This window comes from Dreissena polymorpha, chromosome 1 (genome assembly GCF_020536995.1).
Source record: "Dreissena polymorpha isolate Duluth1 chromosome 1, UMN_Dpol_1.0, whole genome shotgun sequence".
NCBI lineage: Eukaryota > Metazoa > Mollusca > Bivalvia > Myida > Dreissenidae > Dreissena > Dreissena polymorpha.
The window spans coordinates 124,749,606-124,893,784 of NC_068355.1; the positions used below are offsets into that span (position 1 = coordinate 124,749,606).

At 35.5% G+C, this 144,179-nt stretch overlaps 6 protein-coding genes and 1 long non-coding RNA gene across 20 annotated transcripts in view; 3 read left to right on the plus strand and 4 right to left on the minus strand.

Annotated features, from left to right (window-relative positions):
- The first annotated feature begins 1,604 nt into the window (after window positions 1–1,604).
- On the plus strand, window positions 1,605–22,338 carry LOC127848583 (PR domain zinc finger protein 1-like). Its single transcript, XM_052381131.1, is given in 6 exon segments — window positions 1,605–1,888; window positions 5,353–5,522; window positions 14,471–14,593; window positions 16,858–17,110; window positions 18,808–19,559; window positions 19,561–22,338. Coding segments are annotated over 6 exon segments (2,709 nt in total). The 5' UTR covers window positions 1,605–1,821; the 3' UTR covers window positions 20,905–22,338.
- Window positions 22,339–38,864: 16,526 nt separating this feature from the next.
- Window positions 38,865–45,317, minus strand: LOC127848626 (MATH and LRR domain-containing protein PFE0570w-like). Of its 10 annotated transcripts, none has more exons than XM_052381208.1 (4): window positions 43,403–43,736; window positions 40,751–41,307; window positions 39,887–40,714; window positions 38,865–39,850 (listed from the first exon to the last, which is right to left on the minus strand). In XM_052381208.1, the coding sequence occupies exons 1-4, from the start codon at window positions 43,668–43,670 to the stop codon at window positions 38,981–38,983; spliced, it is 2,523 nt and encodes an 840-aa protein (XP_052237168.1). In that variant the 5' UTR covers window positions 43,671–43,736; the 3' UTR covers window positions 38,865–38,980. The 10 variants fall into 10 exon arrangements, with proteins under 10 accessions (XP_052237168.1, XP_052237177.1, XP_052237222.1 ...); XM_052381217.1 differs by adding an exon at window positions 45,190–45,317 and having other exon boundaries at window positions 38,866–40,714; window positions 43,403–43,625; XM_052381262.1 differs by having other exon boundaries at window positions 38,867–40,318.
- Window positions 45,318–45,361: 44 nt separating this feature from the next.
- Window positions 45,362–59,847, plus strand: LOC127848834 (superoxide dismutase [Mn], mitochondrial-like). Its single transcript, XM_052381493.1, has 4 exons — window positions 45,362–45,494; window positions 55,445–55,638; window positions 56,416–56,712; window positions 59,051–59,847. The coding sequence occupies exons 1-4, from the start codon at window positions 45,463–45,465 to the stop codon at window positions 59,200–59,202; spliced, it is 675 nt and encodes a 224-aa protein (XP_052237453.1). The 5' UTR covers window positions 45,362–45,462; the 3' UTR covers window positions 59,203–59,847.
- Window positions 59,848–64,724: 4,877 nt separating this feature from the next.
- On the minus strand, window positions 64,725–74,388 carry LOC127848794 (uncharacterized). 5 transcript variants are annotated; one of them, XM_052381438.1, is made up of 3 exons: window positions 74,293–74,375; window positions 73,596–73,708; window positions 64,725–68,747 (listed from the first exon to the last, which is right to left on the minus strand). In XM_052381438.1, exon 3 carries the CDS (start codon window positions 68,743–68,745, stop codon window positions 67,768–67,770), a length of 978 nt encoding a protein of 325 aa, XP_052237398.1. In that variant the 5' UTR covers window positions 68,746–68,747; window positions 73,596–73,708; window positions 74,293–74,375; the 3' UTR covers window positions 64,725–67,767. The 5 variants fall into 5 exon arrangements, with proteins under 5 accessions (XP_052237398.1, XP_052237391.1, XP_052237375.1 ...); XM_052381431.1 differs by having other exon boundaries at window positions 74,277–74,350; XM_052381415.1 differs by lacking the exon at window positions 73,596–73,708 and having other exon boundaries at window positions 74,277–74,388.
- Window positions 74,389–82,765: 8,377 nt separating this feature from the next.
- LOC127848843 (dynein light chain Tctex-type 1) lies at window positions 82,766–92,545 on the plus strand. The gene is made up of 5 exons (XM_052381506.1): window positions 82,766–82,894; window positions 89,145–89,186; window positions 90,149–90,272; window positions 90,701–90,778; window positions 91,926–92,545. The coding sequence occupies exons 1-5, from the start codon at window positions 82,868–82,870 to the stop codon at window positions 91,994–91,996; spliced, it is 342 nt and encodes a 113-aa protein (XP_052237466.1). The 5' UTR covers window positions 82,766–82,867; the 3' UTR covers window positions 91,997–92,545.
- A 3,925-nt stretch (window positions 92,546–96,470) lies between these two features.
- Window positions 96,471–144,179, minus strand: part of LOC127848557 (receptor-type tyrosine-protein phosphatase eta-like) — a 415,812-nt gene continuing 368,103 nt past the window's right edge. Inside the window, exons 24-34 of the mRNA XM_052381095.1 lie at window positions 115,095–115,215; window positions 114,516–114,572; window positions 112,425–112,506; window positions 111,750–111,840; window positions 109,418–109,491; window positions 107,240–107,374; window positions 106,681–106,806; window positions 105,872–106,026; window positions 104,432–104,576; window positions 103,791–103,872; window positions 96,471–102,807 (exon numbers count right to left, since the gene is read on the minus strand). Of these exons, the coding sequence (XP_052237055.1) occupies window positions 102,710–102,807; window positions 103,791–103,872; window positions 104,432–104,576; window positions 105,872–106,026; window positions 106,681–106,806; window positions 107,240–107,374; window positions 109,418–109,491; window positions 111,750–111,840; window positions 112,425–112,506; window positions 114,516–114,572; window positions 115,095–115,215 (1,166 nt within the window). The 3' untranslated portion in view covers window positions 96,471–102,709. The remainder of the gene's footprint in view (window positions 102,808–103,790; window positions 103,873–104,431; window positions 104,577–105,871; window positions 106,027–106,680; window positions 106,807–107,239; window positions 107,375–109,417; window positions 109,492–111,749; window positions 111,841–112,424; window positions 112,507–114,515; window positions 114,573–115,094; window positions 115,216–144,179) is intronic.
- Window positions 137,141–144,179, minus strand: part of LOC127848849 (uncharacterized) — a 225,964-nt gene continuing 218,925 nt past the window's right edge. The window contains exon 3 of the long non-coding RNA XR_008034792.1: window positions 137,141–137,484. This is a non-coding gene — a long non-coding RNA (uncharacterized LOC127848849). The remainder of the gene's footprint in view (window positions 137,485–144,179) is intronic.

The window sequence follows — 144,179 nt, forward strand, 5'->3', positions numbered from 1 at the left end:
GTAAACAAAGTGCCATCTACAATAGAGCATGTGTCTTTCTCTCCGCACCGATCACAATGCCATCACAAAAACAATGACATAGTGTATTTTATATATTTTTTAACATGTTACATCGCATGTAAATATCATTGAATGCTTGAACAAACTTGGTGTGAATGTTCATATAATTAAATAAAAAGAGAGCCCTTCTTAAAATAAAAACAAGATGTGTTGCAGACATTCTATGAACTGTCAAACAATGACGGATAGCAGCAGACAAACATTTTCATCACATCAGTAACAGTTGTCCTCAACAGGGGTACCATGGTAGGCATCAACAGTAATTAATACCAATAAGCCCCACTCCCCTGGGGACCCAAGATAAGTGTGATAGGCAAGGCCATAAATACCCGGCACCCCCAGTGAGGGCACTGACACCTAGACTTCTGTGAAATGGAACAGCTCCCTAACCGTAAATTATGACAATTATGATGAAACCACCTGTGACATACAGAGCCACCCCCATTATTAGTGTATTGCTTTTATGGTGTTGGTCGTGTTTTTTATTTTTGTTTGGTTAAAATACTTTTATTAATTAATATTTTGTATAAGTAAATTAATTCATTTTGTATGGGTATTTATTTATTTGCTAGCTTACAAGTGCTAAGATATTTATGTATTTTCAATTTAAGTATAATTACTTAAAATTATGTTTTTAAATTTTAAAATAATTAACATAGTTATCATTTTAATAAATTAGTCCTCTTGTAAATTTTTTACCATTTATTTCAATGGTTCAACATATTTATACTGATTATACTGTTTGTTTGTTTTTAACTTTCTTTATGTTCATCATCTCAAATCAATGGCATTAAGTGTTTAAAGACAAATTTTTATTAGTAATTTATTGTATTTTATATCAATAAATGTGATATCTGTGGATTAGATAAGTGTTTTAAAGATGTTCAGTTGGCATCCTAATCCATTTTATCATTTTGGGTGGTATTTGGAGGAAACCCTAAATTGGCCCTAAATAAACAGTAAAACAAGACAGGTGTTATGGGGTTTAGCCATTGATAAATACCAAAACATTGTTTCTAACTTTCCATGTGTGAATTTGAAGAAATGGGCTTTCAGGGTTTATCTGTTAATCTTTGGTTTCAAACTCTTTTTAACACACCTAACTGCCTGATGATTTCCATTGACCTGGAAATAGTCATCAGAAGCGCCCCAAAATCACAGGTGTCTCCAGATAAACTCTGGCTGGCTTTATATGCCCAACGTTTCACTGAGTTAATTATTTCAAACTGCTACCGCAATCGCCTTCCTCTACCGCACATCAGCTGATATTCGACCAATTATGGAGCAGTTTACACTATTGAGATGAGATACAGAGAGTTTTGTTAGTATTGGAGTTAAAACCCTCTAATGTCACTCGCCCCATTGACTTTGTAGTATCAATGTGAGATATGCTACATGCCCTTCTCTCATTGGCTGGTTGCGTTTCATAGAGGGGTGGAGCTAGTGGAGCTCTGATAACAGATTCACTGGGATGTCTTTGATTGACAGCTATATCATATCATCTTTTCATGAAGCAAAGCTCCATATGAATAGGTGAAATTCCATTTTTAAAATCAAACATTATGCAAAATGCATTAGAAAAGAGCACCATGGTAGTTGTCTGATTTTTGCGTGGTTAACAAGAAGTGAAATAATTATATAGGTCTACAGAGACTTAAGAATAAAATATGAATAATAAATTGTGACTTTTCATAAAATATATTTTGTGACTCAAAAAAGATAACATTTTAGTAAAAAATAGATAAAAGTTAATCAGTTCCAATGATTTTCGGTGATATAAGTCTAAACAGGATGCTTCTGGAGAGGACTCGAAGACAGATGCTGTTAGGTAAGTACACGCACGTGCGTCCCATGCCATTAGGAAGGCATGGCTTATCAGTATGTTTTAAGCACAGGAATTGTAATTTCTTTAAAAAAATTGACCTGTGACTTAATGATCATTTAGTTCTGCAAAATGTTAAGATTGTCTAGTTCTGCAAATTTGTTACTTATTTAAGCTTTTTTGTCAACAATTATTTTAGAAGTTTAGTTATACATTTTATTTGATCTTAACTAGTAAGTCATAGTTTTAAAATTGTGAATTTACTAGTATTTAACAAATCATTAGTTATGAGTTTTTTTGTGATGGTAAAATATAATGCATTTAAAATATGTGATAAATACTTTGATTTGTACATAATAGTATCTCTCTTTATATATATTATATTAAACTGTTCATTGAACCATTAGTAGTGTAACTAGAGAACAAAATTACAATAATTTGTTTGTATATATTTTTACTTCAAAATCTTTCTTTCTCTAGTTATTTTTTCATTCAAACATACTCAATTATGTTACAACTTAATTAAATTATAATAATTGATTCACTGACATACTGAATCATACTTTATCTAGTTTTCTTGAGTTTTTCTCTTTTAAACATACTAAATTTCTGATACACCTTAACTTGATATAATTGATGTGCTTATTGAACCCTTTCCCCCCATAAGAAGCAAAGTGAAAATGGCTTTTGCAACCAACATAAAACAAAAGGTTTTTTGCTGTTTAATAATAAGAAAGGTTTTTAATAAAATTTCACTTTCTATTGGGACTACAAAAGTGTCAAAATTACATGTTTAAGTGGTAATGGGTTAAGCTAGATCGTCTCTAGACAAGCCTTTTTTTAATTTAGGATATTTTATATATATTTTGTATATTAGTGTCTTGGGACAGCTATTATTGTATCAAATTTTGTTTAGAAAGTTTCCTTTTTAAAGCATAAAAAGGGGGCCATTAGACTGTTTGTCTGTAATTGCATTCAACTGGTGTAATGATTTCCAAATTTTCATGACCTTACAAAATAACCACCAATTTAATTGTAAAATGATATGATTAAATTACACTGTGCCTCATGACTACATGTTTTAAAGGAAAGTTATGTCTCCGATGGTCTCTTAATATCATAATTGCAAGATAGTTGATGACAATGTCGTTTAATAAAGCACAGACAAATATTATCAAAAATTAAGATTAAAAAAAAACAAATTACTTGGATTCTCTCCCCAGGCCTTCTTATGTGGCAGTCATTTACTTAGTTATTTAGCATTAAATGTTTTAAAATACACTCTCAATGTAAGATATTAACAAAAATGAATCAAATTAATATGAAACATTTTCCATTTTACCTTCTTTTTTATTGAATATTTAAGTAAAATCTCCCTGCATTTCCTTCTCCTGACCTTGTTGCATAGATTTCAGTGTGCTCAGGAGCAATTTATTATTGCAATATAGATATATTTACGAAAGCAAATTGGAGAACCCTTGGAGATTATGAGATTTGCATAAGGGTCCTTGTGACAGAAATTCGGTGCTCATGTTTGGGCGAGATTGGAAGGCAGGTTTATCTAGAGGAGCCCGCTATCTCATGGGCTCCTGATATTTGGGCTTTCTTGTGTTGCACATGCTCATATAGGTACTTCAGGGCTTGTTACTGTCAATTTTGATGCTATTGGTACTTTTTTGGTATGATTAATGTTATAATACAAGATTTTGAAGAAAAAAAACTCGATTAAAGGTGGATATGTTTCATTTAAAAATACTGACATAAATAAAAAAAAACAGGATATTATATAATCATAGGATATATAATAAATCTAGTTCAGAAATAGCAATAATTAGCCAAATATTCAACAAGATTTTAAACAGTTTTTATTTTTGTATTATAATTATTATATTCTTATAAAGTTGGTTAATTAAACAAATATTTTTGAGACACTATTTCTAGTAATTGTGAAATAAAAACAATGAAAAATACATTTTACAGAGAACCTGAGTATAAAACAATGAATTTGGAATGAAAGACTTAATAAACAAAGTCTTTTTAATGTACAAGTAACATTGTGGATAGGTCTCTGATGTGCCTTATTTAAAAAAGAAGTTCAAAACAGTTGATGCTAGAACTACAAGATGTCTTAGATAAGCATCAGGTCCTTATCTCAAATACCTTTTTAATAAAACATAAGATCATTAAAAAATTATCTTTTCTACATGTATATTCCGTCAAATGAAAACCATTCCAACATGAAACGTTTGAGGTTTTAAAATCATTATGTTAAAGTGGAAGACACACATTCTGTGAAAAATTAGTCTTTGAAACAGTTTGGTTAAACATCATTTATCTATGCTGGTACAATCTGCCTGTTGTCGTATTATTATTTGCTTCAATGTTAATATTTATTTTTAAAGACTCAATTATTCCATGGTAGTGGTTAAAGCGGTGTTATTACCTTAAAAAATTGTATTTTAATAAAATGCAACAACAGAGATATTGAAATATAAGTAATTTTATTAATATGAATGTCATGTTTTGAAGAAAAACTTATATTATTTTTTGTTTTTAAAACTTTATTGCATGGTACTATTTAAGAATATATGTACTCAGAAAATATGGACATGTACACAGTATTCAACTATTAAAATGTATTGATCATGTTTTTTTTAATGGAAATTCGGGAAAAAACAACAGACTAGCTTCTTCAAAAAATGTATTAAGTTGCCGAAATGTTTGAAATGTGTACAAATGGACATGCATGTTCAAAGTGTATTTGTAAGTTATGTTAATTTGTGTTATTCAACTCTGTGAATGATGTCTTTGACAGCTTAAGGTTATGGCCCTTGTTTTTCAATTTTAATTGCAACATTTGTGGCCTGTGTGTATATATTTGACTATGTAGCATACTACCAATGTGTACATTTTGTGCATCCGTTGTCTTCACAATATTAAGTCCTTAACCCTTTCAGTGCGGGAACCGAATTTTGAAGGCCTTTGCAAACAGTGGCGTCTCATCAGGATCCAAACTGTTTGCTATTCGGAAAATATTCTTTGAATAAAATCGAAGAAAATGCTAATTTTAGAAATTCAGCAGACGACATTTTAGCAGACGACAAATTTCCCAGTATGCCAAGGGTTAAACTGCATAAGTTACAGTCCTAGCGATTGACAGATTGTGTCCCTTTTCTTTGATTATATAAGCCTCGTTCTGGGAAAACTGGGCGTAATGCATGCGAGTAAAGTGTCGTTCTAGATCGGTCTGTGCAGTAGGCACATGCTTATGAGGGCTTTTCACAAAGAAGAGACTTCCATAAAGGTGGAAAGTGTAATCCTTGAGTATCTGTTCAGCCTTACACAGGCTAACATGGGACAACACTTAATGCACATGCATTAAGCTCAAAGCGTGGCTCATATAAATTGTACCGCATGAATCATGGCCCTTTGGACAGCATGAGTTACCGCCCCTGTGTTTGTACTTGCAGACAGCCTGGAAGATGGCTGGGACATGACTCAGCTGAAGGAGGAGGAATTTGAAGAGTTCTGCGTTTACATCGTGCATGACCGAGCCTGCGAGAAGGTGTGCCGGAACCGCGCACAGGCTTCTCTACCACGCAACCTGACACTGAAGCCGTCGCTCACCCAGCCAGACCAGGTTAGTTTTAATAACCTAAACCTTACGCTATTTGTTTTAATGTAGGCTGTCTGGTAAGTGGAACACAAGCTTTTTATTTAGGCAACCAGGGTTCGATTCACATTCCTGGTGAATCTTAAGGGAGTTTATGGTCACTATAGCGTTTTTTTTCCTGGGTACTCAGATTTCTTTCACCCTACACACATGCATACACGCAGCACCAGACCACTCTAATATTAAATTATCCGTCAGTAAAAAATATAAAGCTTTCAATTGCAGCTTTGATACAAAATTAGTCCCAAAATGCATGAGGTTGATAAGTTAATCAACCTCAGGCCCAGAACAACTTTTCTATGAGTGACCTGCAAATTAAAAATGTCACTGTTTCACCCTTGTGCAATATCATTCATGTTGACTTAATATTTTCATGTACAGTTTCTATTTTTTTCTATTTTCTAGTGTTTATTTTCCCTGTTTCAGTTTTCATTATGTAAGTATAGAAAACTTGCTGTTTGTGCCACTTATTTGGATAATGCCACACATTCCACAATTCAAGCAAAATATGTATATGGGCCGTGCTCTGTGAAAAAGGTGTTTAATGCATTTGCTTAAAGTGTCGTCCCAAATTAGCCTGTGCAGTCCGCATAAGCTAATCAGGGACAACACTTTCTGCTTTTATGGTATATTTCATTTACAGAAAGTGTCTTCTAAGCAAAAATCCAATTTTGGCAGAAAGTGTCGTCCCTGATTATATAGTACTCCAAATAATTATTGGTGGATATATTAAAAAATGTACTTTGCAAAACATAGAAACATTTCTTCAAGTACACAAATCGTTAAATGTCTCAATAAACTTTCAGGCTCAGCCTTTCAACTCTCAAGTATTATAATCTGAAATGAAGATGGTTAATTGAACTAGTTACTAATATGCATATATACATTTTCATGTTTTTAATTTATTATGATTTCATCAATTGAAAGATACAAAATCCCCATTTAAGTGTCCAGAGTTAGTTTCCATAATATTCTTAAGTAATTCTTTGATTTAATTTTCTTTTTATTAATATTTGTCATCCATTTGATATGTAAATAAACATGTCATTTAAACATTATTAAGTGCATTCGGTTACATAAACTTTTTTTATCAAATAATTTATGGAATTATATATAAAACAGTTAGACATTTGCATGAACTTTAAAAAAATAATCAAGGTTAAGAATACAATTTAAGATACTTTTTGAATACCACCCCTGGAGATTAATGTTGGCGGTATGGATTCAGTGACTGGCACACAGATAGCTCCACACACTGGCTCACTTCCCCTGGCAGGTTTATGACAAAAACATTTGTAAGCCACATTGAAATTATCTTTATTGACAGAATGGTGATTAGGAACAAGACTGTGGTTTATTGCCTCTTGCATCAGATGAGAATCCAACTGCTGAAAGTGACTTTCATATGCACTTTACTGCTTTTCTTTGATTTTCTTTTGCACAGCATTGGGAGTTAGAAACTCAGATACCAAAGGTATTGGGGATTTGGTTCAACTTCCTCACAAATAAGTACTTGAAAAATTGATAATGTTTTGAACAAGTAAAATGTATGGAATATTTTTTAATATTAAAAAAATACTTATGCAGAAGTAACTTGCTAATAAATAAATAATTTATTTAATGACATGCATTCATAGTTTTAATACTGCCCTGATGGCATATTTATTTCGATAGATACAAGCTAACAGTTAGTTTAGGAATGAGTATCAGCTGATTAACCCTTTTAAAGGAAGTTTATTAAATAGCCTTGGCAATATGTGCTTTTTTATATTGAAACATTCATATAACAAAGTGCATGTTTTTAATGCGCAAAAGTGCTGAGTGTCACATGCAAATGTTAATTGTGAGGACTTCAAATGAAAATATGACTGTTTATTTTCCTGCAGGAAGAAAGCATTGCACCTTTGTCAATAGGCATTCATTTTCTATGAAAGTGATTATTTGATGAGCTTTATCAATTTATAAAGAAGCTGTGATGTTAAACTGACATCATTGTAAAGACTAATGGAAATTTAATTCCCAACAAGTGGTGGCATCTTTTATACAAGGCTTCTATCTCAAATTCCTTTCACTCATTCATAATATTTGACAATATCCAAACACAAAAAAACACACTTTCATTGCAATTTGCATGCCCAAACTTTTAAAAAACATAATTAATTTTTCGCTTTATTTTCCCTCTTGGACTTGCCAAAATATATTGTTTACCGGATAGTGCAAAAGTGATTTAACTTTGTTTGTTGTCATGTACCAGTTATCATAGAAATGTCCGGAGCAATCAGTTACAGCTCATAAGTGCAGGCATGAAGGCAAATGTTGTTTTTTTGGATTAAAATGAAAAATAAGGAAACAAACTGTTGAGTTTATCCTCATTTGCATGTCATTGAATTTTTCCTTGTTCTGAATACTTAAGAAAATATAAGCATTTGAAAAAAGGAGAGCATGATTGTTTCGGCATTTACACTTAAAAAAAATTTACCATATCCAAGTTTTTATATCTTCTTGCTGACACACATGCTTTGTTTACAAAGACGCTTGTGACACTATTAATGCTGTTTATGAAATTGTGTCGTGTTCTGAGAAAACTGGGCATAATGCATGTGCGTACAGTGTCGTCCCAGATTAGCCTGTGCAGTCCGCACTGGCTAATCAGGGACGACACTTACCGCTTTTAGGGACGACACTTACCACTTTTATGACACTTCGTTTAAACTTCTTAGCAAAATCCAATTTAGGCGGTCCCTGATTAGCCTGTGCGGACTGCACAATCTACTCTGGGACGACACTTTACGCACATGCATTATGCCCAGTTTTCTCAGAACGCGATTCAATTATATTCACTTATATTTGTCAATCATATTTCTCTGTGGCAATTTCTTATGAAAGTATGTGAATGTGGAAGAGGCCATGAAAAGTGGTTTTGAAAACAGTTTACGGTACTCCACTTTCCATACAACATTTGTCAGGCACTTGAGGGGTAGTCTGTGGTGTTGGTTTACCTTATTAACATTATGATAATGGCATATTATAGAAATTCAGATGGCCATTAACAGGGGATGATAGTGAAATTAGAATATTTACATCTAAACCTATTTAGCAGTAAATCAGAGTTTTTATGCAGCTTAACAAGATGTTGAGCTGATAACGAGGCCATATGCACCCCTGTGAGTCTGCATTTTACTTCTGGGCCCCACCCCACCTGTAGCAAAGGTGAGACCCTTTTGTCAGTGTCCCCAAATAGACACTTTCTGTTCCCATTTCCTGTCTGGAGGTGGCAGATTTCAGTGCTTAGTTCAGTGAGATATGAGGGAATTCAGTAGCTTATCACTGCACAGTATCTGCATAAATTCTCTTTAAATGCTTTAAGGGCCTGATCAGGTTTCACCGTTTAATTCAATGGTTTTGACACCTTAATACCCCGTCTCTGCAGCTTTCACTTTTGTCACGGCTCCAAGAAAGGAAAGCATGTTGACACTATGTAATTTTCTCAATCGTTCAAAATGTTTTGATATATTTCAAAATTTCCTTTTCCCATGGTCAGTATTTTTTGTCGAACTTTCGTCGCCATATCTGGTTGTCGCTAAATACCAGTTAGCCATTTAAATATAATTACAGGCCAATGCATTTTTAGATTGATGTGCGTTTAAGAGCTGCATTGAAGCCGTAGAACTAGTTGATTCAGTTTCAAAAAGGAGGAGAAGATAAATAACACTCTTCAGACCTAATCTGCAACTTGCATTTTTAACTCCTGTTTGAATAGCTTGATCCCAGTGTCTCAGTGTCTACAAGAAAATGAAAGGGTTCGTTATGATATGAAATGATGAAAGACTTTGTATAACATTGCCTTTCATAAACAGAGAATCCAAGGTTGGATCACAGGTTGACAGTGATGTTTCATTTGATAACATACACTCGCTCAACTTTTGCTACATTCATTTGCGTTGTTTAAACTTGGAGCATTCAAAACTAAACAGATGAAAGTTGACCAAGCCTATCGAAATTATTTCTTTCTAACTAATTAAAAATTGTAATTCCAAGTACGATTATATTAGTGAGGAATGTTTTCACTTCAAAGAATGAACTTATTTATTTAGTTGATTATAATCCTTTAATTGATAAATTTAGCGCAGCACATTTATAGTAAAGTTTGTCAGATTCGGGGAGGGAATTGCCGGCATGTCCCCTACAGGGCTTGAACACAATTTTAATATTTATTCACTGCTGATTGATTGCACAGTTACCTTTGAAGATGACACCCAGAACTTTCTATGATAACCTTTCATGATTGAAATAAAACTTGAGACTGAATAAATTTCTCAATTAGCTATCATTATAATGCTAATGTTTAGTCTATAGTTTGAGGACTCTCTGATAAAATATTAGCGTGTGTGTGCAATTATTTGACACTAATAATTGCTCTGTTTGGCTCTTGAAGTATAAAGCATAGGAATTCAAATCTATTTTCATCTATTTGATCATAAGCTCACACCATGTAAGTAGATGTGAATGGATAACTTAGTACTTGATTTTCAACAGTTTCTACTATCATGCTTATAGAGTTACATACATTGATTGTGCCCCTTGCAAACAGAATGATACAAAGTTATCTCCCCAAATTTCACCTGTTAGTGTAATACATAAAGGTGTCTCTTTAATAATAACACTTATATCTCTCTTGATTTCACCTGTTGCCAGAGTCAAAGCAAGCTTCAAAGTGGACCATATTTTAAAATAGTCATGCAGAGCTCTTCACTTCTTTACGTTTTGCTCTATATCCCCACCTGTTCTATTATCACAGTTATACTTTGCCATTAAATTATTCAGATAGCTATTGCTTTCAGAAGAAAATTCATTTCCCTAAACTTAAAGGTTGTAGATAGTATCTACCTAACATGCTTATTTTTCATCGCTATCATGATATCATCGCTCACTTTGATTTCTGCTGGAAAACATCTGCGGGTTGCAATGAAATTCTGGTTTCTGTTGTCATCTTGGGGATCCTTGGTTTGGTGCCGACACTTGCTGGTCACTTTGTTAATGAGAATTTTTGCAAAGGCTGCGTGTGTAGCAGGTGGGTAACAGTCAGCAGTCATAAAATCAGGAGCTTGTTATCCTGGTGGTCCTTTAATGTTTGGTTTCTAATCGTAAAGAAAATATCAGCACAATATGAGAGAGCATCAGAAAAATATGTATTGGCCGTAAGTGGTGAATGGGGTTATGTAGAAATTGCCTACCAGGAAGCAAAATTATTTTGTTTATGTAATTATTTATTACTGGTTATAACTTTCTGCACATTTATAAGTATTTTTTAATAAAAAATATAAATGATAATAATTACTTAAATAGAAATATAATTTGGAAAAAGAAAAAAACAACATGGAAGTATGTCATTTGTTCTAATGATATCTTAGCTGAGTTCTACAATGGTTATTGAAACTATGCAAAAGCTAATCAAAAGTTCATTTTCTTCGAGTCTGAACTGAACAACATTGGGTCTTGGGTCCTCTTGTCTCAAAAATTGTGCAAAACTCACAAAAAGGACTTCATATAATTAAGAATCTATTATGATATTCCCAATATAGCATGTGATGCTAGTTTTCCAAAATAAGTCAGAAAAACTCACACAAATTCCAATCCATTGTGGATGTTCCCAAGTGCCCAGTCACTTTTACTGCTTTCCCAATGGGTCAATCAGGCTATCTCAGTGTATTGAACATCACCATTCACTATCACCCGTTTAATCCCAAACTATGCCAACCTTTGGTACCTGGTTGATTGTCCCCGGTTGATAACAGGCTACCGGGGCGGCACAATGTGCCAATCATGCCTGCCCCGGGCTTACCCCATATCTAGCGTAAACACTTCCAGTCAAGGGAAAGTTTGTGAAATAGGCATTAATTAGCCAAATATTGAGAAATCTCTGATAGTAGTATCTTCAATATTATCCTAGCTGAATTAAATAAACACTGCCATAGTTTGATTGCAGCTTACATCAATTAGGATTATATTATTGCAGGAAATGATGTACTCCTTCATAACATGCAAACAGAAGCTATGGTATTAACAGTGTAAAGAGTTTGCTCCTGACCTCTGTCTTTTTTCACTGGTATTGTGACCTCTGTCTTTTTTCACTGGTATTCTGACCTCTGTCTTTTTTCACTGGTATTGTGACCTCTGTCTTTTTTCACTGGTATTTTGTGAGATGCTACTTAGTGTTTGGTTGGGCATCTGTATGGAACTTTTTTATATTCATGTTTTTCTTGTTGTTATGGTAGCAAGGAAGCATTGTTAAATAAAATTGAAGTATATTCAATTTAATTAAGGTTGACCAGTGCGACTGTCATGTATCAAGTTGTTCTGATTACTTTTTAATGATGTTTTTTCTTATCTCATATAATGTAAGTATTGTATTTGAAAAATGACTTTACATTCACTTTAAGTGCTACTGTTTTGTTGAAAGGGTAAGGCTATATCCTTCCTTTAATTGACAAGTGTCACCAAGGGGGTTAATTTAGGAGATAATTTCACCCATTTGCGTGCATTACGTATGAAAATTAATTTTTAGATCTGTGATAAAGTTTAATACCCTTTAAATTACACGAAAATTGTATTAAATTTCTAATTTATTGATCTTTTCAATAGGCCTAATGCTTATGATTTGAGTGAAAAAAGGTTTCAGTGTAATTTGATTGTATTTCTTATTTTTACCTTATGTACTGTTAATAGATTATCATAGATTGTATCGTGTTTTACTGATGACAGAGTGATAAGGCATGTTTATTTAATGGTTTTCATAACTTTCTACACATCTTAAATGATTTCAGACCATAGCAATAAATTGCTTTTACTAAAATGTCCATTTATAAAACCTCATTCCTCATTCTCAATTTCAAGAATGAACATTTCAACATTACATTTGTCTGAACTAGTTTGGAATTCTCTTATTAGTGGGATATCATTCCTAACCTCTCCTCAGTAGTGTTGATAATTATAAATTGTTAACATAAGTACAGAATATGCAATGGCAAAGTGAAGGTTCCAGGTGTCCCATTGTTTGCTCATCATTCAAGGAACTTTCTGAAAGTCTGCCTCCATATACCCCCATGGCATTAAGGTTCTACCCAGAAAACAGACATGAAAGAGTCTAAAACAGGCTCTCAATGCAATTCAGCGACAATAGATTTAAACCAATATCATTAATATAATTTTCTTAAATAATCCCAGTTTGTTTTTCACAATTAAAGAGTTCAATATTTGGTATTCATCATTTTGATACTCTTGCAATGCACTTTAAATGGAGACACCTTTTTTCATGGACACATGAAGTCGATTATGAGGTTAATGAACCAATGAAATTATCTGATATATCAAATCCTCAGGTGTGTTCTCAACTGTGAACCAAACGTATATTTTTGGAGTTCAATATGGCAAATATATCTTCCCTATCTCCAGACGCGTGCACACATTTTCAGCCCAATTGGTTGCAAGTGATAATGGAATGTTTTTTGTATGATTTTGAATTCAAACTTTTACTGAACATCCACAATGTGCTGTACTGGTTCCAGATTGCAGATTGAAAAAACATACTATTTGATCACGTTTTTCGATACACACGATGATAATTTAATTGAATTAACAGAAATCAGATAAGAATAAAAAACACACAGAGTGTCTTTAATATTTCAGTAATATTTGAAATTAAAAAAATAAGTTGATTTTATAAGCTTCATATTTTTGCGTGGGCTTTCAATTCAATGACAGATAATCATTTGATTTGTTTTAATGTTAAATATTAATCATATATCAGACCTTCAGAGCATTTTGCTACCGATTATACAAATTACTAAAGAAATAATTCCCAAATTTCAAGAAAATTACACATACCAAACTTTATGAGTTTGTCTTAAAAATGTAACAGCACATCATTTTTAATCTGTCAAAGTTAATGTATGCAACTACATGATAAGAATTAAAGACTCAAACATACAGAACTTTCTCTACCCTGATTCCCAACGAAAGTTAGAAGTGATGAGATTAAATTAATTCAGCAAGGAATCTGCAGAGGTCCCAGCTCTGTAAACTGCCACTATGCGAGGGTTATCCCAGGTTATCTGCCCCTGACATCAGCTACAAGCCCACCGGGCCTATCAGGCAGCAGCTATTTGGGGGCAGCACACTGTTTCTGCCAGCTGCACGCTCCCACCAGAGCCACTTGTGTATCTTTCCATCACTGAAATTAACTGTGATCTGCATGACATCATTTCTTATCATGATGTTGGATATGTCAATTAAATTCTTTGCTTCCGCTTTCTTTTGCCTTTTGAATCCGAGCACACACTGTGTTGTCTGTACATACAGCACAGAGCAAATTTGTCTTTTATTCTAAAATTGTAATGTTCATAGAAACACATGAATGAAAGTCATCCCATAGTTTTGTTCCCAATACTTACACTCATTTGATTCCTTTTAACAATAAAATGTGTGTTTTTATCATAAACCTCAGTCGCATTCCCATTTATTGTTCACATTGTTTTCATACCACAAAAATGTAAATATGATTGATTGAACAGATTTCAATATTAACCCATTTATGCCCAGTGGACTCTCCCATCCTTCTAAGTTGGATCCACGTATTTCCAAAATTAGGGATGTCTAGTTTATTTATTTCTATATTTAGAACAATTCTTACAAAAATTCATTTAAGCAAACAGCGTAGACCCAGATGAGACGCCGCATCATGCGGCGTCTCATCTGGGTTTACGCTGTTTGCAATGTCCTTTTTTCAGGACGCTAGGCATGAACGGGTTAACCATAAGTCACTGACATTAATTCCCCACACAACATTTAAAACCATGTTTCAACTACAGCAACCGAGTATAAGTACCCATAATAATGTCCCTATTCCTCTCTTGCAGGCGCAGGGGGTATGGAGCGTGGACTACATACCCAGAGGTACCAGGTTCGGGCCGCTCAATGGGGAGATCAGCCTGGAGGAGCCCCCGCGCCATGCGGACTCCAGCCGCATATGTCTGTGGAAGGTAAGTATCATGGGACGCCTAGGTTATAATTGCCCCTTTCCTCCTCAGAAACGCGTTTTGACACATTTGTAGCCCCTTAGAGAATCATATTAAATTTAAGTTTTGAAGGCTTCATTTTAAACCCCAAGAAACCGATGAGCAGCAAACAGCATAAAATCTGATCAAACTGCTCTGGTTTTATGCTGGTTGTATATAGCCATTTTCGCTTGGCTTCTGAGCAAAGGGTTAATAGGGCATAAAAATCGATTATACACTATCAAGTAGTTTGGGGAGGGAACTAAGTGCCCTGAATTTTTTTTTGGGGTGGGGGGATGGGAATTTGCGCATTTAGGAAACACATTTTCATAGTAAAGAAATGAAAAATGCTCCAGGAGTAAGATAGATTTAAATGGAAAACTGCATGATTTTTAAGGATTCTTTTTTCTGAAAATGACTTTGCCTCATAACACAAACAAGAGAGAAATTTGCCCTCATTGAGTGAAAATAGCATGATGGTTTGCCAATTAAAGGGGAGCATCTTCAATAAATAGAAATGAACATCCTTGTGTTTCCCTTAATTTCAATGGAAATTTGCACTATTTGGTATAATGTTTATGAAGGGATTGTGGCGTGTGATCGAAAAAAAGTTTCACTAATAATACCCATTTTCTCTGCTGACCCTTGCAAAGTTTATTATATTTTGTACATTCAGATGGCATACTGTTTTGATAGCTTGCATTAAAGCTTCAGTCCCATTTTCTGGGCAGAACCAGTACTTTTTTGAAAGTCTTTCCAAGAACATTGCAGTGGGTCCTATGCTGCAATGAACAGCTTAAGTAAGTGATTACCTGTCCATCATAGGTGAATATTATCAATTGCATTATGCACAGCAGTTCAACAAGATAGGCGCTGGCATCAAGAAAGCAATTATGTATATTGAAAATGACAAGAGCGCCTCCGCAATAAATAGAGAAATGATATATCACGGTATACAATGTGGCCCTAGTAGTGTGTGCAAGTTTTAATGAGCTTGAATTTCAAATGGAAAGTGAGAATAGGAGGAACAAATGTGTCTAACATTATCATAAATTCAATTAATCATTTAACGCCAAAGATCTGAATACCTTGTCAAAATTTAAGAAGAGGTTTTGAAAATGCAGTCTCCATTGCTGTTTTTTCGCCACAATGATATTAACTGATATAATCATTTCATATTCAGAGGATCCGCTGTATTAAACATGAAAAACATGTTAATTTTGTTTTGTAATGCGATTTTACGTTTACAATTAATGGGTGAAAAGAAATGGGCTACCCACTTATCACTCTATCACATCATTCATTAAACATTTATCTTAAAAATAACATTTATATAAATGTTGACAAAAATCCCTGTTCAAATTTTTTAGATATGAGTGTGCAGTCATCTTTTTATTTTTGTGTTTGGGTTTTGCTGTTATATACACTGCTAATAGTAATCTTGTAAATAATATTATCTCTAGACAGATTAACTAAAATCAAATTACTGAATTTTCAATTTACCATTGTTTATTTTTTATTATTAATCAGAATTGCAGAATTGTTTTAAAAAAAATCCATGCTGAAATACTCATATTTGCTTTTCAGGAAATTATAATTTATAAAAAAAAGTATTATAATAATAATGATAATAATAATAATCAAAAATATAAAATTATAAATAATAATAATTATTATTATTATATTTGTTGTTCTTGTTTTCAGTGATATTTTCAATGTTGTTTGCAATGAGACCAAGTACTGGTTCTACCCAGATAATAGACTCAAGATGGTCTCAATAAGCCAAAGACTTTCAATGCAATCAAGCATGAATTAATTGATATACTTTGAATACACTCATTCCACGATTCTTCTGTTTTTCAACAACAATTCTGATGAACCTCTACATATTTTACTGATCTTCAAAGACAACAGGATCAACAAGTTCTTGATATATATTTCTACACTTTTGCAATGTAGATATCACTCCATCTTAACCCTTTTTTTAAATATGCAATCAGCATAAAACTAGATGAGTTTGCTGCTCATCAGTATGTTAAGGTTGAAAATGAAGACTTTAAAACTTGAATCTGGTTAGAAAGGTCTTTGATATTTAATTTGAGTTTCAAAGGGACTACAAATGCGTCAAAATATGTATCCGAGGGGTTAACCTTGTACAGTTCTGATAAACCTCTCTCTATGTACAGTTCTGATAAAACCACTCTTTTTGTACAGTTCTGATAAAAAAACACTATATTCTTATTCACTAGATCTTCAAAGATAACACAACATGCAAGTACATGGACGTCGGAGACACGAGTCGCAGCAACTGGATGCACTACGTCAACTTCAGCTACAACAGCTCCCAGCAGAACCTGATCGCATGCCAGATCGACTTCAACATCTACTTCTACACTATCAAGCCAATACCGCCCAACACCGAGCTCCTCGTCTGGTACTGCCGCGAGTACGCCGAGAGGCTCAATGTTCCCAAGACCGGAGAGGAGATGCTTCAGGCGTGGAGTGAGTGCCACAAGATTTACTGTTAAACGCTGACCTTTATTATCATGGGCCTTGCTCTTGGGAAATGGTATTTAATACATGCGCGTAAAGTATTGTCTCAGATTAGCCTGTGCAGTAAACACAGGCTAATTGAGATCACACCTGAAGCCTAGATGGGATTTTTGTTAAAAAGAGACTTCCCTCAAACAAAAATTTCTTAAAAGCGGAATGTGTCATCCCTGATTAGCCATGTGCGGAATGTGTCATCCCTAATTAGCCATGTGTGTTCGGCCCCTATTTTTCAACAGCAGGACTTATTATGATTTATGTTGTTAATCTTAGTTATTTAATTTATAACATATTTTAGTTGTAATACAAATTAATTAAAAGGAGGTCATGGTTGCCGCCTAGCTATCAGAAGGTTCTGGGTGCAGTACCTGTTCTGAGAACCTTTACAAGATCAGTTCCAATTGCAATAAGAACTTATAAAAAAAAGTGTCTTTGTCACACTTCCCTTATTATTCCTCCATTTTAAAGATTACTTCAGAGTAACTTAACTATTGCGACAGACCATTGTCAAAGAAACATAAATTTGCCATAAAAGTCTGCCTATCCCAAATAATAATTTTTAGCTTTAAGGATTATCTTTTTGGTGCTGAGGCTTTCTTTCAGTTTCACAATAATGGATGTTTTGAATGAAAACTAATTTATCTAAATGACACTGTGATATGAATTTAATACTATAATGGAGTAGAAAACGTGATATGAATTTAATACTATAAAGGAGTAGAAAACGAATCTTACATCCCCAGGCTAACAGAATGCAGGAGTTCACAATGTTTTTTCTTGTCTCTTCAACACCTGTTGAATTTTGCCGTTATTTATGGGCATGAACATGTTTTTGCGTAATATACTGCACACACTCCAGTGTATGTGAAATATAATACTTAATTGAATAATGTTTTGTTGGCCATTTGATACAGAATGTAAATTTACAATGAATAAAATTAAATGTGAAACTTACAAAAGGCATGGAAATGTGTTGACAGAATTTGATATTATGCATTTAATTAGTATTTATTTATCATAACAGTAAAAAGGATAGCGTTATTTACATGTCAAATTCATTTTGTTTTGAGTAAATGTTTTTAAATAAAAACATACATTAGAAATTGCCTTTTTATAACACTTAACAAACACAATTTAACACTGATATGTCACGGTCTATGTATAATTTAAAAAGTAGGGATTCTCATCACAACATAATCTGGGATGTAATTTATGTGGGTTTAGTGAACTCTTTACAGTGCGGAAGCAAAGTAAAATTGGCTATATGCAACAAGCATAAAACCAGGGGTCGTATTCCAGAAACATCTTAAGTCAGTTCTTAAATATTTTCACTTAAGTTCAAAATTACAATGTTTTGTCTTTCATTACTAAATAAAGACATGCATATTTTTTTGGTATTCCTCAAATTACCTTGACATAATGATGTTATTTTGATGTAATTTTCGATGCCAAACTATTGCAGTATGAAATGAAACACATAAGAAAAATTCCCAATTTAAGGATAAAAATAAAATTTAACTTAAGATGCTTCTGGAATACCACCCCAGAACAGCTGCAAGTTATTTGCAGTATGTTCTAAGGCACTACAAAGTGTCAAAGTGCGTATCTGTAAGGTCATGAGATAATATTTTTACATTGTATACTTGCAGGGCGCCAGGCAGTGGACCCACCAAAGCCTACTCCCTTACCGATGTTTGTCGAGGATCGCCACCTCTGTTTGAATCCCAATCCTCTTCAGTCTCCAAGAAAACCAGGCCATGAACCTGAGCGCACCAGTCACAGAAAAGATGAGCTGTGCGATAGTGATGACAGTGGCGTTCGAGAAGACGGATACGCCATCGATTACAGTCTACACAAACGTGACGGCAGTCCCACAAGTGATGATCTTGACCATAACGCTCTGAAACGAGGCTCATTCAACATTGACGACTCTCTATCTCCATTTAAGAGTCCCAAACTGTGCCATGGCACCGGTAGTGCATTCACTAGCAAGATCTCGCCAATATCATCAGGAAAGGGTAGCATACCCAGCATACTGGCTCCATCCCCCATTAAACCCACCTTCAGTACGCCAAAGAGGAGTTTGAGCTCGGGCTTTTATGAGAACTTGTTCATGAAAAAGGTGAAAGAGAGGAGAGAGGAACACACAGAGCACAAAATGGAGAGTTTTAAAGAGCTTAAACACAGTCCGAAATCTGACACTAAAAACGAGATAGAAAGTGTTACTTCATCTGAATCTGACAAGAAGCCATTGGTTGATACGAAAGACATTAAGGTGCCAATCTCAGAACCTATGGCTCCAATGCCGTTTAGGTTCCCCGGCATGATCATGGACAAACCAATGAACAGTATGAACCCATTTATGAACCATAACCCTGAAGACATGTACTCCAAGTTTCTACCATGGAAATCCAATGAGTAAAATGCCCCCAGCTCCACCACCTATGTACTTTCCTCCTTCCTTACCAGGCATGTACCCATTTGGACCGATGTATCCATTTGGTCAGTACCCCCAGATGCCATGGCCAATGTTTCCCCCGGGCTATCCCCCAATGAGCAGTGGCCAGCCTCCATTCTCGCCACACGCCCCCCACCTCCAGCCACCCATCTACGCCCGCCCACCAATGTCTCACTCCAGTATGTCAGGCTCAGACACATCACAGATTCTCAATCTATCCAAACCAAAGACTGCCATGGAGGGTCGTGGTCACAGATCTCTGCCTTACCCTCTGAGAAAGAAAGACGGAAAAATGCTGTACGAATGCAAATTTTGCTTAAAGACATTCGGACAGTTGTCCAACTTGAAAGTCCACCTTCGAACCCACACTGGCGAACGTCCCTTCGTTTGCAAGACGTGCTCCAAGGGGTTCACCCAGCTTGCACATCTTCAGAAGCATCATCTGGTTCACACGGGTGAGAAGCCTCATGAATGCAGTGTGTGTCACAAACGGTTCAGCTCTACGTCCAACCTGAAGACCCACATGCGTCTGCATAGCGGAGAAAAGCCGTTCCAGTGTAAGCTCTGCCCGGCGAAATTCACGCAGTTCGTACATTTAAAATTGCACAAGAGGCTTCACACAAATGAGCGCCCCTACGAATGTCCGCAGTGTAACAGGAAGTACATCAGTGCCAGCGGACTCAAAACTCATTGGAAGACGGGCAACTGTATTCCGTCAGGGATGAGTATGGACTACAGCATGCTTATTCAACATACCACAGAGGCAGCAATAAAGGAGATGAGTGAATTTGGTGATCTGCATGATATTGCTATGATTGACAATGGCGAATATGACAAATATGAGAAAGTTGAAAACGCCTCTGAAATCGATAAAGATGACGATGAAGAGGAGGAGGAAATGAATGAGGACAGTAGATTGGGCACTGAAACAGACATTGAACAATATCACTCAGATAGCATGACTTTTGAAAGAGACGAGGACGAAAATAAAGTCGAAGATGAAAGTTCTCGTGTTGATCCCATAAGTGGCCCAGTTTCCCCGAATAGTGCGTGTGATAGTGAAGCCAGTAACATGAATGACATTGATGATGATGAATCAGTCAACGAGCATCCTGGAAACTCCACCGCTGAGTCGGACACCCCGTCCTCTGGGTCACGAATAGACTTGTTCCGTGAGAGAATGACCAATGGTCAGGCTTTGGACTCAAACAGCGGTCTGTACGTGAGGTCACTGCAGTCAGGTGGCATGCAGTATCAACAAGCAGTCCAATGCTCATCAAGCTGTTGACATTCTGTCCAGACATCTCTCTGTCTCAATCAGTATTCGCATAATATCACACATGTAAGCAGCATATACATTGTACAGCATTTATCATTGTTATTTATTATTGTTCATGCGATACACTATTAAAAAATCAAAAGCACCGTTAAACCCGCACATCCGTTAATTCTGAATATTTCATATACCCAATGTCAACAAATTAGTTTCTATAGAATGTTGTGCAATCTTTATTAAGATATATCAATGTGCATGTTGTTCCATATACTAGTATTTGTTATCCATTCTACTAGGACCAAATATATACATTCAGGGGTAGCATATTGTAGCATTTGTATTTTTACATCAGTCTGTAACATTTATAAATACATTATACTGTATGTTCAATATTTAAAAATTCAGTTGCCATAAGTATACTGAATAGGCATGCATTCTTACTTGATTTTCTGTTATGTGTTTGTTGAAAAAATAGTCTGACTTGTTTGTTAAGGCCTTGTTAATTATATCCTAATTTATACTATTTATTATAACATTAAGTGTTGTAATTATCATATATGTTAACTAATCTAATTAAGCAGAATGAATGAATAAATCAAATTTTTCTACACATTTACTAGGTATCAATCTATTGAAATTTTCGACACATTCTACGAGGTATGTTTTTCTTGGCTCTCATGGGCTCAGTCTGTTGACAGATCACATTGCAAAACATAGCCATCAACTGGAGACTAGTCTGCATGAATCTTGCCTCATAGATTATGTCATGATAAGCACAGCCTAATAGGTAAAGTGAAATATTTTTCAAGTAAATCCTTGTTTACAGCCGATAGATAGTTCATGATTTACACTCAATCAATCTTGTCAGGGAGGCAACATCTCTCCACGCCTTTCCATCAACATTCAGGAAATGCAACATCTTGACTGGATTTATTACAAGTTACATTATAATTGATGTAAATTTGTTGGTAATTCCTGCGGTTTTGGATTGTTGTGTGATCTTTTTGTGATATAGTGTGTGATGTTTATATTGTATTCTACTAACAATGTCCAGTAACCCTAATGACAAACGACTTGGGGCCATGTTGGCTCTTGTTTTATATGCAACTGCAGCTAACTCATCTCATTCTTTACTAGTTGATTTTATGTAAAACTGTTTATACATGCATTTTCTCCCGTTACAAATGGCATTCTGCTAGTCAAGGACTATTGTTTTCCAGATATCTGATCAATTTTGTTTTCTCAAACTGTTTAAGGAATTCTTAAACCTTTGTACTCGTATTGATTATTAAGTTACAATACACATATGTTAATTGATTATTTAGACTACATTTTGCTAGGTGTTACACAATTTAAACTTACATTTTTACTCGGGTATGAAAAATGAACTGCATGCATACTGTAAGCATTTAGTGTTGACTAATAAAATGTGAAAATATGTGAAAACCATGTGTTTGTGATCATATTCTCTGTCAAACCAGCAATGGTGCTGAAGCTTTGCATGGCAGCTCCGGTCAGCAAAGGATGACATGTATTTTGTGCATAGGCGTTGTAAGCCTGTAAGCCCAGTATTCCAGCTGCACGCCAAAACACAAGACCATACCAAATCTTGAAGTAAGAGTAAATAGCTGGAAATTGCTGCTATACTTCATAATCCATATCAACTTTCTTGAGACTTATAGGTCATTAAGATAGTAGTGCTGGAACACACTCTGGATTCACACATAATGCAGCGTCAGACACACATCTCTTAAACTTTGAAATACAAACATGTCGCTGACTGTCCTGATTATAAGTGCTAACAATAAACCATTGCAACAATGTCACTGTCTGTCCAGATTAAGATTACTTACAAAAACATTGGACAAATGTCACTGCCTGTCCTGATTAAGAATGCTTACAATAAAGCATGTGAGCAATGGCGCTGCCTGTCCTGATTAAGAGTGCTTACAATAAATCATGTAACTGCCTTACCTGATTTAGAGTGCTAACAATAAACCATTTGATTAATATCACTGCCTCTCCTGATTAAGAGTGCTTACAGAAAAGCATTTGATTAATGTCACAGCCTGTCCTGATTTAGAGTGCTTACAATATGCCACTGGATTAATGTCACAGCCTGTCCTGATTAAGAGTGCTTACAATAAATCATGTGAGCAATGACGCTGCCTTACCTGATTTAGAGTGCTAACAATAAACCATTTGATGAATGTCACTGCCTGTCCTGATTAAGAGGGCTTACAATATACCACTGGATTAATGCCACAGCCTGTCCTGATTAAGGGTGCTTTCAATAAACCATTTGAGCAATGTCACTGACTGTTCTGATTAAGAGTGCTTTCAATCTACCATTGGAGCAATGTCACTACTGTCCTGAGTGCTTACAATAAATCATGTTAGCAATGTCACTGCCTGTCTTGATTAAGAGTGAGTGTTTACAATATACCATTGGAGCGATGTCACTGCCTGTCCAGATTAAGAGTGCTTACAATAAATCATGTGAGCATGCCACTGCCTGTCCAGATTAAGAGTGCTTACAATAAATCATGTGATCAATGTCACTGCTTGTCCAGATTTAGAGTGCTTACAATAAATCATGTGATCAATGTCACTGCCTTACCAGATTAAGAGTGCTTACAATAAACCATTGTTGAAATGCCACTACTGTCCTGATAAAGAGTGCTTTCAATAAACCATTGGAGCAATGCCACTACTCTCCTAACTAAGAGTGCTTACAATATACCATTTTAGCAATGTCCCTGCCTGTCCTGATTAAGAGTGCTTACAAAAAAACGTGGGAGTAATGTCACTGCCTGTCCTGATTAAGAGTGCTTACAATATTGGGGAAATGTCACAGCCTGTCCTGATTAAGGGTGCTTACAATATACTATGGAAGAAATGTCACTGCCTATCCAGAATAAGGTGGCTTACAATATACCACTGGATCAATGTCACTGCCTGTCCTGATTAAGAGTGCTTAAACTATACCATTGGGCAGTGTCCCTTCCTGTCCTAAATTAAGAGTGTTGACAAAAAATCATGGGAGTAATGTCACTGCCTGTCTTGATTAAGAGTGAGTGTTTACAATTCTCCATTAGAGCGATGTCACTGCCTGTCCAGATTAAGAGTGCTTACAATAAATCATGTGAGCAATGTCGTTGCCTTTCCAGATTAAGAGTGCTTACAATAAATCATGTTAGAAATGTCACTGCCTGTCCAGATTAAGAGAGCTTACAATAAATCATGTGATCAATGTCACTGCCTGTCCAGATTAAGAGTGCTTACAATAAATCATGTGATCAATGTCACTGCCTTACCAGATTAAGAGTGCTTACAATATACCATTGGAGCGATGTCACTGCCTGTCCAGATTAAGAGTGCTTACAATAAATCATGTGAGCAATGTCACTGCCTTCCAGATAAAGAGTGCTTACAATAAATCATGTTAGCAATGTCACTGCCTGTCTTGATTAAGAGTGAGTGTTTACAATATACCATTGGAGCGATGTCACTGCCTGTCCAGATTAAGAGTGCTTACAATGAATCATGTGAGCATGTCACTGCCTGTCCAGGTTAAGAGTTCTTACAATAAATCATGTGATCAATGTCACTGCCTGTCCAGATTTAGAGTGCTTACAACAAATCATGTGATCAATGTCACTGCCTTACCAGATTAAGAGTGCTTACAATAAATCATGTTAGCAATGTCACTGCCTGTCCTGATTAAGAGTGCTTACAATATACCATTGGAGCGATGTCACTGCCGGTCCAGATTAAGAGTGCTTACAATAAATCATGTGAGCATGTCACTGCCTGTCCAGATTAAGAGTGCTTACAATAAATCATGTGATCAATGTCACTGCCTGTCCTGATTTAGAGTGCTTACAATAAATCATGTGATCAATGACACTGCCTTACCAGATTAAGAGTGCTTACAATAAATCATGTAAGCAATGTCACTGCCTGTCCAGATTAAGAGTGCTTACAATAAATCATGTGAGCAATGTCACTGCCTTCCAGATAAAGAGTGCTTACAATAAATCATGTTAGCAATGTCACTGCCTGTCTTGATTAAGAGTGAGTGTTTACAATATACCATTGGAGCGATGTCACTGCCTGTCCAGATTAAGAGTGCTTACAATGAATCATGTGAGCAAGTCACTGCCTGTCCAGGTTAAGAGTTCTTACAATAAATCATGTGATCAATGTCACTGCCTGTCCAGATTTAGAGTGCTTACAATAAATCATGTGATCAATGACACTGCCTTACCAGATTAAGAGTGCTTACAATAAATCATGTAAGCAATGTCACTGCCTGTCCAGATTAAGAGTGCTTACAATAAATCATGTGAGCAATGTCACTGCCTGTCCAGATTAAGAGTGCTTACAATAAATCATGTTAGCAATGTCACTGCCTGTCTTGATTAAGATTGAGTGATTACAATATACCATTGGAGCGATGTCACTGCCTGTCCAGATTAAGAGTGCTTACAATAAATCATGTGATCAATGTCACTGCCTGTCTTGATTAAGAGTGAGTGTTACAATATAGCATTGGAGCGATGTCACTGCCTGTCCAGATTAAGAGTGCTCGCAATAAATCATGTGAGCAATGTCACTGCCTGTCCAGATAAAGAGTGTTTACAATAAATCATATGAGCAATGTCACTGTCTGTCCAGATTAATAGTGCTTACAATAAATCATGTTAGCAATGTCACTGCCTGTCTTGATTAAGAGTGAGTGTTTACAATACACCATTGGAGCGATGTCACTGCCTGTCCAGATTAAGAGTGCTTACAATAAATCATGTGAGCAATGTCACTGCCTGTCCAGATTAAGAGTGCTTACAATAAATCATGTTAGCAATGTCACTACCTGTCCAGATTAAGAGTGCTTACAATATACCATTGGAGAGATGTCACTGCCTGTCCAGATTAAGAGTGCTTACAATAAATCATGTTAGCAATGTCACTGCCTGTCTTGATTAAGAGTGAGTTTTAACAATATACCATTGGAGCGATGTCACTGCCTGTCCAGATTAAGAGTGCTTTAAATAAATAATGTGAGCATGTCACTGCCTGTCCAGATTAAGAGTGCTTACAATAAATCATGTGATCAATGTCACTGCCTGTCCAGATTAAGAGTGCTTACAATAAATCATGTGATCAATGTCACTGCCTGTCAAGATTAAGATTGCTTACAATATACCATTCGAGGAATGCCAATGCAGTCCAGATTAAGAGTGCTTACAATAAATCATGTGATCAATGTCACTGCCTGTCCAGATTAAGAGTGCTTACTGTAAATCATGTTAGCTATGTCACTACATGTCCAGATTAAGAGTGCTTACAATAAATCATGTGATCAATGTCACTGCCTGTCCAGATAAAGAGTGCTTACAATAAATCATGTGATCAATGTCACTGCCTGTTCAAATTAAGAGTGCTTACAATAAATCATGTGATCAATGTCACTGCCTGTCCTAATTAAGAGTGCTTACAATAAATCATGTGATCAATGTCACTGCCTGTCCAGATTAAGGGTGCTTACAATAAATCATGTGATCAATGTCACTACCTGTCCAGATTAAGAGTGCTTACAATAAATCATGTGATCAATGTCACCTGTCCAGATTAAGAGTGCTTACAATAAATCATGTGATCAATGTCACTACCTGTCCTGATTAAGGGTGCTTACAATATACTATGGAAGAAATGTCACTGCCTATCCAGATTAAGGTTGCTTACAATATACCATTGGAGCGATGTCACTACCTGTCCTGATTAAGAGTGCTTACAATAAATCATGTGAGCAATGTCCCTTCCTGTCCTGATTAAGAGTGTTGACAAAAATCATGTTAGCAATGTCACTGCCTGTCTTGATTAAGAGTGAGTGTTTACAATATACCATTGGATCAATGTCACTGCCTGTCAAGATTAAGAGTGCTTACAATAAATCATGTGAGCAATGTCACTACCTGTCCAGATTAAGAGTGCTTACAATAAATCATGTGATCAATGTCACTGCCTGTCCAGATTAAGAGTGCTTACAATATACCATTGGAGCAATGTCACTGCCTGTCCAGACTAAGAGTGCTTACAATAAATCATGTGATCAATGTCACTGCCTGTCCAGATTAAGAGTGCTTACAATATACCATTGGAGCAATGTCACTGCCTGTCCAAATTAAGAGTGCTTACAATATATCATGTGAGCAATGTCACTGCCTGTCCAGATTAAGACTGCTTTCAATATACCCTTGGAGGAATGCCACTGCAGTCCAGATTAAGAGTGCTTACACAACACTGTCAGAGCAATCCCTGCCTGTCCTGACTATTAGCGCTTACAATATACCATTGGAGCAATGTCTCTGCATGTTTTGAATAAGAGTTCTTACAATATACCTTTGGTACAATGTTACTGCCTGTCCAGATTAAGATTGCTTACAATATACCCTTTGAGCAATGCCAATACTGTCCAGAATAAGTGTTCTTACAAAACACTTTCAGAGCAATTCACAGCCTGTCCTGATTAAGAGTGCTTACAATATACCACTGGATTAATGTCACAGCCTGTCCTGATTAAGAGTGCTTACAATATACCACTGGATTAATGTCACAGCCTGTCCTGATTAAGAGTGCTTACAATATACCACTGGATTAATGTCACTGCATGTCCTGATTAAGAGTGCTTACAATATACCACTGGATTAATGGCACTGCATGTCCTGATTCAGGGTGCTTACCATATACCACTGGATTAATGTCACTGCATGTTCTGATTAAGAGTACTTACAAAAAAACGTTGGAACCATGCCTCCGCCTGTCATGATTTAAAGTGCTTACAGCATACCGTAGGAGCAAAGTCAATGTCTGTCTCAATTAAGAGTGCTTACAACATACCATGGCAGCAGAGCCTTTTTAGATTACGAGTTTTTATCTCATGTAAAACGTACGTTACTTTTGGATAACCAACGTGGGGCACTTATTTCGACCATGAAAAATGATAGGATATGAAATACGCTCCTCACAAATTGTGACCGTGAAGGCCATAAATTCCTTAAAACTACAATTGCAAAATGAAGAAACCATAGCGTTTCAGAAAAAGAAAGCGTCGGGATTTACACTTCTTTCATAATGTTTTATTAAGCAGGGTTTATGATCAACATTTAAAAGGGGCCTTTTCACAGATTTTGGCACGTATTGAAGTTTGTCATTAAATGTTTTATATTGATAAATGTAAACATAGGATCTTAAAAGCTCCAGTAAAAAATCAAGAATAGAATTTAAAAAAAAGAAAAACAGTAACCCTCAACAGGTCTCGAACCACTGACCACTGGAGTCCTGGAGTAAAAATCCTACCACTTAGATCACTCGACTATCCATGCTCATACATTGATTGATGTATTTTATACTTTATATAAGTTGTCCTCGTAGTTTCACAAAATATAACGACAACAACAGAACTCTCCAAATTATTCAATCGTTTCGCGTTGTTACGCTTTATTATTTTCAGGTTTTTAAATCGTCAAAAGATGCATACAGTGGTTATTTTAACGCATGGTAAATGTTCAACATTACTGTTTCCTCACAAATATCATTGCTAAAACGAAAATTTGCGAATCTGAAACAATTTTTTAAATAATTTTGTCAATTTGCCAAAACGTGAAAAGGTCCCTTTAAACTTGCTTTTGCCAACCTTGAAGAAACTAGCAATTTGAGTAAAAAAAATACAATAATCTATCAAATAGTTTATTATATCAAAATGTCAAAACTCTGGCCTACTCGGACTAGATGGCATCTCTGAGGGGGTAATCACGTGATAATCAAAACGGGGAAAAATTACCTGTCTCGGCAGAGACGCCGCCATCTTGACTTTCTTTTGATCGCTTCGTGATTATTCCCTCTGCATTTGTCTTTTAATTATCGGCTTTTTTCCCCAAAAACTATTTGATTTGGTCGTAGCCAGTCCGGTGTGGGAAGGTTGTAGACATAAGTTTCCTTGTTGTTCGTCTCGCCATCATATTTGTAATAGTACATGCAAAATTGTGTGTTGACACATAAAACTGAATTGTGTAGATCAATGATGCATTTATAAACTTGTTCGCATGTTATGCAATTTATTTATTTAAGCTCGATTGCATCTAAAGCCTAAGGCTTATAGAAACGCCCTCGATTCGGTTGCCTGGGCGTGTACTTGGTGTACTATGTACTTGGTGTCTTTGGGATAGCTATAGAGATCGAACCCGTGAACTTCCGATCGCTAGACGGACACCTTATCCATTACGCCACGGCGAACTTGAAATGCTTTAAAACCATCAATACATGTATAGGAGCGATTTCATGACGATTTGCTAGAATCGCATAAGAAATATCGCTATTACCTTTTTAAATATACCTTTGAACTCAGGAGCGCGATAACTACATGTATGTAACAATGTTTGCCTCACGACAAAGCAAATCAAACAAGCTCGCCATCTTAAAGTGTAATTGTGCAAGTGAAATAAAACAAGTGAAAATGTGAGCCAACCTGTTTGTCAAGAACTATATAGAATATTCAAAATCAACCTCAATTACGTGCACAACTACATTTTATATAGAATATACACATCGCACCTCTCGATGAAGAGTGCCTGCATTGCCCTCTTGAGCACGATATATTAGCCTGGCTCGGTTCATGGTCCCTGACATGAGTCTCCGCTAGAGCAGCTATCAAGAAGATCAGTTACCACTACGCATTGGATCGGCATACATACAGCTTCATCGTGTTACACACATTTGCCTTCTTAGAGACCGTTTGATATGAAGCTGTTCGACCAATCTGTCGCCAGCGTAGCTATTTGTAAATGATTCACAACAGTCAATGAAATTATATTTCTCATGAATGAACCGTCGGTTACTCAACAACAACAAAAAAACGCAAAAAGCCAAACGTACCGATCGACACACGTTTTGTCCGCAAGTAGGACTAAATTAGTTCTATTTGTGGTTAGAGGTGCCTTTTTACTTTCGGGATCATTCGACGCCTGTTATGCCAATTATTCTTCGGGCTTTCGTACATAAGAATCGGGTTTACGTCGTTCATAAGATATGCTAATATTTTAACCAAACAGTCGATGCACGTCAAATGTTAAAGAGTTCCTGAAAACTGCCCTTTTCCATTTAATGGACACTGCAACCGAAGGTTGTGTAAGCACGTACTAATTTATAATATAGGTAGTATTTTTTATTTTATGAATTAGTTTTTGCTTTTTCATGAAGCAAAATAAATAACAAATGATATGTTTTGCGTGTATCCATACGAAAAAACATTAGACATCACAGAGAAAGTGAGCCAACCGATACCTTTGTGCTCGAAATCTGTGATGACTTCGGGTCAATCCAATCCGCAAAGACACGGACTTACGACGCGCCCGAATGTCTGTCAGGCTTTCATTTGATATTGTAGAGGGGCGAGATTGAGACGCAAACATGAGCAATATAGCTCACACCCAGGTTACACTCAAAAAGTTTGGTTATACACAATTATCGCAATGTGTGACCAAAGGTCGTGCGTGCGGGCATTGCACAGGAAATGCCTCTGATTTTACTTTTATCTGAGCCGATTGAAAAGAGATATGCTTTCTCTGTGTATAATTTAATATCACTACAATTGAAAGTCGCATGGATAACATATCACATATCTATATTATTGATTTACAGTTACGTTCAATTGAAATATATCGGAACCATGGCGACACAACCGTTCGTTTATATGGACACTGTACATTCCTGTACACTTCCTGACATAGAGTAGAGGTTGAACGATTTGCCTGCAATAGTAGGCTTATAAAACCAGTGACCATTGAATGTACAAAGCGTTTAATGAAATTAAATTAAACATTATGCTCTGTAAAAATATTATATAAACGTCAAATTCATCATATCAACGCATTGCATTTTAAATCGCTTTAAGTTTAAGAACTAAATAGTTTTGAACCGAGATTGAGAACTCCTTTGCACGGCTAGTGCTTCGTGAAACAGAAAGCGGATGGACACAGAGATGGCACAAATCTTCGTCCATAGGTCACCAACAAGACTACTCTTTCTACTCGTATCCCTTCAGAAAGTCAGTTTGTCACTTCTTTTGTTACACCTTTCCCTTATCGTCAATAACATTTCCATTTCCTTTGTGCGACAAGCTGTTCAGAGTTTTAAATCGGCCTATCAGATTTGTCATTTAGATATAGTTGATTCCTTTCGTGTAGAACAGCGTTGCATTCAGGTATGCCGATAAACATTTTGTTACTTTTTCAAGAGGGAAATCGCATGATATGAAACTGTTTAGAGTGATGCTTAGCAGCGATAAATGTATTTCTTTTCTCTTGTCCTTTTGTGACAATAGAACATTTCTGAACTTGATCAAGATACAGTGTAATTCTATACAACTTGTGGCCGAAAAGCAAGTGAGAACTTTTCAAAGTTTCGTGACAAATCGTGAAAGCGAGGACATCTGATTCAGTATCTTTAACATCTGGATTTATTGTCCTGTCCCTGGCAGTGGTTTTGGTTTCTGACAAAATACCTCGCCTTTGTTTTAAGTCGACGTTGCATTACGTGCGGTTGTTTTTACCTTCAACACGCAGGTACTATTTTTGTTTGTTAGTGAAATTGGTTGCTTTGTTGATCACTGCATATACACACATGTAGATCTATATTTAAAACGTACTTTTGGATCAAATCAGTATATAGAGGAGATATGTTGGCTTCGACGGAATATCGATTTAATTCACGAGTGATTTTTTTCTACGATCACGAGTGAATTAAAATCGATATTCCACCGAATCCAACCAAATTTCTGTTTATTTTATGTGTTTTTTTTTCACCGTTTATTTTCGCTGGAATCATGACGTCTTTTCGTCAAAAATGACGTCATTTCACAGTAAAATCGTGAAAATTATCGATATTATTATTCACTTTTTGAAACAGTGAATTATCAGTTTTAATTCACCGATATTTCTCTATAGACCACCGGAAAGCATAATATAAGCCGTCATAATCAACACTGTAAAGTGTTTCGCGCTCTTTCATGCAATATGCCCGCTGATACTTTTATGTAGGTGCTTTTATTTTGCTAACGTCATCTTTTACGGCACGGATTGGGATAAAGCCTTATGGTCAGGTGGATTGTAGGAGCTTCCATTGTTACTCCTCACCCTTTAACAATATTAGACATCATTTATGTCCCTCGTTCATTTGTCAATGGTCCGTTAATGCATTAACACCCATAGATTTGTATAGGCTATTGACGATTGTATAGAGCATTATAAGTAGTATTTGATTTTGACATCAAATTACTGATAATAAAGAAATTATATCATTGATTATAAGCTAAATGAGTATACCTCCCTTTTCAAACCCTTACTTACGAGTGTGTACCTCAGATTAATGTTAACGTGTTTGAATTTGAAGGAAATTTATGTCAAACATCTGAAACTTCGGTTGCAAGTGGCCTCGCATTATGGTAATGCAACAGTTACTGAAATTGCCGGAAAGTTAAAAATTTAGAAAACTCTACTCGTTCAGGAAAAATTGGACAGTTAACCAACATTTACCAAAGACGCCCAGTTTAATTGGTGCAAAACATAAATGGCCGAGATTTACGGAAAGTATGTCTATGTCTAGTTATGAAGTGCATTTTCTAATATGTGAACATGGTCTGCATTAATTAATTAATGCTTAGTTTTGATATATATTTAGTGTGAATATATATTGTATATTAATTTAACTAATTATTTTAGTTTTGTTATGTCTGAACAAGTAAAAAAAACATATACAATACATCTTAATAATAATATTATTATTCACAAACAGTTAAAACCACTTTGAAGTGTTTACATTTATCTGATAACTTTAATATTGCTTTCTTTAAAATTATATTATCTTACGCTCTTTGAAGTAAGGACACACAAATATAATTTTTATTTTTTCTTACCATAAAATGGTCAATTGGAGCCCTTGTTTTGTGGATTTTGCTAATTGAATATTTAAAAACGGTACGTGTTATTTTTTTTAGTAAATCAAAGATATTATTTATTTAATAATATTTTCATTTAATAGAACTTCAAATACGCGTTAGCATTTACCAAAAGTTTGGTTTGTGCAACATCACGCCCAGACCTTAAGTCCTCGCTGGGCGATGCCCCTCCGGTGACTGCCTGCGCTCTTGTTAGATCAGCAACATTTACTTTCAATGAAATCATTGGGCGTGAAAGTGAATGAATTGTGGCAATGAAATGAACAGTTAAGGATAAAACGATCCGGAACGGACAGCCCGCCAGATGTATCTTTTAAATTAGATGTTAGCCTTTTCAAGCCATTCATGACCATCTTGTAAAGGCAACAGTAATTGATTATTTGCCTATTAGGCGGTTGTAAACTATTAACCACAGTTTAAATAACATAAATAGTACCCCGATTGTTTTACCTTTCCTCCCCTTTTGCGCTTGAACACGTGCACATTTAAGATTTTTTTCCGCATCGGTATCGTTTTAAATTTCTATAAGTTTTACACAATAATTAACTATCAGTGATATTCCCATGAAGTTTGTTGTTTCGTAAGGTTGTTTTTTTAAAACATTTTTATAACCTTGCATTCACAATCATTATTACCGATATCAAAATAACTTAAGGACATTTATTTCTACCCCGTCTTCGTGATACACATAATCTTATCGTTCAACAATACCATTTAATATTACATTAACATATACAATTACTGTAATAATTCGATATACTACCTTATCGTATCGTAGAACATTGTCAAAAGAAAAACTTTAAAGCCTAATGTGAAAAACACACACATTGAAACACTGAAACAACTATTTAAGGTTTGCATAAAGTTTAAATATGTTTTCATTGTATCAATTAATTATTAATGAACTGCTTATCGGACAAATCACAGATTATAAAAGTGAATGCAATACAAGTAAACCTGATTGAAAATACAGATATATCAGTTGTTACCACCATAATTATTGTTTGGTAACTTCTGTAGCACTTTTAGCGTCATTAACATTGATGATTTAGTCATTTATAATTTTATTTATGTTGATACATGTTGAACGGACGGACGATATATAATAGTCGTTTTTCTCATGTACATGAAGCTTGTGTTCGTAGTTATGATTGCGCATGTTTGAATTGATGTTTTCTCTTTGAAGTATAAATTAGGCTTTCATTAATTGACCGTTATGACCGGTTATAATAACTTGTATTGTAGTCTATTGATGAACATAAAAGGAACGTATATTTAAGTTTGTCTATATATTTTACAGCTGATTACTCATTCATGAACAGTTTCAAAGTAGTATTTTCTGTCAAGCCGTTTGGCATACACATGTACTCATATTTATGCATCAAACCAGACAAAATCTCTAGAAGTGATAGCATACACTTGTAATCGTTACACAATCAACCGTAATCGCATGACTATTGTATCATATATACGGTAAAACGTTCAAAAGCAAAAAAACAGGAGAGGAACAACTTGGCACCCATCAAACATTAGCAACAATGCGGTAGCATTTTGAAGGACATTTTGGTGACAATCGTTCCACAAGGTCAGTGTGAAATACACGGTAGCATCTGTAATAAGTCACGAACCTACTAATGAAACTTTGAGTGATGTATTTTCAGTATATATGATCTGACAGCAAATGTGCCAACATATCAATTAGAACTATTACAAGTCTCGGATGACATGCTAACGGTTTGACTGGCAGCAGAATGGAGGTACCACCGAGCCACGCGGCGCATGTTCATCCACACAATACGTATTTATCTTACTTACACCTAACTCGTGTTTATTGCTTTGAATTTAAAACCTCGTTAATTTTAATTTCTTTTTTCCTCTTCAATAAAAATTCATTGGAAAGAGTACAGTATCCATTCTGCTGCGCGCTGCAGGAGTAAGATTACTCGGCCGAATAAAGAGACAAATTATGGAATATACCCGTTATATGATAAGCTTTTGTATTCAGGTGGACAATAAATGAATAATTATATAAAGCTTCAGCGTTTAGTGAAATAGGGTAAGTGGCCTTTGTGAAAGAAAAAATTGCATATTTATTATGAATTTCCGACAGCATTGTGCTAACATCGTCTGAGGTCACGTGATAGATTTGTGGGAGACACGGGGTCATCGCCTAGATATCAGACACACGAGTTTGCCACCATCTACGTGCGCAAAGGCATTTTCTACGCTTGTGCGAACTTTAATGACTATTATAACACCATAATATGAAATAACATATTGGTAATATTAACTAGACATACGCTATTCTGATATAGATGAGTCCTTTGTCGTGGCATGAGCTAATTTATTATATTGCCGCAGCACCTTTCGTTTAATCTACACCATCTCCACAACCAGTGGTGTACCTGATTTGAATTTTATATAGGTTTGTCGCTTCTGCAATAACTCCATATTATATTTCCCACTTTAAGTTTTGCGACTGCAATTTAACAGCTTGATAAATTTGTATCTTTGAAATTAAACTACGGAAACCATATAGAGAATAATCAGGTCGATAAATCGTGTTCACTTTTTTCATAGTTGCATTTCCTTAGCAATGTCCCTGTCTAAAGCAGTAATGTCCAATATCGTCTCTCGTAACTCTCTTAGAGTGGTTTTGTACATCTATATAATGATTTTGTACTTCTTTACTGTGTTTTATGTACAAAAGTGAGACTTTAATAAACTATTGTGTCTGTCCGTCTGCTATTGAATTAGCACAGAAACATGCAATGTGACACATTTGAAATCTGACAGAAATGACTGCCTCATATTAAAACTTGTATGACAATTAGCTTGTATACTGTTTAGTTTTGCTTGGTTTTCTTCAAAGGTACTTCATATTTATGTCATTTCATATACAGCTGAGTTTCGTTGGGTAAGAATTAATAAAAATGACAACAAAATGAATCGGGGATTTTAAAAATGTATTGATACAATTACATACACAGGTACGCAAAAGTGGCAACGGGAAATCGTTTGCGGAAGTCGTTAGAGTTTGGTTGAACTTATACACAAAGTCGTTTAATACATGTTTATATTTATATCTGATGGATCAACACAACCCAAAGTTGTGCATTAACATTTTCGTAGATGAAAATATAAAAATGATCTTTGTCCAGCCGCAATAGCGCGTTAACACGGTTCTCCGTAAAAGACAGCAAGCAAGTTAAGGTACTCGAATCACGGACTCCCTGTATATCATCGGGTGGTTTTATGGGGGTATACATATATCCATAAAGTATATAGTGCAATAAATCGCCCAGTTCCCATCCCAGAAAGTTATGAAATACATGTTTTTCCACGGAAGTGAAGGGGATAAAGACATATGAGTTGATAAGCCAATCGGCTCCGATTAGAGGTCTAAATTTCAGATTATTTCTAGATATATTCCAAGTCCATCTGATAAACTACCCTCGGTCCTGACGGAAGAAGCAACAGGTTTATTAGCTTCTTTGACTGTAGAATTTGTTTGATAGATGTAGATTTTGATAACGCTGTGGAACATGGGGAGAAAGCGCCGATAAGACATACAGACAAAACGTCAGATCGATATCGGAGAAAGCTAACGGTAAACTTTGAGAAGAACGGCGCTTAAAATCTGTAATGGGGAATAGCCGTTCTAAAAATAACGAACGCCACATTCTTATTTGAATTAATTACTTTTATACTGCATAGTTTCGTAGCGGAAGCTATTATATTACAATGAGATCATTTTCTCATGGCAAAGGATAGGGATTTTACTATGTTGTAGACTTTTGTTAATAATAATAATGAACTAAAGCATATGAATAACTTCTTTAAACAGACCTCTTTGAATGGTTGTTGATTGCGTTTTGTGCACCCGCAAAGTGGTAGGAATTTAGAATTGCACTTGTCCGTATGTCCGTCTGCTCGTATAACATTAGTTTTTTTTCATGCCTTAACACTAGCTTACCGCATCGAATTAAGTATACTTTAGTGCATACGTGTATTTACATTAACAAATTTATTCTGGTCGTGTACGTGATATGTAAGTATTTGTGCCACGGATTTATTTTCAGTACTCTTTTTGCATAGAATATGTTAACTGTAGTCAGATACAACATACCTCCGTGGCAAAGTGGTTTGGGTGTTTAATAACGGGAATGCAATGGTTCGATCCGCACACATCGGTTGCTGACCCAGCAACAAGTTCAATCTCGGGGTATCGATTGATTAATTCCTGTCAAGTGCCCGATATTAAGGACAAGAATTCAAGTAAAGAGGTTAATCAGTAAATTCTTACAAGTCATAACTTACTTGTCTTTTCACGTTTTGGTAAATTTACAAAATTTCTTTTTACGTTTTGGTAAATTTACAAAATTGAAAAAAAAATGTTTCAGACTCGCAAATTTTCGTTGTAGTTATGATATTTGCGAGGAAACAGTAATACTGTACATTTACCATTCTCTTAATTATCCAGTATATGCATCTTTTGACGATTTAAAAACCTTAAAATTATGAAACATTGCAACGCGAAACGATTGCATAATTTGGAGAGTTATGTTGTTGTAGTTGTATTTTGTGACACTACGAGGATTTCTTATATAAAGTATTAAATACATGTCTAGTTGTATGAGCACGAATGGCCAAGTGGTCTGAGCGTAAGACTTTTAATCCAGGTATCAGTGGTTCGAGCCCAGTTGAGAGTAACTATTTTTCTTTCTTTCATTTTTACTATTTTTAATGGATTTTTTTAGGTCCAATATTTACAAATATCAATATAAAGCATTAATGACAAACTTCAATACATGCCAAAATCTGTGAAAAGGTCCCTTTAAATCGAATTGAGTGACACTACAATAAACAAACACTTAAGCAATATTAAATGTAAATAATTTAAAATAATTACGGAGTATTGCGGAATGGGACTCTAGACCGTTTTTTCTATAATCAATGGGAGACAACTAGAACATGCACAGATACAGTTATCTGATGTCAGTCGTGTTCAAGTTGTTTGTAATTAGTAGGCTTTTTATCAAATGTTTTGCGCACACACATTTTTTTGTAATATTGTATAGTATGGTGTAATGGGGTATTATGTTTGCCGATACAGGATTTTTTTATTCGTTGTTGTTTGTTCGAAAGTATGGGACTTGAACTGTGAATACTGTAGTTTACATAAAGTCAGAAGTGGTAATTTGTTTGTTTAAACATAATACGTACATTTGATTAAATGTACATCAATTATTTTGAAAATCTCTTTTGAACCAAACTGTGAATAAGTCCCTTTAACAGAAACCTTAGTTGAATGCTATAAAAAATATTATCATTATTGTGTATGCAAACGTGGAGTGTTATAATGGCCCAAGTGCATTTTTAATACCTTATTATATACTATTTTGGTCACGGTCGCATTACTATGCACGAGCTTATTGCTTATATATTGACACTTTTGTATATATAACGGTGAAATACAATTGTTCAATTATATGAATTAACTTTCTGTTCTATTCTGTAAAAAGTTATTATCATTATAAGCAGTCAATACCAGTCTCATATGTACTGATGACGACAGAAAATGAATACTTGCCAAATGAAAAACGTTATCTAAGTACGGAAATATACAATTTTAGTGTATTTTTCGTACTTAGCAGTTAAACTATTAAAACGTTCACTTTGGGGGATACGTTTTAATCATATTTCATTAGGAACAGAATCGGGCATGCAATTGAAGCTATTAAATAAACCAAGGCACTAACAGAAATACTGTTAACTGCATAATGCTATGTATGTGTAAACATGTCTTAATCAAATTGCCATAATGTAATTTAATTCGTTCTTAAAGAAGTATTAAGTGTATTATAATATGTGAACAGACACTTGATTTGTTTAAAAATAAATAACATAATATTAACACAAAATAGAAATTACATTGATAAATATATTATTTGTAATCAATATTAATGATTTCTCAATCATTATAATCAATGTATTTTTTTAAACATATTAAGCAATCGTTTGTAAAATATATAAAAATAACAAGAATAGTAAAAATAAATTGACTTTAAGTTAGTCGTTGTTCTTATGAATACAGCAAAGCCTCCTTAAAGCTGCACGAATTTGTTTTAAGAACGGGCGCATTTGTCCCAGCGACGTGTTCTTCGTTAAGCCACAACTTGTGTACTTGACTGATTGCAGATGATCTCCATCAGCTGTGCTTTTCCCATGAATTAAAACCTTGTCACCAACCAGGCTTCTGTTGTCAACGAGGCTCTTGTCATAAGTACTGTTATTATCATAAGTGAGGTTCATGTCACCAGTTAAACCCTTTTCATAAATAAGGCCTTTGTCAGCATTACGGCTTTTGTGTCCATCCATACTCCTGTCTTTAGAGAGGCTTATGTCACTGGCAAGGGTATTGTTATTAGTGCGTTTCTTGACATCATTCATGCACTTGTCACCAGAAAGGCTCTCGCGCTTCTCTCTTGCTGCACATCTCTCTTTAAAAGCTAGGTTGTTATAATCAGCATTGATCGTGACATCATCAATGATCTCGCAATAAGCAAGACAGAATTTATCAGTGAAACGTTTGATGATATCAGCGATCCTCCTATCATCAGAGAGGCTGATGTCATAAGCCAGGCCCTTTTCATCATCATTCAGATTTTTATCATTAACCAGGCCCTTGTCATAATTCACTCCAGTTTCTTCAGCCACACCCATGTGATCAGCTACTCCCTTGAAATTAGCCACAGTGCCCTTGTCATCAGCTATACCATTGTCGTCGACCACTCCCTTGTCATTCACCACTCCCTTGTCATAAGCCACTCTTTTTTCATTCACCACTCCCTTGTCACCAGTCACTCCCTTGTCGTCAGCCACTTTCTTGTTATCTACCACTCTCTTGTCGTCAGCCACTTCCTTGTTATCTGCCAATCCCTTGTCGTCAGCCACTTTCTTGTTATCTGCCACTACCTTGTCGTCAGCCACTTTCTTGTTATCTGCCACTCCCTTGTCGTCAGCCACTTTCTTGTTATCTGCTACTCCCTTGTCGTCAGCCACTTTCTTGTTATCTGCCACTCCCTTGTCGTCAGCCACTTTCTTGTTATCTGCCACTCCCATGTCATCAGGCACTTTTTTGTTATCTGCCACCCCCTCGTCGTCAACCACTTTCTTCTTATTTGCCACTCCCTTGTCGTCAGCCACTTTCTTAGTATCCGCCACTCCCTTGTCGTTTGCCACTATCTTGTTATCTGCCACTCCCATGTCGTCAGCCATTTTCTTGCTATCTGCCACTGCCTTATCGTCAGCCACTTTATCGTTATCTGCCACTCCCTTTTCATCAGCCACTCTCTTGTTATCTGTTACTCCCTTGTCGTCATCCACTTTCTTGTTATCTGCCACTCCCTTGTCGTCATCCACTTTCTTTTTATCTGCCACTCCCTTGTCGTCAGCCACTTTCTTGTTATCTGCCACTCCCTTGTCGTCAGCCACTTTCTTGTTATCTGCCACTCCCTTGTCGTCAGCCACTTTCTTGTTATCTGTCACTCCCTTGTCGTCAGCCTTTTTCTTGTTATCTGCCACTCCCTTGTCGTCAGCCACTTTCTTATTATCTGCCACTCCCTTGTCGTCAGCCACTTTCTTGCTATCTGCCACTCCCATGTCGTCAGCCACTTTCTTGTTATCTGCCACTCCCTTGTCGTCAGCCACTTTCTTGTTATCTGTCACTCCCTTGTCGTCGGCTACTTTCTTGTTATCTGTAACTCGCTTGTCGTCAGCCACTTTCTTGTTCTCTTCCACTCCCTTGTCGTCAGCAACTTTCTTGTTCTCTGCCACTACCTTGTCGTCAGCCACTTTCTTGTTATCTGCCACTCCCTTGTCGTCAGCCACTTTCTTGTTATTTGCCACTCCCTTGTCGTCAGCCACTTTCTTATTAACTGCCAATCCCTTGTCGCCAGCCACTTTTTTGTTATCTGCCACTCCCTTGTCGTCAGCCACTTTCTTGTTATCTGCCACTCCCTTGTCGTCAGCCACTTTCTTGTTATATGCAACTCCCTTGTCGTCAGCCACATTCTTGTTATCTGCCACTCCATTGTCGTCAGCCACTTTCTTGTTATCTGCCACTCCATTGTCGTCAGCCACTTTCTTGTTATCTGCCAATCCCTTGTCGTCAGCCACTTTCTTGTTATCTGCCACTCCATTGTCGTCAACCACTACCTTCAAGCTTTTAATGTCACACAGAGACTTGTCATCAGCGTGAAGCTGCTGAGCTGGGGCTTGTGACTTCTCAACCTCACCACGTGATAGATTCTGACCAGAGTTGGTTGTCTGTTCAGCAAACGTGGCAGCCATAGATAGCCGAAACTGTTTTGAATGTTGCAGTTCTTTCACAGGGCCTGCAAGTTCATAACAGCTTTCTAAACGACATATAAATAATGCATAGGAATGTCCGAGAGTATGCAATTTGAAAAAATATCGATATTCCTGGAGTTGTTGAGGGTAACGATGGTTACTAAGTAGTTTTGAACTTTATTAATCAGAAACAGTAGCTCTGACAAAACTGAGCAGTTATTGTAGTAACGAATGTGTGACAAACCGTTTTATGACCCTTGATATATTGCTGGCATTTCAAGTGAAACTAAATGTAAGATTCACGGGGTAGCGGACTCGAACTGTTGATATGTAGAGCTTGTCATGATACATTCTCCGCTATTTAGAGGTATCACTGGTAAAAGCCTAAAAGGTCAATCAAAGTCTTAGATAAATATCTCCAGATTCCAAACCATTAAAGAGTCATGTTGATTTAACCTTTAATTGTGTGTTACATTTTAAAATCCACTTGAAAATTCTTTATTGCGTAAAAAGATATGGTCAATATCGATATTTAACCTTTAGAGTGATAGTGACCATTGTCACTATAAATGTGCGTCACATTTAGGCAAACATCGATACCAATTAATTAAACTATTTTGGAATTTAGATGAGCAAGTGAAAGTTCGCACAAGCAAAAAGCTGATTGTAACTTCTTGCCTCTAAGTGTAAAATTGACTTCTTTACCTGGTTCATTTTGGTTCATTCGTTATGCTTACTGAACCAGAGAATTGTATAATATACGGCAAATTCAGTACAGCAAAGAAAATAAGTCAATTTTGACCTACATTATGTATGTATGACATTGACCTTTATTCTGGGTTATTAAATAACGAGCGCTACAATCAGGCATATAACATGAAAATATAGTTTTGGCGTGATTTTGAAATCCCCACACATGACCAAGTCACATAAAAAAATGCAAGCGAAACACGCCGGTTTACAATTGAAGGACAATAACTCGCATAAAGCAAATTAAACGAGTTGATAATATGAGAGTCTCCGCAAAAAAAAAAAAAAGATGTTTCGTTGAATTAAAGTTCATGGTTCTGAGATCTCGCGCTGAAACTTTAACATTTTAAGATGACTTAATACTTTTAATGCAAAGGAACAAAACATAAATGGTAAAAAAATTCTAGACTAGACCCTACGAAAAATAAGCAAATTTAAGCACAGAAGATCATACATGCACTCGTTTTATCGAAATCGGATTGTTTTTGTTCTGGATATATCGCAATGGATCCAACGAAAATGACATATTTTTGGCGAAGCTGTCTAACCCAGATTTTTATCTATATAAATGTCCACTAAAATGTAAAAAAATAGCCCCGTCTGTTCGCTCGAATGTTCAAATTGCAATCCTGCATATATTAATTTGAATGCAGAATTGCTTTCAGCAGCGATATTTTTCAATTGTCACAGTTATGTCCAGAAAACAATACTTTTGTGTGTTCCCCTTTACAACTCCAGGCATTTAAACTAAGAAGCTGTGGTTTCGTGGTGCCGTATCGCATTCTGTGCACTAGTATATTTATAAACTCAAAAGTACTTCTTTTGCAATTATAATCCAGGGTAAGGAGCTTTTACTATATGCTCGCTACTTCGAAAATTATACCAGGAAATACAGATAGTCCATATTAAGATTTTGATGTATTTCGACATTAACCCATTTATGCCTAGCGTCTAGAAAAAGGGCATTGGCAAACAGCGTAGACCCAGATGAGACGCCGCATGATGCGGCGTCTCTTCAGGGTCTGCGCTTTTTGCTTAAAGGAATTTCTGTAAGGAATATTCTAAATATAGAAATAAATATACTAGACATCCCTAATTTTGGAAATAAATTGGTCTTATTTAAAAGGATGGAAGAGTCCACTAGGCATAAATGGGTCAATATTTGCGATCATAAATTTAACAAAACATGTGGTTGGCAAACATCAAACTGCCATTTTGATACAAACAGTTTTACGATAAAAAAAAACGTTACACATAATATAGATAAATTGAAACACAACATTCGAACTTATGTCTTATTTACAAATACCAAAACTTCATCAACGTTCTCAAAAATAGTTAATATGTATACGTTGTATTCAATATATCCATGACCTACGAATAACTTACGTCTATTTCTGCGACGCGGCCTGGCGCATAGGAATCCTTCTTTTGTCGCCTGTTCGAGGACGTAATTTTGAACATCGCGTCGCACTATGTCAAACATCTCGCTGGATTGAACCCCTGCTACGTGAAGGTCTACTGTAAGTTTCGCAATCAGCGGCATAATCACGTTGTTTGCGTAAGCCGGATAGCCTCCTTGGCTTACGAAATATCTTCCCACTGGGGTAAGCTGGAATAAGTTGCGCGTATTTTTATTCAGTGCTATATCGTACATTTTCTCTTTTTAAAAATATGCAATGATGTGTAAGTACGTCTCTTTGCTTTATCGCTTAGCGCGTTACTAACGTCAATAGCGTCAATGACGTCGTTTGTTGTGACGTCATAATAATTCGTTACTCAATCGACCAATCGTATTAACGTTATTATAATTATCCGATGAGTCGTTCGGGAATTTCCAAATATTGGATAGTCATTATATTAACTATTTCCCACTTAGAACAGTGAAAATGGCTATTTGCAAACAGCATAAAACCAGAACAGCCTGCGAGTAACTCACAGTCTGTTCAGGTATTATGCTGTTTGCTGCTCATCAGTTTCTAATGTTTTGTGATAAAGCCGTACAAACTTGAATCTAGTAAGAAAGGTCTTAAATTAAATATAACTTTCTAAGGGACTATGAATACGTCAAAATACGTATCCTAGTGGTAAAGGTTTAACTAGGTATAAACTCATGAGGAGTGCTGGGTCTCATATCGAGAATTTTAACAGACGGTCGTTCGCTTCAGCAACGATTGGAAGCCTAAGGGCATCAAGATCCCCCAAGGTCTGTGTCAGGGTCCACTGGGTTCCGGTCTTAACTGTTTGGTATTCTCTCGTTTGTGGACCTTTATGAACCATATTTTTCTGAAACCCGTATGAAGCCAAGGTGTCTATTTGGAACTCAAATAAACGTTTTTGTGTGTATGTTAAATTGTTGATACATATAGAATGTTTGGATATTAAATACAATTTCTTGCTTGAACTCCGAGATGTTACAAAATTTCCGGACAAACACAGTGAAATGGCATAGAGGTTAGAACTTACATGGCTGGGTGTCAATTTGATGAAGGGGTGCATGTAGGTATACCTAAGAGTACCCGGGTACATGTAAGTAGTACCCGAGCCAACAATCACCAAACGAGTGGTACTTGATAAGTGCCCTGACTTTCTTATTCAAAACCATATGAGTATGCATGTCTTTACATAAATGACTCTAATATGGGTAAGACATGCATATCGGACCGACATTAGGCCAATCTGGTATGAAACTCGTATCGGTCCCAAATAAGATGACCCACTTGGGGCCTATACATGGGCAAACTTCATATGAAACAACGTGGTTTTCAATGGTAATATATGGAGTTTATATGTGTTGAATATGGTTCCCACATGGTATATCTGTCCATTTTTTACCTTGCATTGACCTTCTCGCTCAGCAGTTTTTTGTTTAAACGTATTTGACATTCAAAGTTAAAAAAGGACTGTTATTAAACAACCTTACACATTAAAAAATATATATAATTTAGATCTATATATAATGTGTAGGTTTCGTTGTATTTTAAACTTCTTTGTTATTCCATCCCAGAATACTGTGGACTGTTTGTGTATCCCTGTACTGAGTTTATTTAAGTACATTACAAACATTTATGAAATAAAACGGTTAAGTATGTCTATTAGATAATATAGATACCGGGGGTATAGGAAACAAATCCGGCAAAACCCTGTATAATTTCAGAACAAACTGCTGTTTTTACCATAAGTGAGATTTCATAATCAGTCGCATAATTTTGTTCAGAGTCTCTAGATTTGACAGCGGTGACAACAAACCTGACACGTCAAATATCTCCGGAATCCTCCGCAAGACAGTTGTAATAAGTCGTCTGCTGATACTGGGTGCATGATCAAAAGCAAAATTGAAGGTGATGTGTAACCTATACAGAACACTAGGGTGCAGTATTATGCGGATGTCAATTAAGGTCGAGGTTGATGTGTTGTTGAATCTCTGAGAGGACACTATATTTTAAACAATGTTGTCATCTAAAGCAAGCGTGTTAGCTAGGTAGGGGAATGATAGAAATATCTTAATTTCGTCATGGTAAACCATATGCATGTTGCAATTATATTTAATTTGACGGAGACATTAAGTGTGTCAATTTCGGACAAAAACGGGTTGCATAATTTCGGACCATGGTCGCGATGGGCAACAATTCGAAACGCATTTGGGCAATAACTAATACCAATAAAAGAGATTGCAAAATTATTTAAACATAATCTGTATCCTCTTGAAGATTTTAAGCAAAGTGTCTCACTGATTTGTAGCAGGATTGTTCTTTGTCACTGTAGTGTTTTCACGGTTAGCTCTTTGGGGTTCTTTCACAACAACTACAGCAATTACTAGCAACGACAAGATACTAAACTACTCACATGGGCATCAACTGGAATGCTCGTCAGGATGGTACCAATCGTCGTCGTCGTCGTCGAGGGAACTCGTCGGCTATACTTGTCGGTTGCACGTCACAAAATGGCACTATACATGTACTTCTGGGAATACACCTCCAGGCAAATACGTACTTAAACACACAGTCACCAGTTTACATACACATATACTTCTGGGAATACACTTCCAGGGTAATGCCTGTCATTTACAAAATCACAGGCAACTCACAGACTCACATACACAGTCACAGACTCACTTATATCTTCTGGGAATGGCCTTCCAGGTAAATACGTGTTGAACACACATAAAATACAATATAATACAATATGATACAATATAACCTATACTCAGGCTCACAATTACTCACTCAGGCTCACAATTACTCCAAGCAATACTCAACTTGGGAAAAGACGTCCACTCGCATCAATCACCCGTGCACAAGAGAGCGTACTATCTCGTGCTGCCCAGCATGCACTATATCGATTTGTCGCTGGTTCCCAATCACGAGGTATGTGCGCATTTTTGTAGACCGGGCACCGGCACAACACTCCTCCCACTTTTGTCCTTTTTGGACGACGCCACACAGCGAAGGAATCGTACCGGCCCCACCGATGAAGTAATAGTGCCCCTTGCGTAAGCACCTTGACCCAACTCCCCTAAGTCAGGCATAGCTTTCGTCCGACCTCTCTTTTGGCGCAACGCCTGCCATAAACCACAACTAAAGTTAATGCATCTCCATTAAATGACCATTTGTGTTTAGCACCTTCGCACAAATATGAACGCATATGAGCCATAATCTTTGTTAATAAAGAGTTAAAAATAAAAGTTCACAATAAGGTCCGGTAACTCTTGCTCCTTTTCTTGTCTGCACAATAATTGGACAAGTGTACCCACCTTCCAACCTATTTTCACAAATTTTAAGAAATAAAATAACTGCATACAAATACATCTCGCAGCCCAGATGAGAAGGCCTACGCCCTCTGCATGTGACTGCATAATATACAATAAAAATCCTCTTGGTTATATTAAAATAAAAATCACAAGAAATTTAACTTTCTAAGGTAATAAAAATCCTCTTGGTTATATTAAAATAAAAATCACAAGAAATGTAACTTTCTAAGGTACTACAAATGCGTTAAAATAATATCTAAGTGACCAAAAGGTTAAAAATATAAGAATAAAAAATAATCTTATTTTTGTCCAAATAATACATATAATTGCTTTTAATTTTATATAGAGAACGTACATTTTGCAACATAATCATTGACATTATATGGAGGAAAAGACAATTAAAATAAAACTATTGTACCCACTACATTCCTCCCACTTTTGTCCTCTTGGGCCGCCGCCCTACGGTCGCACCCAAGGCAGAAGAGATAGAGACTCAAATGGGACCATGATCCCCCTCCCGCAGGCAAAGGAGTGCCAGCGCATAGCGGGGTACATACAGACCGCTGCATTCTAGCGGTTAGTGACCAATATGTTTGTTGCATAAGAAAATTTCCATCACATTAGTTAATTTAAAAAAAACATTATTGTCGGCTATCGTCCGACAATTGATTAATCAAGAAAAAACATTTTTGTTGGCTTTCGTCTAACAAGTACAGTCACTTATGTATTAGAATGTGGAGATCACACTGAGAAATAATGTACTTTACAAAAATAAAAACAAAATAAAAGTGTACATGCACCGGGAAACACCTCCGGCCATTCAAAAAATCAAAGTGACGCTAGAGACAGTTGCCGTCAAGCACGGTCACACACAAATTAAAAAAAACCCTGCAAATATTGTTTAAAAGAACAACTCCGGGAAATACCACTTCCGGCCAACAGTATTGAGTGTGACAGTGGTCGTCAAGCACTGACACCTATAAAAAACAAACTCATGCGACAAAATTCTACGATATTGCTCGGCATATGGTTGGTAGTAAAGAATTTATAGAAAATTACGGAAATAAATGACATGATACAGCAATGACGAAGTGATTGAAGTTAGATCGACTCACAAATCTTAACATGGAAGGATAAAAGGTGACGGAGGTGCCAAGACTGGGATATTGCAGGGGAAACCGGGTTTTCTATTCACCATCTGCGTAGTTACCACATCCGATGGTGCGGTGTGACAGCGGTCGTCCGACAATGTCCGACAATGTCACACCCGACCATAAGTTAAAAAAAACAAACAACAGACTTCACGGGAAATAATCAAACACATCCGTGACTGTGCAAAGCACTTCTTAGCGCGGTAATACAAAAATTACAGGAAGTTAAGCGCGGACGGCACAAGATAATTTGGGACGACACTTTATGCCTATTCATTAAACCCCCATTTCGCAGAGCACTGCTCAGATTAATTTCAACAATATTGCAATAAAAGACTGGGCTTAAACTGAGACAATAGGACATATATATTCAAAACAATCTAATCAAACTAATCAAAATGTTTAAGAGAACTATTACTTTTATACACCGCGTACTTCATGTAATATTCATAACAACAACTTTTACTACTACTACTACTACTACTACTACTACTACTTCTGCTACTACTACTACTACCACTACTACTACTACTACTACTACTACTACCACTACTACTACTACCACTACTACTACTACTACTACTACTACTACTACTACTACTACTACTACTACTGCTGCTGCTTTTAGTGTTACTACTAGAGATACTCCGCGTACACCGTAATACGTTATCAACACCGCGAATAGAATGTGACTGCAACTTTACTGTATTTTTTAAAATTGGGGGTCTTTTGTATTTTGCATTGTTTTCCTAGTTTTACTAACAATTAACCTCGCTATTTACAATTTTAGGCGGTACAGGTTTTGGAAGTTAGACGCTCTGGTGGTCGCCAACCTAATTTCCACCGCTGGGACCGCTCCCAGCGGCGAGAACTAGAGGGTCGCCACCCTTTGGAACCACGCCTAACAAGTCTTCGAACACCACCTTCCCAGCTGTCATCTGGGGTAACTCGGCATCCGCATGCGCCGCCCTTACGGCGGTCACACGCGGCAACTTCTGTCGCCCGTCTGACAGGTACTGACCTTCCGGTGGCCGGAGTAGTTTCAGCAGCTTTTCGTTGGGCTATTTTGGCCCCCACCTGGTCGGCCCTGTCGGTCGCCATGCTTTTAGCCGCCTCCGCAGACTGAACCGCAACGCGCTGCACGCGAAATTCATCATCGCACACAGGATCTCCATGGTATCCTTCAGTGCTCTCGCCAATGACCATCCTTGGATCACTGACAACATCTGGCACTATTGGCAGCACCAAGGGAACTGCATCGTGCACGTCCTTGGCATGCTGCACCTTCATGCAGAACTGGGAAACCGGACCTAGCTGGTTTACATGATCCACTTCCGGTTGGCCCAACTGCTTAGTCGTCGCAGCTACCACAACGGGCTCCTTCTCCTTATGGTTGGGCAAGGACATGGCATGAAAATGTCCCCAGTTGGAACCATATCTGCCGCGATGCGATCCCTCAGGGCGGACTTTTGAATTTTGGTTCCGATGCCCACGTAAACCTCCGCCACCAGCACCCGCAGGATACATAACCTGGCGTTGGTCGTTGTACCACCGGTTCCGGACCTTCCCTGGGTAGGGGCACTCCACAGGGTATTCGGCATAGCCTTTTTTATTTCGAAACGGCTTACCCGGTTGTCGGACAAAGGGATCAACGGCCGAACTTCAATAAGAGTTTGACAATCTCTCCACAGCATCCAGCAACTTCTCGACCACCTGGGTCAATTTGTCGACCGCCGACACACTGACCTCATCCGCAGTGGGTGCTTTCTTCACCTCGTGAACCCACATTGACTCTTCTTGCTCAGTCTCCTGGGTATACCTCGGAGCCGCGGCGCAAGCCGACTGAACATGGCAATATATCTTAAGCATGTTCATCGCATCTCCCATAGATGTTGGTAACTGCAGACTAACATGCTTGCCGGCCTCCTCGTCAATCAAACCGTGACAAAACTTCGTCACTGCCTGTTCAGCGGCATATGCATAGGGCAGATCACAAAACGCCGCTGTTGCCAGCTTCAGCGCCCGATCTGACCAATTGTCTAGGGACTCGCCTACTTCCTGATGGGCAACGTGGAAACGGCCCTGCGCGGTGGCGGTAAGCTCCCTGGCGCCAAAACGCTCCTGCAGTCGCTGCATTAGCTCTGCGTAAGGTACCGTCCCTCTCCCTTCGGTAAGCAACGCATAGAAATCGACCGCCTTTCCTGTCAAACACCAACCAAGGCAATCGGCGCATTCTGCGTCAGACCAATCTTGCACCCTTGCGTAGCGCTCAAATTTGCTCTGAAAAACAAACCAATTTCTCTGCCCATCATATAGCAGGCTCTTAGGCAATTTTGTCAGAACATCCCGATCTTTCTGTGTCGGGGGAATACTTGGGCCAGGAGGGTTGCTTGGTCCGGGCAAATTATTGAAAACCGGTGCATTGCTGGGTATGGAAATAGTGATGGTAGATGGAATTGGGACAGGTAGACCATTCGGGGCAAGAGGGCCCTTTGAGGCACGATGGGATCCCGTAGGCCCATTGTCCCTACTCTGGGGCAAACCTAACAAAGGGGGCGGGGCGGGGACGCTTGATGCGACATTAAACGGTTTCGGTATCCTTGTCATCATATGGTTCGGCTGTAACAACAGACGCTTTGGGAGCAAAGGCTTTGCAATCTGGGGAAGAAAATCGTCCCATTGAGCAACGTCCGCCTCAAGAGCCGAAATTTGGGCTTCGAGTTGGGCCCTCTCGTGATCCTGACTTACCGACTCCTTCTCGAGCACAGACATATCTATCCACCTTTCGTGTGGGTCCATGGGCCTATTTGCGATTGACCGCCCCATTCCACCCTCCCCAACATGTTCCGCCCCATCCCCATACCCCAGGGCTTCTCTAAATAATGCGGGGTTAGTACTAAAATCCAACTCGGTCATGTCACCAAAGGTCAGCGGCCGCCCTATAATTGCCTCTAAAGTATGTGGTAACAAATTTCCCGTATTATCCCGTATCAAAACAATGGCCTGTGCCAGTTGTCTGCCCACACCCAGAATATTGCATAATCTAGTGGGAGTGTCGTAGTTCACTCGAATTTTTCTTGGGGCTACCAGTAAAAATGGTGGGGTATATCCACTTCCCATATCCATTGTCAATTTAGAACTTTACAAGTAAATATGAAAAAGTTAAATTAATAAAAAACCTAAAATAAATGGGCCAAGAAATTCTGAAATAAAAACTTTTGTATCTACTGGTAGACAATTAACATTTAATTGCCAAACAATAACCAATTAACAAAATCGCTATCACTGTTGTTGCTATCAATAATCAATAAAAACTGAAAGTAAGAAACACGTCGCTTTAACTTGACGTTAAGCACTAATTTCCCGGGACCCAGTTTACTTTCGCAATAACACTGCTATAAAAAGAATTGCCAAGGACAAAACTCGTGCGTGTAAACTTCTATTTCCTCGGACTTTAGTTACCGATATATCAGCAATTTACACTGCTATATACAACAGTCAACCAAACACGTTTTTCATGAACTGCTGCGCACAGAATACGCGCCAACTAATCACGGGAAAATTGCCAAATAAAAAAAAACACGTGGCCATCCGTTGATTACACAAGCAATTAAACTGTAACAAACAGCATTGAAAAATCACGTTTTTTAAGAAATATTTCACCAACTGATAACATGGCCGGCGAATGCCAACAATGGAAAAAAACTACGATGCCGTCTGTTTGTAACACACTTCTTAAAATAGACGAACACTGAGTTCAACAAGTTAAAAACAGAAATCACATAACACGTTTTATGGAACGAACAGTTTCTATAAACTTTAAATTAAATTTGATCCGTCGATTGAAAATAAATTATGCGATGCCGATTGATTTTGCAACTAGCCTAACCGTTAAACACAATTTTCACTTTGTCCCACGTTGGGCGCCATTGAAGTGTTTTCACGGTTAGCTCTTTGGGGTTCTTTCACAACAACTACAGCAATTACTAGCAACGACAAGATACTAAACTACTCACATGGGCATCAACTGGAATGCTCGTCAGGATGGTACCAATCGTCCTCGTCGTCGTCGAGGGAACTCGTCGGCTATACTTGTCGGTTGCACGTCACAAAATGGCACTATACATGTACTTCTGGGAATACACCTCCAGGCAAATACGTACTTAAACACACAGTCACCGGTTTACATACACATATACTTCTGGGAATACACTTCCAGGGTAATGCCTGTCATTTAGAAAATCACAGGCAACTCACAGACTCACATACACAGTCACAGACTCACTTATATCTTCTGGGAATGGCCTTCCAGGTAAATACGTGTTGAACACACATAAAATACAATATAATACAATATGATACAATATAACCTATACTCAGGCTCACAATTACTCACTCAGGCTCACAATTACTCCAAGCAATACTCAACTTGGGAAAAGACGTCCACTCGCATCAATCACCCGTGCACAAGAGAGCGTACTATCTCGTGCTGCCCAGCATGCACTATATCGATTTGTCGCTGGTTCCCAATCACGAGGTATGTGCGCATTTTTGTAGACCGGGCACCGGCACAACATCACATTGAAACATATATATATCAGCAGTTTCGTGATCTGGCTAGTTGCAATAATCCAACTAACTCCCAGCTATTGACTCTCTGGAGTTGCAAGTTGAAACAGCATTTTTCATATAAAGTCTTTAATAGGGAAAAAGAGCAACACATTATTTTCTGACATAAATAACCACAAACAGATCATAAATGTATCCGTTATGCACAAATTACAAACTCTGCTAGATCAGCTTACTAAACGGTGCAGGAGTGATTTTGGGTAAAAGCTAATTGTCCCTTATAATATAACACCTTCTACAGGAACCTTAACAATTAAATTTGCCTATGTCCATAGCAAAGCTTTATTAAGGTAGGGGGTGCAATGACTTTTTTCACCCAATTGGGAACGGTTCCGGTACCCATGCCATGGAATTTTTCGAGTCATGGAATTTTTCGCGTCGTGAAATCACCAAATTGGGAAAAAAACAAGTCGCAAAATCTTTCAATTGGGAAAAATCCAGTTGTGAATTGTACCAATTAAAGAATGGTATTTTAATGACTTTGTTTAACTTTTGTCAGCTTTAAATGACACAGGAAAGAAACATAGAGGTTTATTCACAGTCTTGCACAAACAACAACATGCTATCATAACACAGATTGTTACAGAGTTTCCTGCTTTAAATATATCAAGAATGGCGTCTTTCTGTGCTGATTGCGAGTCCAGACAGCCCCAGGCTGCATAGCCTTATCAGAGCACAAAGTGTGCGTGGTCAGAGTCTGTTTCGTTTGTCTGTGCAGACTAATAAACTTTGTACGAAGCCAAAATCGCTTAATGATTTGCTTTTGACTTCACTAGGCTTTCATTTTTAGCTCGGCGTTTTCGGAGAAAACCCGAAGTATTGTCATAGCCAGCTCCTCGTCCGCTGTCTGACGTCCGCGTCGTGCTAAAACCTTAACATTGGCTCTAAAATCAAAGTGCTTCTACCTACAACTTTGAAACTTCATATGAAGATGTACCTTGATGAGTTCTACACGCCACACCCATTTTGGGGTCACTAGGTCAAAGGTCAAGGTCACTGTGACCTCTAAAAAAAAATATAAAAAAATTCTGACAAGCTTTCATTTATTATGCCCCCTTCGAAGAAGAGGGCTTATATTGTTTTGCACATGTCGGTCGGTCCGTCCACCAGATGGTTTCCGGATGATAACTCAAGAACGCTTAGGCCTAGGATCATGAAACTTCATAGGTACGTTGATCATGACTGGCAGATGACCCCTATTGATTTTCAGGTCACTAGGTCAAAGTTCAAGGTCACAGTGACTCGATATAGTAAAATGGTTTCCGGATGATAACTCAAGAATGCTTAGGCCTAGGATCATGAAACTTCATAGGTACATTGATCATGACTGGCAGATGACCCCTATTGATTTTCAGGTCACTAGGTCAAAGGTCAAGGTCACTGTGACTCGAAATAGTAAAATGGTTTCCGGATGATAACTCAAGCATGCTTACGCCTAAGATCATGAAACTTCATAGGTACATTGATCATGACAGACTGGCAGATGACCCCTATTTATTTTCAGGTCACTAGGTCAAAGGTCAAGGTTACAGTGACTCGAAACAGTAAAATGGTTTCCGGATGATAACTCAAGAATGCTTATGTCTAGGATCATGAAACTTTATGGTACATAGATCATGACTGGCAGATGACCCCTATTGATTTTCAGGTCACTAGGTCAAAGGTCAAGGTCACAGTGACTCGAAACAGTAAAATGGTTTCCAGATGATAACTCAAGAATGCTTATGCCCAGGATCATGAAACTTCATAGGAACATTGATCATGACTGGCAGATGACCCCTATTGATTTTCAGGTCGTTAGGTCAAAGGTCAAGGTCACAACGACTCGAAACAGTAAAATGGTTTCAGGATGATAACTCAAGAATGCTTATGCCTAGGATAATGAAACTTCATAGATACATTGAATATGACTGGCAGATGACCCCTTTTGATTTTCAGGTCACTAGGTCAAAGTCACAGTGACTCGAAATAGTTAAATGGTTTCCGGATGATAACTCAAGATTGCTTACGCCTGGGATCATGAAACTTCATAGGTACATCGATCATGACTGGCAGATGACCCCTATTAATTTTCAGGTCACTAGGTCAAAGGTCAAGGTCACAGTGACTCAATACAGTTAAATGGTTTCCTGATGATAACTCAAGAATAATTAGGCCTAGGATCATGAAACTTCATAGGTACATCGATCATGACTGGCAGATGACCCCTATTGATTTTCAGGTCACTTGGTCAAAGGTCAAGGTCACAGTAACAAAAAAAGTATTCACACAATGGCTGCCACTACAACTGACAGCCATATTGGGGCATGCATGTTTACAAACAGCCCTTGTTCAAAACTGCGACCATAGCCGAGTGTGGCACCCATTATGCGGTGCTCTTGTTTTCTGTAATACTTACTATTGTGACACATGGTGAATATTGTTAGAAGCGTAAGAAAATTCGGACTGGTTTATATTTCGCAATAACATACACATATTTAATGTACGAATGTAACATTAAATGTTTAAACCAGTCAATGATTGAGAAGTTAAAAGCGCCGCAAGTTAAAACGGTCTTGGAATACGTCAAGTTGGCGTTTTTCAGGGATTGTTTACCTGATTTTGTATTTTTTCGGCAATTGGGACGAGTCCGTTTTTGTTTGGGAATGGGTCCGTAGGTCATCGTGAACGGGTCCGTTTACCAGACCCGTCCAAAGCAGGAAAAAAATCACTGGTCCCAATCCTTGGAGCATTTTCAAGATCTTCCATTAGGACAACAATTATTTGTTCGACCAGATGAAGTATTCAAGAGTGTCTGAATAAGCCTTAGTCTTTCGATTAAATCAAGTTAAAAATAAATAGGTTTAAAATTGACTTATGCTGCTTACCTTTATTGTGAATAAATACAATAACATATTCCAGGCTGATTCCTGAAGTGCGAATGCTGGGGACTGGGCGCCTAAAGCATACCCTTCCAGATCTGCCATACGAGTACAACGCACTGGAGCCTTGCATCTCCCACGACATCATGATGATTCACCACCAGAAGCACCACCAGACCTACATTAACAACCTGAATGCCACCGAGGAGAAACTGGCAGTCGCTGTGGAAAAAAGTATGTGATTTTATGATGATTTGTTAACATCTTTAGCAGGAGCCTTATATAAGCGCTTTTTCTCAAGAAAAGGTCCCTTTCACAACAGTTTCTTTTAAATGAGGAATTTTTTTCCAAAATGTACATTTAGTATTAGAAAATTTCTTCCGCTTACTCAGCTTAATAAATATTTTTTCCTCAAAATGAAAAGCTAGGCCTTTTACCTAAATCTAGAAAAGTTCTGTTTTAGTTCTCAGTTGTGGAATTTGCCAAAAATGTTTGATATAAAACATTTTTAAGCCCATTATTACATCAAGGTTGAGGTGAGGTTGGTGCTACGGGTTGTAAGAGGATGGTCATAAGCAAGGATTTTAGATAAAAACTGTGTAGGCAGTGTACTGCAGATTGGATGAGGTGTTGTTCACATGTATATTGCTCTGACCTCATTTTTGACAGGTTTCAACTATGTTGTGTTTTAGGTTTCTTAGGTTTAAAGTGCTAGTAGCGCTCATCACAATGCAAAATATTACTTAGTGCCAGATAGACAGTGAATGTAGGAAATAATAATGCTTGTCATAAAAAGGCTATATTTATTACATTATTATACCCTCTGTTACAAAGGAAGTGGAGTATACTGGAATCACCATGGATGTTTGTCTGTTAGCCAGTAACTTATTTGCTGGCATGTACCTAAGGTTAAAACCATGCCCATTTGTAAAAAATTCCCACACCCAGGCATCACATATTTTGTTGGATGTGTGTTCTACACAATAATGCTAGTTACTTCTGTTTCTTCAGAAAATATCAACGAAATAATCACACTACAGCCATCGCTGAAGTTCAACGGTGGAGGCCACATTAACCATTCAATATTTTGGAAGATTCTGAGCCCCAAGGGTGGGGGTCTTCCAAAGGGAGATCTTATGGAGCTCATAAAGAATAACTATGGTTCCTTTGACGCAATGAAGGCAGAGCTTACAGCAGCGTCTGTAGGGATCCAGGGCTCCGGTTGGGGCTGGCTAGGTTGGAACCCGGTCAATGGGCGCCTAAGGATTGCAACCTGTGCTAACCAGGACCCTCTGCAGCCAACGGCAGGTAACTGCTGGGTACTTGCTGTATATCCATAGATCTATGCTATGGCTAACATTGTTGTAGGTGACTTTGGACTGTTTTCAAATATTGGCCTTTATATATGTTTATATGGATACAGCGATTTTTCTTACCCAATTGGGAAAAGTACCTGTACCATACCAATTGGGAAAAAATAGCGCGAAAAACCCTGAAATTGGGAAAGTTTGCGTCGTGAAATCTCCCAATTGGAAATTATGTTTTTTTTTTATTACTTGGTGTTAACAGCACAAATCATCTCAAATATTGATCAAGATTCATTTTGGCTTGAAATGTTCACTGTCAGTACTCATTAATTAGGTTTTCCGAAGGAAAAAACTGGTTATTAGATTGGCGAATGCGGGCGGGCTGGCTGGCTGGCGGGCTGGCTGGCGGGCTGGCGGAATAAGCTTGTCCGGGCCATAACTATGTTGTTCATTGTCAGATTTTAAAATCATTTGGCACATTTGTTCACCATCATTGGACGGTGTGTCGCGCAAAATAATTACGTCGATATCTCCAAGGTCAAGGTCACACTTTGAGTTCAAAGGTCAAAAATGGCCATAAATGAGCTTGTCCGAGCCATAACTATGTCGTTCATCGTCAGATTTTAAAATCATTTGGCACATTTGTTCACCATCATTGGACGGTGTGTCGCGCGAAATAATTACGTCGATATCTCCAAGGTCAAGGTCACACTTTGAGTTCAAAGGTCAAAAATGGCCATAAATGAGCTTGTCCTGGCCATAACTATGTCATTCATTGTGAGATTTTAAAATCATTTGGCACATTTGTTCACCATCATGGGACGGTGTGTCCCACGAAAGAATCACGTCAATATCTCCAATGTCAAGGTCGCCACGACTAAAAATAGATTTAAAAAAAAAAAAAAAAATTACAAAGGGGGTTAATTTTTTTTGGTCATTTCAAAAGTTCAGTTTGAGTTTTCTCCCTTTATCAGATTTTTTTTTCACAATGAAAACCTGGTTTTGTGACAATTTTGTCCCTTGTTTTAATTGTTAACTTGCAGATAATGAACTTTAGGAACAAAATTGACGGATTTATCCTTCCTTTTGGGAATTTTTTAGACTACAATTGGAAATTTTGTAGTTTTCCTTCAATTGGGAAAAGTACCTTTTACCAGTACTTTATAAAGAAGGGAAAAAATCGCTGGGGTATATGATTTTGGAAGAAATCTCCATGTATTTCAAAATTTTATTTCAGTGTGTTAATGACAAAGTTCAATTTTTTCCACGATTGCTTACATAAATGATTCAGTTTGTGACAATACCAGTTATTTTTGAAGAACTTCTTGTGAGAAAAGTAAAAACATGCTTCATCTTTACAAAAATTAAGAATTTATTATAGCAGTGCTGTCTCCTGGTTAAGTTTTATTTTTGTTAAGTGGGAGTTTGGCTGTCTGCAACAGTATTTCAGTCACATCATTCTGGCAGTTAACCAACTTACACTTTTCCTGATAAACTTGTTAAAGAGTGCAAAAAATTATGCCAGTACTTACAACTTCCCTACATGAATCAGGGGTTGTTGGAGATGGGCCATTGAAGGATTTTATGAAGAATCCCCACACAGGTTTTGTGGCATGACTGTACATTGAGCATGAGATTCGTGGTTTAGCACTACCAACGGAGTTAGCCGGCATAGCTAAAACTACATACATATTAACCATGCATGTATGCCTTTTTATGCCCCCAGATGGAAAGATCGGGGGTATATTGTTTTTGGCCAGTCTGTCATTGTATATGTGTGTCCCAAAACTTTAACCTTCTTCATAAATTTTGCAATATTGAACGTTGCAACTTGATATTTGGCATGCATGTGTATCTCATGGAGCTGCACATTTGGAGTGGTGAAAGGTCATCCTTCAAGGTCAAAGGTCAAAAAAATAATTTCAAAAACTTTGACCAAAACTTTAACCTTCTTCATAACTTTTGCAATATTGAACGTAGCAACTTGATATTTGGCATGCATGTGTATCTTATGGAGCTGCACATTTTGAGTGGTGAAAGGTCAAGGTCATCCTTCAAGGTAAAAGGTAAAAACAAATAATTCAAAGTGGCGCATTAGGTGGCATTGTGTTTCTGACAAACACATCTCTTGTTTCTCAGCAAAATAATTATAAGCTTTTAAGCTTTGAATTTCCTTCGCCAAAATGATATTTATGAATGTCCTAAGTTGGCTCTCAAAGATTCTTTACATTCATCGACATGGTATTACAATATATAAGCTATGGTCAGCGAATTGCAAACTGTTAATGGGTATCATTTACTTGTTCATACCTATTCTCCCATCGCCCTTCTGTTTGTAGGCCTGGTGCCCCTGTTTGGTATCGACGTGTGGGAGCATGCTTACTACCTGCAGTATAAGAACGTGAGGCCAGACTATGTGAAGGCCATATTTGACATCGCAAACTGGGAAGAGGTCGGCAATAGACTTGCAGCCGCCCGCATGAAGGCGTAAACCAGAGAGAGACTTGGCATTATAAACTTTTGATGTGGAAAAACTTATTTATAGAGCCAGTCTATGTATTTAAATTTTAAATTTGGAGCTGTTTTTCTGCAATATTTGTGTGCTTATTATGATACAGTTGTTTAAGGTTCAAATTTGTAAATAATTTATTATTTCTAAAGCCACACATACACTTGTAAAGCTTCATACAGATGTGTTAACACAGGTCCACATCTGTAGATGCACTTATTAAGAGGCCAATGGATCTGTAATTAAACATTGAAATACACACACAGACTTGTTCACTGAATAAGAGGCATTTACAATTCATAAACATGATTCTCATTTCTTTATGTAATAGCACTACAATGTTTTCAAGAAGAGGATTTGTGGATATGGAATTAGATTTATTTGCAAAGTTATTGGAATACAGTTTCTACTTATTGTTCTTTGATGCTTATATATTTGGTGCAGCTTGTTATAAAATCAGAATTGAATACTTTTATGATAAGAGTCATAAGAATGTATGTATGATAAGTATTTGATATTACACAGTTAATAATGCTTTTAATATTGTATTTATGTATAGCTTTGCAATTCAAGAAGAGTAAAAAATTAACAGGATTTTGGTTTGGTTAATTAAAGATATGTAACATTTTTCTGTATATCAGTATTGTATTTTTCTTATGGATAAATGTTGGTGGTTTCAGGGGCCACAATGCTTTCAAAGCTGGACGTGATGAATTTATGATAAAAGTCTATCAGTCTATCTATATATTTGGCACATAATTGGCATATCCCAAAATCTAAAAGAGGTACCCTTTTGAAACTGCATAGGAAGGTAGATCTCATTGAGGAGCTTTGCAGTGCATAAGAACATAAGCTCAGAATGAGTTCAAAGGTTAGATTGACACATAAAACATCTTGTCCCCACTATACATTTGTGATTAATCATGCTATTTTAAATTTCCACTAATGACTACCATCAGTAGCCGGCATGTCATGTGTCACACCTGTCAAGATACCTCAAAAGTCAAGGTCACAGGTGGGGATCAGTGATCAAATTTGCCTATAAAAACTGTTTTCTCCAGACTGTATTTAGACGACCGTGAGGAAACTCTGTGTCATGTGTATCACCAGTCCCAATGCCACAATGATCAAACTGAGAGGTCAAAGTCAAATATGGCCATAAAAAGCTTGTGTTTGACATCAGTTGAATTTTGTGACAAAATTGGAATGTTGGGGGCATCCCTATGGACACATGCCTTGTTGTACTTAGAAAAATCAGATTAACGTTTGCATACAAGAACTCAATATCTCTACAGATATTCATTTATACATCAAAGTATGTTTTAGAGGTAATTTAATAAGGTCACTGACAAAGGTCCACAGCTCTTATCTGCAATTTAGCAAAATAATGCCCCCTGTGCACTATTTAGGTTAGGCTTGTGTTTGCCTATTAATAACACTAGTTAAAACTTTGGACTTAAGCAAGCCTGCATGGAGAACCAGCATTTTGGGCAGGTTGGGTCAATCTTTCTGTTGCTTAAAATAGGTAGAGATAATGTTTAATAAATTTAACTAACTTCAGCTACGATGGCGATATTTTAATGAAATTTTGTGTGAAGGTACATGTACATGCAGAGCCAGCCCAGGATTTTGGTGGCCATCAGGCCATGATCAATGTAACCGAATGCGAAAAAGGTATGTGCAGTATTTGCTTGGGATTGCATAGCTATTTAAATTATAGTAAATGAATTTATAAAATGATAAAAATCTAGTTTTGTGGCATGGCCAAGTTTCTTGTATTAATCTGATTTTTAACCAGGTTTTCCGAAGGAAAAAACTGGTTATTAGATTGGCCATGTCGGCGGGTGGGCTGGCGGGCATAACAAGCTTGTCCGGGCCATAACTTTGTCGTTCATTGTCAGATTTCAAAATCATTTGGCACATTTGTTCACCATCATTAGACGGTGTGTCGCGCGAAAAAATTACGTTGATATCTCCAAGGTCAATGTCACAATTTGAGTTTGAAGGTCAAAAATGGCCATAAAAGTCCTTGTCCGACCATAACTTTGTCGTTTATTGTCAGATTTTAAAATCATTGGCACATTTGTTCACCATCATTAGACGGTGTGTCGCGCGAAATAATTACGTCGATATCTCCAAGGTCAAGGTCACAATTTGAGTTTGAAGGTCAAAATGGCCATAAAAGACCTTGTCCGGGCCATTACTATGAACAATCAGTAACAATGCACATTTTGATTTTGAGTGGTCTCTGTTTATCAGATTTTTTTTCTAATTGAAAGCAAGGTCAATTTTACACAAGGGGGTTAACAATACACATTTTGAATTGTCTCCCTTTATCAGACTTTTTTTTTCAACTGAAAACCTGGTTTTGTGACAATTTTGTCCCTTGTTTTTATTTGATTTTGAACATAACTATTACAGATATGCACCATCAAACATGTCTTCACTTTAATAATATGAGGTTACTGAAAAAATTGTTCATTACACTATCAAACAAAACGAAATTTCAAGCATACTTTCTGGGATAGCTCTTGTTCTATTTTTAGTGATGTTGAATTTAAAACTACACCATCAAAACCCAAACACAACCTAGGTCTCCTTGCAAGCAAGCTATATCATAATTATGTAAGTTTCATCAAGTTTGGTAACTGCAAACTAAAGGTGTTCATGTAAGCTACCTTCAAACACAATTTCAGAGAAATATCTCCATCCAAACTTAAGTTATTAAGTAGACTCTGTTGTCTTCTTTTAGTCTAAGTAACCTTGACCTTTACTCAACATGCCCCAAATTCTATACAAAGCTAGGTCTCTATTAAGACTTGCTATTTCCCAAGTTTCATAAGGATCAGTCAATGCAAGTTACATTTTTTAACCGGAAACAACTTGTTTGACGTTGCCCACCCTCAAACTGTTGGCCATACATCAATCTAATAACCAGGATATTAAATCTCATAGAAAACCTGTTTAATAAAGGAGAATTCACGTTTACAAAACTGATGAACACAAAATAAAACAAGGGACAAAATTGTCACAAAACCAGGTTTTCAGTTGAAAAAAAGTCTGATAAAGGGAGACAATTCAAAATGTGTATTGTTAACCCCCTTGTGTAAAATTGACCTTGATTTCAATTAGAAAACAAGGGCTGTTTGTAAAACATGCATGCCCCCCATATGGGTTGTCAGTTGTAGTGGAATCCATTGTGTGAATACGTTTTTTGTCAATGACCTTAACAATTGACATAGTGACCTGAAAATCAATAGGGGTCATCTGCCAGTCATGATCAATGTACCTATGAAGTTTCATGATCCTAGGCCTAATTATTCTTTAGTTATCATCCGGAAAACATTTAACTGTTTCGAGTCACTGTGACCTTGACCTTTGACCTAGTGACCTGAAAATTGATACGGGTCATCTGCCAGTCATAATCAATGTACCTATGAAGTTTTATGATCCTAGGCGTAAGAATTCTTGAGTTATCATCCGGAATTTTTTTGTTTGTTTCGAGTCAATGTGACCTTTGACCTAGTGACCTGAAAATCAATAGGGGTCATCTGCCAGTCATGATCAATGTTCCTATAAAGTTTCATGATCCTAGGTGTAAGCATTCTTGAGTTATCATCCGGAATTTTTTTGTTTGTTTCGAGTCAATGTGACCTTTGACCTAGTGACCTGAAAATCAATAGGGGTCATCTGCCAGTCATGATCAATGTTCCTATAAAGTTTCATGATCCTAGGTGTAAGCATTCTTGAGTTATCATCCGCAAACCATTTTACTGTTTCGAGTCACTGTGACTTTGACCTAGTGACCTGAAAATCAATAGGGGTTATCTGCCAGTCCAGGGGTTTTTATCTGATTTTGGGGAAAGGGCCTGGCCTTTTTTTATGGGAAAAAAATTGCGCGAAACGTCGAATTTTGGGGAAAAAATTGTGCGAAAAGCTGGATTTGGGGGAAAATGAAGAAAGTCTAAAATAATCAAGTTAACATATTTTACTGTTTTTAAAACAAATTTCAAGGCAACAGATAATTTAGTTATGCAATATTTTTTCTATTTTCTACAGTGCATCAGGTTAACTTATATATGCTGAGGGGAAAAAAATTCCCAGGGAAAAGGGCTGATTTTCGGCGAGTCCCAAAGAAGGAAAAAAAAACCTGCAGTCATGATCAATATACCTATGAAGTTTCATTATCCTAGACGTAAGCATTCTTGAGTTATCATCTGGAAACCATTTTACTATTTCAAGTCACTGTGACATTGACCTTTGACCTAGTGACCTGAAAATCTATAGGGGTCATCTGCCAGTCATGATCAATGTACCTATGAAGTTTCATGATCCTAGGCCTTAGCGTTCTTGAGTCATCATCCGGAAACTATGTTACTATTTCAAGTAACTGTGACCTTTGACCTAGTGACCTGAAAATTAATAGGGGTCATCTGCGAGTCATGATCAATGTACCTATGAAGTTTCATGATCCTATCCTTAGCTTTCTTGAGTTATCATCCGGAAACCATCTGGTGGACGGACTGACCAACCGACATGTGCAAAACAATATACCCCCTCTGCTTCGAAGGGGGGCATAAAAAAAGTCTGATAAAGAGAGACAACTCGAAATCAAAATGTGCATTGTTACTGATTGTTCATAGTTACATAGTTGTTTCAAAATCAATGTATTTTTAGTTGTGGCGACCTTGATCTTGGAGATATTGACGTAATTCTTTCGTGCGACACACTGTCCAATAATGGTGAACAAATGTGCCAAATGATTTTAAAATGTCACAATGAATGACAATTTAATGGCCCAGACAAGCTCATTTATGGCCATTTTTGACCTTCAAACTCAAATTGTGACCTTGACCATGGAGATATCGACGTAATTCTTTCGCGCAACACACCGTCTAATGATGGTGAACAAATGTGCCAAATGATTTTAAAATCTCACAATGAATCACAAAGAAATGGCCCGGACAAGCTCATTTATGGCCATTTTCAAACTCAAATTGTGACCTTGACCTTGGAGATATTGACATAATTCTTACGCGCAACACACCGTCTAACATCAAACAATGAACAACAGAGTTATGGCACGGACAAGCTTGTTCAGCCCGCCAGCCCGCCCGCCGACATTCGTTTATCTAATAACCATTTTTTTTCTTCGAAAAACCTGGTTAACCAGACTAAGTACAGTAGGTCACACATCTACATTGTGCATGCCAGATGAAGGCAGTGTCATAAGATTGCACAAAATTTAGTATTGTAAACGCTCTACAAATTCCATTAAAGAGACAATGGCATAACCTAGACCCATGATCTTAAGACCTGGTAATTTACACGACATTAACATCTAGTTGATCGTGTATGAATGGAATCAACGACATATGGACTGGACAATCACCATTTCATACAAAGCTGCTGAAGTCTGTTTTTAGCCCAAACATAGATTTCTGTAGTGTAAAAACTTGATAATATTTTATTACTCAGTATGAGGAATTAATTTCAAGAGCAAACCAGTTTAAAAACACATTTATTGAAAATGTTATTACCTGATCATGTTAACCCAAAATAATATGTAAAAAAAAAGTGAACAAGTAAAAACCAACATCAATGCCCGATATGTATCTGTAAGTAATGCCACAATCATGTAAATTATAATACCAGTATCATACAGGAACACAATAGGTAAGAACCGTAAAATATCAAATAAACAAGATGAACAAATAAGCAATAATTACTCTATATTTTCTGAAACTTACAGATAATGACTTTGGAAGTGTCCAAAATTCAGAAACACAAAAATATTTCCAAAAGTCAGTATCTTAAAATTTAGAGTCACCCTGACAATTTACCTATCGCATTAACATGCGGTTGGGATATTCCTTGGTGTAACCTTACTCACCAAATGGTTTGATCAATGATAGCATGTTCTTGTAAATTTCACGCCTTAAAAGTATTAGTGGCTTGAAGATATGTTTGCAATCAATTAAGAACTATTTCATATTTGTTATTTTGTTTTGGAGAAACGTTTTCAAAGGATAAACTTTGACCACTCGTACACCAAAAAAATGAGCATTTGATACAATACTGGATAATGAACTTTTTATTATTAAATTCAACTTAAATAAACTGTGTTAATTATGATTTAGTAGTTTGCTTTTGAATCATACTTAACTTTTTGAGAAGAGGCATAATGACTTACCGCAGTAGACAACTCAATTGTTTACATGCACTTATTTAGGTAACACTTATATTCAAAAGTACATTGTAATCAATTTTCATAATTGACATTAATTTGTTCTTGACCCAATGCAAAAAAGCATTATTACCAAAAAACTGTGAATTAATTATGCAGAACTTATTGGTTTCTCAAGCTATAGAGTGAAACAATTGTTTACCAAATAAAGCAAAGATCACAGTCCACAGACTTCTTGCAATGATCTGCCCGGTTTTATAACCGCCATCCCTTTGAAAAATTGCATGCCATTTTTTCGTCACCAGAATATCACAACTAGATAGTATTCTCATAGAATTGAACTTTCTTAAAAGTTTAAGTCAATTACAATAAAGTAACATCTCAGTGTCCAAAATAAAAGTAAAACATACATTTATTTTGGCTTAAAATGAGTGTCCGAATTCTTCTAGTGTCAGAAAATTAGAGTAATTACTGTACGGTTATATATGAACAAAAGTAAACAAGTGAAAAAAAACATCAATGCCCAATAATTATGTGAGTAATGCCACAAACATGAAACAAACATAAAAGGCTAGAACAAAAAAATATCAGTTTAAAGCACCTTGTGAAGTTGATCAGATCTTCTGTGATTGATCAGATGTCTGTGAAGTATGAACACTCAAATGTCAGTACCTGTATATGGATATTCGATATAGTCATAAGCTAAATCTCCTTATTATATGTTGGTAAACAAATCCTGAAATAAACTTACTTACTCTTTTACTAAGAAAAACATTAAATGTTCATAATCTTAATACAAAACATTGATCTCCAAACAGATTATTTCTTCAAAATGTAACATTGTCTACGGTAGCTATTACAACATCGATTATAAAATGTTCATAAATATACATGTAATTACAAACTGCTACACTATAATTTGAGGTTGAAAGTAAAACAATTACGAGCTAAATAAAAACAACGACATTTACAGGTATAAGATTTCTTCTCTCAAAAGGAGTAATTTACTTAACTGCTCCCATTCATTTAAAAAATGATTTTAATAATTATACGATGATCGCATGTTTTTTTATTTTGTCTCTGACCTGGCATAAATGAGACCAACACACAAACAAGGTAGGCTATTTACCCTGTTCTTATATAAAAGGCAAAATAAAGCTTTGCACATGTCCTGGGGGGCTTATGTCCGGATCCCGTTATAATTTTCCATAATACCTAGACTCAATTGATAGTCTTAAATTTGTAAAGAAAGCTCCAAGACCTATTTCAAACAAACAATTCTTCATGTATCAGACTTTAATTATTATTTAACTCAGAATTGCTTTTTCTCTTAAAGAGAGTTAAGTTCAATTACCTTAAATAACATCACAATTAAGAATTCTATATAAATTCAAACACGCATTGCTTACTGATCTGTCAGTGAATGAACAAGTTCATATTACAATGATGTACATGTATATCAATTATTATTGCTAGAGCACAAATTTACTGGGGCAATCTTGAATTTAAGTCTTATTGGATGGTGAATTTTGAATCTGATCTTAATGGAGCTGTCAGAGACAGTGTACAGCGGGTACATTTTTGCCAAAAAGGGTAAAGTTACATTTCCATTTTATTAGTTATAGTTATTTGTTAATTAGTAATCTCATTGTATGTCCTTTCTTTCCATCCGTCCGCCATTCTATATGGCTTCTTGTGCACAGAATAACTCTATAAAGTATTAAAGGGATTCAACATATATTTCATAAAACGATGGAAGGCATAAAGAGGAAAAGCAGAGTACAAGTCAGGACACAAAGAGCTTATTGCCCTTTAGTGAATTTTCCTGTGTGAAGCATAAATCCCTTTGTATTGAAGGTATTAAAATAAAACTTTGTACATTTATAGAGGACATTGAGAAGAAGTGCACAGTACTAAAACCACAACTCTCTAATCAGTATTTTAGGAGTTATTGCTTATATTTTTTTAGTCCATTCGTCATGTTGTACACAACTTAGTAAGTAATATAGTGATTGAAGGCATTAAGAGGAAAAAAACAAGTATTGCCATTCAATTTGGCAGTTAACAATAAATCTATAGCACATTTTGCTCACATACAAAAATAGTAAATGCACTATTGAACTACTGCATAAAAACACAACCAATATAAGAAGCACGTCAATGAACAGATGCAAAGACAACTAGGTTAAATATAAACATAAAAGACAAGTATTTTCAATGCCCTTATGGTTAGATAAGTAGATTGACATTTTGTTCAACTAATACTGGTTCATGTACACAACTTAATATCACAACCAACAAAACGAAAGTTAAATATTAACAGAAGCACTGTGATCTACTTCCAATCAACGTCTTTATTTTCAGCCGATGTCTGTCCTTGCCCTCTGGCAGGAATCCTTATGGCCTTTCTTCCAATGCTCTTTCTGGCACGCTTCAGTACAGTAGCGGGCCAGTCTACATGCTCCACAGTAACGAAACTTCCCACATTCGCCATATATTTTCCGGCAACTTGGTGATGAACAAAATATGTAAACCTGGTCTTGTTCTTGTAAATCATTCAGCTTTTCTTTCGGATCCCAGTTTTTAAAAGCCTCCAACGCAACCTTCTCGTCAGATAGAACTTTGTTAATCTCCAAAAAGTTTCTATGCAGCTGCAGAATACTGCATTTGTGTGAACTTGAGTCCAACATTCTCAAAACTTTCTCTCTGAACAACTTATAGGCACTAGACCTAGCCACCTGCTTCCTAATGTTTTCAGTGCCGCAGACTGACACGGACAAGAGCAGCTGTGAGCTTGTCAAGAGAACATTTATTGCGTGAAGGGAAAAAACCCTTGAAGCACATTTAGATCTAATTTCAAGAAAAATATCTTTCATCAAGCCATATTTTACAAAAAATTCCACGCTGTCTGTACGGCCGACATACAGCAACCTCAAGATTGCTTCGAGACAGAGTGCGGTCAGGTTAGAATCTTCAGACTGTCTCACGCCCCGATACAAAACAGGCACAATCTTCAATTGATGTTCACTGAACCTCTTGATAACCCTAATATTGCACATGGACTCCAAAAACAGCCTCATCAGACATGTGAAATTCATTTTTAAATGACACTTGCATGACAACTTGTCTACCTTGATGAGGAAACCAACTAGCCGATCTGACCCGATCTCACCCAAACACTGCATCACCCGCCAGTAGTTAAGCTTGTGTTTGAGCTTTGAACTGAACTTCATCTTTTCCAGTGTGTCACATGATGAGGTTAGACTGTCGTAGTCAGCATCTGTCAACTGCTGCAGGATTTCCTCAACATACTGCTCTATGGTCCTAATCGCTGCCATTCCTGCAGAAAAATAAAAACAAGAGGTCTATTACACGCATAAATATCGTACGATTCCATCATATTGAGCGTCTCCTGCTATCTATCGGTTTCTTTACGTTAAGAACAAGATTCTCGTGATGACGTCACACACGCGACGAGTATCTTGTTTCACTAAAATTTCTTCGCTTGAAAATAAATACAGACACAACCAAAATGAGGAAGTAACAAGTATTATTGCATACCAAAATCTTACTTCAACTGATATAATTTAAATTTATCTCTACTGCAGTATTCCATTTTTTTGGTCATCTTCATTAAACTTACACATAAATTGCAAAGTGAAGCAGTCAACTGTGCTCGTGTTAACGCAACACTTGTATTTGATTTATTTTCAAGAAAATACTTTTTTCTAAAGAAAATACTTTTTCCTAATTCTCAGAAAATGTTATATGAAAATGAGAAACAATCTACCATAAGAACTGTGTGCGCATATTGGGAAAAAAGGTGACATGAAGATCTACACATGTTCAGCAGAAATACCCCGTCCTGATTGGACACCAATTTTATCAAATCTTTAAAAAAACCATATACAGTCTACTCTCATTTTCTCAACATCGGATATCTCGATATGTCAAAGTAAGCTCAATGTCTCATTTTTTTTCCTTCTTTATCTATATAAATAAACATCGCTTATCTCGATTTTCGTTATGTCGATATAAAATTTTGTCCCGAGTCTCGATTTTGCATGTATTTACTGTGGTTTATCTCGAAGTGCGAATAACTGTTCCAGTGTCGGCAAAAGGTGAGAAAAATTGTCTCTGATACTTCACTGTCCCGCTTCGCCTGGCTGCTCCCGATACTGTGCGGTAGGAAATTGATCCGTTAATTGCATCACTGATTACACGTGTGTTATGTCGTCAGCCATTATCACTTGAGTAAGGCCTGTCACTTTTTAACATCAATTAACTGCAATTAATACACAGCCTGCCCAAAGGCCGAAAGACTAATTGTTTTTACAAACAACATTCCAAAATGCATTGAGTTATATTTTTGCGTATATAAACCGTTGCAAATTTACAGAATGTTGTTCTATCAGTCAAAAGTCATTATCATGGCTTACTTGAAAGAATATTTCAAACTACAAAATATACATGTACAGTTCAGTATTCCGGAACGTGATTTACGCATGTTCAGATGGAAATCCCTCGTCTTGATTGGAGGTCAATTGCATCATAACTTTAAATAGTAACATTACCGGATGTTTACTCGACAGTTTAGAAAAATTATAACCGCATGTGTTCATGCAATTCTGTAATACTTAAAACGTCATTTTAAGCATTTAAATAGCAAAATTAATCTTGCCACGTAAAAACGCGTATATATCAGGTAGAGAGTATTATGCCACACGGTGACGGCTTTAGTTAGACGACTTAGCAGGTATTTAAATGTTAAAAACAAGGTAAATTTTTGTCTCATTTTTTCTTTGAAAACGCCTAATCGGATATCTCGAACTCTCGTTATTTCGATATTTTTTCTTCTTCCCGCTGACTTCGAGATAACGAGAGTGGACTGTACGCCAAAATTTATTTGAACAAATGGCGAATGTTTGTGTTTATGCAATTCTTGAGCACTTTTATGTGTCCATGTTGCTCAAAAGAAGAATGACTGATAAATCAGAAACTTATTAAATTGTAAATAGAAGTTGTACAAGTTAAATACATGTAAATGTTTCAGTTTGAACAAAATATGTTCAGAATCAGTTAATTAAATTTTTAAGTTTGTTTTGACTTAATGCCTATTGCAATCAAGCACTCTCCCTTTTTGGTTTGACCTCTCGATATGAGGTAAACACTCGTAAACACTCGGGTAGTGGATGTTACACTACGCGACCCGTGATTTTTGCCTAGTTTGCGAAGTAAAGGCGGGCATTTTGCTTTTTAGGTGGAAAATCACCGCGATTTCACGTGACTCGTCACTCCGACGTCGCGCGAGAGCAAGATAATCTTCGCGCTAAATCCCCTCAATGTTGTGGTGATTCGCTGCGATTCGCCGCAATTCGCCGTGATCGCAGTGACAACGATGACTCGCCAATTCATGCATAGAAACCGAATCGTATCGATAACTTTATACATGTACATAACGCTTCTAATGTTCACAATTATCCGATAATCCAACATCAAAAAAATAATTTTGAACATTTATGTCGGTAAATATGTTTGAGAATTTCATTAAAACAACCATATGACTACGCCATTTTTCAGAAGTGTAAAGAGTACAGCGCATTATGTGGGACACAGCTTTCATTGGACGAGCGTATTTAAATTTAGATTGATACAATACGATCTTACAAAAAAAACGTTTTATTGCGTCATACGCCTTCATGTAAAAAAACGTTTTCCTTCTGGAAATTGTGCTATTAATGCATAATACTATCAAAACATTTTTTTCACACATAAAGCGTTGTAACAAATTAATATACAATTCAAAACAAATATACCATAAGTATAAATGTTCCATTAAATTCCCAAATCAGAACAAAAATTTATAATCCGAAACACACTTCCGATGTTTTAATGTTAACACGACGTTTACAAATGCTTTCAATATAGTCATGTATATTTCCCGACAAAAGAGCGCGAAAATTATGCGGCAATGTACAAGGTCAATGTATACGAGTGTGCAAGTATTGATTTTTTATACAAACTGCGTAGCGCAGAGAACATTGAATTCTGTTGATTTCGGTTAAATGTTTCTTTGGTATTTTTAAAACAGTTATATCGCCAACAATTTGATATTTCTTTTAAAGTCAATTCAAATCAAACACGCCGTATCCGTATCGTTACTGATAGAAGTAAAACATAATACCCTGACTTGTATAGTTTTTTTGTTGTGAGAGACCATCCGAGTAAACGCCGAAAAATATATCCAAACTGTTATTTTTTGACAATGCCCTTTGATCCATTATCGCACTTAATTGGCAGTGCCATCCTGTTGTTTCTGTGATTGTAACATCTTTTCACAGTTTGAACACGTACAAAGAGTGCCAATTAGACACTTGAACAAACACTATCACCCACTGGACAGTACACACTAAATAATCAAATGTTGAGGGTTTTTTGTTTTTGGCGTGAAAACCCAGAGAAATGCATGTACATTATACATCATCATAAATTTATTGAACTCTGCGAACGCTAAGTGGTACGTTGATATACTCGTGTTTTTTTTCAGCAAAACAAACACAATGTTTAACGGCTTTCATATATAGGCAATGATGTAATAACAACAAATTATTTACCACGATGTCATAATAACATGTACTTAAAAAATACAGTTATGTATTTCCGATTTCCGGCTTATCAAGCATTGTGAATGTATATTCAACGCTCGGAAAGTAACGCGAGTAACACGAGTTATCCGCATTGGAGCCTGAAACAGAAAATAAATAAGTATAGCATATTTTAGTTCAAATAATTAGATGTAATCTACCGATTACATTTAACCTTTAAATGAAAGTATTACTTAAACAATTTCCCGTGTCTTAAGGCGCGAATAATTTGCTAAACACTGTTAACAAAAGGGCTAGATATGCACGTTATAATTCTTAATGAAATGCAAAAATAAGTATTAACATAATTAATAACGTCAATTAACACACACGGTAAGATGAAAGTTTAAATGGAAAACTTATATCATATTTATCGTAAATTACCAAATTATTAGTTTCGTCGAAATCAAATACCATGTAAAGAAACAAGGTATTTATAACCGACCAATGACGAAACACTATGCAACTTTCAATTTACACAGTGCTACGCTACATGTATATTGCAACAATATGGAATTTGAACAGTGGTAGTGTATTCGGGCCTGGAATATAATTGATTGTAAGTTTTAATAAACATTCTGCTAATGCAATTAGTTAAATAATGTTTACATGTTATGTTAAATAATTATTGCATGATCATTCTTCTGCGCTGTTATATTAATTTTGAGCCGTTAAAGCTTCCGTCATTACTTCATCACGTTCATGTCGGAACGGGAGTATTTTAGCTAATACGCCCATTGCATACAACAACAACAAAAGCTTTATTATTGCAATGTATAATGTAAGTGTATACATATATGTTACATGTACATGTAATGTAGTGTAACCCTTAATGTAAATCTCTTAAAAAGGTGAACCACGGCGGTTCGCGTTGATTTGCGGTGATTCGCGCTGATTGCGTTACAGCGAGATACATCGCGCGACGGTCGCCGAGACATCACCCAAATTTTCTTGTCGCTCGGAATCACCGCAATTTGTCACGTTGCATCGATTGCGGTGATGTGAGAATCGCGGCAAAAATCACGGGTCGCGTAGTGTATTGCGAGTGTGTATGGAACTATCGGCTTTGCTTGGTTAAACACACTGTAAAAAAAATCTGACATGTATTTGACGGAAATTAAATAAGTATTTGAAGGTAAATCACTTTATATTGCTACATTGTTTGTATTAGTTCAGAAATTCTGTTACTAATTTTCATAACTGCTTGATTCCCGGTAACCGGAGGATACATGTTTGATACATGATGATTTTTTTATGTATCTGTATCTGTTCAAATACGTAGAAGGACCACTTCTGGTATATTTCTACCGGGGGAGGAGGCTTCAGAAGTGATCTTGGAGGGCTTGTTTAAAACCCTCGACTGTCCGTTTGCGCACCACACTTTCTTCCAGATGGTTCCACAACACAAGTGTTTCCATGAAAAAAAGAGTAAAAGAGTTTTTGTACTGGTTTGTTTGAGCACAAGAAATTTTGAATGCACGAGAGTTTTTTGTAATATGTCGGTCTAAAATGTTTGATGATGTATAGTCAGAGTAAGTTTTTACTTTGACAGTTCTTCGTTGAGGTTTAGATGTCAGGTATTCATCTGGGTCCTCTGGCAGCACCATACCCCCTGCGATCTTGTAGAGCATCCCCAAACGATTGTAGATGCGCCGTTCTTGAAGAGAATTCAGTTTTAAAGTATTGAGCATATTAGTAATACTGTAACAAATCCTTCTTCATTGGATTTGTATTAATTCATTGTAAACCGTGCACCAAGACGTTGAACTTTTTCTATTTTGTCAATATCCTTTTTAAGAAAGGGGTCCCATATAATTGAACCATATTCAAGATGAGATTGAAGCAATGCAAAGCTGTTTGATGACATTCAAGGGGACAGTGTTTTAAATTCCGTCTAAGAAACCCGAGCGTTGAGTTGACCTTTTTGCAAATGTTTCCCGGCATACTGTTTAGTTAAGTTTGCATTTTCAAACAAAATATTATTCATTAAACACATGAAAATTTGCTTCTTCGCCTGAATTATTAGTTAAATGCATAAGAAATGTCTAAATCTAGAAGAAAGATGGTTATGATTTCTGTCCGAATCATAAAAATCATCCGGATTTTACTCAAAAGAAGGAGCAGAAAATAATTCGTTGAGACTTAGTTTATGCAAAAGTTACGAGCACAGAAATATTATTTGAATGAATGTACGAAAAGTATCTTTTGCAAATAAGTTGGTATACTCATTCAAGATTTGACCTTTCTTCGTTTCCTCTCAATCCATTACGTAGTTTTTCAGAGAGAACCCCGGGGGCCTGTGATGAATCCGGACCTAGTTATGGCACATACTAAAACGCGGACCAGTCTGCGGACGATATAGATTATATAGTGATCTGCGGACCATATACACAAAGAAGGATTATCGAATCTGCGGACGATATAGACAAAGAAGGATTATCGAATCTGCGGACGATATGAACAAAGAAGGAATCTGCGGACCATATATACAAAGAAGGATTATATCGAATCTGCGGACGATATGAACAAAGAAGGAAACTGCGGACAATATACACAAAGAAGGAAAAATACCATAGTACACTGAATGGTGTGACTGGCTTACAAGAAATGATAATTAAAATATGTTTTGCGTAATTTAAATATGTTTTGCGTTGATTCAATGAAGAAAGGATAATACGATTACATACTTTTTGTAAAACCAAGTTTTATTCCACATCCAATTTTAATAGCAGACATTACGTACTTTATGGATAATTAACACATCAGTTATTTAAGATTTAACAATCTTAATGTTTTCATACTATTCAACTCAATATAGAGCGTCTTTTATTGAATTATACTGTTTATAATATGATTACATTTTTCAATATATGTATTGATTTAATTTTATGTTTTCAGAAGTACAGTTGAAACCATTGTGTGATAAGGGTCATTTGTGAAGGAAAAAAATATATAATAAATGCACCGTTATTGTCTTATATTCTGAAAAAAAAACCTGTTAGGACTCACTATTGTTATCATTTGTCTAGAATTTTGCAATGTAATAGTGTGTATAATATGATCAAAATATATGTGGTTGTATTAACCAAATAATTATCAATTGTAACGTAAAATCTTAAGTTCCAATCTAAATTAATATGCACCCTTAGTGTCCTTTCTGAAGCTATTTAGCGCATTATCGATTATCGTTTGCCTCAAGTACACAAGAAAGTGGCATGTTATTTTAACTAATTTGTGATAAGCTGATAATAATCTTGAGAACAAGTCATCCAGATTACTTAAGCGTAGCCTAACGGTTTTTAGCAGTATATGAATGAAAGAACGTAAATATAACACTTAATAAATTTCAAAGGCAATGTTTTCTAATGACATCTTCACTAATTTCAAAACGTATCACATGCAACTTTAAGTACCTTAAAGCAGTATTTATTGTGTGCAGCAAGGTCGCATATGTAAAATTCATTTAATAAAAAAATAATAGATATCTTCTTTTTTGACGTACGCCTTCTTTGTATGTATGGTCCGCATAATCTTTCTTTGTCTATATCGTCCGCAGATTACTATGTACTCTTTGTATATATGGTCCGCAGATTCCTTCTTTGTCTATATCGTCCGCAGATTCCTTCTTTGTATATATGGTCCGCATAACCTTCTTTGTCTATATCGTCCGCAGATTACCATGTACTTTTTGTATATATGGTCCGCAGATTCCTTCTTTGTCTATATCGTCCGCATATTACTATGTACTCTTTGTATATATGGTCCGCAGATTCCTTCTTTGTGTATATCGTCCGCAGATTCCTTCTTTGTCTATATCGTCCGCAGATTCCTTCTTTGTCTATATCGTCCGCAGATTTCTTCTTTGTCTATATCGTCCGCAGAATCCTTCTTTGTCTATATCGTCCGCAGATTACTATGTACTCTTTGTGTATATGGTCCGCAGATTCCTTCTTTGTGTATATCGTCGATGCCGATGATGATAAGAATTTTGTGAAAATGCGCAAAAATACTCTTACAAAGATAGAATCGGTAAACACATGTATTGATATTAGCGACCGTCGCGATACCATTCCACCTAAAATCATTTTATGGTGGAACGAAAACCTCAAATAAAATATAAATGACAAAAAATGAAATTACGAACAACGTAAAACTACATTCTCAGCATATAGAGGCAGTCAATATACTTTTAAGACATCATTTCGGAAATGAGATTGGCGGCCTTCAACTTTCCGAGAAGGTCGCAAAATTTGACAAAACAACCAATCATTGGGTAACATCTTACCAACACAACAATAAAATTTATTTAATTGACAATTTAGGCCAATACAAGACCCGATGATAGGATAATTCCTGATGGTCTGAAAATACAATTGGCGCAAATTTATGGTGAAGGCGAAGACATCATTAATATAGTTCCGGCAGTGCAAAAACAAGATAATTCCGTCGATTGTGGTCTTTATGCTATTGCGCACGCCACAGCGTTGTGTTTTAGGAAAAAACCTTGTTTTGAATTTATATTTAATTCCTTAAAGTGAAGAGAACATCTTTTGTCTTGTTTAGATTCTGAACATATGAGTGAATTCCCAACAACTAGTAAAACAATCAGTGTTCGACGCAACAATAAAACGAATTCAATATCGATTGATTTATATTGTATTTGTTATTTACCAGCTTGTTTAGGAGATCAAGTTCAATGCGACAAATGAACAAACTGGTTTCACAAGCAATGTGTTAATGCACCTTCTGACATTTCTAATGTTGGTGTGCAATTTGTGTGCCCAAATTGCAACATGCAATAACTTGAAAATGTTTATTCTGTTGTTTTGCTTCCTATTACCATGGTTAACTGTGCTAAATTACATGTTCGATTATGTTACACATTATTCATCATTTTCAAAATTTCTATTATATGAGCCTTGTTCTGAGAAAACTGGGCTTAATGCATGTTCGTAACGTGTAATCCCAGATTAGCCTGTGCAGTCCGCACATGCTAATCAGGGTCGACATTTTCAGCTTTTATTTTTCAATTTCAAGGAAGTCCCTCCTTACCGAAAATCACGTTAAGGCGGAAAGTGTCGTCCTGCACAGGCTAATCTGGGGTGACACTTTACGCACATGCATTAAGCCCAGTTTTCTCGGAACACGGCTCATATATACATTAGCATTCGATAGTTTTGTGCTTGCTTGTCATTGTTTAATAAACAGTAATTGATGATGTTCATGATTGTAATTGTGAACTGTATTGTTTGCACTTTTTGTAACATGCAATAGCTTGTTTATGTGTTGAAATACCTTTTCGTATGCATTACACATTATTTATCATTCTATTATGTATGCATTAATATTCTATAGTAATATATGATGTCTGTTTTTCATTGAGTACATAATAATTCTTTGATGATGCACACGATTTTAATTCTCTACTGTACTGTTCGCACAAATTGCAGCATGTATTTATATTCTATAGCAATATATTCCTGCTTCTCATTGTGTATGTGATCATTCTTAAATGATTGTAATTCTTTAATGTATTGTTACTAAACCTTTAAACCTACGTGTGTTGGTGTTTATGAAAAAATTTGAATTTCCTACAATAATAGCAAAATAACTTAAAAATATTTACTTTCAAATATTCACGTACAAGAACATCACGCGTGAACTATTGCAAAACCATTGTTCAATAACAATCCATATCGTCCGCAGATTCCAGCTTTATTCATATCGTCCGCAGATTCGATATAATCCATCTTTGTCTAAATCGTCCGCAAATTCAATATAATCCTTCTTTGTCTATATGGTCCACAGATCACTATATAATCTATATCGTCCGCAGATTGGTCCGCGTTTTAGTGCGACACCCTAGTTATTTCGGCAACTGAGTTCGGACTGTAGTCACTTCGGCATTCGGAGGTTATTTTGACACTTGAGATTGCCGCGATTTGCCATTGAGATTTTGCTATTTGTATTTTGTAGGCATGTTATCTGTAACTTGGGAAATAATAAAACGGCAGAAATACAGAAACAGATACGGGTATTGAAGTGTAGCAAGGTTTTTGGTCACACGCTTTAAATAAAAAAAAAACTTCAAAAAAGAAACTTTCTCGGTTTACCAAAAAGAAGCCAGCATGTTGTTGCAAAAACATAATTGAATGTATAACTATCCCAAGTTATTTCAAAATCCTTAAATGAAGAGTTAAATTTAATCTCATTGTTACTCTTTTTATTTGACATGAGACAAAATCAAGAAAAGACATAAACTGCACCAAAGAGCAAAACAAAGGCATCAGAAGACTGGGACCAATTTAAACGTTATAAAAGTAAACTACAGAAAGAACTAAGGAATGCACACTGGTCTTACGTGAATGAATACCTTTCAAAGTCCATGGAAGATGGGAATAATAAGTCTTTTTGGAAGTACATATATATAATATCAAAACGTACTGACAATGTGGGTGTATCAGGACTAAAAAGTAACGAAAAATTATATCAGGACAGTCAAAATTCTAAACAACTAGTTCAAATCAGTATTTACCAAGGACGATCCAAAAGAAAGTAACCCGGAGTTAAGTGAACCTTCTTACCCCGAAATAACAGAAATAAATATAACAATTCCTGGTGTAGAAAAATTTCTGAAAGCACTGAATGTAAATAAAGCTAGTGGACCGAATAAAGTACTCCGCCATTGCTCAGAGGAACTTGCACCTGCAGTAACCAATATCTTCCAGTTAAGCCTATCTACAGGTATTCTACCAATAGACTGGAGAAATGCGAACGTTACACCCATATTTAAAAAGGGCAATCGTCATGAAGCTAGCAATTACCGCCCAGTATCCTTAACAAGCGTCTGTTGTTAATTATTAGAACACATCTTATGCCAACACATCTTGAAACATCTAGAGCGATATAACATACATCACTTCAGCACGGATTTCGTAGTGGAAATTCCCGTGAAAACCAGTTAATACTAACTATGGATGATATCATGAAAATGTATGACAAAAAGAAACTAATAGACATGGTTTACCTAGACTTTAGTAAGGCATTTGATACAGTACCACATCGGAAGCTACTTTACAAATTTGAAAATCAGGGAATAAAGGGTAACATCCTAAAATGGATCCAATCATTTCTAATGGAAAGAAGCCACAAAGTTATTGTCGAAGGTGAATCCTCTTCTACATGCACAGTAGACTCCGGAGTGCCCAAGGGTACAGTGCTCGGTCCCCTACAGTTTGTGTGCCATATCAATGATCTTCCGAAAAGTGTAACATCAGAAGTACGTCTCTTTGCCGACAATTGTCTTTTGAATCGACCAATAAACTCTTACGAAGATCATATAAACTTACATAAGGACTTACACTTAAAAAATGATAAAAAAACAACTGGGGAATGAGGTTTAACGAAACAAAGTGTTATCTCATGTCAATGCATAGACAACGTGTACCATCAACGTTTAACTATTTTCTGAACAACTATTTCTTTAAAAAAAGTTGAAGATAATCCATATCTAGAGGTTCAGATCAGTGAAAACTTAAAGTGGTCAACACATATTAATAAAGTCTGTAACATAGCAAGTGTTGTATATTGTGTATTTATTATGCGAGCGTCAACACTAATGTGAAGGCACTATCACAAGATACACGAGCTTCTATTCTACGATTTTATTTTTACATATTTACAGTAGCATATGAGCGTCTATACAGTTGCGCTGCTAGATAGCTTATGCGCAGGGCTTATCATCGGAGCGGGATAAAGCGGGAATCCTTAACACGTGGTTGATCACGTGGTTATTGTAATGTTCTAATAATACAACTGCAAGCAGTATTCTTGGATTCATCAGGAGAAATTTAAGACACAGCAACACAAACTTTAAAGAGCAGGCATACCTATCTATAGTGCGTTCAATTTTAGACTATGCGAACATTGTTTGGGATCCATATCTCCAGAAAGACATCAATAAACTGGAAGGAGTACAACAGCGTGCAGCCCGTTTTGTCTGCAACAATTACCAAAGCAAGAGCAGTGTAACTGAAATGCTCAAAGACCTGGAATGGCAACCATTGAAGGACCGACTTAGAGACCAACGATTGGTCTTCTTTCACAAGATCATCTGCGACCTGGTGGCCGTCCCCGCTGACAATCTTTTAAAAGTCAACAAACGTAAACAACGCAACTCTAATACTAAATCGATCAAACCGGCAACAAGTAACTCTGACATTTACAAAAACTCTTATATTCCACGTTCTATTCGGTATTGGAACTTGTTACCAGACAGTGTAGTGACTTGCACAAAAAACGATCAATTCAAAAGTGTCTTAATTAAATCGTACTACTAACAGTGTAACACCAAAGCGCACACACACACCCTCGATAAGTTTTGCACATAAGTGAGCTAGTTTCGAGTATCATACAGATACAGACCTTAAACTACATTAATCGCTTATGACATATTGGCTAGTGCGAGGAAAAATGATCTGATATTATATTAATTTTTCTAATTCATTATAAAGTTTTGAGCGGAAACAAAAGTATTTACCCATGGGACATTTAACGCAAAGAATTGTTTAAGGTGATTAATATTCTGATGCTAGATTTAACATGCATAACGACGCTTTAAAAATGTACGCATTGGTTAATATATACATGTATTTTACATAAGGTATATACATAATTGAAGTCATTGAATGGAAACCCAATATGCATACTTAGTACATGGATAAACACGCGTGATTTCTATAAGAATGTCTAAACAAACAACAATATAAATGCGATGATAACATACCGTGGTTAACAAATATTACGACTAAAATGTGTGGTGTGTAGTATATGACTACCTTACATTAAAATTGAACTTAGAGTCACTTATAGAAATTAAACGAGCTAAAACGAGTAAACAAGTACCGATTCCGTATTCATGATCAATATTGACGACATACCGTTTCTGATTTAACAGTTATAGAAACAATTATTTTTTCTTAGAAAAAGGGCTTTCTGTCTTTTGGAAGAAGCTCTCGCCATACGAACTGAATGTTATTTTTAAGTTGACGATAAAAATGGGAACATATTGGCCTGAAGAAAAAAAAAGAAATTTTCATATAAATCGTTAAAGATTGTTTTTCTTCTTAAAGTGTGCGGTATATATGCAGCTTTCAACGCAGCAACGAAAGTTGCATTTTAGGTGTATTTCATGTAGCTTTGCAGCTAATAAAGATACCGTAAGAAAACGCAGAATATAAAAATATGGATGGAAAACGCAGCATGACAACTTACAGAGTTACACTATACTTAATTAGAAGAGCTAATTTCACAAAAAAATACTAATAATTATTATAAAGCAAAATATAATTTGAAAGCCCATTACCATTACGATTTTCAATAAAAAATGTTGTATACATATACGTATGTTTAGTATATTTTTCTGTATTATGGAAAATACATTTTAAAATTATAGAAGAAAACCCTAGCATATGCTTCAGGAATTCTCTCAGTCATATTTAATTCTGAAGTATATTGGCTGCGCAAAAAGCTGCGTTTATACCCTTTCGAACCTCTCGCAGCGATTACCTCTGCGCAATAGGTTTACGGTAAATTCTACCAACACAACTAAAATTCTGTAAGATCTGAATTGATCATGAATGTGTATGTAATGCCTACAGATATCGAGTTTTAATTCTCATTTCAGATTCTTATTCACTCGTCTTATTGCAGTTTTTAGTCCTACTAGCAGGTCTAGATCAGCAGCTTCCTACACAGTTTTTAATTGCCTCAAATTTTATCAATGCTTTAATATTGTCAAACTTATTTCAGTGTTGCATGTAATTTATTATCTTAATTTGTGCTTTCACCCTTAAAAACATGTATTTGATCTTTCTTTTAGCTGTTTTACTCATGTTTTATTGCTTACACTTGTTGTTTAGTCGGTTAAAAAGCTTTGAAGCTTATGTTATTTGTTATATGTCTTGCCGACTCAAAATAAAATTTATTTATTTATTTATTATTTTATGAATGCACATACTGCCACATAAAGAGTGATGTTAAATTATAAGTGTTTAAATAATGGATTTTTCTCGGGTAACTTTTTGTCAGCAAGTCAGGAATTTCAAGTAACAGGGCACGAGCATATAATCAGATTTGCGGGCAAGAACCGAGTCCATAGCTCGTCATAACCAGCAGCATGTGTATACTGCACGTGTTTAATACTGCTCATTACTCAATAAACTTCATATAATTACATATGACGATGTTAAGTGAGAATTCATATTAGACGGATGAGATCAGATTCAAAGAAGTTAATGTCTGTTATATAAAATAGGAATCTGTTAACATCGGTAAATTACTCGATAACACTTTATTGTCATGAAACTTCAGTATGTAGATACATGAAAGTAAACCATCATCTTTATAACATATTGCCAATATAATTACAATATAGTATTACTAAAGTTCAGATTATGAAATAGAACAAGCGTATGGCCGTCCTATGGACGCATTTATAGTTTCTTATTTTAACAAGTTCAGTGTAATTTTCATCAACATTATATTATTTAATTACTGCTCAAAACCCGTAGATAATAAATAGAGAAATTGAGTCGATCATATCACTGGTTTGTTACTGAAGGGATTTGATAACGTAGACACATCGGAACCAATAACATCTCCGTGCAGTGATTGGATACAAAAAATGACCGTTTTGACCGGATTTACACATCACACCGGAAACGAGCACCTGCGAGATTTCACGTGATTTTGTTGTCAACAACATTAGTAAGATTTTAGTGGAAGCATTTTTATTTTTGCAATTAGCCACACAAAGATGGACGATTTTCAAGCTGCAGAAGAGGTAAATAATAACACTCATATTGAGAATGTATCATATGAAAATATTGATTTAAAACTGTCATTCATAACAAACAGATCTGTCATTGAAATAGTCCAAATAATTAGACGTAAGCTACCCCGCTTACGTCTAAACGGCTACCGTCGTTTTCCTATAGCAAATTGAGTTCAGCTAAAACTTCAGTTTTTCTCGTTAAATCTTTGCTAATGCATAAAATTATCATTAATTAGACATATATGTGAGCGATTACCTCTTAAATGTGTAAAAATTGTGCTTTTAAACCACTTATGTACATTTTTTAAAATAAACATACACAACACACTTCGTGTGTCTTCGTGTGTTTGTCGTTTATAGAATTACATTGAATTATCTTGAACGAAATTATTTTTTGAATAGGTTACACATAACCAATTGTTGTTGTACAACAAACCACATCACTTTTTAACTTTCTGTACTCTTTAATTAAATGGAACCAATATGTGTGTGTAAAAACTACCAGTTGTATCACGGAGTGTATATTGTTAGGAGATGAATCGAGTATTTGACCCTTACTGTAGTAAACCTAATCTTATGCAAAAACTATTCATCCGATTTTATTGGTTTATACGTTATCTTGTTGCTTATTAATTCCTCTTTCAAAAATATGCGTTTTAGTATATTCCCGTTGTTATTAATGGATTTATAGCGAGATAAACACAAGAAATACACATTTTATGTTTTACCACCGCGCGTTTTACCATATTGTGGCTATCGATTTTGTACAATTCGCGTACAGCGAAGCGCCGAGGTTATACATTTTGATGTACCCACTCACGTCTTTTGTTGAATTATTGTTTCATTTCTCGGCAGATTTTGACAAATTATATATCATTAGAAAGCTTACGTTACGTAGTAAACAGATATATAAATATATATTAAGTTTTTCTTCTGATTTCGACAGCCCGGCGAGTTATAACTTTAACTTTTTCAAATATCATACCGTTTTGGAGTTTTCGAATCTAGATTTACGGTTGACATGTTCGTACTTAATACCAATTTGTAGCGTTTATATTTGGAGTTCAGTTTTAACAAGAAATATCTTTAAAAAATATATACGGCGTTGATTTTGGTCGATGTTTATGAACGATCAAAAGTTATCGCAATGAGATAAAAAGTAGCGGATGCCTTTTTTCTGCGCAGTTCTTAGCTACATCACAAGCAAATCAATTACGGGGTGTTGCGCCAGATTTTGTGGCTTATTTTGCTTTATGTGATATTATTACTCTGATATCTATATTTACAGAATAGAAAAACACAAGAAACATGAAAATAAACGAGTGCATATAGGTCAGCCGGCAATACTCAAATTGCATAATTATAGTATAGTGAATTATTGTGCTCATGCTTAATAAACTGGTCTTAATGGATAAATATTTCTAATTAATTTTATCAAAATTGGTCCTTATCATGCAAATGTTGAAAACATATTAAAAATCGATGATTGACATACCACAATAATATCGCCGAATATCTTTATTTAGTATCTTTCTGATCAAAACAGACTTCAAGTGCACAAAGTTTACGAGACGGCGTTTATATAAAGATTTCTGCAACTGACCGCAAACTGACCTTGATACCTTGCGGATTGGAATGCAATGCATTAAAGTTAGGTAACAATTCTGCTGCTGAAACGACGGCTTGTTTACGCCAACTGTACACGACCAAGGCAACAGCTGTGCCTAAAATATTTATATATCGACAAAGCGACTAAACGAACTATTTACTCCATCAGACAAAAATAGCATAGATTCCAATTTTTTCCTTCAATGAAAAGATCGCAACCCCTTCTGCGAACTCCGGTGATGAACTGTATATACACTCTGACTTTCACACACTGGCCGCGAATTGACCCTAAAACTCGCGGGTTGAAATGCAATGCAAGTAAGTACTAAATATGAAAATACAGCCTTTAGTATAAACGCTTTTGCGCTGGTAATTCTCTGAAAATAAAAGGTGAACGCACAAACTGTATTTATGTCGAAAATTGATTGTAAAACTGTTCTATCTATTGAGCCTTTTCATTGGAGATAAAATTGTTTCATGCAGTAAAACAGTGTTACAAAGACGCGGATATGTTTCCAATGTTCTGGTGTTATACTCAAATCAGCCAATGGAATAAATGAAGTGTATTCATTCGTACCTAGCCGCGGAAAATTTTATTTGAATATTATTGGACACTTACAAAGGTCAAGTCAGGGTGAAAAGCTGGCTTAATACAGCTTACGCCGAAAAAATACATCTTGCTTAGGAGAATAGAATTCTGTATACGATAGAAAAAAAATTGTTTAAAAACGAAAGTTATTAAGGAATGAAGGCGGAAGAAAGTAGCGCGCGTTCCTAACGCACTGAACTGATGCTACGGTCTTGGCGATTATGCTTTTGTTTAGAAACCGGCCATTGAATTTCCTTTGCCATGATTATTATATTTTTTATGATATATTGTAGTATTTTGTTCACGAAACATATCAATAAAGCTTATTATAAATAAATCTTAATAAATTAACTATTTCAGCTCTTGTTTATAACACAGAAAGGGTGTTAAATTTATGATGAAACAGCGTATATAGCGGACCCTCTCGATTTTATTCGGCTTTGCATGCATACTTGAAATAAAATGGGTGTTAAAAACATTCATCGTTTGCTGTTAATTATCAACGAGGGAATTATGTATAATTATATGAAATGTTATTTACCTTAAATTATCAATTTATTAAAGATTCTTGAAAATTACGGTCGGTGTTACGCGGGTCATTTCGTATTTTGACATTAGGGCATCATGTTCAACTAATCAAAATCAGATTTTTTTTTCACTGGGACGATGACGGCTTAGATTTAGACAGGCAGACAGATAGTTTATTCAGACTTATACAACAGTGCATCGTCTTTAACTCAAATATATAAATTATTTTTAGACGAATTGTTAGGTGATTACACATATAGCAGTGACGATTCTGAGAATGTTGCCATGTTTCTTATCCGTGTAATCTAGAGTCCGTGGTTTGAGCATTTTTATCGCAGTGTTCAATAAAAGATATCTCAATAATCTTGTTTATTGATAGATCTGTGGTTTTATTGCCCCTGTGTTCAGCACAAACCAATTGTCTCGTTATGATCAGATACTGTGCCGACCAATACTAAATAACACTATGGTGCCATACGCCACAGCAGGGACCTATACTTGTGATCATGGAGTCTAAGTGCAAGACTTAAAAAAGTATGTTGTTTCGCTTGCGGTTGTTAAAGCCAAAACGGGGCTCCCAGCTGGCACAGCTGCTGATATTCAGATCTGAATACTTAAACTTATTTAGACCTTATTCTTAACCGTTGCGCGTTTTACGATATCGGATTTTAGGCGGGAATAAAACTCAGTGAAACTATTCAATTTCTTACACAACATTAAGCATATTAACAGTTATTTAAATTAACAATATCAGCGACATCTTTTTAAAGACTAAACACCTTTTCAAGTATCGAATTTAACATGTCAATAAAATATATTAATACCAAAAAAGGTTTCATTTAATATTGTTCACATTAAACCTTTAAATAAAAGTGTCGCTTTAACTATTTTCCGTGTCTTATTAAGCCGCGAATCGTTTGCTAAAAACAGTTAACAAAAAGGGCTACACGTTCTAATTCTTAATGAAATACAAAAATAAGTATAACATAATTAATAACGTCCATAAACACACACAGCAAGATCAAAGTTTTAATGGAAAACTAATATGACATTCCACGTAAATTATTATTTTCGTCTAAATCGAATACTATATATAGAGAAACAATGTATTTATAACCGACCAATGAGGTAACAATATGCAACTTTCAATTTACACAGTGCTATATGGCAACAATATGGAATTTGAATAGTGGTAGTGTTTTAAGGTCTGGACTATCATTACTTGTAAGTTTGTATAAACATTTTTCTAATGCAATTAGTAAAATAATGTTTATATTTTATGTTTAATAATTTATTGCATGATTATTCTGTGCTGTTATATGAATTTGATGCCGTTAAAGCTTCCGACATGAATTCATGTCGGAACGATGCTATTGCAAAATAACGTTAAACGATATGAGGTCGATGTAAATCGACCTCATATTTATAGGAGTATCATTGAAAGTCCACAAATATTTCAGCATCGACTATTTGAGTCCTGCAAGTGTTAAACACTTTCATTTTATTATTTCTAATGTGTTCAGTTACTTTCATTAAATTATACCAATATTCTTAAGCTGTATACGTTTCTTTTGAAAATGACTTTATTTTGTACCTATTACAACTGGAATTTTGTGTATTTTTGTGTCTTTTCTAGTGGCTTCCAGTCAGTATCCATGTATTTTTTTGTAATTTCTTGGATTTTGAACACATTCCATGAGACCTGATGGAAATCGTTATTAAACTGTACTATGGGCATCAAGAAATCACAGAGTGGGGTTTATTTTATCTTTAAACATAGAATACTTGATGGACCCCAGTGGTTAAACTAGACAATGTGTTACCTTAAACTTTTTTTCAGATGTCTGAAAGTCACAGATGTGGTTTATGAAATATGATAGCAGGGCTTGCACTAAGAAATAAATTTTGGAAGTCCTGACTTCCTGCCCTTTACTTATGGAAGTCCCACTCAAAAATGTTGGAAGTCCAAACAACTTTAATGTTGATGTTAACGGAATGTCAACTGCGTAAATGATCACAAACTCTTCCCATCCATTTTGGGTCACTGTACATCTGTGAAAGTAACTAGATATATCTTACAACAAGGTGGAGACTACCCTAGGCTTTAAAAATAGGGAAAAGTTTGGAAAATCAGGGTATAAGTTTGTGCAAACAATATCGACTTAAAAAACAAAACATGTTAATTTCAAAACTTTGATTATTTCTATCATTTTACTATGTTCATTTGTAAAAACAATAAATTCTCATTAAAATCTATGTAATCATAACACATTTAAGTCATTCAACACATTTAAGTAATTTGAGATATGTGCGGTTGCACATTTTCATCACATATTTATTGTCATTTTATTGTCCTCATTCCTATGACTGCATTTGCAACAAAACACAATCTTAATGAATGGTCATGATGGAGCATCTAGTATATCAATTACTGTTTATCCGAATACTATATATGTCCGAAATATGTACACTTAATAAATGCCTTACCAGTTAAACTTTAATAATCCAAACTTTCCTTGTTGTTATCTGGTTTAACAAACCTTATCAAATATTTGTAACATTTTGTAAATCCATTTAATGTTTTCTCCATTATTGAACCAACATTACTTGTAATTTGAATCGCCAGCTTTGAACTGAACGCGGGTTGAATGTTACAATAGGTCAGCCATTTGCAATGTCGAAAATCATGACGTAGCAATTTAATTCTACTCGGATAATTTATATCTAATCAAGGAAATGTGTTTTCTAAATGTTTCTTACTAGTAAAATGACTTGTTAGTATAGAAAATGAACTGTGATTCCAGTTTATATAAGATGGTTATTACTCGTAATTATCGGTGGATTAACAAACTGAGAAAACTCGCGGGACCTAATACGGTAGTGAATCTACGTAATTAATTAAACTTTGATCAATTTTGTTTTTCTTTAATTATTTTTGCCGTCTTTCTTTTACCGTACCGTCTGCCCAAAACCAGCAATTATCTCCTAATCATTAGACAACATATGGCACGCGCAGAGACACGAGTGTGTTGTTAAAGCAACCAATTTTAAGCGACTGCTTTGTCACGGTTAATTTGCGATCCGCGCGGGGGGGGGGGGGGGGGGGGGGGTAAATTGTGTAACCGTTAGATAAACAATAAACTTGCTAATCACCTGCGGGCGGTAGCAAATATAAGGAGGCGGAGTTTAGACTGATCGAGACGTGTGCAAAACACATTGAGTCGGCAGAAAGCAGTGTTGATTGAAGTGTTATTTTAATCGACAGCTTACGTCACGGGTTGCTATTTTCGGCGTATGACCAATTTTAAGGAAGTACAGTGGACGTCATGGCTTTTTTTTATCGGCGTATGGAAACAATTATCGGGCGTAATATACGGCCGTACGCCGCTTAGTGCAAGCCCTGATGATAGCGTTTATGAGAAGCAAGTTCTTAGATAAACCCCATTTAATATTATTGATGGACCTGTGATAATTTTAATTGTAAATCTTGTGCCCCAAATTTTCATGTATTATTCTCATTTATTTTATTTTCAGACCGCATTTGTTGTGGATGAAGTCACTAATATAATCAAAGAGGTAATCGTCAAAGTCCATGGATTTCAATTGAAGTAGAATCCTTCTTCTTTGATGCAACCATTTGGAAATTTTCTCACCTTTGACTTCTTTAAATTATAAGCCAAGCATTATTTTGATGCAAATATTATCAGGAAGCTATTTCTATGATTTATTTTAAATCATATAATTACTGTATTAGCATATTAGTTCTCTATCTCAAATTTATATAAAAGCATTTGCAGAGCGTTTAACAAATATGCAGAATCCAGGGCTTTTTATCAGGAAATTGGGAAAAGGCCCTAGCCTTTCACATTGGGAATTTCATGCGCGATAACTGCTCATTTTGGGAAGACTGTGTTTTTGAAACATGGTCTTTTTCATTGCGCAGAAGTATAAAAAGACACATTGTGGTGCATTTTTAATCATATTAGAGCTCATTGCTTTCAATTTGGGAGATGCCCAATATGTCTAAGTAATTTTTTTTTTACAATTTGGGAAATTCCTCTATCAATTTTGGGAAAAAATGACCTTATTTTGGATTAGGAAGGGGCCGAATTTCGGCCCCTGTTATATAAGGGTGAAAAGCCCTGCAGAAAGCAAGTAAATCTTGACTTCAATATTTTGACCCCTGTCAATTTCAATGACTGGGTCACTTGACTCCTGCTTTTCAAAATCTATTGAAATCCCTGCTTAAGCTTTCAAAAGATCAATGTCATTGAAATATTTATTTATTTCTTACTATACTTGTTTGTTGAGATTTGTATTGTTATGCATGAATTTAATACTCCATATATAATAAACCTGTTCAAACATGTCGACTAAATAGTATAAGCTTTGTGTGAAAATTGTGATATTTAAAACTGTTGAGATTTGTAAGTTATGTTATTGCAAACTTTCATCAAGACTAGTACATGTAATAATAATAATAATATATACATTTCAAGTATTCATATACATTTCAAATATTAACCATTGCCTTGTAGGCTATTGAAGGTGCCATTGGTGGAAATGCATACCAACATAATAAAGTTAACCAGTGGACTTCCAATGTTGTTGAACAATGTTTAAACCAGCTGACAAAACTTGGCAAGCCATTCAAATATATTGGTGAGCAAACACAACATTTTCCATGATAACATTAAAAGAGTCTTTATGCTTCAGCCAATATTAATATGATATTATAATTATAAATTCTTATATTTTTCTTGCTGATATGGCTGGAAAGTGGGCTGCATTTTAACAAATTTATACAAGTAATAAAGGGTATAAAAATTACCTGTCTTGGTATGGTCACCATCTTGTTTGTCATGTGATTACCACCTCTGAGAAAACTTAACAGTGAATCAACACAAGTGTAACAATGTAATTTTTTCATAGTAAAAGGGGCCATAAATCCTGTTGTAATGTTAACATGAAAACTGCCATATGGAGTCGCAAAAGTCAATCTGATTAATATGTTATTAATTGAAAGTTTTATTTAAAAGGAACATATTTGCTAAAAATGTGTCAATATGTTCACTCTAACCTATTTTCAGTGACCTGCGTGATCATGCAGAAGAATGGTGCAGGTTTACATACAGCTAGCTCGTGTTTCTGGGACAATCAAACAGATGGTGAGTTTATCAGGGGATTGATGTGTAACAGTCAGGTTGTTGTAGTTTTTAACTGCGCTAAGTTCTGTCCCAGATTAGCCTATGCAATCTTCACAGGCTAATTAGGGACTACTCTACGCTTTTATGGAATTTTTCCTTAATTGTAGTTCTCTTTTTGATGAAAATCCAGTCTAGGCAGAAAGTGTCTTCCCTGATTAGCCTGTGCTGACTGCACATGCATGAAGTCTAGAGCTGTAGCGATTCACCCATCATTCGATTTGATTTCGATACCAATGGTCCGATTCGATGTGCTGACTGCACATGCATGAAGTCTAGAGCTGTAGCGATTCACCCATCATTCGATTTGATTTCGATACCAATGGTCCGATTCGATTATTTTCGATTTGATTCAAATTAAACTATTTGCTGCTTATTTTGCAAACTAGTTCATGCTTGGTTTGTCCAGAGCATGAATTAATGTTTTGTATTTGTTATTAACTTATTTTGTTGTACATTTAAAGTGTTTATTTTTTAAAATAAAATTTAAAAACGCAACATTGTTTTATAAGTAACACATTTATTGAACAAAACTTCCTGTTGTGTTATTCTTAAATAACATAAAATGTATCACATGTATTTAACAGAAAAACAAAACAAAAAAACGTGTAAGTATATAAACAACTTCCAGTTGACTTTTTTAACAGAATGCACACAGTTTAGTAAAGAAACAATATGGGTAACTAACGTCAACAAAACACGTTTTGCAAGTTGCCTTTTCATCAGAACCTTCGCGAAACCCGAAATGTTCCCATACTTTTGATTTTAATTTTGACTGTGCGTCTTTCGGCGTGGTTGAAGAAGCCATTTACCGGCTGATGTAATTCTCAGCATGTCATTCATTCATTGGATGCCATATTGGCTATTGACCATTCACAAAACGTATTACAAATGACAAGAACGTTTAGACGACGAATTTGAAAATAAGGTTTAAAATGAGGATCAATCGGCATTGCAATGAATCGAATCGACATTGGCCATATTGGTATCGAAATCGAATCGATGGCGTTGAACCGGTTTTTCGATGCATGGAACCGAATCGTTACAGCTCTAATGAATTTAAGTTTTTTTCAGCGCCTGGCTCATATAACATATCTTCTGTTCAATGCAGGGAGCTGCACTGTGAGATGGGAGAACAAAACCATGTACTGTATCGTCTCTGTGTTCGGGCTTGCCATCTGATCTGTCCTGTGAAGAGGTTCCCTTCCTGTTCCCATGATGAAAACAGCACAACCCTTCAACTGCAATATACACCCCTCCTGCGTTAAACATTACTGAAAAAATATCGCGTACTTCCCTGTAAGTTGTGAAGTTGTTATCTCTGAATATTTGGAAAAAAGGAGGAAAAAAAGAAATCTGTTAACTTACTGACGTTTGTTTTAAATTTATTGGGAGTATTAATATATGTGTCTATTTGTTTATGGTATTTATTTCGACTAAATTGTTTTAAATGTGTTTGATATGTATGTCTATTTTGCATTTGATTAGTTTATTGATAAGTGTTGTTATAAGTGCAAGCGGTCAGATATAACAGTCTTTGTGACAAGAATGTGTTCTTCACATTTTCATTAAAATTACGTATTGATTAGGTCATAATAATAGATTCGAAACGATTAATATTTCTTTTAGAACTGAGCATTTCATTGGAAAGTTGTCTTAATTAATTGTTTTGTGCATTCAGCAGAATTTGTACAATGTATGTATGATTTTAATAAAACATATTTCTGTTCATTATTTCGTTTTTTATTTTTTAGCCCACCTGTGCACAAAGTTTAATGGGGAGCTATTGTTGTCACCTTATGTTCATTGTCTGTCATCCTAAATTTGTAGCTTGTTATGGCACTAGAGTTTGAATCTTGGTTGCATGTATCAAAAAAGTAGAAAAGCCTTGTTATCTCTCTATAGGCCACACATATTATTCAATTTTGAGGAAAATTGGTCAGAATATTCATCTTTACAATTTCTGAAATTTAAATCTAGGCCATGAACGTCCATAAAGCGCTGTCACCGTATGGAATCTAAGAAAAACCTTGTTGTAGCTCCATAGGCCACATTTTTATGCCCCCGGTAGGGTGGCATATAGCAGTTGAACTGTCAGTCAGTTCGTCTGTAAGTCTGTCAGTCTGTGCATCTGTCCGAACACTTTAACATTGGCCATAACTTTTGCAATCTTGAAGATAGCAACTTTATATTTGGCATGCACGTGTATCTCGTAAAGCTGCACATTTTGTGTGGTGAAAGGTCAATGTCAAGGTCATTCTTCAAAAGTCATAGAATACAATCCAAGGGAAGTAATTAGCTTTAAAAGGGAGATAATTTCTAAATCTGTCAAATGATATATTGAAATTTTATTTCAAAGCAGCGCAATAAGGGGCATTGTGTTTCTGACAAACACATCTCTTGTTTGCTCAATCTTGATTAAATTTGGTCAAAATGTGTATCTTGATGTTATCAAGGCCGAGTTTAAATCTCGAAAATTGGTTTCAATTAATATTGACAATATATAGGCTGAATTTTTATTCCAGACTGCATTTCCCAAATCTAGGTCTACAGGTTAAATCTCAGAAAAATGGTGTTTCGCATCTAGAGAGCACATAAAGTTACAAATCTTCATGAAACTTAATTAGAATGTTTAACAAGACAAAGTCCAGATCATGCTTGAATCCAGGTCAAGTTTGGTAAAAAACTAGGCCACATGGTCTGTCCTTCACATTGGTGTACCTTTAACTCAGGATCAGGACCATCATGGCCCTCTTGTTTGTTGTGTTGGTGTCAGCCATGAAGAACCTTTTTAACTGGAGTGTACTGCATTCTGAATTGGGCGTTTGCAAATTTAGCAGTTATTCTTTATCTGAGATTATTGACACTTCAGGAAAGCTCGCTTTTGCTGTTAAGTGAATTTTAGTGAATGCGAGTCCATCCTACTTAGCTTGTTCAGATTGTAGTGTCCTCGTACATAATGCAATTTTAAAATTGAAAATGTTTTCCATGTAGATATAGTGGAGGACCCATTTCTGAACTCAAAGGTCAATGTACCACTTGTGGAACTTGGCTGATAAGAGAAAACGCACAAACACACTAGACATATTTTTTTCATCAACATCAAACTTGTTCAGAAGATTTGTTGGTTGGCAGTATCATAAACTAGTGTTAACAAGGTTTTACTTTAGCCATATATAGCCATATAAGGAACAAGGAATTCAGTAAAACTGATGGATGCTCCCCAATGATGCTTTGTCGATATATGGTTTAATTGTGTGGAAAGAAAGTATGACCAGTGACTTCAAACCTCATGAAAAGGTAGAGTTCCATGCAAGGTACCTACATGCCAAATATGAAAGAGATTGGTAAAGTATTGAAGGCCCTATGAGAAACTAACAAAAGTGTGACAGAAAATAATCTATTATTAGCCTCGGTGACCTTGACCCCAATGATCTCAAACCTCATCAAAAGGTAGAGGTCCATGCAAGGTACCTACATGGCAAATATATAAGAGATCGGTAAAGTATTGAAGGTGCTATTAAAAACTGTAACAAAAGCGTGACAGAAAATCTATTATAAGCCTTGGTGACCTTGACCTTAAACCCAGTGACCTCAAACCTTATCAAAAGGTAGAGGTCCATGCAAGGTACGTACATGCCAAATATGAAAGAGATCGGTAAAGTATTGAAGGCGCTATGAGAAACGGTAGCAAAAGTGTGATGGAGGAAGTAACCTCAAACTGGCAACTATATGCTCCCCATATATATATATATATATGGGGAGCATAAAAATGCCCCGCATCCTGGTGGCCATGTTTTTCAACAGACCAGAACCATTTTCGAATGCATCCAAGATGTAATTGGGACGTATGTTCTGACCAAGTTTCATGAAGTTCAGACCATAAATTGGCTCTCTAGGGTGTTAACAAGGTTTAACTACAGCCATATAAAGAAAAATGCCTTGCCCAATGACGGCCATGTTTTTCAACCAACCAGAACCATTTTCAAACACTTCCAAGATATCATTGGGACAAATCGTCTGACCAAGTTTCATGATGATCTGACCATATATGTGGCCTCTAGATTGTTAACAAGGTTTTACTATAACCATATAAGGAAAAAAGCCCCGCCCCCTGGCGGCCATGTTCTTCATTCAACTGTAATCGATTTCGAACTCGTCCAAGATATTGGGTCGAATCTTCTGACCACGTTTCATGAAGATTGAACAATACATGTGGCCTCTAGAATATTAAAAAGGATTAACTAGAGCCATTTAAGGAAAAATGAACACCCACTGGTGGCCATGTATATCAGTCACACTGTCCATTTTCAAACTCGTCTAAGATGTCATTCAGACTAATCCTTTGAACAAATTTCATGAAGATCGGACAATAAATGTGGCCTCTAGAGTGTTAACAAGGCAAATGTTGATTCTCCATGCCGCACGACATACAAAAGGTGATCACAAAAGCTCACCATGAGCACATTGTGCTCAGGTGAGCTAAAAAGGTGAAATGGGACTGGGAAGTTTCTTTATGACTATAAAAAGCATGTAAATTTTACTTCACCTGTTTGCCTGTAAACATGATGAAGGACAGTGTTATTCCTTCAATACCTTTTCTGTGTTGTTTTTTACTGAAAAAAGCAACATATATCTTTGATTAAAAAAAAATGAACAAAAAACTTCAATGCACAAGTTTGTATGTTTGTGAAATTTCTTCACTAAACCAGTAATCATTTTCGATTTGCTATTCACCCGAAAATTCAACAGGCTGATGACAGAAGGAAGACATATTTTAAGTTTTTATTAAATTGCCCGAGACATGAGGAAGAAGTTTGCTCCACAACGTATATTTTTGTGTGGACAAAGTGGAAGTCTGAGGAAGAGCCTCCAAGAAAACCCTCACAGCAGTGGCAAAATGAATGAAACAAGGCATTAAAAATGGTTCAGTCAAACCGCAACTTCCGCTTTATCTGTAGGTTTGCAATATTTCATCATGAAATCAAATATCCCTTTAGCAAAACACAGATTATTTTTTTTAATTCACTGCACCATATGCATCGGATGACAAAAAATGTTGTGCTCATTACCATAAAAATGCTTTCTATGTGTATATGAAGTTTGATGATTAATTTTTATGAACCTATGGAGACATTGCATTACTGTGTGAAATTGAATGTTTTTAATAATTTCATCTTACTCTGTAAAGTTGTAAATAAAAAACACACACTGGGTTTCCCTGTATATAAAAGATCATTAACAATTAAAAAGCACAAAAAGAGTGCGACAGTTTTCAAAATGGTTTATACAAATGGAAGGAGGCTACCCCCCTGCTATTTTGCTATGTTTTATGATTATATTCTATGCACTTTTGCAGTCCCTTCACTTGTTTGATGAACAGACAGATGTTGTTAGAAATCCCAATCAACACGTTTTGTGGATGTACAGTTTGTTTTGTGGCATAATTCTACATGACCGACCCATACACAATTTATGTGACTATGCCGAGGATCTAACCCGCCATACTGGGATTTGTAGCCCAGGGGTGTGCAAGCTGATCTGACTGACAGACAAAGGAACAGACATGACAGTGTACACACATATAAACCTATACCTGCATTGACACTTGTTGTTATGTTGAACGGGACAAGTTTAAAAACTGAAACACTCTGGCTAAAAGAGTATACTTTATTCTTGCATAGATTAAACAATTCCAACAAGGCTTAATACAAAGATACATAGTGTGTTTTATAATTATTGTTTCAAGTGGTAAAAATAAGATTTCTCTTTTAGCACAATTACCATCATCAGTGTTTGTGTCTAGAGAACGGACATACATGTAATGTGAACCAGATTCTTGACAATATTACTAGAGAATCCAAATAGTTTGTAAATTCCTTAATGCTCTTCCGTATTCTCAGTATAACTATTGGAAACTAATTAAAAACCTTTTGTTTTGTTTATATACCTGATGTCAAATATACTGCTCATTTTACAATCTAGCATGATTGAAAATTAATGCACAAAGAGTGTCTTCAGCTAGAACACAAACAAACACAACTGTCCTTGGATGTGATCATTTCACATAATAAACACTACATTTAAGTTGTACTACAGTCAATCTTGTATTTAGAGACCACTAAAGGGAGTAACCAAAAGTGGTCTCTTAATAAAATGGTCTTTAAATAAAAAAAAGGCCATTTGGTATGAATGCGGACCTTTGATTTTAAATCCAGATATAGGATTATCTCCGTTTGACACAGCGTGTTCAGCTTTTGTAATCAAATGAATCTAAATATAAATAAAATGAATAAAACAACTTTTTACTTAAAATAAGTTGTATTTGTTCTCTCTAATTCTAAATACAATGTAAATGGATTGCACGGAGAATGGGTTTTTTCGACTCCAAACTCATTCGCGATTAAATTTATGTGCACTTTTATTTGACACTTCCATTACCCGAATTTATTCATTTAACGTTAATACTTTCTGTTGTGACATTTTAATTTTTGCATGTAAGATTATATATATCTCTGACTCGATTATGGGTCATAGGGAAATAAATTAAACACCTTGATTGAAAACTAAATAAACACGCCTGATTGGAAAATTTGCTAACACAAACTAATAAGCATAATAACAATTACAGTTTTTAATGACCAGATTTCCCTACATGTAACCGATTAATAGAACACTGTGAAAATGTTTGTCGCGTCGGCGCATTGTTTCTGCAATAAAATCGGAGATAAAATGTGTCACTTAATGTCCCAGATAGTAAACTCTTTAACCCGTAGACTGTTGGCAATACCTCACTGTATTATTTGACACCAAAAATTGATACACAGTCAGCATTAACACCGGTCAGAACCGGTCATCGAGACAAAGGAAAATGGCTAGTGTGAAATCAAAACAAAGGTGTACCGGTAATCGTTCATGTTATCGGCTTAGATAAGCAATTAGCACTGATTTGTCCCTGAACGGTCAACAGATTTACCACTTTTACCTTAACGCGGTCGCTTAATTCAAGACTTGGGCTTCAAAAAACACTAAAAGCAGCGGTCGCTGGTCGCGTAAGACAAAAGTCTCTTAATACAATATGAAAATATAGTTAAAACGCTCGGGCGGGATTTAAAGTGGTCGCATAAGACAAAAGTCGCTTAATTCATGTGGGCGCAAGCACAAGATTGACTGTACATTTAAAGTTCTGGTCAACAATGAGAAAAATATGTGCCACCTTATATAGATGCATAGATATACATTGAGCCATATTTGCAACATAATAACTAAACAAATTCAATTCCCAATCACAGCCTTTTGTAAGTTTATATCCTGTGTTCTATTAAACATACATACCTTCTGATTATACATATAGAAAACATTCAGTTAGAAATACATATAAAGATATACAAATATAACAATATGTAATATGTAAACAAATAAAATATATATATTTTTTAAAGCATAGCATGTTTTGAGTATGAAAATACAGTAACAAAAAGGGACTTTGCTTTTGTAAAGGCACACAAACAAATTTATGTTGTGCATATGCAAATGTTCTTGTAACAATAAGCACTTAAATTCCTGACATAAATGTCATTTTTGAAGTATAAGTCTCTGTGTAGCCTGAAGGCTGAACAAAGTATTTGAAAATATCTCAAAGTAGGCTAACTGGACTGCCTAAGAAATGTGACATAAGTAAAAAAATCATCTTAGATTATCCTTACGAGTTTTACGTCTTTGAGCAAATATCATAATAGTTTTTGTGCAAGGTAAACATTAAACTACTTTCACAATTAATCCTACAGTTTGATCTTTATAATTTAATAGACATTATGTCGTCATATTAAAGAAACATCTTTACTTAAACTTATCAAGAAAAGGACAAGATTTTACAAGATGTTTATTACCGTAATATGGCAACTGGACGGTCCTGAACTAGTTTAATAACTTGTAAATAATGTAATTAATAGTTTTTGGACACTCAAAATTTTCACAAATCCTCTTTTTATGCCAAAATAATAATTGTTGTCTCCAATCTTTCTGTTATTCAGATTTTCCCAAATAATGAATTTTTTTTTTCTGGAAAAATGCATTTTAATCAGAAAACAATGCACTGATATATTTGCAGCTATCTGGTTAGAAAAGTTGTTTGTTTAGGCACTTCTAACTGAGCTAAGAGACCCTGGGGTTCAATACCTGCTACCGGTGCATGTGAGATTTGTTGGGGGGTCACCATACCGGACAGGTGAGGTTTCTTCCAAGTACACTGGCTCCCCCTCACACACACAAGACCACTTCAAAGTTATCTTTCAGTAAAAGCTAAATAGATGATAAATAGATGATACACGTAATTGCATGTAATTGCAGCTTTTATTATAAAATTTGTCCCAACTTTGTGTCTCTGAAGTAAATTAGGAAGGATCTGTGCTGGGACACAGTGCAGGTCTTCACATAATGCCTAAGGCGCTGATGTACCTTGCTCATAAACTTCGAAACACAATTCTGATTAATGCATTTAACTTTTTGGTGTAAATCTTTTCAGGAAACTGTATTTTCATTTAAAACCAAATACATTAATTTGCTTGATTATGAAAATTAGTGATTCATTCATTATGGTAAATAGTGTCAGTGTGTCTGAACATTTTTGGACACAGTATTTTGGGAATCTAAATTTTCAAAAGTAAGCAAGTCTTTATTTTTTTGTGTCAAAAATTCAGAGTTATAACAGTAGACGTTCTACAAAAAACAATTCAAAACACAACTTTATACAAACATAACAAAACGTAGGCTCAATAGCTAACTAACAATAATTATAATAATTATTAATAATTTTTGTTTACAGCAAGCAATATAATATCATATGGAAGGAAGCATACTCCATATATTAACTTTACAAAGGCACTTGGAAAACATGCATAGGTTATCACTTCACATCGTAATTTATTTGATACATTTTTATTATTTATATAACAAGGAACAAATATTAAGAGCATTTTTTTCAAGGGACTAATTTTAACATGCATAAATTATAAAATTACCCTCAACAGTACTAGAACCTCCAATATAACTATTTACAGAAAAGTCATGATTTTGATGCTTTACTTTGTTGGTAGTTTTGATTTTGATTAAACTGCAGGACACATGCTCACCAATCTGACAAAAGTAAACAACTTAAACACATTGGTGGATATTTGTGACCCTTACTGGATAATAAAATAAAAAATGTGTATAATGTCAGTTTAAGTAGAAATAATAATTCAATCAACTTCTAAACCATACAAAATTTGCCATGTCAATATATATCACAGTAGACAGCAATCCATGTAAAAGATGTCAGACCTCGGCCATTTCTGATAAAATTTGCTGAGGTTTGGTATTATTCCCGAAACTGGTAGTCCTTATGTCCAATGCAAAATTATGTTTAATTATATTCGATAGATTGTTTAGCTATAAAATAAAATGGATTTTACCAACTAGTTAAACTTGCTATCTTAGCTGGTGACATAACAATATCCACATGCGATTCTTATAACCAGTCAAATATTGCACCTTTTTTCGTGAATTTTTTGGTTGAATTGAATTTTACAAAGATTCAATCCTTGTGAAAGCAGGAAACCACTTGACCGTTACTGGCTCCCTGTCAAGATTTGATGCTATAGTCTGCAGTACCAGCGGCTGTTTCAACGATCACAAAATCGTGGATAACTTTAAATTGAAAGTATTACCTTCTTTTTTTTTTGTTAAATTTATAGACCATTTGTTAAACATTTTGAACATCATAGTGATAAAAATAAACTTTATAAAAGGTATTTTATTGTTTGTTTAAAGAAGAGCAAGGTCTGTAAAATCTGGTGAGGACCAGTCGATTAAAAAAGTTATCGGAACACATATCCTTTCAGATTTTTTTATCTTTCACATGGTTTGGTAGACAGTTCATATCTCACAGAGAAATATCAGTTGGTTAAGTTACTTATTGTGTCAGCATATTACTTATATTACAAATTCTTAACCGAGTAAATACTTATTCTATGCTACAATATTAAAATATTACATCCAACAATAAATGTGTGTAGTGCACTGTAAAATCTATATACATTTAGTGAGTGGAAATCAAAACTTAAATTAGCAACTACAGCAAAAACAACAAAATTATGTAGAAAAACAAAAAGTACAAATGTCCCCATAGTATACACAAAAGTAAACATAACTTCTACAATAAATGAATTATAAAAAATTCTGTACAGTTCTAAAAAGCTGTTTTATTTGATTGTAATGCAAATGGAAAACCTTTGACAGAAGCTGAAACAGTTTCAATGTGAAATGAAAACATCAATGCACATGAAGCCCATCATAGCAAAATATATTATATGAAAAATAAAACAGTGTGCAAGGCTAGGCTTACATTTTGTATTTCAAATAGAATTGAATTAAAGAAGACACATTAAACTGTTGAAATCTGACCATTGTCATTTCATATTTTCATGGTTAAACCCTCAAACCATACAAGGACATTAAATTATGACAGCCTGTAACAATTCAGGATTGTTTTCACAGTCACTAGGATGTATTGTGAAGGCGACTTGCAGACGAAAATGGCACATAATTATTGGATGTATTGAATTAATGTCATGTTTTCAAGTTCTGTGTTATCATTTTTTATACTCTCTAGCCTATACAAGCTATTCAATAAATAATGTTTCAATATAAATGTAAAGCCTTTTGTACATATACATATATTCTTATATGCATGTATATGTGGATGTTTGAGTCAAGTATTGAGCAAGATGATATGGAATGTAAAAAATAAATATTAAGCCACATTTAAAACTTCTTCAAAACTTGGCATGCTAAAAAGCTTTGGCATGAGCAGCAAAACATAATTGTTACATTGTCAATGGCTTTAATAGTATATAATAATATACAACAGTAACACACCTGAGGGATTTCAAAGAATTTAGTTTAATGATTAATTATGAACTCGTAAATTGTCCTGATCCTCTTGCAATTTAGCTTTATTTTATGGAAGTCAATTGGCCAATATTATTTTTTCCACAACAAATATCAATGCCAATTTCAAATGGGTAATTTAGGGAATAAATAGAACAAAAGTATATGTTGAATGACAAAATAGATGGCTTATAAATGAAGAAACACAATTTACATTATGATGTTTGGATTATTAAAGTGTTACATTCATAATAAGTGAAGAAAATATACTATATAATAAACAACAATAACATATTCAAATAATAATTTACCTGTACTTTACAAAAAATATATATGAATAAGAAAATAGAATATGTCATAATAAAATAACAACATTACTTTCAAGCAAAATTAATTGTGGTTAGCAAATAACAACAAGTATACAAACACAGCTAGATGTCAGAATTTTTGGTCAGTACATGTGAAATTAGAATCGCATTTTATGGCATGAATTGCATTTATACTTTTGCATATTTTATTCTAGATGTACACATTAATAAAATACAGAGATTATGAGTTTAAGGTCAGTTGGTTTGAAAATGATAAATACCACTCAAAACTTTGTGATTTTTAAGTCCATAAATAAAACATATACCGTAAGGTTGTATTGATTTAAACAACTACGATTAAGTAAACTGCAAGTAACTACCACACCCTGCAAATATTAACATGAGGACACTCTCAGAAGTATGTTGTTAAAGGAAAAATGTGAACAAGATCAGAAATGTTGGGCATTGCAGTTACACTACAAAAATGCTCCATACAGAGTGATCTCAGAGCCGTTATCAGCTGTCGTGTTGGAATCCTGCCTGGATATGACACGCCAGATGAAACAAAAAACATGGAATTCTGGTTAAACAAGCGTGATTCATGGCATGCAGACTTATGCGCCCGTCAAAGTGTCATGGGTAGAGCCAATCTCGAGGTTTACAACTCAGTTTTCTCCTCGCGGGTTTTACCCGTAAACGTGTTCTCATACAACGACTCTTGCTGTGTGTTGGCATAAAGGTTGTCATCGCCACCCACTGAATAAAACAATAATTTTTCTTTTTGCAGAGCAAAAACGTCTAAAAGTACCGGTAAATATGGTTAAATATGATACATTTTAATGTCTGTTTACCAATCTTTCATTTTAATACAGATAAAGTGGCAAAACATAACAAAATAAACAGAAAATTGATGCTGGTAAGACCTTACCAACCAATCAGTTTTAATGAACCCATATTCTAGGGTTGTGTATAACCTGAAATGGAGTTAATAGTTTGTGGTCATTTGACCATGACCTATTTAACAATAAGGATTCCGGTTAACCAATCTAACTTGCAAAATTTGAAGAATCTAGATTTAAGAGTTCCTAAGTAACTTCTAACAATATGTTTTGGCCTTTTTGACTTACCTTAAGGGCCTTTTATACGTTTTGGTAAATTGACAAAATTAAAAATAATTGTTTCAGATTCACAAATTTTCGTTGTAGTTATGATGTTTGTGAAGAAACCGTAGTACAGAACATTTACCATGCTCTAAAATATCCATTATATGCATTTTTTGACAATTTAAAAACCTGAAAATTATAAAGCGTTGCAACACGAAATGATTGAATAATTTGGAAGAGTTCTGTTGTTGTCCTTATATTTTGTGATACTTCGAGGATTACTTATATAAAGTATAAAATTCATCACTCATTGTATCAGCACGGATGGCCCAGTGGTGTAATCGATAGACATAAATTTTAATCTAGGGGTCAGTGGTTCGAGCCAAGTTACGGGTTACTTTATTTTCTTTAATTTTATTCTTGTTTTTTTACTGCAGCTTTTTAGAACCAATCTTTACATTTATCAATATAAAGCATTGACCAACAAACTTCAATATATGCCAAAATCTGTGAAAAGGCCCCTTTAGAAACCAGAGCAAAATTAAATAGTGTCAATTTTTTCGTGACTTCCCACCTGTTATCCAAAAGAATTGGGGTTTCTCGAAAACTAAGATGGAAAAATAAATAAATACAAACCATTGGCATAAAGGTTGTCATGTGCCTTCATTTTCTCATCCAACATTTCCTTAACACACTCATGGATGAAGATGTACTGTTGCTGTAATCAGAGGTAAACAAATGTGATCATACATAGATAAAAGCACAATCACATATCAGACAGGGAGTTTTAAGATGTACATGCATACAAGGATCCAGACATCAAGGAATAAGCCTTAAACTGTTCTCTTTACTTAACAATAATTCTCCAGATAAAGCAGTTTGACATTCAAGACTAGAATGTAAACAAATTAAAGACAAAGGAGTGTTTAGATGTATTGTTGCTTTCAAAATAACGATAATCTCTCAAACAAGTATTCGATGTACTGTTTTTCTTAGCACAGTAAAAAATCATTTAACCATCATTTGTCAGATATAATGCTTAAAGTTGCTAGAAACATATTAACACCATCTTAAACAATTTTATTTATTGGCCAAAAATAAACAAGGCTTTGTAAATACTAAGACCATATTTTAAACAACTTCTAATTATGCCCTTGTGGTTTTAAATGTATGTATCTAAGCGTAAAAAAATATGTTATTTAATTTTTTTTTGAAAAACTCCAAATACATATGTACATTTTTTATTCTCAAATCGCTTATGGACACTATATACGTACCTCAGTCTGCACCATGTGGCTCCTATTGTGCCTCAACTTGAGGACGAGGTCAAAGATGTCAATCTGCTCCTCATAGTCATGGTCCCTGATGAACTGCATCAGGTGGTCCACCGCAATGTACGTGCCTGTCCTACCCACACCAGCACTGGAGAAGACAGGCAGCCAATAATGAGCTATGGTTTATCATGATCATAGAAACATGCACTTGAATGAGAAATTGCACATATGATTTTAACATGAAACCGTCGGAGACGGGTGATGCTCCCCAAAGTTTTTTTTTGTCACAATATTGCACTATATATTCAGAACAAAGGAAACGTCTTGAGGGCACAGTAGTTGGGGGCACAAGAATTTTTTTATAGAAAATTTCAAAGGGCCATAACTCTGTGAAAAATCATCCGACCAGAACCTGCTGATAATATGCACATCTCCTCTTGGTAGTAAAGCTTCCCATAAAGTTTCATTAAATTCCAGTCATTAGTTGCTGAGAAATAGCCCGGACAAGAATTGCACTTTATCTACAATTAATGGAAAATTTCAAGGGCCATAACTCTGTGAAAAATCATCTGACCAGAACCTGCTGATAATATGCACATCTCCTATTGGTAGTGAAGCTTCCCATAAAGATTCATTGAATTCCGGTCATTAGTTGCTGAGAAATAGCCCGGACAAAAATTGCACTATATGTACAGTTTATAGAAAATTTCAAAGGGCCATAACTCTGTAAAAAATTATCCGACCAGAACCTGCTGATAATGTGCACATCTCCTATTGGTAGTGAAGCTTCCCATAAAGTTTCATTGAATTCCGGTCATTAGTTGCTGAGAAATAGCCCGGACAAAAACTGTGCACGGACGGACGGACAGACGAAGTGGCAACTATATGCTCCCCCCAAAATAAATTTTGGGGGAGCATAAAAATATTCACCTCATGAGGCTTTGTTTTACACAAATCATAGAAATAAGCTTCACAATGAGCAATGGTATACCATGATCATACAAACATGAGCCAAAATGATATATGGTATACTGATATCATGGAAACATCCACCACAATGAACAGTGTTGAGACAAACATGCACCAAAACACACAATCAGAGTGATAATAAAATCCCATGCCACAATCAGCAATCGCATACCAGGATCATCAAAACACAAACAGCAAGGAGCCATGACATACCATGATGATAGAAACATCCACCACAATGAACAATGGTATACCATGATAAGCAATGAAATATGCTCAAGCAGTAATGACCAATTATTAGGACTGGTTAAATTTTCAGTGGTAACTATAAGCACATGGTTACCTTATGCAATCAAGTAAAAAACTTTAACGGCCATACACAAAAAATATAAGTGTAACAATGTATGTTTGTATGACAGGTCCATTGCATGAGTTTACTTCAGATGAGAGTTGATAGGGAGCCCCATTTCATACCTGCAGTGCACAAGGGTGGGTTTGTTGCTGTCAGGCGGACGCATGGATTCTCGGACACGGCTGATGAAGTTCAGCATCACGTTGTGGTGGACATCAGCCTTGTAGTCGTGCCATGTGAGGAAGTGGAAATGCTTCAGCTCACGCTTCTGCTTTCCCTGGGAAATGTAATCCAATGAACATTGGGATGTATTCAAAATGTCTAAAGGAGAAAACTAACCAGAGAATCTCTATGGGCATCCCAATCCTACAGTAGCCAACAAATGCACGCTTAATGCTGCACATAAGATTGCAAGTATCAAGTACTAGGTTCCGCTCTTTGATATTTTGTATGCAACGTGTGCAAAGTAATCATGTAAACAGTAATATTACACTTCACTTAAGCTGTGTAGAATTACTTTCTCTCATACTTTTTGTCATGACTTTCTTTCATTTATGACTTGCATAATTTTTTTAGTAAAAACCTATTTATTTTAGCTTGATTGCATCGAAAGCCTAAGGCTTATATAAACGCTCTCGAGTTTGTTTCCTGGGGCCTAGAACCAGTACTTGGTGTCTACAGAATGCTCCCATGATGGGGATCAAACCGGTGACCTCCTGGTCGCTAGGCGGACACCGTATCCATTACACCACGCGACTTTGCTGTAAATTCTGACATTACTGATTGGCTGTCTGAAATACTTTGTATGTATAACTTCCTAGTACAAAGTTTCTTTCCATGATTATGCCATTTTTTTATTACTTAAAAAAAAATATTTATGCCAGTTTGTGTTTGAAGTCTCACATCAAGTAAGGTACAGCAAGTTGCTTACGTTGGATATTTTCATCATCCTCAGGTCATAGTGGTTGATGGTAGACCTGGAGGTAACCTCCACCACCACTTCCCCGTACTGCTTCGGTTCATTAACAGTGTCTGGCCAGTACTGCTCACACTTGTTCTGTAACACCAAGAGTTATATACCTTGATAGCTATTTCCATCAGCTAACTTGTTCTGAAACACCAAGAGTTATATACCTTGGTAAAGGGACTTGATAGCTATTTCCATCAGCTAACTAGTTCTGAAACACCAAGAGTTATATATCCTGGTTAAGGGACTTGATAGCTTTTTCCATCAGCTAACTTATTCTGAAACACCAAGAGTTATATACCCAGGTTAAGGGACTTGATTGCTATTTCTATCACCTAAAGTAAAACCCACTGTAAAGATCCAAAGTCTAAAGATGCTATAAATTGAAAAACAGACCATTAAATGCCATGTTAAAGTGTCTTAGTGCCAGTTCAAGTTTCTGTTATAGGCTGCAAAAGAAAACAATTCAGCTGTTCGATGCAATGTTTGTGTCATGTTTATATTGTTTATCAAGCACTTGTACCTTATTTCCTTCGGTGCAGAGTGTTAGCATGACGATGATGCTGACATTCTGTTCCCAGATCATACGCCACATGTCATCAACTGTCGCAGCAAGCGGTCCTTGACAACCAATGTACTCCCGTGGTGAATTGTAGCCCTATAAAGAATTATAGGTTAACCCTTTCCCCCAAAAGAAGCAAAATGAAAATGGTTATGTGCAAACAGCCCAAAACCAGAACAGCCAGCGAGTAACTCGCAGTCTGTTCAGGTTTTATGCTCTTTGCTGCTCATCAGTAAGTAAGGGTTGAAAATGAAGCCTTTAACACTTGAATTTAGTAAGAAAGGCATTTACAAATGTAATTATATCTAACTTTCTATGGGACTACAAATGCGTCAAAATACGTTTCTAAGTGGTAAAGGGTTAAAATCAAATGTGAGTAGAATGACATTCACACTTCCAAACATACACAGACACTTCAATGATCAACCGTTAATACATTTTAATTAGAATTTACTTCCATGCATATAAAAACATATGAAACAGATGATATGACTACCAATCACACATTCAGGAGAATCTTAAGGATGATATAAATTGAACAGGGCCTAGATTCACCTGCAAATCCTGTATCTTTAACATTAGTGTACATGTACATATAGAAACCCCAAAAACTTTTTGTATGCATTGATATTTTAACACATTGTTACAAAACAAAAACAAGGGACAAAATTGTCACAAAACCAGGTTTTCATTGTGAAAAAAAAATCTGATAAAGGGAGAAAACTCAAAGTGAACTTTTGAAATGACCAAAAAAAATTAACCCCCTTTGTAAGTTTTTTTTTTGTTTTTAAATCTATTTTTAGTCGTGGCGACCTTGACATTGGAGATATTGACGTGATTCTTTCGTGGGACACACCGTCCCATGATGGTGAACAAATGTGCCAAATGATTTTAAAATCTCACAATGAATGACATAGTTATGGCCAGGACAAGCTCATTTATGGCCATTTTTGACCTTTGAACTCAAAGTGTGACCTTGACCTTGGAGATATCGACGTAATTATTTCGCGTGACACACCGTCCAATGATGGTGAACAAATGTGCCAAATGATTTTAAAATCTGACGATGAACGACATAGTTATGGCTCGGACAAGCTCATTTATGGCCATTTTTGACCTTTGAACTCAAAGTGTGACCTTGACCTTGGAGATATCGACGTAATTATTTCGCGCGACACACCGTCCAATGATGGTGAACAAATGTGCCAAATGATTTTAAAATCTGACAATGAACGACATAGTTATGGCCCGGACAAGCTTATTCCGCCAGCCCGCCAGCCAGCCAGCCCGCCAGCCAGCCAGCCCGCCCGCATTCACCAATCTAATAACCAGTTTTTTCCTTCGGAAAACCTGGTTAATGATTCAATCTGTGATTTATGCCAAGTCAAACTAAATATTTAAGCACTGCTTAAACATAACATTTAACAGAATATTCTTTACTCATAGTCTTACGTTGAAGATTTGGTCTCAAATACTGGTACAGGCCCTTAACATTGTAAAATGGTGATTTCTAACAAAACATGTGCAGACTCAAAACAGATATTTTTGCAGGTGTGTTATTTGTTATAACTCATAGATTAAGACCAGTAGCCTTTTTAATTAACATACGAAAAATTTGAGATACAAGTCAATTTTCAATAAAAAATACTATATAAGCACACAATTATTTATTTTTTGAAAATACTTATGACACTTTGTAAACGCTTGTGGAGAAAACGAGAACATGGGCATTGATATGTTTACATTTAAAGATTGTTTAGCAAACTGGAAGCTTGATTCCCTCATTAATCTCTCTTTACTACTTGGATTTGGCAATCATCAACAAACTAACGATCTGTAATTTTATGGGAAAAACTTAAGGGTAAGATTTTTTTCTTTGAAGGGTTGGGTTGGGGAAAAAAATACTTAAGTGCAGGCCTTTATGATAATTTTTGTATAAACATTTCTCAGCAATGTTCAGCCATTTGTGCTACAAAAAAAACCTAAAATCTTTCTTTGTTTCAAACCTTTAATGTAAAAATACGTTAACACATGCTAGAAAAAGACTTCAGACATTGTTAAGATCATTTAAGATTTTCATCATGTATTTCCTAAAAAAACTTTGCCAATACTTGTCCTGAATATTGTATGTGCACGTACAGGTAGGAAGTTGGCATTGATGTAGTCACTGTCATCGTTGCCATCCGTGCTAAGCTTCACCCGCGTGGAATCGACTGAAAGCAGTGGCGGTTATGTAGTCACACATTTATCTGTCACACATGTACATGATCTTGATTAAAAGGGTCTTTGCGATAAGGATCTACGGTACAATGCCAAAATGATTATAAAAACGTCTTTTTGCTTTGAAAGTGTAATACCAATTTAAAGATAAATGTGTCCTCTTTCAAAACATGGAATATTTGTGAAAATATAATACATTTCAAAAGACATTATACAAACATCATTTTGCACAAAAGCAAGCCAAATAGGACAGCTGGCTACATCATAAAAATAACGAGAGCGCCGATGGCGCTGAAAGCATAGTTGCAAGATACAGGGAAGATGCTGCTGAAGTAAATGTTTAGGTCAAAATATACTAAATAGTTTCCTTATATGTTTCGATGTAAAAGCGACAACTTTGAGGGAAAATAAATACATTTTGCACATAGAGACCCCCATAACCATACCTTTTCTTGACGGGCATTCTTAGCTGAATAGATTTAAGCAATAAAAAAGATTTGTCATGTTCAAACCAAAAACAAATTCGACTCAAATCAAAATCGACTGTTTTTGCGCCTTTTTCGGCCGTTTTCTAGTGGATTGTAACCTTTTGCAGTGCCATTTTTAACTTTAATCTCCAACTTTTTCCTATTTCAGGGATTAAGTAGTGAACACCTATGCTTACCCTATCAATATCTCCAAACGATAAAACCAGAACAAAGTGTACAACATGCCTTCGAGGAAAATATGATGATTTGTTTAGAAAGTACAGCCCTTCATGACTCGATTATTTAGTATATTGTAGCCTTAACGATTGCTGACATCACGAGTCGCCCCCCTTGTTAACAAAATGCTCTATTTTTAGAAACGGGAATTCCAAATAGTGACGAATGTGAATGGTTACAAAATGACATAACTATGAAAATAAATACGTAGAATTACATTATTTCACGCATACCATTATGCAACCATCCGTTTTCTTTTCCGACTTGATACATTTACAGCTTTCCATTTAATATTTTACAGACACAGCACTCGTCCAGAATTCACGCGAATCCATTAAATCCGATGCCACATTTAAACCGTTAACTCTACTCGTAACGTAAATTTCTGGCTCAAAGTAAATCATTTTAACTTCTATTAACACATCTCTTACTTTTAAACTCTACTTCATCAAATCCATAGAAAGGCACGTCAGAATCCATGTCATAAATCAGAAAACATTCATCGTACTCCGCCATTTTTTACACATTTTCAAAGAATAAAAGTGCTTTATGCCCCACTTCCTGCTGAGAATATGTTTAATTTCTATTTATAATTAACCGATGAAATGTTACATATACTTTAACCAGGGCCTTATTAATTCAGTTATGTAAACATTTGACCTCTCACAGAACAGTAAACGAAGGAAATAGAAATTGGGATCCCATATAAATTAGGTGTGAGGTCACTATCAACAAGAACAGAATTGTTTTACGAACGAAATTTGTTTTAGGTTATAAGAAGATTTTTTGACATAAAACGGTCTTAGAAAAATTCACTAAAAACGGTGTCAGCAATATTCTTGGAAGAAAACGTTAGAAAAACGTTTCCCCCCAAAAAAATGTAAGAATTACCATATGCTAAATTAAATAGATATTTCGTCTGATTTTTGATCAGGTAAGGCTTCATAAATGGTAACCGACCGATGTGGATTTTCAAAATGTGGTATATACCTTAAGCATAGGTGCAAGCACCTATGCTAAAAACAGCAGCATGATCAAATCTGCTATAAAACTTTCCCTACTCAAGGATATTATATGAGCCTTGTTCTGGGAAAACTGGGCTAAACGCATGTGCATAAAGAGTCATCCCAGGCAAATCAGAGACAACACTTTCCGTCATAAGTCAATTTTTATTTAGTAGATAACTTCTTTATACAACAAGAGCTGTGATTGTCAGAAACACAATCCCCCCTACTGCATTGCTTTGAAACCATATATTTGACCTTTTACCTTGAAGGATGACCTTGACCTTTCACCACTCAAAATAATCAGCTCCATGAGATACACATGCATGCCAAATATCAAGTTGCTATCTTTAATATTGCAAAAGTTATGGGCAATGTTAGTTTTCGGATGGACGCACAAACGGACTGACGGACAGTTCTTACTGCTATATGCCACCCTACCGGGGGCATAACAAATCCACAAAAGCAGAAAGTGTCACTTAACAAATATGAATTAAGCCCATTTTTTCCAGCACAAGGCTCATATGAATATTTGTCCCCTACATGGTATGATGTTGATGTATCGATTCTTTGGCCTGTTCTCCTCCATGTCAGAGGCATCTGTTGAGAACTTCGGGCTCAGAGTTTTCAGGTCCTAAAAAATAGAAAAAATGATTCAAAGACAAAATCATTTATGTGTAACAGGCTGACATGATATGCAGGTACTTTAAGACTTAAAAGTTCTCCAACAGGAGTTGCTTTAAAGGAACACATTTATGCATTAACTTGTCATAACTCAATATTGTTGTACGGAGGCTCATTAATGAGGATAATCCATACACTTCAGAATAATGCGTTAAACATGGAAAACAAAAATATACAAACAGAATTTTGTAATTTTAATCTTCTCCTGCAACAAATCTCAAACCAAATTTACATATCTTATATGCCAATACAAGATGGTCTGCTGTTTATAAGAGCACACTTCCTTTATAGCAGACTAAATATATATGAACTAGCTATGACTATTTCTTACTGGTCACATCAAAAACTGTGATTATTTTATAAAATATGCCATTGCAAATGCCAGTCATTGATATCATTACCATTCAGAATGTGATTAACATGTAATTGAAAATAATGGGACTAAAATAATTGTTAATTTATTAACATTTCAGTTTAAATAGGTGTAATTTAAATTACTTTTTCATTGATTTGCATCGCTGGTTTAAGATTTACCTCATATTCAGAAGAAAACTTGAGATTGGAATCCCTTTTCATCGTAGCCAAGTAAGTGTTGAATTCACTAAGTCGAATTGGCCTGAAAACATACATATAAATACGGGGTAAAAGAATCAAGAAGAGTTATCAATGGAATAATTTACTGATGTTTATAAGGCCTCAATGATATACTTTGTCATGTTACGCAACATTGATGTACACCATGATGTAATGAACAGTACTACTAAAAAATGTCATGTAATGCAACTACCATAAACAATGTCGTGTAACAATAATGTAAATGTCATGTAATGCTCTATTGATGCACAATTTCATGTAATGTAACATAGATGTACAATGTAATGTAATGTACATGGAATGCTAAATTGATATACTATGTCATGTAATGCTACATTGATGTACAATTTCATGTAATTTAACACTGATGTACAATTAAATACATGCAATGCAAAATTGATGCACAATATCATGTGATAAAACATTGATGTACAGTTTCATGTAAGATTGATGTACCATGTCATGTAATGTTACATTAATGTACCATTTCATGTAATGTTACAGTGATGTACAATTTCATGTGATGCTAGATTAGGGCACGTGCTACACTTTTGGGGATTGGGGCCGTGGCCTTTAGAGGAGGGAATTTCGCGTCATTTTGGGCGAAAAGGGGAATTTTAGAAGATCTTTTCACCAACCATTCAACACTTAAAATTGCTATATTTTAATGTAATTTACATAAATATACATTTAGTCAAAGGTTAATAGCAAGGTACCAGCTGGCAAAATAGGTATAAAAGTAATTTTTTTATATATCTGAAATAGGGGAAAAAAGTATACTATTTTAAGGGGGGAATGAGGCCGAATTTCAGCCCCAAAAAAACGGCCAAAAGAGAACCCTGCAGATTGATGTACAATGTCATGTAATGATAGATTGATGTACAATGTCATGTAATCTTACATTGATGTACAATTTCATGTAATCTTACATTGAAGTACAAAGTCATGTAATGCTACATTGATGTACAAAGTCATGTAATGTAACAGTGATGTACAATGTCATGTAAAGCTACATTGATGTGCAATGTCATAAAATGAAATATTGTTGTACAAAGTCATGTAATGCTACATCGATGCACAATGTCATATAATGCCAGATTTATTTGCAATGTCATGTAATCTTACATTGATGTACAATTTCATGTAATCTTACATTGACGTACAATGTCATGTAATGCTACATTGACGTACAAAGTCATGTAATGTAACAGTGATGTACAATGTCATGTAATGCTACATTGATGTGCAATGTCATGTAATGAAATATTGATGTAAAATTTCATGTAATGCTACATTGATGTACAATGTCATGTAATGTAACATGGATGTACAACGTCATGTAATGCTACATTGATGTACAATGTCATGTAATGCTACATTGATGTACAATGTCATGTAATGCTACATTGATGTACAATGTCATGTAATGCTACTTTGATGTACAAAGTCATGTAATGTAACAGTGATGTACAATGTCATGTAATGCTACATTGATGTGCAATGTCATGTAATGAAATATTGATGTAAAATTTCATGTAATGCTACATTGATGTACAATGTCATGTAATGTAACATGGATGTACAACATCATGTAATGCTACATTGATGTACAACGTCATGTAATGTAACAATGATGTACAACGTCATGTAATGCTACATTGATGTACAATGTCATGTACTGAAATATTGATGTAAAATTTCATGTAATGCTACATTGATGTACAATGTCATGTAGTGTAACATGGATGTACAATGTCATGTAATGCTACATTGATTTACTATTTCATGTAATGTTAAATTGATATACAATGTTATGTAATGTAACAATGATTTTCCATGCCTTGTAATGCAAAAGTTATAAACACGGTCAGGTTAGGCTACACACCACTGATGTACACTTGCATGTAATGCAACAATGATTTGCACTGCTATGTAATAAAACTCTGATGTACAATGTCATGCAATGCAACACAGTCATACATTGCCATGCATACAACTATGACTTGGTTGATGGTCTGATAACATTAATACCTGTTTTTAACAACCTTTTCTTCCAGGATATCAATATCACCACCAGAAAAGTGGGTACTGCAATGAAGAATATGCAACATTTAAACAATAACGTTTCATTGAAATGTTAGAAAATATAGCAGCAAATTCTGGGCCTTCCTTATACAGTGTTGAGGCTGTTCATCAGTTTTGAGAGTTTTGAAATCGATAGTATTTCACTTCAAACAAAAAATTAGATTCAAATTAAAAAGCAAAAAAACTTAATGAAAGTAATTAATATAGTGACATCATTATACTGAAGTTTTTTTCGGCAGTGCTGAAATAAAGCTAAGTTTAGGCACATCAGATTTACTATAGCATACACTTCACACATAAATGTGAGAAATAAAATAGTCAATCAATCACAGCTCAGGTTCATCAATATAATTAAGCATACATCTTAACATGGAAAACTTACTTTTAAAATAAGCATTATTAAGATAAAATGATGAGTCAAGACTATTTTTTGTGGTAAAATCCCAGCACCAGTACTGATTATAAATCATAGCCTTTTTGGCATAATTTAATGTAATTTGGAAGCGTATGAGAAACAATACACACGTTGGTTTTTTGCTCCTTCTGCGACGTAGGAAAACAATGACAATTATGATGATGATGAGTGCTGCAGAGCATCCTACAACAATGCCCACTATCATGCCAACATTGGACTTATCATCAGGGACTGGAAAAACACCAGATACACATTTTGTTAGTAATTATGTACTTGATAAAAGTTTAAGAGTAACATCAAGAATAATTTTGATGCATTACATATCAAATGCATAAAATGTATAGATCATCGTGCATTGTCGGTCTTCACAATATAATATTACAAATATCTTAAGGTCATTTTAAAAGGTAGTGATCATACAATCATATTTATTGTACATAACTATCTAAGGTATTAATATGAAAGTGAATGAAAAAAAATAATTATAGCACACTTTTTAGGTGACTGGGTGGCAATCTTAATTATCCGCTTACAAATGACATTTTTAATATTATGCTCCTATAATTAATGGGAAGTAAACAATATTTGTAACAAATAAATGTGGAAAAATGGATTATCTAGTGCATAACATACTAATAAAAATAAATAGAATACATGTATTAGCATAGAGTAACTATGGAAACATATTTATTTTATATATGTGAAAAAATAATTTAAATTGTATATATATGTTATGTAAGTAGAAAGCATTGAAATAATTTGAAGATTGCAGTTCATACATGTTTATGTATTATTAATAGTAGAAGTACATTATAGACCAAGTGACTCATATCTTTAGTGTTCTTTTCCCTCAGAATCATTATGATGCTGGCTATGTACATTTGTAATTTAAAAGAAAACCTGACATAAATCTAAACTTGTTTTGTGTTTATTATGAGACATGGTTTCAAATAACATTTTAAAAAACAAAAACAGAAATTTCTGATTTACTAGAAAATATAGAAAACTATTCAAGATAAAGTACAAAATATATATGTAATGGTTGCAAAGCATTGTCAATCTGCTTACCAGCCTTAGTTCTATAAGGTCCATAGTCTTTGCTTAATAAGCAGCCTCCACCTGTGCACGCCACAACAACAAATCTGTAAATAACAGTTACTTAACGTTGTTATCAAAATATTTTTGAAATTCTTCTCAACAATTTTTAACACTTTTTGGCTTTGTGGATTGGAAAATGCTAAATAAAGTTGTAGTTTTTTTGCCCGCATTTGAAGAAGGAAGCATATAGAAGTCGCACTACCCATGGGTTTTTGCAAACCCTCATGTCTTGTTAAAATTTGCCATTTCTTGATGGATTTAAAAATAACTTGGCACACATGTCAACAATCATAAGATGATGTGTTGCGTGCAACACCTGTTTCCTTACTTCAAAAGTCAAGGTCACCTGTCTCACTAAAAGGTACATCATATGAAAGGTCAAATTCAACAATTAAACGGCTTGCTTTTGACATAAAAGAAATTTTTAGACAGAATTGGAATGTATTCCCTATAGACATCATGCATTGTTCTCGCTATTATAATTAATTATGATTACTTAACGATCTCTAAATAAATAAGATTTCTTGCCATAGGGAATGGTGATATGGCATAAGAAAATAGAGATAAGCATAATTTTTGTTTTAATAGGTATACCTATGAATAAGCATGTACTTTGTTAAGAGTTGAAACAGGTAAATAATACATTTTAATATTTCCATTGTCAATACTCACATATAAGAGGTATCAGCAGCAAGTGGCCCATTACAATAATCATTATCTTGCGTACATGTTTCAGATCCCACTGTAAATGTCGTGATGCTGTTGCCAACATTCCTGCGCCGACGCCCTGAACAACATTGAAATGGAATATTGTTTTTACAAAACATTAGAAGAGAAAGCATTCTGATAAAAGCTCATACCAATATATAAATATCAGGGACGCTGTCACATGATATTCTATGTAACACACCTACATATTCTTTAGAATACCACATTAATCCAATCAATTGGTCCTGATTTGGACAAAGCACTACACCCTTGTTTTACATTTTAAATTTATTAATCTGACAGAAGTCTGGGATTTAAAACATGCAAACAACAGCTTCGAGCATTCCCTGGAAAAGTGTGAATAAGTTAACTTCCTGTCAAATACCACTGAAATATACTGTTAAACATCCAGAAAAAACAACAACAATCAAATGTACCAGAAGTCCCCTTTGGCCACCAATTATTCCTGGTGATTCTCCAGGGCGTGTAATCATTGGCTGACGCCGTCTTCCATTTGGCCATACTGTCAATGTCAGATATCTGCCATATAGCGCTTTTTCTGTGCACTAGAAAATGTTAAACTCACAAATAAACAGTTTTCATGGCCGACCCTGATTAAAAGGTATTCTTTATTTGTACCTTATTACATCTTAAAATTTCCTAATCAATGAGATGTTTATTTAAAAAAACAACAACAACATAATTTGGACAAAAAATAAGAAGATAATGCCCCATTCGTGCAAAAAGGTACCATGTGCCTTCTTATTTCAATGTCACCTTTTGCACCAATGGGGCAATTTTTTTTAAGAGCCATTTGTGTAAATAATCTCAGCTTCGGAAAACGAAGATTGAACATATTTTAGCATTGTTAGCATAGCATTTGAATGATATTTAATAAGAAGTGTGCAGAATAAAAACAGATTATCATGCTTATGTATTTTTTAACAAACCACAATCATTTTCAAACTCAGTCCAGGTATAATAACCACACAGTTTTAATGTTTTGTGCAATATTCATGATAAATGGGTAAAATCTTTGACTTTTTAAGCGTTCAAATAGTTTTACTATGACCCCATCAGGAAAAGTACCCTGCTTCTTTGTGACAATAACTTCAAAGGACTGGGACCGTATTTCATTGACTTCTAGAGTGTTCACAAGCTTTTTCTTAAATTTGACATTGTGACCAAGCTGTTGACCCCTGTAGCCAATTGTATAAATCTGTGTAACTTTTGGTTATCTTTAATTTTAGGATATCTTGTTTGGTTTTGCAATTGTATAAAAGAAATAGATATCTGAACAGGTGCATATTTTGGTTTACTTTTCGATAAGATTAAGCCAAAGTATTTGACTTTATCATAATAAGGTTATCTTTTGGATTGGCTAAAGTTGTCCATAATTTTACAATTGGCTACAGGTGACCAAGTTTTGAAATCAGCCCCAAGACACAATTGGGACAAATTTTCTGAATGAGTTTTATGTAAATTCGACAATAAATGTACCCTCTAGATTTTAGTTTTTTCTTCAATTAGACCTAGTGACTGCTTTTGATCCCAGTTTCAAACTCAAATAAGATTTGTTTGGAACACATGTTCTGACATAATTTTAAGAAAATTAAATAAATAAAAATGGCCTTTAGAGTGTTCACATGTGCATGCTTTACTTAAATGGGAGCCAGTTGCCAACTTTAAAAAAAAACAACGTGACCCAGTTTTGAAATCGGCTGAAATTTAATTGGAACAAATGTTTTGATCAAGTTTTATGAGTTTTATGAGGAGTGGGCAATAAACGTGTTCTCTAGAGTTTCATGTAGAATATAGAATAAATGTGAATTACAATGTTTTAACAAGTTTTTTAACAAGATTTTCATTTAATTTGACCTAGGTTTTGACCCCATATGTTTCATTTGACCTAGTGACCTTGTTTTTTTACTCTACATGACCCAAACTCTGCAGAGGTATCATTAGGACATTCTCACAAAGTTTCATAAAGATTATGCAATAAATGAGGCTTCTTTATTGTATATAAGTCTTTTATTAATCAGACCTTGTGACTCAGTGTTTGACTCTTAGCAACCCAGTTTAAAACTCCTCCTAGATATAATTGGGACAATTGTCTGCCAAAGTCATGATAATTGGGCCAATATGTAGCCTCAAGAGTGTTTAATAAAAGCAAAGTTAAAATGGCTTTTGCAGCCAGCATAAAACCAGAACAGCCTTCAAGTAACTTGCAGTCTGTTCAGGTTTTATGCTGTTTGCTGTTCATCAGTATCTTAGGGTTGGAAATGAAGCCTTTAAAACTTGAATTAAGTAACGCAGGTCTTTAATTAAATTAAACTTTCTATGGGAAACAAATGTGTCAAAATACGTATCTAAGTGGTAAAGGGTTAACTAGATCTGGGCACCAGTTAAAAGGAAATGTTTACGAAACAGTTTTATAAAACAACATACAAACGGACAACAAAAAACAATAAAGGACTTTTTAACTATCATTCTATGAAATATATATTTTATGTACCTTCGAATTCGGATGTACATTTATCCTGTCGACAACCGATGAGGGCAGTGCGCTTGATTTCTCCGTTAGTTTCGTCCAACATGAACTGCTCAGTGATGTTCAGAGTGATGGTGTTCTGCTCCTGTGTGATTGGCTTCACAACTGGAGCATTGATCTCATCCACAACAACCTTGGGAACTGCATTCAGAATTATTATTGAATAAAAGGATTAAGACCATCTTACATATACTTTTTCTGTCATAAGTTTTTACTTGATTTAACAATTAGATATGGCAACTCTCCCTTCAGTACATTTTTCCCTTGAGTAAAAACTATTATGGTCTTTGTAATTTGTGAAAATAAGTGATTTTTAATACTAAGTAAGGCTGGTTTTCAAAAACCTTTACATTTTATTCTCAAAAATAAATAATATTTGTAAATAGAATATCATCAATTATTTTCTTACAATGAAATTGTATATGTGGCACTATTAATTCAGAATTTTCAATTATTGATCCCCTTGATACCAGTTTGGCCAATGACCTTTAATGGTGTCCACTTATGTCTAAATCATGAAAACATTACTTTATCATTATAATAATGATTATAAATGGCAATTTTCAGAGTTTTTCTATCAAACCATTTCACAATAAAAAAAATGTAACTATTCAATTATAACTTGACTAAGAATGTGCAACAAAACGTTTATCTCCGGTCATATATTTTTTGTTATTTATAATATGTATTAGTTATTACATAGTTATTTATTGGAATAAACCATATATTTATGACAAACAATACAGTTAAATTTACAAAGAATCAAAAGCTCACAAACAACAAGCAATAAAACATGTTTCATGGTTGTTTTTCTATATTTTCTGTGCCATCCATTTGTGCTTTATTAATATTGCTATGCTGCTGTGATATTCACATAGATGCTAGAACTGAAAATGTCATGAGTGGTCTTTCTGAAACTAATTATTTTAGTCAACATTTCGACAAAAATATTATTTGTAGTTTCAAAAAGGATCATAGATGTTTTCAATTGAATTGTTATGAGTTTCGGATAGGATAATAATTAGTGCTTCAGACAAATGTTAATAAATCTTAAGAGCGAATGTGTTTCACTTATTCTTAAATTAATTTGGCCAACATAAATAATTATTTTTCAATAAAATAAGCCGAGAAAAAACAACAGTTTAAAAAAATATACACAGTCATTAGATATGATATTTAAAGCCTGCACAAGTTGATTTCTGGCTTTAAAATATATGATTGTAAAAACACAAGAGTACAAATAATCTGTTTAACTCGAGAATAAGTTACCCAACAAGTAACTTTACTCGCTACCGGTACTTGCATTTTCTGTTTCCATATCATACTAATAACCAAACTACTAAACAAAATGAAAGTTTTGTCAGCTTCAATAAATGGGATCATTCCCCAAAATGCATTGTTAACTTAAATTTTAAATGGATTGTATTTAACATTAATATATCAAACAAGAGGGTCAAGATGGCGCTAAAGGGCTCAGCTGAGTACACAAATTATCGAGAACTTGACAAGGTGTCATAGTTTTTGGATACAATCAACAAAGATTCAAACATAACATATTTGCTGTATTGATATACATTCCATCATAGTTTCATAAAGGTTGAGTCTATATATAGTGAACAAAGGGTGTTTCTAAGATGTGCCCTGATGACCAAGTTTTTGAACATACATGACCAAGATTCAAAGATGACAAGATATACATTCTGCTAAAGGTTAAAAAGTATTTCATAAATGTGGCTTCTAGAGTGGTAACAAGGTTTATCTAAGATTCTAACTGGTGACCTAGTATTTGTTCACTAGTGACCAAAATTCAAACTTGGACAAGATATTGTCAAGTTTAACATTCTGACCAAGTCTCTGCAATATTCAGTTTTATATATGGTAAATAGAGTGCGTACAAGGTTTTCTAAGGTAAGACCTAATGATTTAGTATTGAACACACACATTAAATATTCAAAATTGGCCTAGAGTTTGTAAAGATAAAAAAAATTGACAAAGTTTAATCAAGATTTAGTGAAACATTTTGCCTGTTGAGTGGTAAAAAAACTGAAAACTGACGATTACACGTTTTGATCTGGTGACCTAGTCTTCTGACACACATGAACCAGATTCAAAATTGGCCTCGATATTGTCAATATACATATTGTGACCAAGTGTAATCAAGATTCAGTTAAGAATGTGGCTTTCAGAGTGGTAACAAGGTAACAAGGTATATCACCTCAGGTGACCTGTTTGTTTGGATTCATGTGACACATCTTCAAATTTGTTTAAGATATTGCCAAAAAAACATTCTGATCAAGTTTTATCAAGATTGAGCTAAATATGTAGCTTCTTACCTGGCAACACCGCTTTTATTTTTTTTTTACCTTTGACCTTGAAGGATGACCTTGACCTTTCACCACTCAAAATGTGCAGCTCCATGAGATACACATGCATGCCAAATATCACTCAAAATGTGCAGCTCCATAAGATACACATGCATGCCAAATATAAAGTTGCAATCTTCAATATTGAAAAAGTTATGACCAAGGTTAAAGTTTTGGTTAAAGTTTTGGGACACACAAACACATACAATGACAGACAGGCCAAAAACAATATACCCCCGATCATTCGATCCGGGGGCATAAAAATATGAGAAGTAAATTGTTAGAAGTTTATGATGCACAACCCAAGCTGCATGATGATGGACACGGAACATACGGTGATCACAATAAATCACCTTGAGCACCTTATGCTTATTTGAGCTATAAAGGTATACAGACAATGAAACATTACACAAGTTTGGTGTCTCTGACAGCAGTCACTTTGGTTGTGTCAAGTAGTGTCTCCCTCCAGAACACCATACTAGTGTAATATTCTACATTTCAAACACAATACCAGTTATATTATATGTATTATTTTATTATCATACCACAATGTGAAAAATACTTCTAAATTAGCTGAACATGTAAGCTTACCTCCTGCAGGAGCAGTCACATTCTTTGTTGTAGGTTCTCCATCCTGTTCATTTATCTCAGTATTTACAGCATATACCTAGCGAAAAAAGTGACAATTTAATTAAAATATAAAAAAGAGAAAGACAAATATTGAAACAACAATCCTTTAAATGCCTTTTTTCATAAAAAAGGAAAAGGTCATAACTATGGTAGTGTCAATAATAACAAAACAAAGAAACAAAGTTACTCGTGGCACAAAAATTAAAAAGATAGAACAATATGAGAAGGACTGGAAGGGGAAAACAGCATTCAATGCTCGGATGGTTCCATATTATAATTGAAAGTCAACGTAAGCAATTATTATAATGGTTATTAAATCTACTCAAACTGTTTAATGTACAAATTTAATTTCATGTTTAAAGGTCTTAAGAAATTTACAGGGTTCCTACAAACAACTAAAACAAATTTTTTAAATAAAATTCATTTTAATTATTAAATACTTACCTGTTATCGTATGCTTATACTTTCCAAGGGGAAATAACTCATCCGGAATTTTAACTGGGAATCCGCCACCTCAATACCGTAATACAGGCCAGGTTAAACATAGTGCAATGCAACCTAGCCAAAAATCGGTAACCAACCCTCAATATTCTTTCAATATATATACAAAAATATTAATCGAATAGCGGGGTGGGAGGTGGGACTTACCGATAACAGGTAAGTATTTAATAATTAAAATGAATTTTATTTAAAAAATTTGTTTTAATGTCATAAATACTGACCTGTTATCGTATGCTGATTTTGCAGCTGCGGTGGGAAGGTTCGTATATATTTTCCCAACACAGTAGAACCCATAAACAGGGTTATCAGCTAATGATATCAAGTAATCTTCGTTAAAACGGTATTAATTATGACTTCTCGGACAGAGTAATATGTCTATGTCGTAAAGAAGACACTACCGTTAGTGAAACCACAACAAGCCCAAACGTATACAAATTGTATTGTTGGCACTTCAGAAAAAGATAAAAAGATGACAAGGTGGTCGGATTCCTCCAGTAAACAGCTTAGAGCACGTCAAAAAGTGGGGTGTGATTAATATATGCCCACAAAACAGACAGAGCTCTTAATTCATGCGGTCAGATCCTAAAAAGGAATGAATCCTTAGATAGGATAAGATTAACTTTCCTTAGTCGAGGTCTAACCCCGAGAAATAGAAGCCGCAGACACATCTCCCCCCCCTTTTTTGGGGGAAATGAAGAGTGTCGTTGAGAACCTCGAATGGACTTCTGACTAACACTGCTGAGATAGAACTTCAAAGCCCTGATTGCCCAAAGAAGTTTATCCTCATCTTCATGACTACCAGTTTAAGAAAACTTGGAAACTTGAAGGTAGAAGCCATATAGAGGACTTGATATTAAGCAAGGAATCCTGGCTGACACAACAAAGTGAAAACGACAATAGATCCGACTGAAATTGGTCGTATTCAACAGAAAAAGCATGAATTTCACTTCTCCGTATGGTAAAAGCCATAATAAGAAGGAAAACCGTCTTAAAATTATATTGGAACTGTTAATAAGCCTGATGAAAAAGGTTCATAGGGAGCTCATTAAGCATCCCAACATGTTACACAAGTCAAAACCGCTTAAGAAGGTAAAGGAACGAAAAACATAGTGTTGACGTTCCATAGTTTGGATCAGTTCCAAAATAGGTAAGACAGCACAGAGTTGCGATGACTTACACAAAACAAGGTATACAAAAGCATAATCTCTATCCTTTGATGAAGAAAAGAACAAATTTCTTATCATCAAGAAAAAGATGAGAAAAACCTCTATGTATCTAGCAGAGTGATTAAGGTAAGGTACTATGCTCTCAATTACCCAGTAAAAAATGAATTTCCATAGAACCTTTATACAGTTCTGATGGAATTATCCTTGCACAAGTAACAAGGATTGAAACTCTAACAGAAAAACGTTCTTCTGTAGAGATAACTAAAAGTTATTAATGGCCAGACATGAAGTGGCACATGTTTGGATCAGTAAAAATATGTCTCAGTGAGATATGATATTTGACCTGTGAAGAAGTTTCCTGAAAATAATTGTACAGGAGACTTAAAAGGTCGTAGAACCATAATCCCATGGTTCATTAAGTATATTTCATGAAATTATGGCAAAAACTCAGTTATTGCAAAAACTCACCAAGAAGGCAAGATATTCCAGTTTATGTCAATGGACGAATGTATAACAATCGCACACCCTGCTGGATCGATGTCTGTGAACTGCATTGTTGACGTTGTTCAGCATACCGGTATACACTGCGATATACGATCGCATAACGCTAATAACTAGCTTTTGATGATAAACAACATTCTTTGATATACTATGTACACCATGCAACTCGTCTGCAACTTCACTGCCGCGCATGCGCAATTACATTATTGAACCCAACGGAAAAATAATTCGAAAGAAAAAACTGCAGGACAAAACGTCCAACGGGGCGTTGAGACGAACTGGGATGAGAAAGACGATAGAGAAAATTTGTTGTTCTTGCAAAGAACGAATAAGTTCCTGATTTCCAGTTACAAGGAGTGATAATATGATCACCTCCGTGTCTGTAAGTAAACCACGACCGATGTGTGATAGTTGAAACCATCACAAAGGAATCGTGAAAATGTGTTGTAAATGAAAAACAGCTAAAAAGAATTTTCGCTTTTCAAGATGTAGATGTGCAGGTGATATTCGTTAGGATACCACATAATTGAGAAAATCAAGATACGTTGTTCTATGTGATCGTCCATAACCTTATCTGCTCACATCTGTATAAGATGTAAGGAAGGTTGTGGTAGAATAAACTATATTCTTGCCAAGATAATCTTCTAGTCTAGACACCACTGAATAGTGGTAAATAATGACAAAAAGATGGAAATCTGTGTCATTAAATAATCCCGAGATTAATACAATTATCTTAAAAATAAAGCTGAAACGAACGTAAGAAAAGACGTCTCAGCAGAAGGACCGGTGACCGGACCGGTAAATACCGACCGGTGACCGGAACCATTTGTCAAGGATGGGTGGGCAAAGAAACCAAGGCAAGCCAAACTTTCCCACTCCAAACACACTTGAAAATTGGTAGAATAGGACAGTGTTTAACACTTATAAGTTTATGACCTATCTACAGAATATAGCCTCTTCTTGAACCAATAACAGGCGCCTTTAAAATCCTGGATAATACAGGTCGCGAAGTCATCGATTTGCGAAGTACGGAAATATGATTGATAGTGGTACCTCCGGAATCGGAGGTGTGATGGCAGAAAAAGGTGAAAACCCTAGGGGTAACCATAAGCGGGTCCACGCTTGCCGGTAGAATGCATGGAAGTCTTAAATTCTGACTTGATTAATCCATTTACTTCAAGACTTCTAACCGGGACGAATTCCGAAAGGAATACGACCAGTTATAGGAAGACGGCCTGTTATGGCCAGAAGTGTAATAGAAGAATAACTTTAAGATGAGGTCCCTCCAGATCCTAGGATCTAAGCTCTGAGTTCAATAGGTCCTAAGCCATCTACAAGACTGTAGCCGCTATGCGGTCAATCTGATAGGCAATCCTATGTATCAGAACTCTTGTTGATTCCAGTAGCTTGAAAATATGCACTGCCGTAGGAGCAATAGAAAAGCAGAAGTCGATACAAATGTCGTCTTGCTAATCCTGCTAGCGTCATTAATGTGTCCCAACTGTTCCGTGACACTGACTGCAAAGTCTGTAGCCGACAGGTAAAGGCGGTTAAAACAATTCATCCTTCGGGTATCGAACATAAAATTAATAGAGGTCAAATAGTAATGTTCGACCTCAATGCTAGTCTCCGAGCCCACTTCAGCCGATCTATCTGCAAGACCAGTAGTCTGCATGTAGCCGGTTGAGATAGAAGTACAAATAACAGATATAGCATGATTTGGTAACCGTCGCCAGTAGAACATCAGTATTGAAAAACACAAAAAGTCATGTAGATTGTTGAATCCATAAAATATAGTATTCAATACAATCATAGCCAGGGGTATACAACTATGTAATGTAGACGATACCCGTGATACTAAAAATTGACCGATGAAAACACAGTGGAATACCGGTAATTGGTAAGTGGTGACCGAACCGGACCGGTCAATGACCGGTAACTGTAGCCCGGTGAACGGACCAGTCATAATATGACCGGTGACGTTACCAGTTAAAGACCGAAAAATGGTGGAATCCATATGGTCTGTTATCAATGTCAAGCACTGCTCGGAAAAGATCATGCCAAAAAAATCCAATCCGATGGCGATGAGACATCACTTATTCTGACCGGTGATCAGTGATCGGTGATATGTTGATGAATGGTGACCGATGTCCGGTGATCGGGACCGGTATAATATAACTGCGTCAGAATGGAAATATCTGGTGCAGAAGAATGACCATCCACGAAGTCATCTGATAATGTTAACCGGAAAACAACGGTAGATGATCAGTATTAATAGGCATAAGTGTCCTTGTAGTCGTAGTGGAGAAAAGAACAGCTTATCCCGAAGCCTGAATGTTAAACGAACTAGTGTTCGTATACAACTACGGCTCGGTGACTGCAACATGTGTGGATGCCATAAGAAGAACCATCACACGTGGAATGGAGACATGATATTCCTAAAGGAATAAAATGGAGAACGTCGATATGACCAGTAGGTTCATTAACGCCTACGTGAGAAGTGGCGACATCCATATAACTTCGATGCTGAAATATTGTTCGGCTACGCTGGAAATATTGTCTTCTACAATATTGTCTCCGTGAGCATTGACATGATCGCTTACGAGCGTATCAACGTCGAGAACTGCTCAATGAAGGAGAGGTATGTTCGATAACTATCCAGTGGTGCTCAATGCAGTCCGTTGATGTCTACGTGAAGGTTGACGACGTCCTCGTTTCCTGCGATGTCGAGATCTGGATCGGCCGAGATGTGGATCGGCTGCGATGAGACCGAGATCTTCTAGAATAACGTCTCCGTGAGTGACGACGTGATCGCTTACGAGAGCCGCGACGATGAGAACTGCTCGACGAAGAAGAGCGTGTCCGATGTCTAATCCTTGATGAAGACTATGTATTCAACGAAGAATAGGAGAATAATTCAATAAAGAAGACCGAGTTCTTCTTCTTGACCGGTGACTGGTGTTATCGGTGGCAGGCCTAACTGATGACTGTTGACCGGTGACCGGAGCGGTGATCAATGACCGGACCGGTGACCGGACCGTTGACATGACCGGACCGTTGACATGACCGGACCGGTGACATGACCGGTGACCGGACCGGACCGGTGACATGACCGATGACCGGACCGGTGACTGGACCAGTGATCAATGACTGGACCGGTGACCGGACCGGACCGGTGACATGACCGGTGACTGGACCGGACCGGTGACCGGACCGGTGATCAATGACCAGACCGGTGACATGACCGGTGACCGGACCGGACCGGTGAAATGACCGGTGACCGGACCGGTGATCAATGACCGGACCAGACCGGTGACATGACCGGTGACCGGACTGGCCGGTCAGACGTCGATCAATGGTCCGTGATCAACGTCCCCGGTGACGTACCGGTCATATCATGACCAGTGTTGTCACCGGATAATGACCGTATGGCGGATGCCAAATGGTCCGGCATTGGTCGATGTCCTTGACCAATGCCATCGGGCAAAGACCGGCTGACGGGTGTCGCCATATGGTCTGATGTTGACCGACTGTCTAAGAGACTTAGCATAGTACGGTCGCGATCGTGCCCGATACCCGGTGACTGATACTGCAACTATCATCCATGATCTGCGAAGTCACCGGGTATTTATCCACTCTTGTTTCTGCGACCATCATGTAGTCGAATATATGAAAAACAAGAGCAAAGCATATTCAACCATAAACTGGTCACAGACCAGATTATCATACGGCACATAAAATCATTATTTGACCATAATGAAAATTATAATAATACTGCCGTAGATCATAAATTAAACAAAAGTTTAATTCAAAACAGATGAAAAATAAAATGACGATCAATTAGATTGTCATACGGAACGTTAAAATCATTATTGCACACAATGGCAAATGATAAACAATCTGTCAATAGAAGAACACGCTTTGCACGATCTCGTAACACATTAGAAGAACATGCTTTGCACGTTCTAGCAATGTATTAGAAGAGCACGTTTTGCACGTGGTCGTTCGCGCCTGAAAACACCCAGCATGGTAGAAATAAACCATTGTTCGATAAAAACAAGCATGGCTTACCTTTTACAAATGAAACAAAATCCATTAAATCCACACAAATTAATCCGAATGAGAAATAAAAAGATAAATAACACAATTTATCTATTCAAAACCCCAATCAACCAAGTGAAAAACAATATTTTAATTCAGAGCCGTAAAAGACACGTATACACCTGGTTGATCCGGAAAGAATATTGAGGGTTGGTTACCGATTTTTGGCTAGGTTGCATTGCACTATGTTTAACCTGGCCTGTATTACGGTATTGAGGTGGCGGATTCCCAGTTAAAATTCCGGATGAGTTATTTCCCCTTGGAAAGTATAAGCATACGATAACAGGTCAGTATTTATGACATTAAAACCCAAAGTCCACGATTATTCCACCATCTTGTCTTGACACAGTCCTCCAAAATTTAACTCAAAATAGCAAGATAAAATTCTGTTTTTTACATTTTTGGCTTGCAAAAATACTGGAACCACTTCCATTAATTTTACATATATGTTTTGTACACTAGACTGACTTTCACCAAAAATTAATAAACATTGTTTCTTTTAGATCTGGGCTGTCAAAATCTAAGATCATTATTTTGTTTTTGTTTAATAAAATTGTTTTGATAATTTTAATAGTGTGAACAATATCATTGAGGCCATTATGTTTTCCTCTTTTTTATAAACATCAAACCTCATTTTGTAAAACATAGCTATCTATTTACAAAAATGGAAAAAAAGCTTCTTAAAAATACACATCAATTGTCTTGAATGCATCTAAATAGAAAATGGAATAATTTCATATTAAACAATTCACAAGAAGGTTGAAAGGTCCTATAGGTCGCTCATCTGAGGCATGTTAAAAAACACTAAACTCTTATATGCACATTTTGTGATGTTTGTGTAATAATAACAGTGTTTTACTCTGTATGAAACTGATATGGACTGAAACAGTATTAGAACAAATGATCTGCCATGACATCTTAAGGTGAAGGTGAAGAAACCAATATTCAACATTCTGCTTGCGTTTTTTTGGTGATATGCGAAACCTGTATTGAATTTAAATGCATTGTTTGTGTGTATGGCAGAGGACCACTGTATGATGTCACAAACAAAAACAAAACCTCAATGGCTTACAGTGTCAGTGAAGATTCATCAAGTCGAGAGACCCCAGGGCAGGGACAGTTTTGACTAAATGGGCATGATATGTACAAACTTGGAAAAGGACCACTGTACATGTGGTTTCAGAGAAATATTTTGAATTTTTTAAAGAATTACATACAATGGAAACTAGTAACCTGTAAACTGAATCAAATTGTGATTCCAGGGACATTATTTTGAACTTGCTAGAGAACCACTATGTAATTTGTTGTGCCATATACCAAACATCTAGGTCTTGCAGTTTCAGAGGAGAAAGTGTTGTTTTTTTTTATAAAAATAAAGGAAACAAGTTAGCACCATGGCATGATTTGTACAAGCTTTGTAGATAACCACTATATGATGTTACATGACAAATACCAAATCTTATAAGATCTCACTGTTTCAGAAGAGAAAATTAAAAAAGTTATTTAAAATATCAGGTTATATAAATCCTGTGATCCTTGGTGCATGGCCATTTTTGGCCCCTAGGAAATAATGAGAAATAAACTTATTAGAAGACCACTGATAACACATCAAGAATTTAACTCCTGACCCTTGTGTTTTCACAGGTTTAAATAAGTTCCATAAAAAAAATTCTTTTAGCTCTGGTGTAATACCCTTGCAACAGACCAAATTTATTTGAACAACTTTGTTAGAAGTTCATCCGAGGGTCATTTTATTGTGTTTTTTTTAGATTGCCCAGCGGTTCAGGAAAGGAAGTTATACGAAGGAAAGGTTCATGGAAAAACCCTTGCACAGAGAGACGACTAATGACTCGCATCACCGTATCCTAAAAGCCCCCCTTGAGCATAATGTGCTCTGATGAAAAATTACATAAATGTAATTGAAACATATTTTTTTCGAATGTATGAGTCAATCGGATAGTATTAATAGAGTATACAGATGCAAAGCTTTAGTTAACGAAAATGTATCATTATAATGAATATCAATCCACAGAGGTCATTTTTTAATGCATACAGAACTTTGTATGTTAAACACTTAAGGGTATATGCATTGTTTAAACAGAATTATTTTCAAAGTCTGACGCTCATTTAGTATTATTTATGGCAAAGGCACTTTCTGAGATTAATATTGACGAAATCAAGCCAGCATTTTTAAAAATACAAATACATCCTATACCCACTGAATCATGTATATCTTTCACAATTGTTTATTTTCACTAATAAAGTGTTTAATACCACACGGTGATTATCTGTTAACTTTCTGTTTAGCTTTGCAGCCCGGCAAAAAATTGTCCTCTCCTATTGTCTAAATATATTTATAGCACAAATAGTTTTTTAGATTAGTGCCAGACACAAATGCGTTAATGAATATGTCTTTAGCCTAACAACAATAATAAACAATAAATGGTTGAAAAGTAGCTTTTCCCAACCTGAGATCCTAAAGTTTATGATGTATGATACTATTAACATGTATTTTTATTTTTGAATCTCAAATGTGCATCACTTATTTCATATTACTGCTGTTTATAGAATCAGTCTGGAATAAAAGCTCCAAAAAACTAGCTTAAATGTTTTTTTTAATGTGTATTATAGCAATATTGTAACAAAGGGAAACAATGTCTTTGCCCAATAAATTGAATGAAGCCAACATGGGTATAGCCAATCCATTATTTTAAAATTACATACAAAATATTGACCGAAAAGGAAACCAGTCAAACCGTGCTGTTTTCATTAATAAATAACAATTAGCTAATTAATTATATGCCTTTTCTTTTTCAAATTCAAGCTGTTATAAATTTGTCCTTTTTTGGCTAACAGAGCTCTTTATCAAGGTTAAAAAAAAAGAAAAAAAAGTATGGCTTATGTGTGTGTGACATTATTATACTTATAGCTTAAGTACTTTTTAGTCAAGACAGGTTCCAGATTTTAGTTTTCAATTATTTCCATAACCATAGTGAGCACAATTTTGGTCTGAAGGAAAATCTCAAATAACATGCATATTATCAAATATGGCCCATTAACCAAATACTGATTTTCATCAACCTAGCTCAAACAATATTGTTTGAGCTGTCACAGGATCAAGATCCTTGTTTTCACTTATTTTTGTAAGCATATGAACAACAATTTTAGTCAGACGAAATAACTGATATAGCCTGCATATTTCTCATACGGCCCTCTATCAGCACACTGAGTTACCTCTTTACCTGTACCAAGCTAAATTTCTTTTAGTTTTTAACTTATTTTGGTGGCCTCAGCAACCGCATTTTTTGTCAAATGTAAAAATTGAACATGCATATTCATAATATATACCCATATACACAAGGTTATGTGTTTTATCAACCTAACTGAAGTATTTAATGAGTTGTCAAAGAATTAAGATTTTTGTTTTCACTTATTTCTCTGAACATATCAACAGCATTTTGTTCCGATTAAAATACTTAAATAACATGCATATTCTGCATATAGCCCTCTATCAACATACTGAGTTTTGTCAACAAGGCATGTTTTAATTACTGCGAGATTAAGATTGTGATGGACAGGTGGACAGAAGGGGGTACAGGAGGTTAACCTACAATATTATTAGATTAAACCATAGGAGATAAAAAAAATTTTTTTAATTAAAAACCTGGTTAAATAGGTCATATTTTTAATGGAATTGTATTAATGATAATATAAACTATTTTTCCAGAAATTGTACTTTGTTTAAGAGGCACATTTAGTGAGCTTACCGTAAATGTGTACATGGTCTCTGGCAGAACATCAAACACATGGCTGTACACTGGGCTTCCATCATCGCTTATTTTTTTAATATTCTGCAATAATGACAAGTATGAGTATGAGTATCTCATATAAACAAAAGCTATTATTCCATAAGCAAATGAATCCTATACAAGGGGCAAATGTCCTAATACTTAAAATAATGCATCAATCAATCTTCTAATGTTATTACCTTTGAAGTGGTAAGCCCATCAGTTGTGACATTAAGGGTCAGCACATACTCTTTAATGACACTATTTCTGTCGAGAAGGGAAGGAGCTTTCCATTCCGCTGTCAACTTGCGATAGTCATCAGAGCGATTTTTGGCAACAATAATTTCAAAGTTGGACACCCGTCCTGGAGCTATTTAGAAAAGAGGAAAAATACATTAGAAGTTTTTGAAGTGAATAAAAGCTGAAAATGCATTGTATACTGTAAATGTAGATACATAATAAAAAATATATAGCAATAGAAACCATAGATATGATTACCAAATTACAATATCTGCATTTAAAAACAGAATAAAATATCTAATTAACTATTTTTTTATGAATTCATATTCAAAGTAATTGATACCATCATAAAAACACAAATTTCTTTTAATGAAGTGACTCAACAAACTTAAGTTAATATTTCAAAAGTCTAATAAATGTCTTTAACAAGCAACATTACCTGCAGGCAGTGTTCTAAATGATGGTGTTGAGGGTGATATTTTAGCCATTCCCACACCAGTTCTGGCACTGACAGTGACTGTATAGTTCCAATATTCCTCTAGACCACTTGCCACCAATGATGTGTTTGTATACCCTGCATAAAAGACAACAATATCAACACAAAATTAATTTTTCAATGTTTCTTGGTATATGGCCTTCAACCCTTGCACATAAAATCTAGTTATTTTAGCAAGTTCAAGTGTAAATCATATTATTACTCAAACATAGCTAAGTCATTTTCCTCAGAAGAACCAGCAAATTACCTAACCACTTGCTGCAACCAAAACATACAATTTATTGTGGCTATGGACTTTACAAAAAAAGTATGGTCAGGATAAAGAATTTCAGCTTTCAAGAGTAATTACAAAACAATGAACATTCTAAAAATAGTGCTGAAAATGGAAATAAATGGCACTAAAAACTTTAATGTCTGTTTAATGTATGGTCGAGTTACATAAAGCACATGCTATTTTCTTTGCTTGACCCAAAATGCAGAGTCAACAAATACAACACTTTAGGAATTGTCTATATTAATTTAATTGCAGATTCTCAACTAGAGCTTTGTTACAGACATTACTATTACTCCCTCACCACTTGGTTAAGTTTTAGGGCACATAATTCGGGAATTAATGGAAAACTGCATGTGAAAATTGAGTCTCCCATACTTACACGTGATACTGATGACAATTTTTAAGTTTCAATTTAAATGGCTTCAGAAATGTAGATGTAGTAGTTTGCCCCACAAAATCAGAACATTTTTAGCCACTTTCATAAAAATGGTTAATTAAAAAACACAAAACATAGGAACATGTGGAACATTGGGCAAGAAAAACGTCTTGCGCATCTAAACTTCCTGGTGATATGAATTAGTTTGCTACTCAAACTTATATCAATCTACTCACGGACTGATCAACCACAAAGTGACATCAAAATTCATCCCCTCCCTGCAAACTATAATACATCTCTTCAAATCACCTACATATTATTCATGATTTATCATACCGAAACTAATTCTTACCATAGACAAGGTATGATTTAGCAGGTGCCTCTCCATAAGGGGTCAAGGACACATTGTATGTCACCTGACCAGGTCGAGGACCAACCAGGCTCCAAGACACGTTTAAAGATGTTTTCTGAGGGCCTGACACTGTGACATCAGCAGGCGCAGCTTGGGGCTCTGAAACATGGCCAAAAGGGGTTTTAATCTCTGACATTTTATTATCCTGCCTCAAATGTTACCTTTCACTTCCCAAATGTTTACAGACACGTAAAAACTGCTTAGGAGCAAACATATTTTAACAATCAATTAGAAAGAAACAATTTCGGTTTAAATCATATGAAATACAATATATAATATATATTATTTTAGCCATCATTCTTTTGTGCTAGACATAACTAATTCAAAGATTTTCAGTAGATATTTTTAAGCTAATAATGGTATGATTTAGTTTTCGTATACATGTGTTTTAATATGCAGGGATTTTATTTGGTAGTGATTTGACATATCACTATTGCTTATGATCCCTTTTATTGCCTAAATATTAGTTTTTATCAAACTACTACTAATACAAGGAACATCAAACCAAAACAACCTTCTTCATTTGTCCTAACTGTCATATTTGCCCGATGACCCCGTCCAGCATCATTCACAGCATCCACCGTTATCATATAGTCTGTATCAGGCAAGAGGTCAGTCACATTGACAGACTGTTTACTTCTAAGTTCAATCTGCGTCTTCAGCATACTGATACTGTTATTGTTTTGACAAAGTCCTTCCAACCTCCCAGCATTCTGTAATTCAAAAACAGTGAAATAATGTAGAACAAGAGATGTGTTTGTCAGAAACATAATGCCCCCTATTGAGCCGCTTTAAAGCCATAAATTTGATCTTTGACCTTGAAGGATGACCTTGACCTTTCACCCCTCAAAATGTGCAGCTCCGTGAGATACACATGCATGCCAAATATCAAGTTGCTTTCTTCAATATTCAAAAAGTTATGACCAAACTTTAACGAAGGTTACAGTTTAAAGAAAGAAAAATACAATGATATTTGACCTTAGATCTTGAAGAGTGACCTTGACTTTTTACCACTCAAAAAGTGCAGCTCCATGAGATACACATGCATGCCAAATATCAACTTGCTATTTTCAATATTAAAAAAGTTATTAAACTTTAACCAAGGTTAAAGTTTTGGGACACACACTTACAATTACAGACAGACAGGCCAAAAACAATATACCCCCGATCTTTCGATCCGGGGGCATAAAAAGAGCTGTCCAAAGACAGAGCGCTCCCCTTTTATTCCTCTTGGATAGTATAATGTACATTTTTCTGTCTTTCAAATGATATAATGACAAAGACAAGTTGTATTAATGAATTAGTTACATAAACAAGAGCATCGCATAACGGTTGCCAACGCTCGGCTGCGGGTGCAGTTTTTAGTAAATGAAAGCTTGTCAGAATTTTTTCTTTTAGAGGTCACAGTGACCTTGACTTTTGACCTAGTGACACAAAAATGGGTGTGGCGTGCAGAACTCATCAAGGTGCAGCTACATATGAAGTTTCAATGTTGTAGGTGGAAGCACTTTCATTTTAGAACCAATGTTGAAAAGGTTAACAAAATGTTAAGGTTTTAGCAAGACGCGGGCAGCGGACTACACGACACGACGAGCTGGCTATGAAGGTGAAGTTTTTAAAAGAAAATCAATGTACTTTGCCTACATGTGACCAGCAAATTACCACCCAATGATATCACTAATGACCTTATGGTCACACAGGCAACAGGTAGCGTCCGTGATAAACTGCTGTGCTCAAGTCTGGATATAAGTAATTATCATGAATTTTGCAATAACTGAATTTATTCTCCAGTAATTGAGATGAGACTATATTTCTTCTTTACTGTTTATTCATTCTCCTGATCACTCCTGATCAGTGACTGTGACAGTGACCCAATAAAGCCCAAGCCAGGTCTCATGAAAGCACCAAACCGTGGAAACTTAAATCAACAATGGAAATAAACTCAAGATTTTTTATTTGAAGAGTTATTATTTGTTCGCTCTGAAAATCTGCTGAATCTATGTCTTTGAAGTTTCAAGTTAATGCATCTTGAAGTCTAAGAATTATTCCACAGACAAAAACCGTATAACCAATAAAAGAGCAATAACTCCAGAAATGTGAAAAACAGAGCAGAATCCGTGTGCAATTTACTACTCCTAAACCAAGAGGTTCAAATAAACAGTCTTTAGGCTTTGTAAGCTATGAAAGAACAAGCGAGCCAAAATGAGCTCCTAGTTCAATCAATTTCACTTTAAGAAACCATATTGATTTAAAGAATGCCTTGGTAGGGGGTAAATTGATATTATTTTGAAATCCATTTAGTTTTTTATGTCAGTGTTCAACATAGCAATACAAGGAAAATACCTCTGTCCATGGCAGACATGTTTTTAACAAATGCAAAATGATTTTAGAGATTAGATAGAGGGAAACCCATAAGAATGAAAATATTTTGTAATCCAGGCAATGGTTTTTGACAGTGTCTTTTTTAAGTTTTCAATAAAGGATTATTAAGAAAACTTAATAGTTTCATAGAGTCATCCAAGAAACACTTGTTTCAAATTATTTTATAATCAAGCCTGTCATTTCAGACATAACATTGTTTTGAAGGAACTTATTGAAGAACATTCACAGAAACCCTTAGTATATTTAACAAAAACTTGAGTTTTCAATTGTTGAAGTTGATTGTTGAGGAAAATTGCGATTGACACAGAATGACATTCATAGCTTATTCTGCAATGTTCTAAGGTTACCCTATAACAAGATGATAACTGACACATATGCAGATGGAATGACTGCATGATCAATGGACAGACAAGACTCTCAGGGTGTTTACAACAGATTAAACAAGGACAACTGAACAGGGGAATTAAATCCATATAAAATGCAGCTATTGTACATATGTAGATATGTGTGTGCACTATTTATGCATGAAGTTTGGAGTTGATATCTTAACAAGTTTAAAAGTTAACAAGATGTGTTTGTGAAACACAATGTCCCCTTATATGACGTTTGACCTTGAAGGATGACCTTGACCCTTCACCACTCAAAATGTGCAGCTCCATGAGATACACATGCATTTCAAATATAAAATTGCTAGCTTCAATATTGCAGAAGTGACATCACATGAGCAATTTTGACCCATATATTTGACCTTGAAGGATGACCTTGACCTTGACCTTTCACCACTCAAAATGTGCAGCTCCATGAGATACACATGCATGCCAAATATCAAGTTGCTATCTTCAATATTGCAAAAGTATTAATAAAATAAGCGATTTGGGCCACATATATTTGACCTCTGACCTTGAAGGATGACCTTGACCTTTCACCACTCAAAATGTGCAGCTCCGTGAGATACACATGCATGCCAAATGTCAAGTTGCTATCTTCAATATTGCAAAAGTATTCATAAAATGAGTGATTTGGGCCACATATATTTGACCTCTCACCTTGATTGATGACCTTGACCTTTCACCACTCAAAATGTGCAGCTCCATGAGATACACATGCATGCCAAATATCAAGTTGCTATCTTCAATACTGCAAAAGTATTCATAAAATGAGCGATTTTGGCCACATATATTTGACCTCTGACCTTGAAGGATGACCTTGACCTTTCACCACTCAAAATTTGCAGCTCCATGAGATACACACGCATGCCAAATATCAAGTTGCTATATTCAATATAGCAAAAGTTTTTGCAAAATGTTAAAGTTGGCGCAAACAGACCAACCAACCAACAGACCAACCAACAGACAGGGCAAAAACAATATGTCCCCCACTACTATAGTGGGGGAGATAAAAATTAACAGGGCCTTAAAAACTTTGCAATTATGGCTAATGAAAACAACTTTTATTTGTACTTCTTAAAAACTTACAACAAAGTTACAGGTCGAACAGTTGTATATGCGCTCCACACAAATGCCTTCGGTCTTCATCTGTAGCACATACCCCAGTAGCTCCTGACTATATAATTCCCTTGGAATTTCCCACGAAACTGCGATACTGCGACTGGTGATTGTTCCCTTTAGCATATTCTGGGGCATTTCAGACACTGGAAACAAAATGATCAGTTTGCGATATTAAAATATTTATCATTCTATAGTTATAAATATATCATTATAAACCTTTATTGTTAAATGTTTGTCCAAAACAATGTTGCAGGTGCAGATACAGTCAACAGCAGTTTGAAGCTACACAAGGTGAAAGATCATGCAATCCTATATCTGCTAATTTTGTTGCTTTATAGGTAATTTTAAGCATACATAGGGAAGCCTAAAAATCCTTAGCTTTACATATTTCACAAAATGTAACAAGATGGAATTTTTAAATATTTGTTTTACTTCGATTTATGGACAAGCTTTTAAAAATGTGAAATGAGTGAAATGAGTTATTGCTTTTTTCAATATTAGAAGAACTATCAATTAATGACACACAATTATCCTAACAGTGTTTTTTCAAAACAAAGAAATATATTGGGGATCATAATAAAACCTCAGCTATAACAAAATGGCTGCACCAAATTCAAACAAACTCTTACGCTTGGCCATGGTTTTACACGATGCATCCCCCACAGTTGTTGACTCTGGCTGATCAGATGTGAAGTTTTCATTTTCAGTGTACACTTTGAATACGTAGGGCGTTCCTGAAATAATGAAAATAATCTAATTTGAATCAACAACTCTCATATTGTAAACAGTTCATACTGTAATAAGTGAGTTAACCTCATTAATAAAATGAATAATCAAATTTAAAACAGTATTATTGAAGACATTGACACTAGCAATACGAATCTATAAGAGATGATGTCTTTCAAATAGATTTATGTAAATCAGAGAACATGAATGAATAAGAGCAAACAATTGGAAATTTGGCGTTGTAAATTCATTCAAAAAGAAAGAATTATTAATTTGAGTACACTACAAAATGTATACAAGAAAGTATCTTTCCAGCACACTTTTTGCAATTTTCTGAAAAAAAAGGGTCACAGTTGTGTTTTAACAACAGATCTTGTATATATTATGGTAATTCACATATTGCACTATATTAGGAAATGATTATGCTTATTGCTTACAAACAAGAGGTATGAACTGGTCCCTTTAAATCCATTCTGAATTTTATCATTATATCATAAATGCCATCAATAAAACAGTGCAGTCTGAACAATTAATCACTTTATAAGTTATGATAGCAAAACACATGCTAACAAATTAAAGCAGTAATAATACCCCACTAGCAATTTATTGATTGTTTGTCACACTTGCTGTATAATATATGAGGTGGTTAATTGATGACAATTGGCAGTAATTGCAGTTAATTTTTTGTAGTGTTTTGGTCAAAAAGACATGCCTGTTACTGTTTTATTTAAAATGAAATAAATTGTAACACACAATTATTTGGGTACTGTTTAGAGGTAAGTATGAAATATATTGAGACCATTGTGCAAATTAAAGATTGCCTTTTTTGCAAACCAGTATATTATGCATTTGAGTCCTTTTTCACAGCATTACTTTTTTTTCCAGAGATGCACATAATGCAGTTTGAGAAGTGTGCGGTTCAGATGTGAGCAATGTGTGATCCAAATGTATGCCAGTAATAGGGAATGACAGTGTAAATGGCATGTACCAGTATCCTAAAAAAGTAGGAATGTTTGAGTAATTTCCCTTCTGAATTCATTTGCCTATCATACAATTGTTTTTATATCGCTTTATTTGTGTATTATTTGGATATCTTGATTACTTGAATACTTAGTGTAGTTATACATGTATATTTTTAGTTTGATCATTATAAAATATTTATGTTTATGTTATTATTTTATGTATTAAAGATTATTATTATTTTAAATAGATTTGCTGTGCAATGGATTTCAAATATACACAGATTTATTTTGTTGACAAAGCATTTGAGGACAATATTAACCTAGTTTCTGTTTTGGCCAGCAAAAAATATTGCATGTTTGAATGATATACCAACTGTGCAAGTTTCAGTAAAGAAAATGTGACAAGACACATGGTAATTAAATGAAAACCTTTTTTTTGGAAAGAAGTGCACAGCAATAAAAGGACTGCAAGGTAAATACCAGATTAAGTAATCCTCCCCCTGACAGCATAATTAAGCTCTTGAAACAAGGATTTTAAGATTAACAAGCAGATTTGTTGAATTTATATCATCCCCCAAAATATATTTTGTGACAGACCGACGGACAGACAACACCAATTCTATATCTTTCCACCTTTGGCGGAGGATAAAAAGTGAATTTTCTATTTAATATGTCTGCAAGAAAATTGTTGACAATGACCACAGAATACCATCAAAAAAGCTTTTTATTAACAAGAAACTGTCGGTGACGGGTGATGCTCCCCAAAGGTTTTTTTTTGGCACAATATTGCACTATATATTCAGATAAAAGGAAAACTTTTGAGGGGCATAACTTTGGACAAAATAATACGATGGATGGTTTAGCAACTTAAAAATTTCAAAGTGCCATAACTCTCTAAATAAATCATCTAACCAGAACCCACTTATAACATGGGCATCTCCTCAAGGTAGTTAAGCTTCCCATAAAGCTTCATTGTATTCCAGTCAGTAGTTGGGGAGAAATAGCCCGGACAAGAATTGCACTATATGTAACGGTAGAGTTTATAGAAAACTTCAAAGGGCCATAACCCTGTGAAAAATCATCCGATTATAACCGGCTGATAATATGCACATCTCCTGTTGGTAGTGAAGCTTCCCATAAAGTTTCATTGAATTCCCGTAATAAGTTGTTTAGAAATAGCTCAGACAAGAATTGCACTATATGTACAATGGAAAATTATAAAGGGCCATAACTCTGTGAAAAATCATCCAACGAGAACCTGCTGAAAATATACACATCTCCTCTTGGTAGTGAAGCTTCCCATAAAGTTTCATTGAATTCCAGTCATTAGTTGCTGAGATATAGCCCGGACAAGAATTGCACTATATGTACAGTTAATGGAAAATTTCAAAGGGCCGTAACTCTGTGAAAAATCATCCGACCAGAACTGGCTGATAATATGCACATCTCCTTTTGGTAGTGAAGCTTCCCATGAAGTTTCATTGAATTCCGGTTATTAGTTGCTGGGAAATAGCCCGGACAAGAATTGCACTACATGTACAGTAAATGGAAAATTTCAAAGGGCCATAACTCTGTGAAAAATCATCCGACCAGAACCGGCTGATAATATGCACATCTCCTCTTGGTAGTGAAGCTTCCCATAAAGTTTAATAGAATTCTGGTCATTCATTGCTGAGAAATAGCCCGGACAAAAATTGCGCACGGACGGACACACACACGGACAGACAAAGCGGCGACTATATGCTCCCCCCAAAAAATTTAGCGGGAGCATAAAAAGAGGAGCCTGTTGATCTTTTGCCCATTTGGGATACTGTAGTAAAAGAAACAAGAGCACCGCCTTGCGGATGCAGACCGCTTATCAATTTTTCTTTTTAAAGGTGAAGGGAGGGGTGGAGTGGAGAGGGTGTATAGTGTGGGGGTGTGGTCATTTATTACATTATCTTCCAAAAATGAAAAACAACAATGCGTTAAAAAACACCATGTTTAAAAAAACAAAAAAATTTGGGGGGGGGGGGGGGGTTGGGGCGGGGTATAGTGTGAGGGTGTGGTGGTCATTTATAAGTTGATCTTTAAAAAAAAAAAAATTGGGGGGGAGGGGGATTCGGGAAGGGGGGAGGGCTGGCGTGGGGGATGGATTGGGTGGAGTCTATTGTGGTATGTCAGGTAAGTGTTGTTTTGTCAAAGTATTAATCAAATCTAATCATAAATAAAGAAGTAATGGCAATTTTAGTTTTAGCAAAATTTAATAATTTGACCTTGAGAGTCAAGGTCATTCAAAGGTCAAGGTAAAATTAAACTTGCCAGGTACAGTCCACTCATGATAGCATGAAAGTATTTGAAGTTTGAAAGCAATAGCCTTGATACTTTAGAAGTAAAGTGGATCTAAACACAAAATTTAACCATATATTCAAAGTTACTAAGTCAAAAAAGGTCCATAAGTCCGTAAAAATGACAACCAGAGTTATGTAACTTGTCCTTTACTGTCCCCTTATGATAGTTTGCTAGTGTTCCAAGTATGAAAGCAATATCTATGATACTTTAGGGGTAAAGTGGACCAAAACACAAAACTTAACCAAATTTTCAATTTTCTAAGTATAAAGGGCCCATAATTCCGTCAAAATGCCAGTCAGAGTAACATAACTTTGCCTGCACAGTCCCCTTATGATAGTTAGTAAGTGTTGCAAGTATGAAAGCAATAGCGTTCATACTTAAGAAATAAAATGGACCTAAACACAAAACTTAACCAAAGTTTTCAATTTTCTAAGTATAAAAAGGGCACATAATTCTGTCAAAATGCACACCAGAGTTATCTAACTTTGCCTGCCCAGTCCCCTAATGATAGTAAGTAAGTGTACCAAGTTTGAATGCAATAGCATTAATACTTTATGAGAAAAAAAGGACCTAAACGCAAAACTTAACCGGACGCCGACGCTGACGCCAAGGTGATGACAATAGCTCATTTTTTTTTCAAAAAATAGATGAGCTAAAAATGCTCTAGATCCCTAGTTTGGGGCCACTTTTGATGACAGGGACATGATTTAAACATATCTTGCTCAATAAGTCTTATGATACAAAACATGTCACACCTCCACACAAGTGTTGCTAATTTTGACCTTAAAGGCATAATTTTAACAAACTTAGTAAAGAGCGATTATTTTATATAAGATACAAATTATTAATGTACTTGACCATGTTATACACGCAGTTTAAACTCAAAAATTTCACTTTTAAAGTTTGTGTGCTTTATACATTATAACAAGGCTATTCTGATAGTTAAACTGCAAAACAATTTATTGTGCTCTTGTAAATAACCATAATAGACCCCATATTTGTATTTCGAGAATACTACTCCCTATAATCTTGCAGGTTGAAAGGGCTGTCGTCAAAAAACCCAATAGCTAGTAACAGTGAAACAGGTAGAGCAGATTTTATAGCAATTAAAATGCTTAAATAAAATAAAACAAGAGATGTGTTTGTCAGAAACACAATGCCCCCTTCTGCGCGCTTTGAAGCCATATATTTGACCTTTGACCTTGAAGGATGACCTTGACCTTTCACCACTCAAAATGTGCAGCTCCATGAGATACACTTGCATACCAAATATCAAGTTGCTATCTTCAATATTGCAAAAGTTATGACCAATGGTAAAGTTTTCAGACGGATGGACAGACTGACAGACAGACGGACAGACTGACGGACAATTAAAAAAATATATGCCACCGTTTGAGGGCATAAAAAAACATGTCTTAATTTGTGTTATCACACTTAGTAATTGACAGCACTGGTTGAGTAATTTAAAATGCAAAAGGCACTTGAGAATTTAAAATAATGTAATCATATTGATAGGTTTGTATAAATATTGACCTGTTTAATTGTGTTTCATTAGCATAGTATCCGTACAGCAAACAAAGTATTTTATAAATCCCCAGTTGTGCGGGATGGTCAGCATTTCAAGTTTATATATTTAGCAGTATGCTCATGGAATGTATTTTAAATTAAGTCCTTAGCGTAAAATAAACCCAATCAGTCAGTTTTGTATAAAACATGATATTTTTGTGAGTGAAGATTATTGAGAAGTTGATGGTATTGATGCGTAAGACATCAAATGGAGACCAGTGAGCAGACCAATTGACTGAAAAAAAACAACCCTTTACAAGACCCCTTGTATCCTCAAGAGAATTTCTCCATTTTATTGTGAAATGAAATCTTTGCTCATGTTCTTAAAATCCTAAATATTTTGCATATGAAATTACATGTATCCGTTCAGTAACACTGATCAATGTTTCAGTCACGTGATCAACCCAATTTGCAATAGTAAAATGGTGGCCAATTTGAAGCATAACAAAATTGGTTTCACATAATATATAATTGCATGTTATACCTGATAACATAGATTAAACCTATGGGCCCCT

Bases quoted from the DNA above. Each gene is read 5' to 3' on its own strand.
- LOC127848834 (XM_052381493.1), top strand. From the start codon at position 45,463: ATGTTGTCATCTAAAGCAAGCGTGTTAGCTAG. The intron at 45,495-55,444 runs GTAGGGGAATGA...AACATATTCCAG, and splicing joins AAAGCAAGCGTGTTAGCTAG to GCTGATTCCTGAAGTGCGAA. The intron at 55,639-56,415 runs GTATGTGATTTT...CTGTTTCTTCAG, and splicing joins GGCAGTCGCTGTGGAAAAAA to AAAATATCAACGAAATAATC.
- LOC127848843 (XM_052381506.1), top strand. From the start codon at position 82,868: ATGGACGATTTTCAAGCTGCAGAAGAG. The intron at 82,895-89,144 runs GTAAATAATAAC...TTTTATTTTCAG, and splicing joins ATTTTCAAGCTGCAGAAGAG to ACCGCATTTGTTGTGGATGA. The intron at 89,187-90,148 runs GTAATCGTCAAA...ATTGCCTTGTAG, and splicing joins TCACTAATATAATCAAAGAG to GCTATTGAAGGTGCCATTGG.
- LOC127848626 (XM_052381200.1), bottom strand. From the start codon at position 43,670: ATGTACGATATAGCACTGAATAAAAATACGCGCAACTTATTCCAGCTT. The intron at 41,308-43,402 runs GTAAGTTATTCG...ATGAACTTGCAG, and splicing joins GCCGCGTCGCAGAAATAGAC to GCCCTGTGAAAGAACTGCAA. The intron at 40,715-40,750 runs GTAGTGGCAGAG...GCTGACGACAAG, and splicing joins AGAAAGTGGCTGACGACAAG to GGAGTGGAAGAGAACAAGAA.